Source organism: Heteronotia binoei, chromosome 1, assembly GCF_032191835.1.
Source record: "Heteronotia binoei isolate CCM8104 ecotype False Entrance Well chromosome 1, APGP_CSIRO_Hbin_v1, whole genome shotgun sequence".
Classification (NCBI taxonomy): Eukaryota; Metazoa; Chordata; class Lepidosauria; order Squamata; family Gekkonidae; genus Heteronotia; species Heteronotia binoei.
The window spans coordinates 105827782-105970980 of NC_083223.1; the positions used below are offsets into that span (position 1 = coordinate 105827782).

At 42.4% G+C, this 143199-nt stretch overlaps 4 protein-coding genes across 7 annotated transcripts; 1 reads left to right on the forward strand and 3 right to left on the reverse strand.

Moving 5' to 3' along the window:
- Nucleotides 1-3715: 3715 nt before the first annotated feature.
- Nucleotides 3716-31421, reverse strand: ZUP1 (zinc finger containing ubiquitin peptidase 1). 4 transcript variants are annotated; one of them, XM_060238498.1, is made up of 10 exons: nucleotides 31243-31421; nucleotides 28524-28715; nucleotides 27568-27678; nucleotides 26137-26243; nucleotides 15790-15958; nucleotides 14098-14286; nucleotides 9729-9897; nucleotides 9318-9469; nucleotides 4858-5075; nucleotides 3716-3889 (listed from the first exon to the last, which is right to left on the reverse strand). In XM_060238498.1, exons 2-10 carry the CDS (start codon nucleotides 28570-28572, stop codon nucleotides 3842-3844), a joined length of 1212 nt encoding a protein of 403 aa, XP_060094481.1. In that variant the 5' UTR covers nucleotides 28573-28715; nucleotides 31243-31421; the 3' UTR covers nucleotides 3716-3841. The 4 variants fall into 4 exon arrangements, with proteins under 4 accessions (XP_060094481.1, XP_060094489.1, XP_060094497.1 ...); XM_060238506.1 differs by having other exon boundaries at nucleotides 31275-31376; XM_060238514.1 differs by lacking the exon at nucleotides 31243-31421 and adding an exon at nucleotides 28937-29062.
- A 34-nt stretch (nucleotides 31422-31455) lies between these two features.
- Nucleotides 31456-55891, forward strand: KPNA5 (karyopherin subunit alpha 5). The gene is made up of 14 exons (XM_060238525.1): nucleotides 31456-31575; nucleotides 34076-34209; nucleotides 35134-35235; nucleotides 35323-35422; nucleotides 37400-37494; nucleotides 38215-38346; nucleotides 39205-39293; nucleotides 40396-40495; nucleotides 41262-41425; nucleotides 42808-42886; nucleotides 45423-45548; nucleotides 46099-46226; nucleotides 47891-48069; nucleotides 52027-55891. Exons 1-14 carry the CDS (start codon nucleotides 31572-31574, stop codon nucleotides 52212-52214), a joined length of 1620 nt encoding a protein of 539 aa, XP_060094508.1. The 5' UTR covers nucleotides 31456-31571; the 3' UTR covers nucleotides 52215-55891.
- Nucleotides 55892-57718: 1827 nt separating this feature from the next.
- FAM162B (family with sequence similarity 162 member B) lies at nucleotides 57719-68800 on the reverse strand. The gene is made up of 4 exons (XM_060258654.1): nucleotides 68638-68800; nucleotides 67021-67132; nucleotides 58338-58446; nucleotides 57719-57817 (listed from the first exon to the last, which is right to left on the reverse strand). The coding sequence occupies exons 1-4, from the start codon at nucleotides 68798-68800 to the stop codon at nucleotides 57719-57721; spliced, it is 483 nt and encodes a 160-aa protein (XP_060114637.1).
- A 21313-nt stretch (nucleotides 68801-90113) lies between these two features.
- Nucleotides 90114-115713, reverse strand: GPRC6A (G protein-coupled receptor class C group 6 member A). Its single transcript, XM_060258668.1, has 6 exons — nucleotides 115484-115713; nucleotides 112983-113286; nucleotides 108181-109011; nucleotides 97459-97671; nucleotides 96703-96826; nucleotides 90114-91247 (listed from the first exon to the last, which is right to left on the reverse strand). The coding sequence occupies exons 1-6, from the start codon at nucleotides 115675-115677 to the stop codon at nucleotides 90115-90117; spliced, it is 2799 nt and encodes a 932-aa protein (XP_060114651.1). The 5' UTR covers nucleotides 115678-115713; the 3' UTR covers nucleotide 90114.
- Between the last annotated feature and the right edge of the window lie 27486 nt (nucleotides 115714-143199).

Sequence of the window (143199 nt, forward strand, 5' to 3'; positions counted from 1 at the left end):
CCTGCACACTTGAGACGCAACCATGCCCCATGGGGATCGAGGGACATTGGGATCAGGAGTTTTTCGTGATTGCCCCTTCGTGCTCGTACCCGGTGGTGCTGGGGGTGGGTTGGCTAGAGAAGCATGAACCCCTAATCTGGTGGAGAGCGCAGACTATCAGGTTCCTGGACTCGGGGTGTAAAACCCACCTCTGGAACACAGCGTGGGAGCCGAAAGCCCCCACCGCGAAGGAGAGGGCGTGCGTGACGGTGGAGGAGATACACCCGATCCCAGAGGTTTACTGGGACTTAATGGAGGTGTTTAGTGAGAAGGAAGCCAATCAATTACCCCCCCACTGGAGTATGGATTGCGCTATAGAACTGATCCCGGGGGAAGCCTTACCCCGAGCTAAACTGTACCAGATGGGGTGGGCAGAAAAGAAGGAACTCCGCAAGTTCCTAGACCAGAACTTGGCAAGGGGGTTCATTCGACCGGCCACAGCCCTCCACGCCGCCCCCGTCCTGTTTAGGAAGAAAAAGGACAATTCTCTTAGACTTTGCACTGATTTTCGCGGGATTAACGCGATCTCCATATCAAACGCCTACCCCATCCCCCTCATCCGGGACTTGTTGAGCACAGTGGCGGGGGGGGGGGGGATTTTCACCAAGCTGGACTTACGAGACGCGTATTTCCGGGTGCGCATTAAAGAGGGGGACGAATGGAAAACGGCATTCAACACACCGATGGGACAATTTGAATATTTGGTGATGCCGTTTGGGCTGCAGGGAGCCCCGGGGGTGTTTATGAACTTTATCAATGATGTGCTGAGAAAATACCTGTATAAGGGGGTGGTGGTGTACCTGGATGACATCATTATTTATTCACAAGATGAGCAGTCACATGTAAAGTTAGTGAGGGAGGTCCTCAGCACGTTGCTGGAGCATCAACTGTATGCCAAACTGTCCAAATGCGAGTTCCACCGGACGGAGCTAGACTATCTGGGATTTTGGGTGTCTGAACGCGGCCTGGCCATGGACCCCACAAAGGTCCAAGCAGTACTGGAATGGGCTCCCCCGAGGACACGTAGACAGCTCCAATTGTTCCTCGGGTTCGCAAATTTTTACAGGCAATTCATAGAGGGGTTCGCCCAGATCGCCCTACCCTTGACCGACCTCCTAAAGACCAAAGGCAAGGGTCCGGAGGCCAAACAGCCGGGGGCAGGGCTAAAATGGACGCCCGAGTGCCAGAACGTGTTCGATCACCTAAAGCGCCTATTCACCAGTGAGCCCGTCCTAAGCCACCCGGATGAGCAGCGGGCCTTCGTGGTCCAATGCGACGCTTCCGACGTAGCCGTAGGAGCAATACTCATGCAAAGGGATGGGGAGGGGAAACTGCAACCCTGCGCCTTCATCTCCCGCAAGTTTTCAGATGAACAACGCAACTGGTCGGTTTGGGACAAAGAGGCATTCGCCGTCATGTTCGCTCTGAAAACCTGGAGATCTTGGCTAGAAGGGGCGAAGCTCCCCTTCGAGGTGTGGACCGACCACAAGAATCTGGAAGCGCTGACCGGGAAGCGCAAGTTGAGTGAAAAGCAAATTAGGTGGGCCGGCTTCTTCTCCAAATTTGACTTCACCCTAAAGCACATCCCAGGGACGAGGAATTTCTTGGCCGATGTGCTCTCGAGGCTCCCGCAGCACGAGAGCCAGAAGGAGGAGGTGGTGGACTCACTAATCTCACCGTCCCAAGTGGCGGCCATGGTCACCACCCGCTCGCAAAAGAAACGGGAGTTGGACGGGATCAGTCGGGAGCGCATCGCCGTAGAAACCGAAAGGGAGGGGAAGGAGCGACCCGAGGGGGTGCAGAAGGGGAAAGACGGGCTGTGGTACAAAGGAGACAAGCTTTACATCCCGAGCTGTCTGAGGAGGAAAATACTGCAGCTCTGTCACTCTTCCAAACTAGCGGGGCACTTTGGCTACGTGAAAACACTGCACTTAGTAAACCGACAATTCTGGTGGCCATCCCTGCGTAAAGATGTGTCCGGGTTTGTCACAGGTTGCCCAGTGTGCATAATGGCCAAATGGCGAGGGGGGAAACCGCCCGGGCTCTTACAACCCCTCGAGACAGCTAAACGGCCCTGGGCGATAGTCTCCATGGACTTTATAGTAGAACTCCCCCCCTCCAGAGGCAAAACAGTCATCCTGGTGGTAGTGGACACCTTCTCCAAACAAGCTCACTTCATCCCATGCACCCAACTGCCCACAGCTAAGAAACTAGCGGCCCTGTTCTTTGACCACGTGATAAAATTACACTCATTCCCAGACAAGGCCATTAGCGACCGTGGGCCGCAGTTCGTTGCCACCTTCTGGCGGGAGTTGGTGGGGATGGAACAGGGCCTGAGCTCAGCCTATCACCCCCAGACGGACGGCCAGACGGAGAGGGTAAACGGGGTGCTGGAACAATATTTAAGATGCTTTGTAAACCAGCGCCAATCGGACTGGGTGAACTTGCTCCCCTTTGCTGAATACTGCTACAACAACAGCATGCAAAGCTCCACTAAAGCTTCCCCCTTCTCCACTGTATTTGGCTATGAGGGGAAGCCTCTCCCATTACTCCCTGGAGGGGGGCAGCAAAGACGGCCCCACTGCCTTCGAACAATGGTGGAAGGGGCCAAGCAACAACTGGCCGGTCATAAAAGAAAACCTCGAGGCAGCCAAAGAATCCTACAAAAGACAGTACGATAAGTCCCACGCCCCGGCAGGAGAATATAAGGTGGGGGATTCAGTGTATTTGTCAACCAAAAACCTCCCCCTTAGCCAGCCCTCTTGGAAACTGGCTTATAAATATTTAGGACCCTTCCGGGTCGAGAGTGATCAATCCTGTGACTGTGGAATTAGACCTGCCGGCCTCCATGGGTAAAATCCACCCTGTGTTTCATTGCAGTTTGATTCGTCGGGACCCCGGGCCGTCCAGTTGGCACTCTCCACCCGCGGGGCCCACCCCTGTCTTGGTCGACCGATGGCGCGCCGTGCAAGACACCCTGGAGTGTAAACCAACCAAACTCCTTCCCCCTGCGGTGGAGGGGGCTTAGGGGGGGCAGTATGTCAGGTCTGCTTTAATGCCTAGGTAGTTTAGTCACAAACTCTGGTTCAGGAAAAGGATCCTGGGTAAAACCACTCTGTATTCAGATGCTGCTAGCTTGAACTCTCCTTCCCCCCTCCCCTCCTTTGTTATGTAGCAATGCTTGGAAATGGGAATATGGGAACAAGATTGTGGTGCCTTCTCAGAGATCGCCGGTGCTAAGAAAGCGCCCAAGGCCAGCCAGCGCTTGAGAACGATAAAATAATAACAATGTGTGAATGTGCCCTGCATAGAGTGCCCCCACCCTAAGGAATTCCTTTGATGTATACCTTAAATGTTTGCTCTTTGTGCATGCTCGCCAGTCTCTCAATCTGCTTCTACAGTCTTGCAACATGTTACAATAAACTAGAAACTGTTTTATCAAGAAGGTCTCGTTATTGAAACATCAGACTTGACAATAAATAGTGCTATGAGGACATTGATTTTTTTCCCTTTTTAATAAAGCACTATAAATTAGTAATAGTGCAAGAACCACTAGTTTGGCATTGCTCTTTCACTGTTAGACTTGAACCTGTGAACTCCTAATTTATACCAGCCCCAAGTGGCTATGAATTGAGGATCCAATGTTGTACTTTAGAAACAGATACCAAGGCAGTGGTCACATTCACAGTTTATTTTTCAAAATTTATTTTACAGTCTTTAAGATACTAAGTATGTGACACATATTTCTAGTGCAAAAGCACCAGAAATCTTTCTTTTTAAAAAAGTTGCAGTAATCCATCCTTTAAGGAATCCTTTGAGCTATGAAGAGCTGAGAAGCCTGACGACGGGCCTTATAAGTAAACAAAAGGAAAAAATCGTTATTGTAGTAGACAAGTCATGATCTGGCATTAGTGTTTCAGTTTATATTATAATAGACAAGTAAAACAGATTTAATAAAATAATTTTGCAAGTTTATTGCTTTGACTAACCCCCCCTCAAAAAAAAGGTGGATGTCTATTTTCATTTTTAAGGACATCTCAAAAGCTTTTCAATGTGTACAGTTGAAGATAGCTTTTTAATAGCTCTACAAGTAAAAAAAAATCAGTTGCCTCATGCAGAAACATTTTTGTAGGACATTAACTACTTGGGTGTCATTGTCATGGTAAGGGAAAGGACAGCATTAACTTGCCACAAGAAAAAAAAATCCCAATTCAGTTAGCTTCCACATAACATAGGTGCTGCATGAACAAGTCTCATAGTTACTGAGGATATACGGCCCACATAAAGTTTCTGAAATGGTGCTAGTCAGGAATGTAATAGGGCTGCCTTCAGGTCTACTTCCCTTAGTCTTTCCCACCAGAGACCAGATCTTCTGCTTTTCAACTGTACCTGGAGGACTATCTATGCACAGCAGCTATGGTTTCTCCATGCATACTTTCTTGTTGATTAGGAATCAGAATCCCTATGGCATAAATAGCCTAATTTACATTCCACTGGGAGTAAGTCTCATTAAATTTAGCAGGATATACTTATGAGTAGACATAATAGGATGCATATCTGACTGCAAAACTGACAACATCCTACAAAAAAGGGTACTGTTCATAGCAATTTTAGTAGAGAATACTTGGGGGAGGGGGGAAACAGAGGTACTGTATTCTTACTGCTACTTTCCAAAAGGCATATAAAGCATAGGAGATTCCAAAAAAAGTAGTATAAGAATGGTACAGCCCCCTTATGGAAAATAATTTGCTTAATTCTATATTTCCATGCACATACAGCTGCTTTATAATGAATCTCATGGATTCTTACGATACTTACGACTTTTTCCTCTACTGACAGCACGCCATCTATGGCCACCACTTGGTACTGTTTATGTTTTAAGCCACCTGAAAATCTCCGAACCAACCTCAGACAGTTACCATCAACGCCTTTTGAGAGTTTTTGCATTTCTTGTGTGGGGCAGCCTGGATCAAATATTAGTAGACAAAAGGTTTTGTTCTTCCTTTCTTCTATTCCAAAAATACTGCGACTATGGCCTAATTTTACAGACAAAACAAAAAAGTCAAAAATAATTTTGAAGAATGCATGTATTTTTTTGCAGGACACATCTGAATTACAAATCACTTTAGGAAACTGCTATGCAAAATGACATCTCACCAGCATCTATGGGGCTGATTCCATAAGGAAGATTTCCCTTGTTTCAGCCACCCAACTTGTGGCCTTCCCCCACCCTGCTTCCACATGATGTCATCTTCCATTCCTGTTCAGGTTGTGAACTCTCTGTTCTTTAAAAAAAATCCCCCCCCACACACAAAGATGCTGCAAAGAATGTTTTCTTGTGTTCAAGAAGGAAAGTATGCCTTGTGCTTGAATGGATTTTCAGCGAACTGCTTAAGGTTTTGTGTTTTTTTTAAATGGGGAAGGGAGTGTTAGAATATTGTAATGCAATTACTATACAGTATGGCAATACAAAACCATAGTGATAGGGGTGGAGGATAATTACACCAGTATCTTGTTCTGTGAAGCACTAACATGGAGCCCAAATTCACACAAATAAATTCATCAAAGTGAGATTAGGAGGAAGGGATGTGAGGGGATCTGCCCCAGTATCTTGTTCCACACTGCAACTGAACTATTTTTTTTAAAAAAGTTACGCAGAATTCCATTATTCTCAAGCAGCACAAACATCAATTTTTAAAGGTGTGGGAAATTACTATGGTGCCACAACAGTGGGTGGAGGAGGGTCATTCAGTGCCCATTTGGTTTAAAGGGAAATCTAATGGTAAAAAAAAATTACCCTGTGCCATATGGACTCTCTGCTGCAAGCATCAACTGACCAACAACTGCACCAGCAACATGACTGCTATGGGATAACCTCTTTGCGTGGAATCAGCCTTGGTCTTGTCTCATACAATTACACTATACACACAATTACACTATACCATACTCTCTCTCTCTCTCGGCTTGACTTCGCGAACGAAGATTTAAGAAGGGTGCAGTAGTCCACGTCTGCTGCAGGCTCGCTGGTGGCTGACAAGACCAATGCGGGACAGGCAGATCCGGCCACAGTGGCTGCAGGGAAAAGTCTGATTTGGGGTTGGTGCTGTAGCAGTGCGATTCTTCCTCAATCTCCTTTTGTCTTCAAGACCAGCTATGCGTGCGTTCTCAAAGGAAGAGACAGCCTGGTGGATGGTGTGCCTCCATGCTTTGCAATCTGAGGCTAGGTCAGACCACTGGTGATGGTTGATGCGACAGGTGCCAAGGGATTTCTTCAAGGAGTCGTTGTACCTCTTCTTTGGTGCCCCTCTATTTCGATGGCCGGTGGAAAGTTCGCCATACAGAGCAATCTTGGGAAGGCGGTGGTTTTCCATTCTAGAAATATGCCCTGCCCAGCGCAGCTGCGTCTTCAACAGCAGTGCTTCGATGCTTGTAACCTCCGCCCACTTGAGGACTTCAGTGTTGGTCACAAAGTCACTCCAGTGGATGTTGAGGATGGTGCGAAGGCAGCGCTGATGAAAGCGCTCAAGGAGTCGCAGGTGATGACGGTATAAAACCCACGATTCGGAGCCGTAGATGAGGGTTGTCATCACAACCGCTTTGTAAACATTGATCTTTGTGCCTTTTTTCAGATGCTTGTTGCTCCACACTCTTTTGTGCAGTCAGCCAAATGCACGGTTTGCCTTTGCCAGCCTGTTGTCAATCTCCTTGTCGATCTTGGCATCTGAGGAGATGATGTACCCCAGGTAGCTGAACTGCTGGACTGTCTTCAGTACTGATTCACCCACAGTGATGCAGGGAGGGTGATAATCTTCCTGGGGTGCAGGCTGGTGGAGAACTTCTGTCTTCTTCAGACTAACTTCTAGGCCAAATAGCTTGGCAGCCTCTGCAAAGCAGGACGTCATATGCTGCAGAGCTGATACCGAGTGGGAGACGAGTGCAGCATCATCAGCAAACAGTAGCTCTCAGATAAGTTTTTCCATTGTCTTGGAGTGAGCCTTTAGTCGCCTCAGGTTGAACAGGCTACCATCAGTGCGATAGCGGATGTAGATACCATCGTCATCATCTAGATCTACTGCGGCTCTTTGAAGCATCATGCTAAAGAAGATCGTAAAGAGTTGGCGCGAGAACGCAGCCTTGCTTTACACCTGCTTTGGTAAGGTCGACAAAAGTCACATATAGACCCTTGTTCTGTTCCCTGCATTTCTCTTGGAGCTGCCTGAGAACAAATACCATGTCGGTGGTGCTCCTGTTAGCTCTGAAGCCGCACTGGCTCTCTGGGAGGAGTTCTTCTGCAATGGTGGGCACTAGTCTGTTCAGGAGTATTCCGGCAAGGATTTTGCCTGCGATGGAGAGCAGGGTTATCCCCCAGTAGTTGGAGCAGTCTGACTTTCCACCTTTGTTCTTGTGTAGAATGATGATGAGTGCATCGCGAAAGTCTTGTGGTAGTTTGCCTTGTTCCCAGCAGATGACAAGTACTTTGTGAAGTGTGCTATGTACTACTGTGCCCTCATGCTTCCAGATCTCTGGTGGGATTCCATCAACTCCCGCTGCCTTGCCACTTTTCAGTTGCTTGATGGCTTTAACAGTCTCTTCTAGGGTAGGGATCTCATCCAACTCTGTTTTCACTGGTTGAAGTGGGGTGAGGTGGATTGCTGAATCTTGAACTACGTGGTTGGCACTGAAGAGAACCTGAAAATACTCCGACCGGTTCAGTATGGATGCCTTGTCTGTGAGGAGCACTTGGCCGTCTGCACTACGCAAGGGACTCTGAGCCTGATATGATGGGCCATATACTGCCTTCAGGGCTTCATAGAACCCTCTTAAATCACCAGTGTCTGCACACAGCTGGGTTCTCTCTGCAAGCTTGGTCCACCACTCGTTCTGAATGTCTCGAAGCTTGCGCTGGAGGTTGCTACATGCAGCGCGAAAGATTGCTTTTTTCCTGGGACAGGAGGGCTGAGCAAGATGTGCTTGGTAGGCAGATCTCTTTTTCGCTAGTAATTCTTGGATCTCTTGATTGTTCTCGTCAAACCAGTCCTTGTTCTTCCTTGTGGAGAACCCGAGGACTTCTTCAGAGATCAACAGGATGGTAGTTTTTAGGTGTTCCCAGAGTGCTTCTGGAGAAGGGTCTGTGGGGCAACTGGGGTCCTCAATTCTTGACTGGAGTTTTGCCTGGAAGGCAGCTTTAACTTCGGCTGACTGAAGACTGCCAACCTGAAGCTTCTTCCGAGGGATACCTCCTCTCCTGGGTGTGGGTTTAAAGTGAACACGGAGATAGCAGCGTACAAGATGATGATCCGTATGACATTCTGCACTGGGCATTACTCGGGTGTGTAAGACATCTCGAAGGTCTCTCTGGCGCACCAGAATGTAGTCGATAAGGTGCCAATGTTTGGACCGTGGGTGCATCCAGGTTGTCTTCAGGCTGTTCTTCTGCTGAAAGATAGTGTTGGTGATGGTGAGCTGGTGCTCCGTGCAGAATTCTAGCAGGAGGCGCCCGTTATCATTGCAGTTGCCAATGCCGTGTTGCCAAGTACTCCTTTCCAGGCTTCCGAGTCTTTACCTACTCTGGCATTGAAGTCGCCAAGGATGATCACCTTGTCCTCTGTAGGGGTCTTCCGTACGAGGTTGCGTAGATCAGCATAGAACTTGTTATTTTCTGCAGGATCTCCTTGAAGGGTTGGGGCATACACACTGAAGAGTGTTGCATGCTGCTTGTTTTGAAGTGGGAGGCACATGGACATGATGCGATCTGAGTGACCTGTTGGCAGGTTTTCGAGTTTGGAGGCAATGGAGTTCCTGACCATGAAGCCAACGCCAGAAAGACAGCTCTCAGCCTTTGACTCACCCGACCAGTAGAGGGTATAGCCAGCACCGTGTTCTCGAAGACTACCTTCCTCAGGGAAACGGACCTCACTGAGAGCTGCTATGTCAATACTATTATACCATATTATTACAATATTATACCATACTATTATGCAGCTATAAAAGAGTCAGATTCTCTCTTGTACATAGAGCTTAGCTCTTCTTTGAAAGTTATGTTTTACTGCATTAAGACAGCCATAGGACAAAAGATGGGCTGTCTGAGGAAAAACTGCACTTTTATAGGAAAAGCAAAACAAGCTTATTGCCATTTGGGCAATAAGTATAACCAAAGAAACCTTGTATAGCTTTGATATCTTCCTGTTGTTAAAGCAGGATTCATAGAACACCCCAAAGAACTAAATAAGGAAGAAAACAGTAATGATCATTATTTTTGAAAATATATCTGTGCTGACCTTGGTGTTGAAGATAGATTGGAGGCTTGGAGGTACACACCACCTTTGCACTGTTCTCTTTGTCTGAATTGTAGTAATTCAGCACCCAGTCAAACAAATAAGGATGCGTTCCTGATGGGCCAGTTGGCAGGTGAAAGTCAATGATTTGACACCTATAAGACAGTTTCAACAGTGACTCCGTAAACGGTCATCAATATGTTCTATCTGGCATATTTCACTAGTGTCATCTTAAACTAAATCAACCCTTCACATCAATTATTTATTATTCCCTGTTCCCAAACAGCAGTTCTCATTGCTTTTGAAAGCATATCTACACAGGAACAGTTTGAATTTGAAATTCTACATAAAATGACAAGCATCAGAGGCATTAACTACTGTCAAGTCAAAATAATCTTTCTTTTGATTACTTACTTTAGCCTGAGAGAAGTTAAAAGTGAATAAATTTCACATGCTCCTATCCATGCCTTTGTGCCCTGTAATCCGCTGCTGAAGTGAGAAGCTCCTTGGGGATCAAAACCTTCTTTCCAGGAATTTTCAATCAAAGACTGAATTTTTGGAATATTAGGAATTGATGGAAGATCTAAGAATTAGAGAAAATGTATTTTAGCTACAAAATGCTGAATTTAATTACCACACCAAGTATGGGTCTTTTTAGCTATAAATCAGAATGTGATTACAACTCACATAGTTATGTGGACCAGAATCAAGTTTAACTGGAATTAAGTAGGCTGCATTGTGAAAGTGTATCATTAGGTTTCACCTATTTCATCATCAGGAGTTGCCCTATGAATTTCAGGTTTTCACATGCCAGGGATTTGACTTAAGAGTGCAAACAGGTGCAGTGAAGATCACCTTCTCATAGTGTAGATAAACTGCAAACTGAGTGCTCATGCAGCCTCAATTCAAAGGAGAAAGAATTTAACCAACTACCATTTGGTAGCACTTTAAAATCTGGCTCCCTGTTTTGTTGCTAGCAGCTTCAAGGAAAACACGTCACAGCCCAGGTATCTCATAGCACTTACTCGAGAACTGCCCTTTGTCTCTTGTGGTACAGCTTATGTGGTACAGATATGCAAGGGCTACTGAGCTGGCCCAGTAGAGATCATGGAATTCAGCAATGCCTGCTGAGTCTCCAAACTGGTTCTGGAAAATGCAGGCTACACCATGTGTTGTGGCTCCATGTGGCATTCCCAGGTTATATGTTGTGCGCCCCCATGCTAGAAGTTTGAGAGCTTGTATAGCATTCTACCAAAGAAGGGTGAGAGAGCAAGTCCCTGGTTCAAGTACCACTGGGTAATATTAGAAAAGACACTTTCTGCTGCTTCATTCATAATACAAAGCAATACTGATCATTGTTGTCAGATTATTAAGACAGGGGAGCCAGGGCCACTCTGTCAGAAAACAATATCGAACCATGTGGACAAATGGCCTGAGTCCAACCTCAGTAATGTGGTAAACTTGTATTACTTTAGAAAGCAGGTATGGATTCACATGACTAAAGGCTCTTCCAAAAAGATTCCTTGCATGCAGATGTGAGGCAGAAACTTTATATATGAAAAGATTTATTGTTTCATAAATTAAACAATGAATGGATGCCAATATCAATATGCATCAAACTTGGTGTTTTCAAAGCTGTAAATGTTTTTTAGTTGATTACCCCTAAATTTTTATGTGAGAGTACATGTATGTTTTATTGATTTGCAAATGCAGGGGAGATACAACATTAAACCACACATATGCACACAAATAATCAGTTTATGGATTCAGGGCTTTTTTGGTAGCAGGAACTGCTTTGCATATTAGGCCACACACCCCTGATGTAGCCAATCCTCCAAGAGCTTACAGGGCTCTTTAGGGCTTACTGTAAACTCCAGGAGGATTGGCTACATCAGGGGTGTGTGGCCTAATATGCAAAGCAGTCCCTGCTAAAAAAAAAAGCCCTGTATGGATTCAACTATGATACTGTACTGGTCAAATCAAAAGCAGTGGTAAAAGTTTTATTTATAGGTCTCCTCTCACATGGTTCAAAGGATATTGCAATCAATCAACTGTGGAACTAACAAATAATGCAAGCGATGCTACAGGAAAGTGACACTGCAACTGAGGTGCTCCAGTGGCATCCATGGAAGAGAGTTAAATAAATTATATTAAAATAGATGGCGTGGACAGTCATTGTATATCATGCACAGTTCCTGGGGGATGTTAAAATTGCAACGCAATCCTATGCAAAATTACTCTGCATCTAGCCCAATGAAACCAGTGAACTTAGACTGAAGTAACTCTGCACAGGATTTCCCTACCAATAATGTAAGAAGCATCACTACTTTATTGTCTTCACAATTTTACAAATATAATTCTCATAAAAATATTTCCACATAAAACCTATGTGAATATTTAACTCACACTTGATTGATTCACCTTAATGAATTGCCCCATCTCGGCTAGTGCAGGGCTCTGGGCAATGTACAACAATAGATAAAAACAACTGTAAACCCCGATGGCATCTTAGTAAATTTCTTCTAATCCAGATTTCTGGACACTGCAATGGGAGCGAGGGAGAGAGGTGCCAGCTTGGCAACTGTCTCTGTCCTTAATCAAAAGTCTGGCGGAACATCTCTGCCTTGCAGGCCCTGCAGAACTATAGAAGATCCTGCAGGGCCCTGATGTTCACTGGCAGAGAATTCCACCGGGTTGGAGCCAGGACAGCTTTTCCTATCAAATCTTTCAGATCAAGTAGTTTTTTGGGATATAAAATACCAACATGAACTCATCTATTTAAATTTTTATTTACTACTTACCAGTCAAAATAAATATGCTAAATGAGAACATATGACTTTTTCAAATTCATATTTTGGTGAAAGCCACTATACTGCATGAACCCGGAAAACTAAACGTCAGGGAGAAGGGTTCTGGCCTAGTCTTTTTCCTGACATCAGATATTTTCCAAATGAGGGACTATTCCATCACATAAGGTCCCATCTGTCACCTAATACGTAACAGACCAAGAACAAGTTGAATTGTGGTCTCAGTATGAAGCAACTACATATTTATTGTAAAATATTTTTAATAGTTGGAATATGCTATAAACATAAAGGTAGTCCCCCTGTGCAAGCACCAGTCGTTTCTGACTCTGGAGTGACGTTGCTTTCACAACATTTTCACAGCAGACTTTTTACAGGGTGGTTTGCCATTGCCTTCCCCAGTCATCTACACTTTCCCCCCAGCAAGCTGGGTACTCATTTTACCGACCTCAGAAGGATGGAAGGTGAGTCAACCTGGAGCAGCTACCTGAAACCAGCTTCCACCGGGATCGAACTCAGGTCATGAGCAGAGAGTTCAGACTGCAGTACTGCAGCTTTACCACTCTGCGCCATGGGCTACTTGGAATATGCTATACAAATACATAAAATAATTAAACAAAGCTAGAGTCCAGTGGAACCTTTAAGACCAACAAAATTTTATCCAAGATATGAGCTTCCTTGGATACTTTCCATTTCTATGTAATCAAACTTACAGACAGAGGCTGAACAGCAAATTAGGATATAGTATGATGAAGATGTTTTAAACTATGCAGAGACAAAACAGGAATAACAAATTTATGTCTCAAGCGAACAAATAGAAAGGGTACTTTTACACATTTATCTCCTATTTTGACATATTTATTGGTTCACTGCTGTTTCCCCTTAATTAAATCCAAACTGTTGACATATAAACTTGTTATTCCTGTTTTGTCTCCAGATATCTTAAAACATCATCATGTTACATGCTAATCTGCTGTTCAGCCTCTGTCTATGCTTGCACGAAGGGTGGCTAGAAATCACCAAATAAATAAGCCTGGACTGTTACTTTCCATTTCTATGTATCTCAGAAGTATGCATGCACACAAATGCTCATAACTTGAATAAAACTTTTAGGTCTTGAAGGTACTGCTGGATTCTAAGTTTGTTCTATTGCTACAGACCAACATGGCTGCGCACCTGGACAATAATAACGACGACAAGATCACAAAATATCAAGACCTACAAATAGAATTAGAGCATCTAAAGTTACCATTGTGCCAGTTATCATTTGAGGCCTTAGAACAGTGCCTAGAAGTCCTGAGAAATACCTGGACATCTAGGCGCTGAGCAAATAACACCAACTCACCTCCAGAAGATACTGTTGCTTGGAAAGGCAAGAATCTTGTGAAGGTACATCTGCAATTCCAAAGAACTTCGATAGATCTTGAATTGCAAAATACCATCTACCACCAGTCAAATATCTGACTGTGGCTAATAACTATCATTATTCAATATGTTATTTTAGTATACTTTTCAGCTGGTACCTTGAGTTCTGATAATCAGGTTTCTATGAATTTTAAATGGATACTTCTGGCCAATTAGGTGCAGCACACATGAAAATATGTCAGAGGCTGCACTTATTTTCACTTATTTGAATTTTTAACTCACAGTAGGTTGAAATATTTTTTTAAGAAAGGAAGTTGCTTTAGACCAGGTCAGACCATTGATCCCACCTAGCACTGTATTGCCTCCTCTGACAGGAAGTGACTCTCCCTCATCTTTGACAAAAAAGAGCTTTCCTCACACCCAGGATCCTTCCACTGGAATTATCAACAAACTGGATCTGGGACTTTGAGCACACAAAACATGCACTCTGTTAGTGACTCACAGCCTCTGGGTGAGGCAGACTGCAAGATGGGCCATTACAAAAGTACATCCCATGACCAGGAGTGTTACAAGCTGGCATATGGGGCAATACAATTTGATACCAAAATGCATACCTTTCAAGCAGTCTTGGTAGGTGCTGTTTCTCTGAAGAGACGAAAGCATCATCTGAAAATTCCTATAACCACAACCCCAGCCTCTGTCTCCTAAAGAACAATGGAAGTGATCCACTCCCATAGAAAGCCAGACTCGCTTTGTATCTTTAGATTCACTTCGATAGAAATGGCTGAGCACTTCAGTAATGCCTGATTAAAAACACAAAGGGGGTGGTGGGGAAAAGACAGGTATTGACAACAGGTAAATTTGTTTACAGTACTGTAAAGCGCTGTTCTAGCCAAAGCAGATATATACACAATAAAATCTTGTTTCCTTTCTTCCACATTGGCAAAAAAAACTTAAACCAATAAATAGATAGGACTTCCAAACAAGATGAGATGCAACATTTCCACAAAGTTTGCATTTGAAAAATTAGTGCATACCATTTGTAAACAGTACTGAAACCAGCACAAATAAACACTAAAACCAGCACAAATAAACACTAAACACTTATTTTCACTTATTTGAATTTTTAACTCACAGTAGGTTGAAATTTTTTTAAGAAAGGAAGTTGCTTTAGAAAAATTAGTGCATACCATTTATAAACAGTACTGAAACCAGCACAAATAAACACTAAAACCACATTACATTTGTTACATTTCAGATCAGCAGATTTGCCAACAGCAAAGAAAATTCCAGACACCATGGTACTGTGGAACTCCATAAAGCTCATGGAACCAGTGTGGCCTAAGCAGATAATAGGAGACAGAAATTGACTCTTTCCTTCAGCCATGGCTGATTGTGAACAAGACAGACTCTAATATATTTTGCACGTTACAGTGCAATGAGTAACACAATAACCTTTTATTTACTGCATATGCTGGACTTCTAAGAGCAATTGATAATAGATTGACTATAAAAAGGGCTTCAAATAAGGTGTGGGTTTTAAGCTCCATAAACACATACAAGTTAGAGTGAAAAAATAGTTAACAAAAGACCCTCTACTCAGCCAACAGCTAATGCATGATAATCCAGTGCCAGTTTATTAAGGAAATAAAGTCTTGGGGGGGGGGGGAGGGGGGACACAGCAAAACAAATATCCATCCTGTGCTTCAGACCCAAATTTATACAACTTTGTATAGCTAATCAAACAATTCATTCACTTCAGAAACAGTCAATTATTATTACCAAGACTTAGCATTATACTTTAAGAAAACATGAATACATTGATAAATAAACCTGTCAGGTATTATACAAGGAGATCCAATAAAGTGCTAAACCCTATAATAATATTAAACAAGGATCATAAAATATACGTCAGAAAGATGGAATCCACGTTTCCTATTACTATTCACTGAACCAAAACTCTAACCTGGAAAACTAAATGGTATATATCTTGAGGCCAAATGGTACAAGTATGCTAAAAAGGAGATGTGTCCAATCTCCTTGCTGACAAATGTCACAAAATCAGGAAGAATCACACTCAGTATACTTCATCATCATTACACTTAATAAGGATTATAAGAACCACTATGCCTATACAAAATCTAGAGGCCCATACAATGTTTATTTCTGTCTTGAGGAATTAGAGACATTTTCCTACCATATGCATACATATCCCAGAAGAAGACAACTCTTAATCAGCAGTGGCTATTAAGAATTACTCCAAAAATAAGGCTTTTGAGGAAGCTCACATTCTCCACACTACTGACCTGAAGTCCGTGTCTTTCCATCATCAGTGCCAAAAGCCAAAGATTCCATCATGTCAGCTTTTCTCTTATGATACTCGGAAGGCTGCATTCTTCCCCGAGCTACTTCCTTTTCCATGTTCTTCAGTGACTGCTGCTTGTACCCACCAGAACCATCTAAGCCATATTGTCTCTGTTAAGGATAATACAGTAGTTTGTATTAACATTGTGCAAACAAAATATGCAATTTAACAGGCATACCGTATCAGTTATTGGCATCAGTAAGTACCACTTCATTTAATAATTCCTTCTAAAACTAAGCCCTTATTTTTCTACACAGATTCCATTCAACTAAAAGTTAAACAATTATTTCAAAGTAAGAGGGAAAAATGGTAAAGTTAGGCATTCATGTTCAATACCTCTGTGGGTAATAACTGCCATTTGTCCATCACAACAAATATCAATAGTTACTTCTGCCTAGCATATCGAAATGATTCACATTACATTACTGAACACAACAGACATTTTGGCAAGGCTTTTTTTGTAGAAAAAGTCCAGCAGGAACTCATTTGCATATTAGGCAACACCCCCTGACAGCACCATTGTTTTGCACAGGGCTTTTTTTCTAGAAAAAGCCCAGCAGGAACTCATTTGCATATTAGGCCACACACCCCTGACACCAGGGCTAGATTTAGATGAAGAAAGGCCCTAGTCTACTCCACTTGTGAGGCCCCTCCCAATCTCCCACCCTCAGGACTAGAAGAAAATGGAAGTGTTATAAACAAAATTGAGTGAAGCCAAGGATGATGACGGTTATTTAAAATTATGCAATTCACAATTTCTCCTCTAAGGGCATAAGATGTTATTGTTAAATATCATCGTGATTGAAAAAAAATGCATAAATGCTAAAATTAACACTTTTGCAATAACTGAACTTTGTAAACCTTTTGTGAAATAAGCATTCATTTTTAGGAAAATTAAGTTGTAATGTTTTTCTTTAAAAAGAAAAACCTTGAGTTTACAAATTATATTGCCTGTGACATGTAAATAATAGGATCATGATTACTCTACAGTGTGGCACTTTTAGAATCTACTTTATGTTGTCATTATACAGTCAGTTTTAAAATACATATTAAGAAGTAAACTACAACCATCAAATACAGTAAGACTAAAAATGTTTTTTTCTATCCTTCCTCGTAGCAAAATCATCCAAAACTTCATCAAAATTTGTTTGTCTAAGTTAATCACTTTCAATGTTAAGAATGTTCAGTGTGGACAACCTCTCGAGACACCGTGGCCCTTAATTCATTTTTAATTCTTTTGAGCCTTGAAAAACTCCTCTCTCCTGAGCAGTCAGTGACCGTAAAGCTAAGAAATAGCCGTAAGATTGCTTCCATATTAGGAAAGGCCATCTGAATTTTTTTCTTGTATATAATTTGATAAAGGTCTGTATGAGACAGAGAGTGCTCTTCTGTAAGCCTATGACTTTGTCTCACATACTGGTGAAAGTGCAAAAGTTCATCAATAAGTTTCAGGTCAATATCTTCTGGGTATGCTTTCATCAACAGTTCAACACCTTGCTGAATTTCTTGCTTAGATGCTGTCAGATTAGCAAGAATGGAAAAAAAAACAATTGTGCAACATCACTGTACACAGTGCTTCTTTTTAATTTGGCTTCAAGTGCATCTAATACAGGAATAAAGGATTTTATCCTAAACTTATCTCTTGAAGAAAGTGCATCTAAGGCATCACGTGCACTTCTGTTATTTCTTTGCCATTCCCTTACTCTGTCTCCTTGTTTTGTAGTTAACATTCGGCAAGGTGGCTTTTGCTTGTTTCTCAAGCTCATCGAAATCTTCTCTAATTTTCCTTTAAAAATCCAGAAGTAAACTATACAATTGCACAAGAACTCAATAACAGGTCTGATTTCTGAAGGGCTTTGCTAACCTTGTGAAAATGACCTAGCACATGGGTCCAAAAATGAAGCATAAACACAAATTCCAGTTCTTCCATTGTTAGCTTGAAGCCTGGTCTCCCCCTTCCCATTAACAACAGAGTACAAATGACTGAGGGCATCAGTGACAGCACTGTAACTTTCCAAAACAGCTTCTGTGCCTTTTGTGCGTGCATCCCACCTAGTGTCTGACAAATATTTAGGCACTTTAGATTGAGGTGGCAAAAATGATTTTAGAACTGCCCACTCTTTGTGGAGGATGAAAAGGTATAAATTTCATTGATAATGCCAAAACAGTTCACTGCATCAAGATATCAATCCATAGCTGAACGGCCCACCAGATATAAAGAGTGACCTGCGAATGGAATAAATCTTGCAGACTAGTTTTTTCTATTATTTTTTGCTGCATATCATTGTACTTCTCAGTCATGTTGGCAGCGTTGTCATAAGGTTGCCTGCGGCATTTTCTATAGTCAGTTTCAAGCTCAGTAGGGAAATAGTTGAATACTAAATCAGCCATGCTTTCTCCTGAGTGGTCTTTTAGCTCAAGGAAAAGTTAAAAATCTCTCCGTTGGCAAACCATCTTCAGGTGATACATATCCGATAGTTAAAGTCAACTGATCAGTATGTTAAATGTCAGGAGCGGAATCTACTGAAAAGCTGAAACATTGCCATTATTTGGAGATCCGAAGTGTTCTTTGTCTCCTCTGAATGGTAAGCCTCGCTCTACAAGAGTGCATATTACAGCAATAATTCTCTCCATGACATGCCGCCAGTACTGCTGTTCTGCTTTTATTTGTTCCTCTAGCTTGGAAGTTAACATTTGCCCTTGCTTTCTTGTTAGGTAGGCCAACATGGCATTCCTATGCTTCTCTGAGTTTTCATGAATTTGGATAAGATGGGGGGTTTGCCAGTCATCAAACCCTTCAGTAGCTAAAGCTGTGGAAGAAGACGCAAGGTTTGGAAAGAGTTTACAAACAAAGCAATAAATCCATCCTTGGGAGGGAGAATATACAAGCCACTCTCAGCTATATGTTTCCCCATTTGCTTTTGTTGAATAAAGAAGAGCTTTTGTGTAAAACCTGGACTGCTTTTTGTACACTTGCTTGGAATTTGAAAATGGTCCACAATGATGCAGAACTTGAGAGGGACCCCTCTCTGCCCAATACGATAAATTCTCATGTGATAATTCTGACTACAAACCAACATCTGTTACAGTAGATCTATGTTTGGCATTATCTTTATCTGCATCTGGAACACCTTGGTGTAAACTGCAAAATCTATTTAGATTATTTTCTTGTGGCTCTTTAGCTTCTCCCTGTCAGTAAGTGACTCTTGAATTAGTTCTATATTTTCAGTTTGAGCCAGCATCATGGCTGCTTCCTCATATCAAATTGCCGTTCCACATCCTGCTTCTCTGTGTCTCTTTCAGGGAGGTTTTTGTCTGGTTGCATGCTAGTAGTTGGCTCAGGCTGGATAGCTTCACTGATGACTCTTGTTGCTTCAATGAGTGGTTGATGCACGAAAGCAGTGATTGGTCTTAACTTCATTACCATAGAATTTTCAAGTCTCTGGCTCTTGTGCTTGCTAGCACCACTTTCAAATCTTTTACTCATGCTCAGATTAGAATCTAAAATTAAAAAGTAAAATGAAGCACTGGCTCCTGGGGCTCTTTCAAGGTGCCCCCTACCCTGCCGATTGACGGGAAAAGCCGTGCCGAGGTCGACAGTTCCTATGTCGGCTTTCCAGTGGCTCAGCAGGTTCAGCGCTGGGGCAGCCAGCACTGAACGTGCTGAGCACGGCAGAAAGCCAGCATAGGAACTGCCGGCCTTAGTGCGGCTTTTCCCGCTGATCAGCTGATTGATGGGGGGGCACCTTGAAAGAGCCCCATGAGCTGGCACTTCACCGGGTAGGTGGGAGGGAGAGGCACTGCGGAGGGGGGTGGGGGCCGCCAAAGCAGCAGGGAGATTGGGGGCGCCAGAGAAGTGGTGGCAGAGAGTGTGGGGACTGCCAAACCGGCAGGGAAAGGAGGGGCCATAGAAGTCAAAGGAGGGTTGGGTGGGGAGGCTGGATCCCCCCCTCGTGGCTATGGGCCTGGTGCCCACCCTCAGCCCTGGGGGACTGAATAGCCAGTTTGTGGCTTGGGAGCCCCACTTTGCCTTCCCACCTTCTTGGTGGACTTCTGTCACTCTTCAGTAGCTGCCACCACTCACTGACTTCCCTATGCCTTTCTTGAGGGGCAGTGAGACCCCTCTGGCTGACTCCTGGGGGTTGGAGATGAAAACCCCTAACTTTGGGTTTCTCCTGGAGGGTTGGCACCTGCACATTTTGGGGCTTTTTCCCTCCCAGGATCCTTTTTAAGGCACCGGTAGTGGGCAGACTGGGGGAGACTTCGTGGTCAGCACCAGACTGGGGTTTTAAACAAAGATTTTATTGACTATTTACAATTAACAGGATTTTAAACAGAAAAAGGCACTTTAAATCAAACACAGAAAGGAAAACACCACCGGACACAAATAAAATAAGACAAAATGCAGTTCCTCTGTCCCTGAACTGATCCCTATACTTATTTTCCCTCGGGATGAGATTCAGTTACCAACTTGCAGCCTGGTCTTCTGCCTTCTACAGATAGTTCTGCATCCCTCTAAGGATCCTTTCCCACTGCTGCCTTCCCTGATCCACAAGGCCTCTCTCTGCCTGTGGGCAATCTGCAGCAAGAGCCTCCTGGCCTCTCTATGGCTTGCAGGATGACTCCCCCCTCCCAGGCTGACTGCAGCATTTATATCTTCTGACTCCGCCCCCTGGCTTTCCCGCACTTTTTGGCCATAGAGGCATCTGGGATTTGTAGGCCTACCCTGGAGTTCTGCCCTACTTCCCAGGGTGGGTGGCCATTTTAACTAAACTAAATAACCTAAACTAAAGCAAACACAAGATGGAGTCTATTCTGTCCAACAAGCCAACCCTATAGTACAACATCATTTTCCAATCTAAACATTTTCAAAAGTTTATAAACTCCCAAAATTGCCAAAAGGATTCAAAATAATTTTCTCCATGACACATGTAATTAGGAGGCTTGAAAATTATGCAAAAACATAGCTTAATAATTAACTATAATTTCTCATCTAATAATTCCAGCAGCAGCAAACACCAGGCTCCCATTCAACAATCAATACTAGCCATTTAAAAGAGCCACCTGCCAAAAAATGTTATATAAAATAAATACGTAAAACTATGATTAGATTCTGCAATGGTTTTAGAACAATTAATTTACTATTAATGTATGAAGCGGTATAGTTTGGATTTATTGGCATGACAATTGACACCATATTTCTTTTCATATCCAAGAAGTTCTGAGAAAGGGGTTGCAAGTGCATGCTGCAGGCACCGACAGGGCTCTGTGAAGTATGAAAGATAGACTTCCCTGCCTGGGAGGGGTGAGGCCAGTGCCAGTCACATGTACTTGCTCTGTTCAAGCCAAGGAGGAGGGAAGGAATGGATGCACCTTGGGAGAGCTTGCTTGCCTGGTCTATCTGCCCCAGCCGACCCCGTACTCGCACTCTCCCACTGATTAAAGTGCAGCATGTACCACTATTGACCTGACCTTTGAGCTGGGGAAGGCTGTGCAGCTGGTTGTTGCTGACTCTGGGCTTTTGGCTCTGGAGTCCTGGAGTCTGTACTCTGAATAGTGGCACCAGGGACCTAGAAGGGGCAGGGCTTGTCAGTCCAACCGCTGCACAGTCTCATCAGCAAAAGAACAGTGGCAGCACAATATATGAAATACAAAAATACAAAAATACAAAATATTGTGCACAAATACTCTTAACTGGTGTAAATAAAGTTCTATTATAATGAAATGAACAGCCTACAACAGTGGGCATACATTCATACAGTATAAATAGAAATAGAAAACAACAGTCTCAAAACAATATTCCAAGGAGGACCCCACACAGTCACAGAGTTTTCAAAATGAGTACAATGACTCAAAAATAAAGTTCCACAGGAGTCCCTCCGTTGTTTGTTGACTTCTGAAGGACAAATTCTAGCCTTCACGCAAACCCCGGATTTGATTGCGTTCCGCTGCTCCTGCAGCTTCCTCGTAAGTCAACTGTAAACAACAAAAGTGACCGATAAAAACCACCCTAAACCCAAGTGATTTTAACAAAAACATACAGATACAGTAGGTAAAACAACCTGAAAAATCCAGCCAAGTTCTTTCTCAAACGCCCATTTTGATATCTTAATTTGCAGCTTGGGCTGCCAGAGCCCACGGCTTTTTTTAAAGGGACGGACACAGCTGTTGTTGTTTAACCATTTAAAAGAGACCACACCACACTCTCCAACATACCCAAGAAACACCAAACATTATATATAACAAGAGAAATCATTGTGTTGGTTAAGGCCAGAGGGTTCAATGGTGTTTAAACGATGTATCCACCGTGCCTCTTTTTGTAACATGGTCCTTTGTAAATCACCACCTCTACTATCACCAATTTTCTGAATCACAAAGAATTTTAAGGCTTCTAAGTTATGATCAGTCTCAGTAAAATGTTGAAGGAGAGGAACACCAGGAACTTGATGGCGAACCCTTGAGATGTGTTCCAGAACACGTGTCTTAATAGCCCTACGGGAACATCCTATGTACATTTTAGAGCAATCTCCACAGACCAGGGCATAGATGACCCCTTTAGAGTCACAATTAGTGAAACCTGTCAATTTAATGGTTGTTTGGGATCTAGGATCCACATACTCTTTTATTTGTAGAGAGTACTTGCACGCTTTGCAACCCTTGCAACGGAAATGACCAGGGGGCAATCGAGAAGACGTCTGTGCAGTATTCAAATCCGTATGTACCAAATAGTCCCTTAGATTCCTAGATCTACGGAAACCAATTATAGGTGGGGAGGCACATCCTGCAATGCTGGAAACAATACCCCAATGGCGCAAAATGATGTTTTTAATCGCTAATGCCTTCGGAGTATATTGTAATGAACAAAATAATCTTTGATTTTCCCTAGCCTCTCCATTCTGTTTGTTCGTACGCTGAAGCATAAGGGAACGTCCTTGTTTGGCAGCCCTCGTCTCCGCCCCTTTGATGACTGTTTCTGGATAACCCCGTTCCTTAAACTGCACTGTCAGTTGATTACACGATTTTTTATACTCAGTGACTGAGGTGCTGTTTCGTTTCATGCGTAAGAACTGCCCATAGGGTATATTATTCCGCAAAACGGGAGGATGGAAAGAGTCATAATGTAGATACCCATTCTTAGCCACCGCCTTTCTATGGTTCTTAATAGCTAGAGTATTATTGGCAGTGCGATACACCACTGTGTCCAAAAATACAATGGTGTCAGGATCTCTATTAAAGGAAAACTTAATGCTAGGGTGACAAGAGTCCATCCATTCAACTAAACTCTCCAATCTTTCTGCATGTTTCATAATCAAAAAGATGTCGTCCACAAACCTAACAAAAAACAATATGTCTTCAAAGAAAGGGTTAACGTCACTGTTACAATAAAAATCATTTTCCAGCACAGCCATAAACAAACAGGCAATAGATGGCGCCAGAGCGCTGCCCATCGCAACCCCTTTACGTTGCAGAAAAAATTCTTGGTCAAAACGAAAATAGTTATTTTCAATAATCAGGTCCACTAGCTCCAACAAAAAAGGTGTCGGTGGATCCAAGTCCTCTCTCTGATCCAAATAACACTGAGCTGTACTTCTCAAATCCTCAAAGGGAATATTAGTGTATAATGATTGAACATCCAATGTTACTAATGAGGCATCTGCAGGGATATAAAAATCCTCAATCTTAGAGACAAAATCTGTCGTGTCTCTAATAAAACTGGGAATCTTACAAACAAAAGGCTTCAAAAAGTGATCCACAAATTTAGATAGGGGTTCTAGTAACGAACCCTTTCCTGACACAATTGGACGACCAGGAGGGGGTCTGATTTCTTTATGTACCTTCGGGAGGGCATAAAAAATAGGTACTTTAGGGTGGGGGTTATCCAAAAATTCAAACTCTTTCTTGGAGATATACCCCATTTCTCTAGCGTCTACAAGTACCATCCTCACCAATTTAGATATTCTTTCAGTTGGATCAGTGTTAAGACGTGTATAGTATTCCACATCCGATAATAATGAACCTACCATCAAGAGATAGTCCTGCCTATCCTGAATCACAATCCCACCTCCTTTATCAGCTGATTTAATTACAAGATCGGGATTATCAGATAGTTGGGATAAGATGTCCCTTTCATATTTATTCAGATTGTTGAAGTAAGGGTTTTGTTGACGCTCTAGTTGTTCAAGATCCTGAAGCACCATTCTCTCAAAAACAATAATTCGTGGGTCATCATTAGTAGGAATAAACAAAGACCTACGTCTAAAAGGTGTCCTCTGTTCACCCCCCCCCTCATCTTGTCCAAACATATGTTTCAATTTTAACAGGCGACATAATTTAAATAAATCAACTCTAGTGGAAAAAGAGTCATAGTAAGGAGTGGGAACAAAGCTAAGACCCAGGTTCAAAACCCTACGCTCATCATGAGAGACTCTGTGACTGTGTGGGGTCCTCCTTGGAATATTGTTTTGAGACTGTTGTTTTCTATTTCTATTTATACTGTATGAATGTATGCCCACTGTTGTAGGCTGTTCATTTCATTATAATAGAACTTTATTTACACCAGTTAAGAGTATTTGTGCACAATATTTTGTATTTTTGTATTTTTGCACAGTCTCATCAGGGCTAGTCTTAAGGCAATTGGAGCAATTTGGCCAAATTGGCCCCCACACCAGAGCAATCCAGATGGATTTTATTTATATCTCTAAGATTCTGAAGACTTTGACTGTGAACTGGGGCCCCACAAAATTTTTTCCAGTTGGGCCCCAGAGTTTCAAATTGGGCCCCACTGGCTGGCCCCGAGTCTCATAGTTGCTGGGCCCAAGTTGCCCTGCCCTCGCATGAAGTCTTGGGTTTGCAATTTTGGGAGAGGGAAAACTGCCCGTTGGGGAGGCAGGGCTGTGGAGGCCCCCTAGATTTAGAGGCCCTAGGATTCAGCCCACTTAGCCTATACATAAATCTGGCACTGCCTGAGTCTAAGCCAGCCAGAACTGCATTCCTGTGCATTCCTGCTCAAAAAGCCCTGTATTTTTGGAACTCCTGTTATGAGACAGATTTATTACTAGAAACTTAATTACTTTTCTATATACAATACCATCATGTAATATTTTATATTATAATAGAGGCTGACCTGTTTCTGATTTGCCTTTAAACTAATATAATCTGTAGCCAACTTCCAGTTATTGAAAACTAGCTTGATAGGATAATGTGTGACACAGAGAAAAAGAAACACTGTTAACTTCTGCTCAAATAATTCATCTCAAAGAATAACAACGAGTTAATATTAGCCATTTTACAGAATTCTATCTTTAATCTGTCTTCCTGTCCTATCTGCAACTTCTTTACATATACTTGTAGGACAGTCCTTCCATAAAGAGGAGATCATGGGAATAAGTAGGGGCAGTCTAAAGTCTCAACACCAAGAGTACAAACCAGTCAGTCCAACACGATGTCTGGAAATTAGCTCTGGACTGCTCAAATTAGCTGCCTTCACTGCTCAAGCTGCCAAAGTCTTATCTGGCCTGAGGCGGGGGGGAAGGTTAAAATAACTGAGGGGAGCCTCACTCAACAAGGCCAGCAGCAAGGTTAAGACTGCTGGGGCAGACCCAGTCCAGCAGGGGTGGGCATGATGTCACTGTATCAGGTTCCATTGGGGGGCAGTTCAGTCAGAAGGGCAAGGTTGCTGGAAGCAATGGGAAGACAGGCTCACTACAAGGTAAGAAGGACCCAGAGACCAAGTAGCTCTCTGGCTGTCCTGCCTGGTTGTGGAGTCAGAGAAGGTGGGGCAAGGATAAGGTGTTGGCAATGGAAAGAGATAATGAAGATCACTGATCTCTTTGCCAGGGCTTGGCCAAGGCACCAGTCGGGCAAAACCTGGCCTGGGATCGGATGCCAGTTGGAGAGAAGACAGCATTGGTTAAAAGGGAAATGCCCAATGATTTAACAACAATGATGAAACAAATAAAGCATCTCGCCTGTAATATTGTGGCTTACTAACAATACAATCCTTTGCAGAATTACTCCAGTGTAAGTTCAATGAAATCAAAGGGTTAGACTGGGGTAACTCTGTACATGATTGCTTTGTAAGTGCACCCTGATTAGAGGGATGTACCCTCTGATCCTCTGCTAGCAAGAGCTTAATAACAATCTACCAGAGCAGTACAAACACAAGTAGTATACCGCACATTTATAAAACAGCATGGCCTCTCTACTTCCCTGCAAGCAGTACTAAACTAAAAACCCATAGCAAATAAGACATCTAATACATCTAGCAGTTAGACCACTGTGATCATACTTGCAGCTTCTGAAAGTCTTCTTTCTCTTGTCTTGTAGCTTCTCTTCGTTGTCTCACTTCCTCATTCTGGATATGCTGTGCCAACCTGAGATCATGCAAGTTTCTTCCTGTCATTACACCAGATCACATAAAACAAAAGATGGCTCCAATAAATAAGTTTCACTTAACTGCTCTGCAGTAGGCATGGCAAGTGATCACCTACTGCTTGACCACAATCAAAATTGTGGAGGGACGGTGGCTCGGTGGTAGAGCATCTGCTTGGGAAGCAGAAGGTCCCAGGTTCAATCCCTGGCATCTCCAAAAAAGGGTCCAGGCAAATAGGTGTGAAAAACCTCTGCTTGAGACCCTGGAGAGCCGCTGCCAGTCTGAGAAGACAATACTGACTTTGATGGACCAAGGGTCTGATTCAGTATAAGGCAGCTTCATATGTTCAAAATATTCCAAGAATACCGCTGAGGTCTGGGTACCTTTTGAAATGTTATTATAGCAAAATTTCTAGCAATAAAAATGGTCTAATAACTGCTGTTACTTTATTTCCATGTTAAATCATTACAAAAATATTCTAATAGCAGGCTGACCCTACTAGCCAAAGAGAAGAGTTATACAATGAGGAATTCAAATCTGTACAAACTTTACTTCACAATGTTAAAAATTACAGTAACTATTTTAAAAGGTAACTGGTAAAGAAAGTATTAGCCTTTTTGGGGTAACTACCGTAGCATGTTGATATTAATCACTGTACAGGGCACCAAAAAGGGTTCTGAAAAAAAATGCTTTAAAAATGCTGTTAACTTGGTTAGCTGGTTAACCAACCAAATATTTTTGAACAGATGGATGTTCAGATGTCTGTTACAATAAACTATATTTTACGACACAAATTCTATCAGATTTCAGAAAGCTGAGAATTTCTGAAAGATGCAGATTACAGATTTTTACAGAATCATATTACATTCATATAACGTCTGTATGACATTTTTTAAAAATTTCCTAGAAGGAAAGGGCTATACCTTTCCTTCTGTTTTTCTGTTGTTTAATTTCTCGCTTCAAGAGTTTTATGAGATGATAACATGAACAATCAAAGTTCATACTTTGGGGTTTCATTTTTCCCATTATATAAACAAAATCAAGAAGAATGCAAGAATGGGGAGGGTTTGGGGAGGGACGGTAGCTCAGTGGTAGAGCATCTGCTTGGGAAGCAGAAGGTCCCAGGTTCAATCCCTGGCATCTCCAAAAAAGGGTCCAGGCAAATAGGTGTGAAAAACCTTAGCTTGAGACCCTGGAGAGCCGCTGCCAGTCTGAGAAGACAATACTGACTTTGATGGACCAAGGGTCTGAATCAGTATAAGGCAGCTTCATATGTTCATATGTTCAATGTTTTAAATAAAAAAAAAAATTAAGGTACTTTCCATATTTTGGAATCTTCCCCCTTACCTTCTAATAAACTGGATTCCTGCAAGTGCAGTTCAACATGTTCTTGTAGAACTGGATAGTCAGTACAAACAAGGTGACACATTGGACATTCATACACCTCTTGATCATTTTCTGAGGGAAAGGGAGCAATCAGATTAAGTGAACTAGTCAGATTACAAGTTGTAAACAGAATTTAATTTTTTCAGATCAGCTGTCATATAATGAGAGAGCCAGTTTGGTGTAGTGCTTAAGCGTGCAGACTCTTATCTGGGAGAACCAGGTTTGATCCCCCACTCCTCCACTTGCACCTGCTGGAATGGCCTTGGGTCAGCCATAGTTCTGGCAGAGGTTGTCCTTGAAAGGGCAGGTGCTGTGAGAGTCCTCTCAGCCCCACCCACCTCACAGGGTGTCTGTTGTAGGGGGAGAAGATAAAGAAGATTGTGAGCCGCTCTGAGATTCAGAGTGGAGGGTGGGATATAAATCCAGTATCTTCTTCATCATCCCCTGCTCAGAGGCAAAACGGGGATTCCAACATCAAATTCAGTGAGATTTTGTTTCCAGAAAACATGGATGTGATCAGGCTGTACAGCAGAAAGCTGGAACGGCCAGAAGACAGAAGTGAAATTGGTACTAGAGCCAACAATCCCACGTACATTTATCTAGAAGTAAGCCACAGCAAACAACGCGGGGTTTCCTTCCTGGCGAACTACTGGGCTGTGCTGCGCACTGGAAACGGGCTCAGGTGAAAAGGACATCAGTTAGCTATTCACTAGAAGGAGGACCAGTTTGCATATAAACAGACTGCTGCGCAGGCCTCTGAGCGTGCGAATGAAGAATCATCACAGAGAGAACGCAACAGAATGTTCATATCGACGCAAAAGGCGAAGCTCTGCCCAATGGGAGTAGCACATTTGAATCGCTAGCCTCGCACCGCGGAAGAACCAAGGGACGCTGAAGATTTTCGGAATGTGACTCACCGCAAGAGGAAGGCTGGGCGCCCGCAGAAGAACTCCCGGGGCGGAACATCTGTCTCTTTCACGCCTTCGCAGACACTTCCACGTTCCTGAACCGCCCAAGAAAGGCACTCGAGGCCGGGAACCGAAGTCTGACGGGTAGAGTCCCAGAGATGACGGGTACAAATCCAACCGCAGAAGCGAAACTCCTCGGAACTAAAGGAGGAGGGGAAAGGAGCCGTGCCGACCTATGTTGGTTGATGGCTTGCCTGCACAGACACTGGTGCATGCGCAGTCTCTCCGTTTTTGCTTGAGCCCTCACCCTTCGCTTAAAAACAAAACCTAAGCACACCCACCCATTTCCCGAAATGCCGCTTCATTTGGTTTTGTTTCTGTTCCGTTCAAAATGGAGCCTAGTGCGCGTGCGCAGGTCGCACCTTATTCTCTCCTTACTTCAAAATAGGCCTCTTTATGAGGGATAAAAGGGAACGACAGGATTGCCCATCAGAAAGAATGGGAGAGGTTGGAAGGCCCATTGGAAATAATGGAAGCCAGGTACGCCAATTGATTTCCATGGGCTCCACTGAAATACATTACAGCCCAAGAGTTGCAAAGAAAATGTGGAATGGGGTTTTCCTTAAACTGTCTGGGCCCAGAGACTGTTCTGGGATTGGAATTACTGTCCCTAGGCTGGAATGACAGCCCATATATGTAGCAGAAGTGTCCTGGGATTGGATTGACAGCCTCTAGAGTGGAATGATTGTCTCTGTGGATACCAGGAGTGTTCTGGGACTGGAATGACAATCCGGGGGGAGGGGAGGGAGGGTACCATATGTTTGGGATAGAAATGACAGTCCCTGCAGGTAGCAGAAGTGTTCTTGGAGTGAAATGGCAGTTCGGGGCGGGGGATACCATAAGCATTATGGGACTGGAATGACAGTCCCTCCAGATAGCAGGAGTGTTCTGGGACTAGAATGACGGCCCCCAGAGTGGAATGGCAGTCCCTGCAAGTGGCAGGAATGTTCTGGGACTTGTTCAGCCACTGCTTAAAGACTGCCAATGAGAGGGAGCTCACTACCCCCCTAGGCAGCTGATTCTACTGTTGAACAACTCTTGCTGTAACCATTTTTCCCAATAGCCAGCCTGTACCCAGCCTTAATTTAGACCCATTATTGCAAGTCCTATCATCAGCTGCCAATAGGAACAGCTTCTTGCCCTCCTCTTCAAATACTTAAAAGAGTAATCATGTTCCCTCTCAACCTCCTCTTCTCCAGCCTCCTTGCAAGTCCCTAAGCCTTTCCTCACAGGGATTAGTCTCCAGGCCTCTGATCAGCCTCATCGCTCTTCATCTGCTGCATTCTGTTCACATCACAATACTCTAGGTGTGGCCTGACCAGTGCAGTATACAGCGGGACTGGGACATCTTGCAATTTGAGTGTTATGCCTCTGCTGATGCACCCCAAGGTCATATTTGCCTTGTCACTGCATCACACTGGCTGCTCATATTTAACATACAGTCCAGCCATAACCCAAGATCTTGTTCACACATACTGCTACCCAGAAATGTATCCCCCATTCAGTATGCATATTCCTCATTTTTGTTACCCAGATGTAGAACTTGTCACTTATCCTTGTTGCAGTACATCTTGTTCACGTCTGCCCACTTTTCTTCCTGAATTCTATCTCTGGTGTGCTTGCTGTTCTTCCCAACTTGATGCCTTTATCTACTGTAGTGTTTGCAGCTCCTCCCAATCCGGTGTCATCACAGATTTAATGTGTAGCCCCTCCATACACATCCAGATTGTTTATAAAAATGCTGAAAACTACCAGACCCAAAACCAAGCCCTGTGGCACCCCACTGGACACCTCCCTCCATTCAGATGAAATGGCATTGACAACTACTGAGTGTGGTTCTCTATCCACCTAACTATTCTAGAGTAGAGTCCACAGTCCTCTAGTTTACACATCAGAACATCATGGGCAACCCAGTCAAAAGCTGTATTGAAATCCAGGTAAACAATATCAACAACATTCCCTTGATTCAGTTAAGCTTATCACATGATCGAAGAAGGAAATGAGTTTGGTCAAGTAGCAGGATCTGTTGGGGAAAAACCTGTGACTTCCTGGGATTATAGCCCTTCTCTCTCTTCCAGTTTCAATGTCCAGTTCTGATGCCTTCCTGATCTCCATGTTCCCCATACATATCACACTGGGCCTGAGTTCCTTGCACACTTTTGCCTGCTTTGTTGACCACTGACCCAGTCCCAGAATACTCTTGCTACCCACAGGGACAATCATTCCACTCTGCAGGCTGTGACTCCAATCCCAAGACACTTCTGCTACATTCAAGGACTGGCATTCCAGCCTGGGGACAGTAATTCCAATCCTGGAATAGTCTCTCTGGGCCCAGAGAGTTCAAGGAAAGTTCCATTCCACATTTTCTTTGCAACCCTTCTTGTGCTGTAATGTATTTCAGCGGAGCCCATGCAAATCAACTGGCATTCCTGGCTTCCATTATTTCCAGTGGGCAATTCTGTCATTCCTTTTAGTACATCCTGCTCTATTTCAGCCGAGGCACAGGAAGCAATTGACAGCACGGCAGTGTCCAGACGTCCAGCATCGTAGTGCTTCACCACACTACACCCAGGCTAGCAAGACGACCTCTCCTTGCCAACTATAAATCCTCACACCTGTCAGAAATTCAAACACAGGCCAGGAGCGGGGCACAGCACAGCGGCCGTACCTTCTCTTGCTCCAGCCCGTTCTTTAACCCACCATCAGGTGAGGAGTGTGCGGGGCAAAGGGACCTAGCGAGATCCTTTTGCAGAGCTCCTTCGGTTTCCTTAGGCGCCCAGTATAAGGCGTAAAAAAGTCACCGATACAGAAAACCACGCCCCCTCTCGTAGCTGGCAGTCATTTGGTGTCCCTGAGCGCGAGTGGTTCTGGGAAAGGAGGCGGAGGGGGGCCGGGCCGGGTTTTCGGCGGGGCGGAGCCGCCATCTTGAATTGTGAATCTGTGTAACCTGGAAGAGGGAAAGCAGCAGTTGGCGGCCAGGGGCGCCCATCCTTCCCCATGGGTGCGTGTCATGGCGTGAAATATGTGTGTGTTGATGTCTGTCCGTAGGTGCTGGGTGATGACACTGGCTAGTCCTCGTCTGCCTTCCCCGCCGGGTGGTCAGTTGCATGCAGTGCCGCAATTTTTCTTGCCCTTCCCTTCCACCCAGTTCCTCTACTTAAAAGGAAAGGGATGTTTCGCCACCTTCTCCCTTCGTTTAGGCATAAAATAAATAGGCATAAAATCTGGCAGTTCACGCCCTTTTGGGGTTCTTGCGTCCGCGTAGAAAGTATAGGTTTTCTAAAGGCTGCGGTCCTGTGAGCCTTTTCGTTGGGAGTCAGTCATACTGAAATCAGTGGGAGTCACCTTCAAGCAAACATGCACAAGGTAGGGCCGCAATACTTAAACAAGCCTAACTTAAACGCTGTATTTCTCCTTCGCTCAGATGTTCTCATGTAAACAAAACAAAAAAGAGGTGGAATCCACAGCTGTTTATACAAGAATGTACCTGGCATGCGCATTTGAGGGGTCTGTGGCAATAATGGCTCTTCAGCTGAAGTAAAAGTTTCTCCAAGAGTTACACAGCGCAGGCCTGTGAGAGAAGGAAAACCTCAAAAGTCTTCTATTATGCCTAGTAACTACGACGAAGGAGTGGTGTCTTTAATGGGCAGCTTATCAGGTGTCAGTCTTGCTTTCAAAGTCTGAACATTCAGCTTCCCCCCCCCCCTTGTGTTTGCACCACAGTTCCATTATTTTTTGTTTCCATAAGTGATCCTAAGAGATGTATTGGTATGTTGCCCCATCATTAATGAGCAGCAGAGAGTGGAAGACTGTACTTTCATATGATATCTCTGCCCTTTGAGAGAGGCCAGCTGAGCAGCTGACCTTTGTGTCGTTAAGGAGACATATTTGCCTTTGTTTTGTGAAAATTTTCACCTGATTTGCATTTTAACTGCATTTTGCTGTGCTGAAAAACGGGTTGAAGGATTTTTGTTGTCTGTATCACTGTATGAACTGGTTCTATTGAAATGCAGTGAGTCAAGAAGTGATGCGAGCTCTGATGGTAAGTGGTACTATTCAGACACATAAGCCATTAAGGACATGCAACTGCAGATGTGAAGAAAATTCCATTGTGGATTTTATATTGAATTACCATTTTGGTGAATACAAAACTTGGTATATGTGTAACAAGTAAAAACTAGCTGAGAGCTGCTTATCAGGGCAGTTTTTTTCTTGGAACCCATAACTCCACCATTTCTCCCTCTACTTTCAGTAAGGTAGGAAGGGAAGGTGTCAGGCCTCTTTGGTTCTTTATTCCACTTAGGGAGTATGTTCAAATATAATTTAGTTTCTTCTGTAGCCATCTCCTTATTTTTAAAAGCTTTTACTTCAAGGCTACAGTCTTGTACATACTACAAGAGAATAAAAGTAAGAACAAGAAGGGCAAACAGCCTATCACTAATTATTCTTACTTGGAACAAGTCCTAATGAATTTACTTACACTGAGTCTGCTTCCGTGTAGCTTTTGTTACTGCTGTGAATGCAGAAATAATTATTGTAGCAATGGGACATACACATGTCAGTTTTCCTCATACTTTCCTTGCTTCAGTTCACTGCTTCAGTTTACTGTATTGACTGCTACTCCCCTGCCCACTACTGGAGTACTTTTTATAAAAATAATTGACAGATTGTGCTGTGGTACAACATTATAATGCTTTATCGCAATAATATAAGTAGTTTGAGGCATTTTTTAAAAAGTCTCTAGCCGTTTTAGTTGTGAAGGGGAATGCACAGGCTGCACCTTTCTCCTTATGCTGTGGTGGAACAGCATAGACTAGAGTTAACTTTTTTTTTAGCTAGTGGATTGCTATAGAATTATTGTACAATCTGTCAGTTCTTGTCTTTGGGGTGGGGGAAGCACTCCAGTCTGTGAGAATGTGACAGGTGTAGGGGTGGACAGCAAGTTAAGTGGCACTGATGTAGGCAAGATCTGCAACCATAGTTGCCCATCTACATTCAGGTATAATGAATACTTTGAAGCAGTGTGCAAATGAATGCGGCCACTTTAAAATATTAGCAGTGGAAGAGAATGAGTACTTTACTTCTGAAGATAGAGTAATGAGTGAGCAATCATTTGCTGTTCGCCAAACCAGTTTGTGGTTTACCAAATTCCATCAGTGCTGTATTATATTTTTCCTACCATTGAAGTACACTTCAGGGAAACTAGGAGAGGAAAGATCAGGTGAACCTTAGTGCCACATTTAGTGTGGCAATAAAATCAGGAGTAAAAAAGATATTTGAGAAGTATTATAAAATTGCCACATAAGCATGTGGTAATAGCTGAACATTCTATGTAAATTGAGGTATTGTCTGCATACCCATAACAAGATGCAAAGTCTATTCCTGTATGTGATCAAGAGTGCATATGTTATCTATAGGTTCTTTTGTGTGGTTTTATGCAGACAGAAGAGAAAAATGTAGTCACTTTGAGTTTGGTGTAAACCTTTGCCCCTTATTTATAGATACCATGACCAGCCCAGAAAAAGATCACTACAGAATGAAAAGTTACAAAAATAATGCTCTCAATCCCCAAGAGATGCGGCGACGTAGAGAAGAGGAAGGTATTCAGCTTCGGAAACAAAAGAGAGAAGAACAAGTATGTCTGTCAATATTACAAGTAGTAACAATGCTGATAAAAGAAAGTGTGTTAAAGATATGATACAACACCAACTTTTGTGATGTGCTATTTCAGCACACCAGACATTTATTTACACATGAGGTGGAAATTAACTGAAAAATTGCCCTGCAAGATCAGACCACTATCTAGTCCAGTATTCCAGCTGTAACAGTGGCAGCTAATTGCCTTTTGAAACTGTGTTACCATTGTTCATCATCTTAAATCAGGTGTATTGGGTTGAGGGATTAGATAGAACACATAAAATCTTCAGCCTTTTTTAAATTACAGATTTGCCCTGGCCATCCTCTTCCAGAAAATATGTGATTTTTTAGGTATTGAGAAATATTGGCTACTGCATAAGTCAGTCATCATCCTAAACAGGTCTCCTCAGGATCTTACACAGTCTACACAGTGGGCTTATTCCTAGGGAAGCATTCTCAAATTTGTCCTATAAAACAGTTCTGATCTACAGTACTACATACTATAGTTTATGCAGTGCTCCAATCTGAAACATACAATGTATTCAGAACAATAACTTAAGTCTAGTTATCATTTGCAATCCTGTAGCTTCTGTTTCTTCTGTAGAAATTGCACCTTGTCTTTTCTAAGTGGTGTTCGACACTGCAGATGACCATAGCCAAACTGATTTAAAGTGCAAGAATATATGCCCCTAAATTCATATTGAGGCCTGTGATTAAAAATTCATTTTTATTGTGAGGTTAAGAGCGTGCTCAGCACAGCTTAACAGAGTTTATGTTAAATAGATGATGAGACTGATCAGATTGGTTTTAAAACTGAAAAATATTATTGTGGATTTTTAATATGATGTTACTTTACACCAATTTTAAACATAAGTCTGCCCATTTAAAAACAACAACCCTCATTTTTCCTTCCCCCCCTTAGTTATTCAAACGAAGAAATGTTTCTTTACTGGGAAATGATGAGTCAATGCAAGAAAGCCCTATTCAGGATCCTGATGTCAGCTCTACTGTGCCTATACCAGAGGTAGGTAACTCCAGTCCTATTTATAGTGACAAACATGTTTAAAGCATGTTAAAGAAAACATGTAAAAATTATGTGACTTTTTTTTAGGAAGATGTAATTACTTGTGATATGATACAGATGGTTTTCTCAGATGATCCAGACCAACAGCTTGCAGCAACCCAGAGATTTAGAAAACTACTTTCTAAAGGTAAATCAGTGTTGTATTCCATGTTTTTTTAAAAATAGCTGCTGCTCATGTTGATCCCACCTATTCAAATTACATTGGAGGGGTGGAGATAGTGTTAAATCACAGCTTGTTAAACCTTTTCATCCACTGTTTAATCACATGAGTGGTTGTATTCATTTAGATATAATGGCCAAATACCAAAAGACACTTTGTGAAAACAATAAAAACAAGCAAATCTGAATAGCGGTGGCCATACATTCTTTGTTACTGTGCCAGTAATCCATCTAGTGTTGTGTGCTCTGCAGATAGTCCATTAAGCTGCTGTCATATGGTGACTTGGAATCCATTGTTTTTATGAAAATTGCTTGAAAGTTGATAAACAAATGAGTGACTTACTATGGTGATAAATTTGATTTGTATCAATTGAATTTAAATGACTGGAGATAAAGCAAAAATAACATGAGAATTAGCTTGGGCAAACATGCCAGCTAATTGTCATTTTGAGTTCAGTATCACATACATTAGCTGCAGAATTCACATTCTTTGAATATGGATGTTAAAGTACAAAAAGTATGTGCTAGGCATTGATACTATTAAATTCCTTTCTATATTATTGTGTGGGATAGTCATAGTTTAAACAAAATGAACAGGCATAAAATGTATGATCCTTCTGTATCTTATTCTAAGTTTGTGAACTTTCATCAGCAGACTGAACAACTAAAGCTTTAGATGGTTAATTGGGACTGGTTTTAATTTCTTCACTTTTAATTAAAATGCCGTCTTGAAAATCTGAAAAGGATGTTTATGCTGAAGTTTTTGTAATATTTGATTGACAAATGGGAACTCATAAAGAAATCAAGGGCTGGGAGGGGCCAGGCAAAGAGGCATTTTTTTCCATTTTAATTTCAATAATTTATATCCTACCCCACCCCATGAATGGGCTGAGGGCAGCTCACAACATGATAAAAATACAATAAAATCAATGCTATAAAAACAATGTAAACAAGATGGTGTTAAAACATAAATAATCTAACATCTCCTGTGATGTTTCAACAGGTGATGGTAGCTAGCCTGAATTATAAGGGTTTTAATCAGATGGTGGAAGTACCTAGAGAATATAGTGCCCCCTAAATAATAAACAGTGTCTGGAAAGCTCTAGGCAGGTACTAAGGGCGGGGAGGCCAAGTTGGTTTAACACCTGCTGCCTTACCCAAAGGCCTGGTGGAACAGCTCCGTTTTTTGTGTACTGTAATAAATATCCTCCCCATAGTTTTGTGGATCCTCATTAGAGGGCTCTCCCACATGTGCAGAAGAAGAGCACTGATGAGCCCAAGGCAACCGACAACCAGTGAGAGGCTGCTCCATTCTTTCCCCCTCCCAAAGCAATTACAATTATTTGTCTTAAATTTAGAGGACGAACACACAAAGCCATCATAATGGGTTTTGGATTGAAAGGGAGATTTATAAATTTGTTCTCACAGTTTGATACTGAAGCCATGACTTCCCTGTTTTTGACTGAAGCTTCTCAGAGACATCTAAAGTTATATAAACAGAATGCTTGCCTAGCTGGACCTTTAGGATGCTCTTATGATCTTAACCCGTAGTGTCTGAGTTCCTGATGTCTAATATATTGTTTTAATCAGCTAACCAATCTTTACGTGGATCAGGCTTTTCTGCATTTATCGGACAAATCATACTTTATATATTTGTACACTGCTCCTTTTCAAAACAACTTTTAGCAGTGTTTTTGTTTCTCTGTGAATCGGTGAACTTTGCTTAAAGATGGTGACATGCCAAAGGGTACTTGGTGAGATTTGTTGCTGCTTAGGAGAATTTAGTGGAAGTTTCCCCACTGAAATCTAACATTAGCCATTGCACCATTCTGACTCTGCTCTTTATATTTTTCTGTAATTACCCTCTTCTTGATCAGTTAGACCCTGCCCTGAGTTAAAATTAAGGTATCCTATTTTAATCCTTATAATTAATCTTTCTCTTCAGAACCTAATCCTCCAATAGATGAAGTCATACAAAAACAAGGAGTTGTGCAGAGATTTGTAAAATTTCTAGAAAGGAATGATAATTGCACTCTTCAGGTGAGTCCAACATGCTGGGCTAAGAGCAGAATTCAAATCTTTCTGCTGGGGTATGGTACTGTTTTTCCCCACCACCAAATGTTGGGTTTTCCTGTTCTGTTTATTTCATTATATTGATATTCTGCATTTTTCATGTTACTCAGGGAAGAATGGCTATGCTGAAATGTAGTGATTTGCCCAGAATCGCTAAGGAAGCCTTGCAGCTCAGACAGAATTTTAACATGTATTTCCTTGGTCCACATCCAATACTTTTGAGAGCCAGTTTGGTGTAGTGGTTAACTGTGAGGACTCTTATCAGGGATAACCGGGTTTGATTCCCCTCTCCTCCACTTGCACCTGCTGTAATGGCCTTGGGTCAGTCATAGCTCTGGCAGAGGTTGTCCTTGAAAGGGCAGCTGCTGTGAGAGCCCTCTCAGCCCCACCCACCTCACAAGGTGTCTATTGTGGGGGAAGAAGATAAAGGGGATTGTGAGCCGCTCCGAGATTTGGATTGGAGGGCGGAATAAGAATCCAGTATCATCATCTTCTTTATTCCTCTGTTATGTAAACATTTTATTGAAAAAAGTTAACAAACCAGTGCTGCTTTATTTCTTTATAAGAAATGGGTAATGCAATTATTAATGTATTTTGTTATGGAAAACAAGACCTGGAAAGTAGTATTTGAAGTTTGCACTGCAAAGATGTTTTGTTTGATACTTGCTCTTCTTACTGTCCTTTTAGTTTGAAGCTGCCTGGGCTCTTACAAATATAGCATCTGGAACATTCCTCCACACCAAAGTAGTAATTGAAACTGGAGCTGTCCCAATTTTTATTAAATTGTTGAATTCTGAACATGATGATGTGCAGGAGCAGGTAACTCCATTGTAAATTTTTGTCTTGAAGATTAAGTAGATGGTGCTAAAGTATTGCGCTCTGAAGAATTTTGGGAATAAAGGCTTGACTCATCTAAGACAGGGGTGAACAAACTGTGACTTGGGAACCACATGTGGCTCTTTCACACATATTATGTGGCTATTGAAGCCCCTACCATCCTGTCAGCTGGCTCGGAGAAGACATTTTTCTCTTTAAATAACTTCTCCATGCCAAGCCAGCTGGCAGCTTGGAGAATACATTTAAAGTTGCTTTCTTTCTACCTATACCTCCCCCATCTATCTGCCTGCCTGGCTTCCTGTCTTTCAGCTCTCAAACACCTGACGTTCATGTCTTGTGACTCCCAAACATCTGACTTTTATTCTATGTGGCTCTTACTTTAAGCAAGGTTGGCCACCCCGATCTAAAATTTTGTAGTAGCATTATACTAATTTTCTTAGTCATGCATTTTATATTACAACAGTTATAGTTGTTTGACCTGCTGTGACCCCCACCTGTATCCTTCACAAAATACAGTTTTTCTTTGCAGGAATGAATACTGGCATATTCATTCCTTTAATGGTTGCTGTGTTGCTGTTGGATGATGAAGTTTGAGGGAGGTGTCTTTTTTGAGATTTTCCTGCATGTTCCCTTGAGTCTCGTCATCACAATAGTTAATAGGGTTGGGCTGCACATACACATTTTCAGGGTTTTGCAGTTCTTGTCACCTTCATGCAAACTAGCGAAGTTGGTTTGTATTAACAGTCTCTTTTATTCATATTTTGTAAGCTACAGACTTTTACATAAGGGCTGCAGTGCTTGTTAAATGTATGAATATTAATTTAAACCTTTGTTCCTAAGGCAGTGTGGGCTCTTGGTAATATTGCTGGAGACAATGCAGAATGTAGAGATTACGTGTTAAGCTGTGGAATACTTCCACCACTCTTACAGTAAGTACTGACCTCTGACAGTTCAGCTGTATAGATATAGACTTGTTAGTTGGTATCTTAATAACTGTAAATTATGAACTTACAAGTGGGGCTCCCACAAAGACTTGTGAGGGATATCTCATTTCCCTTCCCTGAAAGCTCTCAAAGGCTCTTTCTTCCCTTTTCCTGCTTCTGTCTCTTTATCCCACCCACCAGCAGGAATGCCTTTACCCCTTGTCTTCAGTTCCCCTCTTCTTCCCAGTGATTTCTGCCCAGGACAACTGTGGCCCAGTTCCATGGTAGGGAATCCTCAGGGATGTGCAAAGGCACTTCACTTTCTTTTCCTCATACCACTGTGTCCTCACAATAACATAATGATGTAGACTACGCTGAAAATGTGTAACTAGCCCAGGGTCATCCAGAGACCTTCCATAGCTGAGTAAAGAATTCAAACTTGGGTCTCCAGATCCTAATCTAAAACTAATCACTTTACCAAACTTGCTTTCATGGGGTGGTTACTGTTGGAACGGTAAAAAGTTGCCAGTGTTCAATGAGTCATGTAAGTCTTGTGTTATCTAATCACCAAGTTGTTCCTGCTGGGCCTGTTCCCAGTGAGTCCTCTCTCAAAGGCCAAAACAGTCCTTCCTGTCACTCTGCAGTTTCCTGACAGAAACTAAAGCTGGAATATTGTTGTAGTTGCCTAGCAATGATCACTGAAGGAATCTGTTTCTTAAAGCTGCAGGTGGTCTTTTATCATTTGGGGGGCTTTAAAACTCCCCAGTTTGTTTGTTTGTTTTAAAGATTTCAGATTTTTTTCCTGGGAGTTTTCTCAGGTTTGTAGAAGGACCTGTTTTACCTGTACATGGCCCCAGACTCCAAATATAACTATCAACATATGTGACCACATTGAGAATTAGCTACATTGATGATGTAAGTAATGTGCTGTCATTTTGGCTCAAACAGCTCTTTTCAGGATGTTGATTATTTTAAAAATAAATTACAGTTGTTAAATGTAGTCTCAGGGTAGTGTTTGGAAAGTTAGTCATTTTAAAATGAAAGTTGTGTCTGTCTTGCATAAATGAGAGTGTGCCTGTTTTCAGTTAATTTTTATCTTTCTTGACAGACTACTAACATACTCTAACAGACTTACGACAACTAGGAATGCAGTCTGGGCCCTTTCCAATCTCTGCAGAGGCAAAAATCCACCTCCAGATTTCAGTAAGGTAGGGGCCACATTACAGTCTTTGAAGGTGCTGTAATTATCCTTAGTATTTTTAATTGCTTTGAAGTGACCTGTGTTCCTGTACAAAGAGAAAATCTTTTTTGGAGTTTTAATTCTTGCCTGAGTTGTGAGAATGCTTTCAAGCTATCTCCAGTAGACTCTTTGTTGTGGAAGGAAACTACAGTGTGTTATATTCCAAATGCAATGATTATGATATTAACTTTTAAACAATCCAGTTGCCAAACCAAAGATTCCACTGGCATAACATAACTGAAAATCTCATGATTTTGCAAAGCTCTGGACTTGAATGCTTAATGCAAAGGCCTCCAATATCATGAGCTTCAGCATCTGAAAATAACCCCAAATCTAGTGTTTGGACCACTGCTTCTGGTATGATTTACAGATGACCTATACAATGCATTTGTAGATTAAGTTATATATCATCTGAAATATGGTAAAGCAGATTTAAAGTTACATTGTATTGTATCCTAATACTTCCTAAATTCCAGAGGGATTGCTCTCTTAATCTGCTGTACTCTTGATGTTAGTCTTTTGGCACCTTAAAGACTAATAAAGCCCAAGGTCACTTTGTTGGATGCATCTTTAGGGGCCACAAGGCTCATCATTTTTATTATTCCAGAAGATCATGATAAATTAGCACTAATGTCAATTTTTTTTCCAGCTCTTTGGAAATGATCTTATGTTAATTGTGTTAAGAATAAATGTATAAAAAGGAAATGCCTGATTTTTCTTCTTTAACTCTTAAGGTTCGACCTTGCTTAGGTGTTCTGTCAAGACTGTTGTTTAGCAGTGACCCAGATGTATTAGCAGATGCTTGCTGGGCCCTCTCGTACCTTTCAGATGGACCTAATGATAAAATCCAAGCAGTTATTGATTCTGGAGTCTGCCGAAGATTAGTTGAACTTCTGATGTGAGTCCTTGTAGTCAAGTCCTTGTTATTTAGTGGTTATATGCAGCCAGATATATGGTGGGTTATTATTTCCAGCATGTAAAAATTATCCTCTGTCATCCAGCTACTTTACAGCTGACATCACCTTCTATCCTTTGATTCCTTGAGATTCCCCCCCCCCCCCTTACAGCCCACTGCATTTGTGTAAATGATCAGAATTCCATGACTGGCATTTCCCTCTCATCATCTACTACAGGGTAGCTCTCCAGATGTTTTTTTTTTGCCTACAACTCCCATCAGCCCCAGCCATTGGCCATACTGGCTGGAGCTGATGGGAGTTGTAGGCAAAAAACATCTGGAGAGCTACCCTTGGCCACCCCTGATCTACTATGTTTTAACCAGTCTTTGACACTATAAGAGTTAAACATTAAAGGGGAAGCTTGTAAATTCCTGACAATACTACCATCTGATAGCCTATTTTTGTATTCTGTCTCTATTTTCTGCTGTATACATGTCATAATATTTTAGCAATCTGGGGTCCAAGCAATGGGAATGAATCTTCTGTTTTGGTCTGTGATTATGAGACCTGAGTGATATGATATGACCAGACAGATTAATGAACATTTATGCCCTGAAGATTACATTAAGAATATCTAATTTGTGTAATAAAAAAGTTAATTGAGTTTCCTTTAATTATTACCAGTGCCAGTTGCACTAAGTATTGAGATTGCTAGTTGAAATGGTATTGCTCTGCCCTCCCTTCCTAGTAGGGGCTTAGGATATGATCAGCCTTTTTATACAGCACAAGCAAAAAAAGCTTTAAGCTTTTCCAGTGTTTTGCTTTGCCTTGATGTATTCCAGCATTGCTTGCTGGTACAGCTGTTGCATGCCAATTGAAATGGAGTCCTTTTCAAACAGATCTGCATGGCTACACATGCAGCAAATCTTACAGCCAGTATGATCACCACTAGTGAACTAGCAGCCCTCCCAATCAGCTGACCCAAGGTCCCCAAGGTATCTGTTCAGATATGACATGGAATTTTGCAGGGCAACCATGCACTCCTTTTAAAGGCATATACTCTTCTTGCAAACAACCCAGAAATGTGACATGATTAGTGACTTCAGCTAGTATCTAATATGGTGCATTCCAAGTGTGTAAGTTGGAAAGGCTGCAGTTCATGTATTGCCTTAATCATAGACTCAGGGGAAAGCCACTGTTCTCTAAGCACCCCTACCCCCGCCATTGGCATTATGTAGATTGTATCATTGTATCATTCTATTATTATGAGTGTGAGGCATTTTTAGATGTTTGAAACAAATGCAAATTATGTAAAGGTATAAGCCTTTCCCCCTTACCCTAAAAACTATATGTTTGGTAACTTCAAATGGTTTTATTTTCCCAGGCACAATGACTACAAGGTGGTGTCTCCTGCATTAAGAGCAGTTGGAAACATTGTAACTGGTGATGACATTCAAACACAAGTAAGCAGACCTTATTAGGTTAAGGAACACATCTCACAGTGCTTTTTCCAGTTGTGAGATTACATCAGCATACTTAACTTAATTGCACCCTCAAATTATCAGGTTAAGATAGTGCTGCTTCTGAATTGAGACCAGTATTCACATTGTCCAGGTTTCAATTAGTTGAGGATAAATACTTCCTTCTCATCATACCTGTGGAAGAGTGTTGAAATTTGTAAAAGAGTTCTTTTTATTCAGCAACAAAAATTGTTTCACAAATAGTGAGGTCATATTGCCCTTCTTTGCCAAGTATGAAATTAAAGGACAGGAAATGAATTGGTAGTACTATTTTGGGCCAAATGTACTATGACTTTAATTCACATCTTCATTGTAGCTTTCCTTAAAAGTAGGCCCTGGTATTTTCAAGGCAAGTATTTATTAATGGGGTTTCTGGCACCTGAATTAAATATAGAAATAGCTTTAGCTCCCACCCCTGGGGCATCAGGGTTGCTAGATTTTCCAATATGCTGGTTAGGAAAGCTTTTTCAACCAAGTAGCCTCACATGGACTGCAGCTATGACTGGGATCAGGCAGGGACACACAGCTTGCTTCTTTGCAGTCTGCTGTTGAATGAGAACAGGCAGAGGAGCAAACAGGGCATTTATGTGGCTGCAGTCCAGGGGTATCACTCACTCAGCAACATAAGTGGTCAGAACCTGTGGCAGAGGGGAAGCAGCACAAGGCAAACCTCCCTATGACCAGAACCTAGAGCTCACTTCTCTGCCATCTGTTGTCTCTTCAGAGCAGATAGCAGCAGAGTGGTTTATCTGTAATCATAGATTCAGTCCTTTATTCCTGATTCTTCAGAACAGTGGCAGGAATACAAAATTAATGTCCATCTCATATTTCAACATAGCTGTAACCATGTTTTGAGTCATCACTGTGTTCCATGTCTCTGAGGATTTTTCTGTTCATTCAGGGGCTAATTAACATTTTGCACTTAGTATTAGAAAAGGGATACTAAATTAAAAGATGGTGGTTTTGCATTAGATGCACTTGTATTGCATGAGCATTGTATGAGCCCCAACCTGCTACAGCAGTAGTTCTCAAACTTTAATTACCCGAGGGTCCTCATTTTAATACAAAATGTTTTGTGGACCTGAAAATCCTTCCCTTCTCCCTTACTAGTGATGCAGGAATTATACCTTCCCCGGTTCCCAATAACCCAAACCGTCACAGACAAACAATGCAGATAACTTTATTCCACTCGACTCCAGACAGACAGAAGGCTTAAGGACATTCAGAAGGCATAACATAAAATATCAGCAGTTTGGTTAGAAGATTATGCATGGTAATAATCAAATGAACTCTACACACTCTCCCACAGCTACGCTTACCCTCATCATTTGAAGTGACAGCTAGCATACACTGGGCAGCTCCTTTTCAGATAGCCATGCATGCCCCATGAACCTACTGTCTTCAAAATGCTCCAGTGAAAACCACATCACTTATATTTTAAAAGCAAGTTTAAGAGAAATGCTTCTGTTGTCTATATGTGGTCACAGAAGGTACTTGATGCTATTAGGCAACAACTGAAATTGTTTAGATTAGAATGAACTGTGTACTTTCTTATTTAATTTTTAGTCAGAAGGCAGCTGAATCGCAGTGGGAAGGGGGCAGGAGAACTTTCAGAGCTATTCATAGAAATAGACCAACATTACATGCTTTTGGTACTTAAACTGAAAACTACAGTTTATTGCTAGGTCTGTGAGTTTATGGAAACATGTCTTGCTTTCTACAGAGGAATTCATTGAATTTAAAAATACTAAAAGCCGTTCAGTTTTACACCAGAAGTAACCATGATGACTTCGCTAGGAGTGTACATTCATGTTGCCACTCAACCAATTAGAGCCATTGGTTCTCAGCAACCAGTCAACAGATTTTCTGGCTTGTGCCTGCAGGTGATCAGGAAAATAGATGACCTCCTACCCTGCCAAAGTTGTATAAGCAGATTCCTTTCCGTGTGGCAGAATCACTGCCAGCATTCCTAGCAGACTGAAAGGACTTTTTTTTTCATGTTAATTACATTGTACAAGAAGGGTTCACCTTCTTCATTTGCAAAGTACTCATGGTTCCCTTGGGTGATCTTTGCAGACCCCTTTTTGAAAATTGGTGCATTATACAAACTCTTCAACTAATGCTTGTATGGCAGTGACTCACAATTGTTTGGATATAAGCATTGTAACATCTTCAAAGATTTCATTATGCCAGTTATCCCTCAAAACTGAAGACCCAGATATGTTGTTTCCTTGGTTAATGACACCATTGTATTTTCTCCAAAGCTTTATTTTTTCATTGGAATCTGGCATATATGGTGAGTTTTTTTCAAAATGGGAAAAAATCCTTCACATGTAATGAAATATCCACATAATGAAATATCTGTATACATTATTGACAGAGAAAACTACTTATGAAAAATTGTGGTTATTTCAGCTATATGGATTGTATTTGTTTTACATTGTTTAGGCAGAACTTTTCATCTTTCAAATTATTTTAGGTAATTCTAAATTGCTCTGCATTACCCTGTCTCTTACATTTGCTGAGTAGTCCCAAGGAATCTATTCGGAAGGAAGCATGCTGGACAGTTTCTAATATTACTGCAGGAAACAGAGCTCAGATCCAGGTATTGTATATAATATTCAGTATACACTTTTCCTATTTATATATTGAACACATGAAGCTGCCTTCTACTGAATCAGACCCTTGGTCCATCAAAGTCAATATTGTCTTCTCTGACCAGCAGTGGCTCTCTAGGGTCTCAGGCTGAGGTCTTTCACATCTCTTACCCAATCCTTTTAACTGGCGATGGCAGGGATTAAACCAGGGACTTCCTGCATTTCGATAAGCCACATCTCCATCAGCTATTTGCAGTGTTGAGTTTCCCTCCCCTTTTGTTTGGGTGGCATTCAAAATCTGAATCATTGGCCAGCATCGAAAAGAGAAAATAGTTCTGATTAACTTGTGTGTTCTCCTTCTGTCTGTTTTGATGCATCTGAACCTGAGACAGTATTTTGATACTTTTCCATTTGAAGTTAAAGTCATTTTTTAATCTCTTCATTAGAGGTAGCTGGCAAGGACAGATTCGTACCTAGTTCTGGCCAGTCTTTTTTTTCAAAGTCTGCCCTTTGTCTTGTCACTGGCCATTACATGGTGTCAAATCACATTTTTCCTAGGCTGTCATAGATGCAAATATATTTCCAGTACTGATTGAAATTCTTCAGAAAGCTGAATTTCGTACTATCAAGGAAGCAGCCTGGGCCATCACTAATGCAACATCAGGAGGGACTCCTGAACAGATAAGGTAATTGATGTAATGAATATAATTTCCCCGTTCTTAGTCCATATGAAATCTTATAGATATTGCTAGGGTTTCCTAAACGATCAGACTTTAGGTTGTGATGCTTGTAAGATCTGTGGTTTCTAAAGTCTTTAACAATAATTTGTAGCTTAACACAAAAAGGAAGGAGAAGCCCAGTTCTTGCTTGCGAATTCTTTGCTTTTCTGGGTCCCAGCTATCATCTTCCAAGTAATTAATAATAATATAATATAAATTTCATTAATTTTCTCTAATCATAGTATGTTATCTTTTTATACATAAAGGGTATCTTTAATCACCTTTTAATGCTATTTTTCACCTGGGGGAATTAAAATATTTATTCATTCTTGTTGGTTTTATCTTATGAGCATTGCCTGAATATCATTTGAAGATAGAAGTGTAACATTTTAAAAAATACACAGTTTAAACACTTTTATTTTCTTAGTATGAAGAATATCTCATGCTTGAATTTACTGGATCTGCTTCCATAACATTTGATTTTGGATTTCTCAGAATAAAGCAATACTGGATTTTATTGTAAGGACTTAGCTGAAATATCACTTCTGATGTCACAGCCTTATCTGAAGGCTACAAATAGGGAGGAACTGTTCCATAATTATGCAGTGGGGAAGGATCTGCGTTGACTAGTTATCCAGACATTCCTGCCCAGTCTTCAGGCACAAAGGCAGCAGAAACCACTGTAGTATAGCACAGTGACGAGATTCAACTATTGTCTGGGCATTATTATGGACCTCTGCAGCAGTTTCATTGCTAGAAGAGAAGGGAGTGCATCCTCACATTATTTAGTCAGTGCAGTCAGGTAGTCAGTCTGGCTAGATAACGTCACATTATCTTACTTGATGCGAATTAAATTAGGACTTGCAGTGAATGAGAAGAGGAACTAGCATTTAGGATAGAGTGGCTGAGAACAGCTATAGAAACTGAAAAAGGGGACAGTTTTTGGACATTTCTGCCTCTCCTGTTTCCAGGTACAATTCAAGATCCTGCTGTTCACATTCAAAGCTATATGGTTTGGGAACAACATACCTGAAGGACTGCCTGCTCCCTTGTAAACCCTATAGGTGGTGATTTGCCCACCTCTCTTGTGATAGGTTATATAGTAACAAGAGATGGGAATATAATATTTATTTTCTTGTAATTGTATTATACTCCCTCTGGGCCATATTAACATATTCATGTTGACAGATTCCTAGAAATTGTATCTGAAGGAAAGTAAAGCACACATTTTCCACAGCAAAGACGTGAACAAAAATAAGCATTGTTAGACCAGGTCTGTTCAGTGCTTGCCATGCCATTCATATTAAACAGATACATATCTAGGTCAATCTAGACCAGCTAAAAATATAGCCTCATTATGTTCCTTAAAGTATACTGGTGGTATATGTATATGTGTAACAGCATTCCTGCAAGTGTCTTCAGTGTTGCCTCTGAAAGTATACTAAAAGAGCTTAATCATTATCTTGGGGTGCAGTTACAACTAAATAAATGTGGACAACCTACAGTGCCATCCTAAGAAGACTTTCCTGGGAGTAAGCCAGATTGAAGAAATTCTGCATGGACCTGTTTAGGATTGCTCTCTGAATCTTTCTCCCCCCTCTCTTTTTTAAAAAAAATCTGTTCTGCCAAAGCTATTTGGTGGCATTAGGTTGTACCAAACCTCTCTGTGATCTTCTGACTGTGATGGATTCTAAAATCGTCCAGGTGGCATTGAATGGACTTGAAAATATTCTACGACATGGAGAACAGGAATCTAAGCAAAGTGGAATTGGTGTTAACCCTTACTGTTCCCGTATAGAGGAGGCATATGGTAAGAAATTGTGGTGCTCATATAGTTATTCATGATAATGTCAACACACATTTCTCTAAAAGGTCTGAAAGTGGGTTATGATGTTGTTTAGAATCATAAAGCAGAAGTGATAGAACAGTACTAGTTAATATCTTTTGCTTACCTCCAATCCTCCCCCCCCCCGCCAAAAAAACCAAACCCAACCAATCACTTGCGGGCCTTATTAACATCCCTAGGAAGGCCTTTCCACCAAGGACTTAAGGTGTCACCTGCTCTAAATGGGGTAGCACTCCCCTTGAAGGAACAGGTTCATAGTGTAGGGATGCTCTTGAATGAGGCCTACTGCTGGATAAGCAGGTGGCAGTTTTAGCCAGGAGTGCCTTTTAGCAGCTTTGGCTGGTGAGCCAGCTGCAGTCTTTCATGGACATAAATGACCTGGTCATTGTGGATGCATGCTGTGGTTACATCTAGATTAGATTAATGCAATATGCTGTGCGTGAGGGCTGCCATGGAAAAGTGTTGAGAAACTTCAGTTGGTGCATAATGTTGCAGCTAGGATGTTGACTGGAGTTGGTCTTAGGGACCATATCACTCCAGTCTTGGCTCTTTTGTACTGGCTTCCAAGCTGTTCCCAGGCACAATTCAAGGTCCTGTTGTTCACATTCAAAGCTATATGGTTTGGGAATAACATACCTGAAGGACTGTGTGTTCCCTTATAAACCTATCCAGCTACTATGGTTATTTTTGGAAGTCCTGCTTCCAGGTTGCCCTACCTTCTGAGATTGGCAACAAAGGATTAGTGGCAACGGTAAGAAATCCCCACCCCAAAGATTTGCCTGCTCTCTTCTGTTGCTGTCTTCCATCAGTGGGTGACGATGCCAACAGTCCCATGTAGATCATGCTACAGTAGTCTAGCTTTAAGGTTACTTCAACATGGATCAGCATGACCAGGTTGAGTTGAGGAAGGGAGCCAGCTTCCATGGTAGTTGGAGATGGAAAAAGATAGCTAAACGCCAGTGACAACACTGAGTCCAGTATAATGCATGGACCACCATACTGGATCAGATAGTTAGTTGAACTCCATCATTTATGGCAGGGCCGTTGTGCCCTTTAGGGGACATTAGACCATTGCCTAGGGTGCACTGGCCTTTGAGGGGCACTCTGCCTCCACCGGCAGCTTCTGCCCTCCCCCCCCTCCCAGCTCCCCCTCATTGTATGTTGCCAACCAGCCTCTGGAGTGGGGCTGCAGAGCCTTTTGCCACTGGGGGCAAAGGTTGCAGCGGCAGCAGTGCCACTTAGCTAGGCTGGGTGCACACACATCCTATTTGGCATTGGGGCTGCTCGGTCTCACTGCCTCACCTTCTTAACTTGTCCCCAGCTGCGACACCAGCCTCAGGGTGGAGCATGTGTGCTCCACAGGCTCCCCGGCCGGCCCAGGCAGTAGCAGCAGCTGCCAGCCAGGCTGAGCCAACCACAACCAGGTGGAGGAAGAGGCAGCACACAGTGGCTAGTGAGGCACACGGGTTGCCCACAGTTCTTTGGTAGGGCATACATTCAGCCAGGCCCCAAAAGCTACCCGACAATGGCGGCGCATTAATTCCTGCACAAAAGCCCATGATTTCCAGCAGAGGATCAAAGGCACAGGGGAGAAGACACCTGAGCCCTGCTTGCCTCTCTGCCAGACAAAATGGAGGAGGGGGCTCAATCCAGCCCAAATTAAACATTTCTGTTTTGTTCTTTCCCCGGCCTTAGCCAAGCGCCTTGCCTCGCCTGAGCACCCTCCATTCCTTGCAGGCGTCAGCAAACATCTCTAAGCCAGCCAATCTCAAAGAGCACACAGAAAATAACTGGCAGTCAATGTGTTAATTTAGGCAACACCAGCTATTTGTCTGAAGTTATCATCCCACAGCAATTCCTCACAACCATCAGCTTTGTACCTGAGAACCTAATTAGAGAACTGCCACTAGTTAGGAAAGCAGCCAGTGAGGTTGGTTATGAAGGGATGGAGAGAGGGAAGCGATAAGCAGTTAAGGAAATCCAGGTTGGCGGAGGGGGGAGAGAAGCATGGGATAGATATCTGTGCATGAGGGGTAGGGATGGGTTGCCACGTCTGTGTTGGAAAATGCCTGGAGGCTGGCAACCCTAGTGGGCGGTGGTGGAGTGATTTTAGGAAGGGGGAAGGCGATGAGAGATTCCCCCCCCCCCCTTCTCACCTCAAATTTGGTGAAAGAGGCAAAGAAAATTATTGTCTACTAGTTGGTACAAACCAAGGTAGAAGTTTTGCCTTTTTAAAGATATGTGTGTCCCCCCCCCCACTATATGACAGACAAAACTACCTTTCACATCTCAGTCTATGGAGTTACTGATAAAGGAACATAAGGGCTTTTTTTTTTTAAGGTGTTGAGGGCACTACTGGTAGGGTGCAGTTTAGGACCACCAAGCTGAATGAAACCACATGTTATGGCCTGCCCCAATCCTATGCACAGATAATTAGGAGCCAGGCATGTAAACCCAGTAAAATTTACTTGTGCCTACAGTTGGCACATCAAGGTTCAGCTTTCAGGTAAACACATGAAGTTGCCTTATACTGAATCAGACCCTTGACCAATCAGTCAGTATTGTCTCTACTCAGACCAGCAGTAGCTCTCCAGGGTCTCAGGCAGAGATTTTTCACGTCAACTCCAGTGACACCCTTAAGACCAAGGAGGTTTAATTCTAAATACAAGCTTTCATGCACACTAGTATGCATACATATGGTAAGTTTATACCCAGAATTTATTGCAGCCTCGCTTTTGTGACCCGCATATTGAGAAGCATACCAGGCTCAGAAGATTATGCCACAATCAATTTGATAATTTTTATTATGTGGTATTACTCTTTATGGTTTAGGGCTGCAACAGCCTCCCATAGCTCCCCCCCCACCCCCAGTGACACTGACTCAGGCCAGGAGCACCTTCAAGACTTCACAACATGTTTGGAGAAGAAGAAAGTGTGAGCTAGCTCACAACTTTGTAGCCTCTAGCTCACACATTTTTGTCTTAGCTCAGGGAAAATGGCCCCACAGCAAGTTAATTTATGCAGTAGCTCACAATTTTAATGCCAGTAGTTCACAAAGTAGGATTTTTGCTCACAAGACTCCACAGCTTAGAAGGGAGTATTGAGAAAGGAATATAAATATTTTAATAGAATTGAATTAAAATCACTGTTTTGTCAAGTGCTTCTTCCTTCCACCCTTTTTTCTTTCTCTTTCTTTTGAAAAGTATATAACTACTTAAATATATATAAATACACATAAAAACCATCGGTTTTTCATAATTGTTGTGTGGGGGCGCAAGTAGGTAGCCTCATCTAGGGTGCTAAAAAGCATGGCACTGGCCCTGAAATATGGAGAGTACAATACCATCCTCAGTTTTACCATGATTACATGAATAAGTATGGGGAAGAGGTTGCTCTTCCAAGCACCAAACTATGGTTTGCTGTAGCAACTGAATAAGCACATAATTATGCATTGAGCATATTATCATTGCAAATATAGTTTCACTAGAAATCAAACACTTCCTGCTTTTAATTCTTAAATTTTTTTTGCCTCATGAAAACAATTAGAAATGACCCATTAAACTTTCGGCTTTTCTTTTTTGTGTCTGATAGAGAATCCATAGTACATATTTAAGTTTTATTCTGTTTTGTATGAAGGGTAGAAAATACAGTTCTCTTCACATAGTCCATAATGAGCATTCCCATAGCAGTCCAACTAAACTCAGTGGTAACACTTGTAATAATTGAATTGTAGAATAAAGCCTTCGGGCCAGTCGATAGCAGAGACTTTTATGCAGTATGGCACTTTACTCAGTGGATTGTAAAATGGTTATATTTGTTAAATTAAAGCTGATGGTTGTTAATACTCTATTACTGGGAAAAAACCTGTACGGTAGCAGAGTCTAGAACTGAAACACAGTCTGTGCGATCTCTCAAATCCAGGACTAGACAAAATCGAAATTCTTCAGAGTCACGAAAACCAGGAGATCTACCAAAAAGCATTTGATCTTATTGAACATTACTTCGGTGTGGAAGAGGAGGATGCCAGTATTGTACCACAAGTTGATGAAAATGAACAGCAGTTTCTGTTTCAGCAGCAAGAAGCTCCAATGGAGGGATTCCAGTTGTAACTGTTAAATACGAATTCTATAGCTCCTTCTGCAGACTTCTACTTGATGGCCAGCACCAAGGAAGATGAAAATGTTCTGCTACAGACAGATACAGAAGCAGCTTGTGCACTTGAGTTTTCTGTCAGATGCAACTTTTTGTTATTCTTTTTACTTGTGCGTGATTCCATGATCTTAGTCCAGATACACTAATCACAACTTTTAAAGAATTGCAGAGCTTGAATAGTGTTCTCATTAGCTACTACTACAGAGTTCTTCAAGCAGTTACTAGAACTGTATAATTATGCATAAACAGCTCTTGATGTTTTGAATTCTGGCTGTAGGGCTTGGGTGCCCAGTCTATACTGAATCTACCTCTTTAACTCTGGAGCAAAAATGATGCTTCAGGACTAAAGTGAGACTATATATATGACATGTATATGAGCTCCTAGCAAAAACTATACTTAGAATGTGAAAAAGTATTTATTTAAATAGCGAAAATATAGTTTTATGTGTGATACTTTGCGATAAACTGGTGAAATATATTTATATTTGAAAGCATAACACTTACAGGGGCACACTGCCGATTATATGGCATAACATTGAAATGATGACCAATTTCGCACTAGAGCTTTAATCCTGGTTTAACTCTGTCCCCAAACTGACTTTCTACACTAAAACCATAGAATCAGTCATAAAGTTGGTTTCTATGATTCTAGTGCAGAAAGTCAGTTTGGGGATAGAGTTAAACCAGGATTAAAGCTCTCGTGCGAAATTGGTCCTAGTGAAAACAAGTTTTCCTGCTGTGCGAAAAGATGTAGCTAGTTTTAATTTGTGATATGTAGGCCCCGCTGCCTAGCTATGTAATAAAAATTCCCTCTCCCTCCATTTGTTCTGCAGTGGTATTGCAAATAAGGCTGCCAAGGTTTCATCCAGTCACTGCAGCTCTACCTTAAACAGCAGGTTGTACAGACATGAGTAGGCAAGTCATGTTTCCTGTGTGCTGTGAGAAGCTGGTACCTGCTCAGCTAACTTCCACTAAAGGTTGATTGTGCCAGTTTTTTTTTTTAAAGGCTGTTTGGCAACTTTAATTGCAAGCTGGAGAAGGGAAGGTTTTCTACAGTAGAGTAGGGTTTGTGAATAGAACGCTCCATGTTTTACCTACATGTTACCAAAGTGTTCAAAACTCTGCAATATTATTTTTTTCTTGAAATGCTGATGATATGCTTTATTTGTACAGTCAGTATATTGTAATTGAACAAATACACTAATATGACACTTTATTTTGGAGGGAACAGGGGAGTAAAATTGTTTCGTTTTCAACCTTATGTTTTAAACTGGGCATTTACAGTGTTTCCTGCTATGTTAGAATGTTTGCAGTAAATGGAAGAAAAGAAACTTGGTTTTGCTGTAAATATAGTAGGTATTTCTGACAATGTACACAAAATGTTTAATGCCAAGCATTTTATACAGAATTACTATAATGAAGCCTCAAGTCCATTCTGTTGCAGATTTTCAGTATCTGACTACACACACACAAGCAGAATTAAAGCACTCTGATTAGGCTAACTAGAAATCACCTGATCTGTGTGGAATTTTTAAAAACGTTCTGTAAAATATTTGCAGTTATTTGGATAATAATAAGCAAAAGGCAAAAAAAAAAATCTAAAATCAACTGGATGTGAAGCCTTCTGCTGGTGCAAGGACAATGTTGGTTTAGCAGAACAAAACCTTTGGATCTCTGGTATCTACTGAGATCAAATACTGATTTTTAAGCCCTGGGTAAGAGCGACCTGTTTTACGACCTGCCTAGCACACCTGTCTGAAGCAGTTGCATGGAAAAAGAAGCGGCTGCTGGCAACTTTACTCTTCACTCTTCATAGCAGTTGAGAGAAAGCATTCTGACCACTATTTCTTCCTCTAGGAGGAGATCAGTAGTTATAATTAAATGAAATGCTCTTCAGCTATGAAGCTGCCTTATACTGAGTCAGAAGACCCTTGGTCTGTCACAGTCAGCATTGTCTACTTTGACTGGCAGTGGTTAGGGAGAAACCGTTCAAACCACCTCCAACCTGATCCTTTTAACCAGAGATTCTGGGGATTGAACCTAGGACTTCCTGCATGTCAAACAGATGTTCTACTATGATGCCACAGCTCCTGGGGCAGAGTATGAGTTCCGATGGTCTGCGCTCCCTGCTCCCTGAATCCTCAAGTCTATGAAAAGCTTCTGGTCTCCATCCTTCATTATGGAAATGGCAATTGCAGGAGCAGATATATAACTTTGTGCTGTGTAATGTGGGACTCTGGATTGTGACCACAATAGTCTTGGAGGCCATGTAACAGCACCATCTATGATTATGGTGTTGAAGACTGATTTTGAAGAAGCTGTTAAAAGGTTACAAGTCATCTGTAAATTATTTATAAACAGCTGTAGCTGAAGAAAACAGCCTCAAATACTTTGGTAGAAATCTTGGAGTATTGTAAGGGAAGGGAATGCGTAGGGAAGTACTGCTACCCTGAACTTTAACTTTGAAGTGACTAACCTTTGTGAATTAATTCCCTTAATTTTAGCTTAATACTGTCTCCTGACATTCATTTAAAGGCAAGTTAAAGAAATGATAATGAAATCTGTTCAGAATAAGTATGTAGAAAAAAAATTCCACATTATGACAGGATATTCCATTGCTTCTAAAAACCTTTTACTGTGTTACAAAATTACCAGTTGTGCCTGTTCTTAATTTGCATATCTAATAGATACTACCTTCTAAGCACTGTAATCTAACCCCGATCAGAGACTATAAATCCCTGTATTTTCTATGTCTTGTAAGAGAAGAATGCTTTTTAAAAAACCAAAAGGATGTTCTAGTATGACGAATTAGAATATTCTATTTGGTGAAGACGTAATGTTAATATGTTTAATTTTGAGCTTAAAGATTACCACAAAAAATTAAATGTGACTTTTGTTCTTTTACATATGAGATTGAGAAGCCTTGTATAATCAGGAGAACTACAGATATAGCCTGTAGGCAGAACAGGTAAGAATGGCACCTGCAGACTGTACTGTCCCTTAGAACAAATATTCTAATTTGAATTTTTTAAATAAAGTCTTTCAAAAGACTTAAAACTAGTTCAGCGTTTTCCTAGTAATGGTCAAAATACATTTTCACATAATGGTTTGAATTTGGATTATGATTATTTAATCTATGCAATCATGCCAGGTATGTTCTGCAAGATATTTCAGATATAAAGCCCTCTAGTTTTCTACTAAATGTTTTTTTTCCATTCCTGCACTTCATTTTTGAAAATTTCTTTATTTTGCTTCTATGGCTTGCTGTTTAAAATAGTGGCAAAGTAGTAACTGTAGATCAAGAAAAAAAATTGTCCATTGTTAATTGGAATAATTGGCTGGAGCCTTATAATTTACCTTTTGGTGTTTTGGTCCTATTTCTCTGCAAATTCATTTGGAAGATAAAATGTAGATTATGATAGTACTTTAAAGACTATGGAGATCTCACAAGGATTGCTGTTACATTTACCCTTGTTACTGTGTTCTATAATGGTTCTTTGTAATTTAAGACTCCATCTTTAAAAGCAAACTGAAAACTAACTGGAAAAATCCACAAATTTGGACAGTATGCAATATTATGGAATGTACTATAAATACCACAGATTAAAGCTAATAAACATATTTTACAGTGACAGCATGTGTCCTCTGAATTGAGTGCTGGCCCCCATTTACTTGAACCTATAGCAGTATAGTTCTTGGAGATGAGACCATTGTATAAACCTAGGCAGAACAGTTGGGAATTGCTAATGTAGTATGATTGTATACACATTAATTCAGGAATAAGCTCAGCTATATTAGTTGGCTTTCAGTTGTGGTTACATGGACACGGGGTTTCAGCTTTAAGCAGCTCCCCTTCATCTGTTACAGTTCAGAAGGATACTGCTTGATATGGTAAGCTAAAAAATGTTAGTGTTAGCTGCAATTTATATTGCAGTTAAAAATGATTTTTACCATTTCCCTATACCAGGGATATTTCTACCAGGGGCAACTTCCAACCCTGAAAGGGATGTTCAGATTACTCAGACAGAAAGGGAGATTACATGTGATTCTGGCTTGTGATTGCTGCTTCTGAAGAAGAGCTCTCGTGAGTTCATGCTCCAATACATGTTAAGTCATTAACATGCTGCCAGACTTCTGTTTTCTTTGGCCACAATAGACTTTACCTGGCTGCACTCTGGATTTACGTAATATATATTCACTGCCTGTTGGCATTATTGTTCTGCTAGTGTCAATCTTACAGTTTTTATTCTTGCTTCAATGCTATCAGTTTATTTAGTAAAGTAGTCTTTCCATCCTTTATAAGAGCTCCAACAAGTTTAGAGATAACCTTTGTTAGTGTAGTAAAGTATTAGGTGCAATGGTTTTATAAATTAGATATCTGAAGTTTTGTGATCTGTCATACAGTAAACAACTTTAAGGGTGGTTTTGCTTTACATACAAAAATATTAAATTGAGGCCAACATCCTCTATAATTATATTTTTTTTTCCTGACCCATAGATGGGTACTTTAAAGAAGTTAACTTTCTGTTGTTCTGGGTCTTCTTTCTGCTCCATCTTTCTGTTAGCTTCAATAAGCTTTCTGTCAACAAGTTTTCAACAAAGAGGCAGCCCTATGCAAATCTATTTGAGTATGTCCTATGGACTTTAGCAGCTTCTATCTCCATATTATTTGAAAATTTCCACATGTGTATTACTTTGTAGTATGCAGCTGGTACCTGGAAGTAAAACATTTTTGCATTTCTGACTGTGTTCCTATACAGGATAACTGTTAAGTAGTATGAATCACATTGAAATTGCAACTGGAAACACTAACTGGTCTGATCTTTGTCCCAAAGTGTCTGATGCTTCAAAAAGTTAATACGGTTTGATCAGAGGAGAAAATGTGTATCTATAATAAGCAAGAGAAGTAAAATATTCCAGGAAAGCCTAAAAGCACTGGATTATTGTCTTCCTGAGTGAAATATTTTTTCCATGCATGACACCAACTTCTATTTCTAGATCAGCAGCAAAAGAAATCAGCACAATCATGTTCTTTCTACATAGAAATGAAGTAACTCACCCTTGGTAGGATGTGAACTTTTCATTGTTTATCTTAACCTTTGTTCACCTACAGATGAAGATAAAAAGCTCTTTGCAGGACATTGTGCAGGAAAAATCTCAGCCAAAACCCCCAGTGTCATGGTAGACAGAAGGTCTGTGATCTGTTAGTTACATAAACAGTGATTGTTGTAGTTGAGATTAAAAACCAAACGCAGCCTTTCAGAACAAATGCAGTGGATCTTTTTTTTCTTAAATCCCTTGATTAGAAGTTTGTGACTTGTACATACTTAATCCTATCCCGCCCATCTTTGTTACATAAGCGTGTATGAAAATTAATACTGTGACATTTAATGTTTCTTTCAAAACTTTTGATTTTTGCTCTGTTTCCCCACATTTCTTGTGATTTCCACAACACGCAGTTCTATTTAGCCTTGGACTCAGCAGCTATTGCAGCTTCTTCACGCCACTTGGCTTTCTTTGCTAGGTTCCAGCTGGTGAGGGTCTCGTGGTGTTCAGCAGCCTGCAAGGGTAGAACATCCACTTCAGATGTAATCCCTAGTGTGGTTTCAGAACATACAACTGAAAGAGAGGCTTTATCTGTACCATATGACCAAATGCTGGCACTGCCAAGCAATAACATGCAGCAGCAATCCAGTTTCTTTATATTTTGAGAATATAAATGTATATAATATAAAATTAATTTTCCTCTCCATCAAACTGCTTCAGTATTTTCCAACTGTCATGCAAAGCTTGTCTGGCAAATGTCACATGCCAAAATTGCTGTAACCTTACAGAAGTGGATACCTACCTAATTGTCTTCACATAGCACAACTCCCTTAACTCCCAAGTATTTAACCCTGTATGTTCCTGATAACCTTGTGGCTCCTGAAAGGGAAGGAGGACTACCTCAATTGCTTCGTTGCAGAACCCAGACTGCTGTTGCACATGCAAGTTAAACACAATGGCAATGCAGAACAACAAAACCTGACTGACATTCACGAGGATAGCAAGGCAAAGCACCAGTGCAGAATGGAGCTTACTCTTTTAGCAGATGTGATCACAGCAAAGCAGGCAACAATGGTGAGACCAATCATAATGTAACACCCCTTGATTCGAGCTTTATTCCTGGCAGCATCCATCATCTCCAGCCTACAAAAGAAATTGCATTGGCCCAATTATTTATTATGGTATTTATTTAAGACATTTTCATGCTATCTTTCCAGCCAATCAGGGTTCACAAGGTAGCAAACATAAAAAGACATTTAAACAATTTATAATTAAGATTATAAAATAATTCAATTAAAAACAAACTACACTAGGAGGACCATTCATCGTTATTGGGTGTATGCCAGACAAAAATAAACTTCAGCTGTTGGCAAAACCACAGATAATGACAAATGAATTTCCCTGGGGAGGGTGTTCCAAAGTTTGGTGCGACAACTGAGAAGGCCCTTGCTCAGATTGCGACTTCTCTAACTTCAGAGGGTGGGGACAACTGAAGCAGGGCCTCCTAGGGTGGCTGGAGTGAGTGGAATAGTTTCATATGGGAGAAGGTGGTAATTAGGATATGTTGGTCCAAGATCTCTCTCTCTCTCTCGGCTTGGCTTCGCGAACGAAGATTTAAGAAGGGTGCAATAGTCCACATCTGCTGGTGGCTGACAAGACCAATGCGGGACAGGCAGGTCCGGCCACAGTGGCTGCAGGGAAAAGTCTGATTTAGGGTTGGTGCTGTAGCAGTGAGATTCTTCCTCAATCTCCTTTTGTCCTCAAGACCAGCTATGCGTGCGTTCTCAAAAGAAGAGACAGCCTGGTGGATGGTGTGCCTCCATGTTTTGCGATCTGAGGCTAGGTCAGACCACTGGTGATGGTTGATGCGACAGGTGCCAAGGGATTTCTTCAAGGAGTCCTTGTACCTCTTCTTTGGCGCCCCTCTATTTCGATGGCCGGTGGAGAGTTCGCCATACAGGGCAATCTTGGGAAGGCGGTGGTTTTCCATCCTAGAAATATGCCCTGCCCAGCGCAGCTGCGTCTTCAACAGCAGTGCCTCGATGCTGGTAACCTCCGCCCGCTTGAGAACTTCAGTGTTGGTCAAAAAGTCACTCCAGTGGATGTTGAGGATGGTACGAAGGCAGCGCTGATGAAAGCGCTCAAGGAGTCGCAGGTGATGACGGTATAAAACCCACAATTCGGAGCCGTAGATGAGGGTTGTCATCACAACCGCTTTGTAAACATTGATCTTTGTGCCTTTTTTCAGATGCTTGTTGCTCCACACTCTTTTGTGCAGTCGGCCAAAGGCACGGTTTGCCTTTGCCAGCCTGTTGTCAATCTCCTTGTCGATCTTAGCATCTGAGGAGATGATGCACCCCAGGTAGCTGAACTGCTGGACTGTCTTCAGAACTGATTCACCCACAGTGATGCAGGGAGGGTGATAATCTTCCTGGGGTGCAGGCTGGTGGAGAACTTCTGTCTTCTTCAGACTAACTTCTAGGCCGAATAGCTTGGCAGCCTCTGCAAAGCAGGACGTCATATGCTGCAGAGCTGATACCGAGTGGGAGATGAGTGCAGCATCATCAGCAAACAGTAGCTTTCGGATGAGTTTTTCCATTGTCTTGGAGTGGGCCTTTAGTCGCCTCAGGTTGAACAGGCTGCCATCGGTGCGATAGCGGATGTAGACACCATCGTCATCATCTAGATCTACTGCGGCTCTTTGAAGCATCATGCTAAAGAAGATCGTAAAGAGAGTTGGCGCGAGAACGCAGCCTTGCTTTACACCTGTGCCTATTGGGAAGGTCTCCAAGAGGTCGTTGCAGTGTCTGACTTGGCCTCGCTGGTCTTCATGTAGCTGGATGATCATGCTGAGGAACCTTGGGGGACATCCTAAACGTTCCAAGATTTGCCACAGGCCTTTCCTGCTAACGGTATCGAAAGCTTTGGTAAGGTCGACAAAAGTCACATACAGAGCCTTGTTCTGTTCCCTGCATTTCTCTTGGAGCTGCCTGAGAACAAATACCATGTCGGTGGTGCTCCTGTTAGCTCTGAAGCCGCACTGGCTCTCTGGGAGGAGTTCTTCTGCAATGGCGGGCACCAGTCTGTTCAGGAGTATTCTGGCAAGGATTTTGCCTGCGATGGAGAGCAGGGTTATCCCCCGGTAGTTGGAGCAGTCTGACTTTTCCCCTTTGTTCTTGTATAGGGTGATGATGATTGCATCGCGAAAGTCCTGTGGTAATTTGCCTTGTTCCCAGCAGGTGACAAGTACTTTGTGAAGTGAGCTATGTAGTACTGTGCCCCCATGCTTCCAGATCTCTGGTGGAATTCCATCAACTCCTGCTGCCTTGCCACTTTTCAGTTGCTTGATGGCTTTAACAGTCTCTTCTAGAGTGGGGATCTCATCCAACTCTGTTTTCACTGGTTGAAGTGGGGTGAGGTGAACTGCTGATCATACAGGGCTTTAAAAGATCAATAACTGAAATGAGCCTGGAAGCATATTGGAAATCAGTAGCTTGAACAAGACTGGAGTGATATGATCCCTATGACCCACTCCAGTCAACACATCATTAACTATAGCACCCAGACAGTCTTCAAGGGCAGCCCCTTGAAGTAATTGCAGTAATCTAGATGTTACAGCAGGTACTTTAAGATGAGGCATCTTAACATTTTGCAGAAAGTATTTACTTGCAATAGAAACAAAACATGAATCAGAACTAACTTTCCTGGTTGAATAATAATGTCAACTTGTTTTCAAAAGTCAACATTTCAAATGTTTTGATTGTTTATTTCCATAGTGAGTAATCAATTTTAAGGTTCTTTATATTGGTGTCTGTCTTTAAAATTACAAGTATTATGAATAAATAGGCCACTCCAGAAACATTTGAATGAAGATTCACTTAAAACTTGAATTTCTCTGGCAATCCACCTGTCTGTCATAAGAACAAAAGAGAAGCCAATGGCCCATCCAGCCCAACATTCTGTATCACGCAGTGGCCAAAAAACCCAGGCACTATCAGGAGGTCCATCAGTGGGGCCAGGACACTAGAAGTCCTCCCACTGTGCCCCCCTCAAGCACCAAGAATACAGAGCATCACGGCCCCAGACAGAGAGTTACAAGAATACGTTGTACCTAATAGCCACTGATGGACCTTTGCTCCATATGTTTATCCAAAACATGTTTTACTCCACCTGAAGACCTTTAAAAATACATTATATATTTATATTGCCAATTGTTCAACTTTATTTCTTTGTATTCACACAAAGAGATTGGTATACTGAACATATTTGTATGCTAGACAGATACACACATACCTCCTTTGTTGTATTTTGGTGCTTTGCTTTTGCATTCCTAGAGGGTGTTCCTTTTTGTGAGATATGGATTGACAAAGCAGTGGTGCAGCCGCAGCTCTGCCTCAGCTGTGGCATACAAACAGGAGTGCTAAAAATGCAAGTACACATGCAGCTTTAAATCATGTTTTCCTGTACGTTAATAAAACTAGGTGTGTGGGGATTTCCTGGCAGGTAGGTGGGCCTCTTGGTAGCCAGGAGCTCTTGGAAGAAGTGGCCATAGATGAGCCACTTAAATTGGAGGACAACTCCTTAGGTTGGATGAAGACTAAAAAACTTTGCTGAATGGAGTGGACTGCTGCCCATTGCAAATACCATCTAAACTTGGGGTAACACAATCCTGACATGATATTTGGTGTGGTATTAAATTGCTAAGAACTTGCAATTTTGCTAGCTGAGTCTAGAAAAGGAAAAGTCATCTTGAATTCATTAATCTGATTTCTTCTCTTTCTCCATGAATAAAAACTTTTACTTTTTTACTTTTGGTATATCTCTAGCCCTCTGAATTACATAGTAAATGCTCAAATAGATAGTCAATAACCATTGAAAATATTTTAATAAAGGTTTGCAATCAGAGGCAGCCTTATTTGAGAGTATGTTATCAGTAAGCATTCATAGGATGACTGTCATCCTTCAGATATTTATTTGTGAATGAGTCCCACAGAATTCAGTGAGTGAACAACTGCTTCTAGAGAATTCTTTCTGTGGATTTTCCATTGAAGAACATAGGAGGTATAAAAGTATGGATTGCATCCTTTTCAGGCTGTATTTCTGATACACCACAAACAAAACTTGCAAAAGCTTGACTAGTGAGAAAAGAAGGTTCAGAGCTCACCCCTTTCCTTGTGTCCAGAAATGGTAAATAAACATAGCTGTGTTTCATATAATCTGAGCTAAATGCATTGAAAAATGAACAGATTAAAACCAGGCAACCACATTAAGCCCATTAATTTGCAAATCACTTTCACCAAGAGAAACAAAACATGCAGTTGATTGGTTAAATAAATTAATCTTGTTTTGCAGCACACTGCATGGAACCATTTTGCAGATCAGCTGTTTCCAGGAGGCAGAAAGCAAGTAGCAAAACAGACTGAAACACAGTGCCCTATAATTGTTCACTAATTACATGATTTACTGCTGCCTATGGAACTCCAGAATCTCAACCTTCCATTTAGTGGCATACACTTTCTAAATTAGCAGTTATGTTACATGTAGGCACTGTAGACTAGCAGTTCCTTGTTATATGTAGGCACTCTACAGTTCAGTGGACAGTTGCTTGATTAAAGAATTTAAAGGGTAGTTTTTTTCTCTCTCTCTGCACAGGGCAAACAATAGCTTCAAAGGAGAGGGAATTTTTAATTAGGAAAACACAGAGAGAGGGGTTAAATATCCCTCTTTGGTGCTCCTGTGAGCATATTTTATAGCATGCACTTCAATTAAAAAACAAACACTGGAAAATCTGATCATGTATTCTGGCCTTCAACTATACCACTGGTTTGTCAATCCATACTTCACAGAGAAGATATGAAATTATTTTATTTCACGGTTCTGATATCTTTTACATTCCTCATAACATTTTACCACACAGATAATACCACACAGATAATAAAGTTCTGGCAAAAATGATACAATATTAACTAACATCACTAGAAAAGCAAATAGATTTGAAATTTTCCATAATTTTTGCTTGCTTCCATTAACCATACTTATAGGAAGCACTGAAACATCATATGCTAGGCCAATTCCTTGATATGAAACATGTTACCAATCACAGTATTTGTGTGTAAAAAGGAACATAGGTATATGAGAAGTACTGTCTGCAATTATGTATGAGCACCTGCAAACGTTACATATCAAATTTTTGTACTTTAGCTAAAAGACAGAAACAATATCCCGCCCCCCCCCACCCCAGGAAATGAAGATGGGAGGTAAGGATGAGAAAATCAAGTGAATATCCCAGAAATGCAGCTTTATCTCTTGTCCTCAGGCATGCGGAATACTGACAAATGTGAGGTTGGCAAACTGATTTCAGGTACAGATATCTTCCCTAATTCAGTATGGATGTCCAGGGCTTTTTTTTTCTTAACAGGAACGCATAGGAATGCAGTTCCGGCTGGCCTGGCATCAGGGGTGTGGCCTAGTAGGCAAATGAGTTCCTGTTGGGCTTATTCTAAAAAAAAAAAGCCCTGTAGGTGTCTATTTCTTCTTCAAACTTGGACTGTACTTTAGGCTGCTGCCATGCTCATGCATTTGTGTAGAATAAAGGTCATGTGTTTTGTGCTGTACAAATCAATAATATTATAAAGGTGGAACATCCTGACACCAGTCCTGAAATGATGCAGGCAGTAGCACATCATAACATGGCTCCTGTGACTTCCAGGCAGTTGGCTAGCATTTAAATGCGGCCCCAAGGATTGGGATTTTCCTGCTTCCCCCTCCTACTGGAATCTGCTGAGGCTTCCCCAGTTTTGTTCCAGGAGGTGAAGTGTCCCCAGTTTTGTTTCCCACAGGAGAAATCCAGTGGGGTAGTACTGGAGTCTGCCTGCCCTTCCAAATATGGAAGTGCTCTTACATCTTCATAACTGATAGGAGCTGTTATGGTAAGCACACTGTTGCTTCCAGATATAGACCCTCAATGTTGTGTTATGTTCCAGGTGTCTACATTTCCTTGCCCCCAGCCAATGATGTGAAACGGGCAGAAAAAATGTAGAGCATTGTAACACTATGACATAAAGTACATTTTACTAGATGTCATGGGAAGGATGGGGCAAACTCTCTGTGCATTTATGATGTTTCAGTGGCACATCAGACATTTTATCAGTGTAAAAAGATAAAGGTAATCCCCTGTGCAAGCACCAGTCGTTTCCGACTCGTGTGACATTGTTTTCACAATGTTTTCATGGCAGACTTTTTGTGGGGTGGTTTGCCAGGTTAAAATACACTGTAGAGCATGTGGGTCAGGTGCACCTTGGTGCATAAATGCTAAGCAGACCCAGGTTTCTTTCTGCATGTGAATACATAGTCTACATAGGCTACTTAAAAGTGCTTTTCCACAAAGTCACATCAGCACATAGCAGTAAACCTAAATATTTTAAAAAACTAAATATTTAACATCTTGATGTGATCAGAGCAGTCACTTAAAAACAGCAATAAAATATATGTTGCTAAATATTTTTCCCACACACATGGCCTGTCATCGCCACTGGGATATGAGCCATACTAATGTGGTGTTCAGGGGAACACATTTTGTTTATACAGTTTAGAAACAAATATGGACACAATCTGTATTTGAGATTTTTTCACCAAGCAATATAAAAACGTTATTTGGCGTGTACAGCAAAGCTACAAAATCCTCATGACACATGGCTCATTTTCTCCGACAAGAATTAAAGTTTTTCTCAAGGGCACAAGGGGTTTTTCCCTTCTGCATGGGAAATGACATGCAATCATAGACCATCATACATGACAAATCCAGGTACTGGGAACTCTATAACCAAGGTAACATGGCACATACAAGACTAAATTAGACATAACAGACTAAGGTCCACGATCAGAGTCTTTTTGTTTGTTTTTAAAAAGCACTGCCATGCTGCTAGAATGAGGTAAAAAAAAAAATTTCTTAGAACATTTCCCTGATTTAAATTATGCCCCTGAGTTAGTATTTTCCCTGCATGGAAAATATACAGATTCCCATAAAGGTAGGAATGTTTACTTCAGCAGGGCAACTAGCAGTAGTAGCAGATAAAATGGAGAGAGGGAACAGGAAAATAGGTCAAACTCCCTTCTCCCAGAACCACAGTTGCAAATTACTTTAAGTGCCCCTATCCTTCATTATTTCCAAGGGAGGGAAGGCATTCCCTTTAAATGTGATGGCCAGAACTCCCTTTGGAGTTCAATTATGCATGTCAGAACCTTGCTTCTGGCTCCACCCTAATGCCTCCTGGCTCCACCCCCAAAGTCCCCAGATATTTCTTGAATTGGACTTGGCAACCCTAGCTCTCATCCTGGATGTCCCACTGGCTCATTTAGTTAAAACAAATTCAGCAGCACCTGGTACGAGGTCAAACTCACAAAAACTATGTTGGAATAAACTTTGTTAGTCTTTGAGGTGCCAATGGATTTCTTTTACTTCATTGTGTTATAACAACACAGGTACCCCTCTGGAACTGTGGCTCATGTAGCTGCACTGCAGGTACAACCTCTTTTTCCATGATGAGGCTTTAAAACTTTGATATCTCAGGCTATATCTCCCCCTCAGTGCTACATTTTTGCCATGGTTGTTTGCTTCCGGCTTCCTATGTGCAGACTGCTGGACAGCAGACACAGTTTTCACTGCAGAGTTTGTTTTTTCTCTCTCTTTCTCAGTAGATGGATTGTGAATGGCTTTCATCTTTCCCCTCCTCTTTCAGTTAGCCTTTCAAACAGCTCTTTTTCAGATTCTAGAAGATGTGGACCATCTGCCACAGCAGTACATCCCCATTTTAGAGCTTGTTTATTTACTTTGACAATCACTGAAGGCCTGATCCTGCTGGGGACCAACATGGAAGGGAGGTATGAGGAGTTCTTACTTCCCCATCCTGATGCCATTTTTGAGAGCAAAATTAGATGTGTGGTTACATTCAGTGGGCAGATGAATAAATATATACAGAAGGATGCAAACAGAAGGGGGGAAGCTATTATCAATATAGGCCAAAGGCCCAGTATTTCATGATATAGATGTAATACTATCTGGCAGAGTACAGATGAAACAGGATCCAGGACAAAAAAAAAAGCAATCCAATGAGAATCAGTGTAAATGGCTCCCACTTGGTGATGAATTTGTGAAGATTGATATTGAATTTAAACCTCTCCAGAGGGCCAATGACTTCCTGTAGTGAGATAATCCTAGTTCCTATGGAATGTCATATCTGAACTGTAACTTTTCACACATGATGAGAGTCTCCTTTTGAAACTTGCTTTTTACCAATATGTGGCACATTTTAAGCTTGTTAATGAATGTCCAGGGAGACTGAAATGCTCTCTCTCCCCCCTCCATTTCTCAATGTTTCTCTCTTTAACAGTTGATATGTACACATTTGGTCAAGAAGAGACAGTCCAGTCTGGCTAATATACATGATGGAAGGGCATTTCTGGCACGTGATAACATAGATTTTTCAAATATATCCTAAAGTTCCTTTTTCTTCAGGTCTCATCTGTGCCTTCTGTTGGCTGGGACCAAAGTTCTACTTCTGTACTTAATTCTCCCATTGAAATGAATGGGTTTTAAAAGTGCTTAAACTGTGTTGCTTTTACAAAAGTCAGCCCTATTCCTCAAAGCCTAAAAGAGTATTGTGACTATAGATTTCCTCAGCTTAATTACTAATGGCTGGATAGATCAAAACTACTTACGGGATCCTTAGAGGAATTTCATCTTCTTTCTTGAAGCGCCTCGTCCACAAGAGGATTTTCTTGTCAAATGGTGAGGGTCTGTAGCCACCAGGCACTTTGTGAATCTTCTCAGCTGAGAAATCATTACATTAGTTTGCTTCCTGAGATCAGTGCTGGCATAAATCAGGAAATTCTATACAAAAGTTAGAATTCAGTAGGATCCAACCATGTTTTCAAGACTGACTGAGCCATAAAGACAAGTAAGCGAGCACTTAGAGAGCCAGCAGTCCAGAGGCACCAGTCACACCTATGAACATGTCTTCCACATCTGCATCCACATCTGATCTGGGGTAGGCATACAAGGACAGTTTAGCAGTGAGTCAACTGGGCAACGATTCCCTGCATTTCAGAGAATGCAGTCAAGATCTTTTTGATGCAGTTTTTAGTCCTCATTAACATGGAGCACAGTGATGTGACAAACATTACTTAAATTTAAAAAGAAACAGTACCCTGACTGTCCCCTGATTAACATGAAATTGTTACAATAAGATATAAATATAAGATATATATAAAAGGCTATGGAGGAGAAATCCTAGGATAGGGAACAAACAACAACAAACCCACCAAAAATCCTCACTTGATCTACAGCTACACTCTACTTCTCAGCCAGTATCATTAGTTTCCAGTCCATACGTACTTAAGTCACAATAGTTTGTTTAGTCCTTAAGGTGTCACAACACTTCTTTCAGTTCCTGCACCTGAAATTAAGTTAAGACCTGTTCTCTTTACTGGAAATGTAAGAACTTGAAGTCAGAAACATAGTCCCCTCCCTCTTTTTTTTTCTATGGCAACTGAAAGGCAGAGTTGTATGTCTGCTATCCTATGTTAGGGCTATGCATCTATACCTTCTCCATCCTTCATCTAAGAAGCTTAGGGTGCACACATAGCTCCCTGTTCCCATTTTGTCTTCACAACAACCCTGTATGTGCCAGGCTCAAGTTCCCCCGTGAGCACTATGGCTGAGTGGACTTTTGAACCCTGGGTTGTCCAGACCATGGTCTAGCTATTCGAACCATTGTGTATTACTGCCATGAGGAGAACAAGGAATCAGCAGCTGGCAATGGTTTGCATTTGGGAACAAGACCAAAGCATCTGTTCTTTGGGGCTGGTACAAAATTTTAAGATGCTCTTCTTACACTTGCACACATGATCACATCCAGGGCTTTTTTTTTTTTAACAGGAATGCACAAGAATGCAGTTCTGGCTGGTTTGGTGTTAGGGGGTGTGGTGTAATATGCAAATGAGGTCCTGCTGGGCTTTTTCTACAAAAAAGTCCTATGCAAAACAAAAACAATGGTGATGTCGGGGTGTGTGGCCTAATATGTAAATGAAATCCTGCTGGGCATTTTCTACAACCCCCCCCCCCCCCCGATCACATCATGAAAGAAGCATTTTCACTTTATTTCTGAAATTATGTAAATATGACATGTAATAGTGATACACTTGCAACCAAAGCTGGGCTAACCTGTTCTCACTACAAACCCCAAAGTTTCATCCTTCTTTAGAAATGGATCTCTGAAGCAGACCAGATGTGAGCTCCCTCTCCCCCCCCCCCCCGAATCTCTCCTATCTACTCACCTGAGTTAAGTGGGTCTGGGCTTCTGTTCTGATGAGTGCAGGCCACTGCTGCAGAGCCCGGGACACTTGGTTCTAGAAGCCGCTGCACTGGAGCACCAAGATGTCCTTCAGCCAGGAGCCGCCCAAACCAGAAACGGATTCGTGTCCCAAATGGAGTCAGCATGGTGAGAGCAGCCAGCAGAGCAAATCAGGAAAACCCTTTACTTCCCAGGCTTGTTCTCTACACTAAAGAATAACAGAGCTCACTCCCAGCTATCTGTCTTTATCATCTCAGTGCCCGCCTCCCCATGGCTGGGAACAGCAGAAGCTGTTTCCAGTCTTTGATCACTTGCTAGTCCCACCTCCTTTTCTGTTTTTCCTGTTCTTAAAATGAAGATTAAGACATTTTAAGAACATCCCAACATTTCCTACAGAAGACAACTATGGCTGCTTGTTTTTTTTTTTTTTTTAAGTCTCTCCTTTCTAGGCCAGCATGGTTTGCTTTTTGTACACCCACCCATATTTCTGGCTCAAAAAATTCTTTACCTGTATATGTTTTTATCAGAAAGATTGCATTTCATATGGAAGCAATCAGATTTTCCACTCTTGCAAGCTGCCAGTACAGTTGCCAGCTATCCTGTTTTGATCTGGACAGTTCAGTATTTGACTGTTCTGTCTGCGGGGGTGGGGGGATTGAGGAAATCCCAGAGATATAATACTGAAAAACTGAGAATATATCAGAGGTTTATATTTCTGGTATTTTCCACTTAAATTCCAAGCAGTCCAAAAGTGCTAGGCTGCACTTGTCCTATGCAGAGGCACCAGCTTGGAGAGCAGCCGCTGCTGGAGGCAGAGCACAGCAACTATGCCCAAAGAGGAGGAAAGAGAAAGGTTGTGCAGGAGGTGGAAAACACTTGGGAGTGGAGGCCAGGTGGCCACAGCAGGTCCTGGCTGGATGTGGCAGGCAGGGAGGCAGCGAGATAGTTTCAAGAGCCATGTGGATCATGCGCTGCTGCTGCTGTAAGGCTGTTGCTTCTTCTTCCACTGGAGGGTGAAATTGGAGCCTACATCCCTTCCCTTTGGATTGGGCTCCACTGCCTGTGGCTGGTTCCCTAGCTGGAAAGAAAACTGTAGCAGAGGTGATGGGGACATGGGCTGAGACACTCTCCTCTTTGTGGGCTGGCTCAGAATTACATACAGGCCTAACTTTCACATTAAGCCCACCCTTATATTGAAATACTACAAACCTCCCTGGCCCTTAAGTTTTACAGTTTGTTTTAAGTGTGTGCTACTTGGTTTTTGGCCACTGAAGAAGGTTCTTATAGCCAAAATGCCTAGTGGCTTTTTATGAGATATTCTTTTATGAGACTCATGTTTAGTTGATCTACAATTTCTATAAACTGGATTTTAGTATTTCTATGCATCTATCTTGTTTTTAATTGCCAATTGTTACACAGTGTGATAAATACTTTGTTATTTTGAAGTCTGTTATACTCAGCCTTCTGAGTACCCAGCTGATCTTTGTCACCTGGAAATCACCTGTAATCCCAGGAAATCTCCAAGTTCCACCTGGAAGTTGGCAACTCTAGTAGACTGTGATCAACAACCTTCTCATATTGCATTGCCTGAAGAGCTCCTGGAATTACAGCTGATCTCCAAGCAACAGAGATCAGTTTTCCCTGGACAAAATGGCTCCTTTGGATGGTGGACTCTATGGCACTATAGCTGTCTGAAGTCCCTTTCCTTTCCAAATTATAAAACAGAACATCATGGGGCTTCTGAGATATGTATATATATGTGTGTGTGTGTGTGTGTGTGTATGTGTATATATATACACACACACACATACATATACACACACACATATATACATATCTCAGAAGCCCCATGATGTTCTGTTTTGTTTTTCAGGCACAAGTTCTACAGATGGGTGTGGCACCACGGAGGGCTTTCAATCCAAAAAAACACAGACTGCAGAGAACTGAGATTAAAAAACCATTTGTGCAACCTACACCCTATCTTGATGTTAGGTTTATGGACACCAGAAATTAGCAATGACTGTATTCTTGGGGCATCACTCTCTTCTCCAGACATGGTCTGGATATGACTGCATACAGATCCTGGCCAACAAACGGATTCACACAACACCTTCACCCATGACACTTCGCCCATGACATGATGGGCTTTTCTAACATATACAGGACATTATTTCATGGGACTTTCAGCCTTACAGATTCTCACTTGAACCGTCGTTATCTCTCCTCAGAACTTTTTGTCTGAAGGTACCTACACAGTAGGTAGCCATCCAACGATAATAGCAGTACACCAGGGGTGGCCAACGGTAGCTCTCCAGATGTTTTTGCCTACATCTCCCATCAGCCCCAGCTATTGGGGCTGCCACCCCTGCAGTACACTATTAATTAAAGCACATATATTCCATACTTTTTAATCCCACCCTTCTCCCAAAGAGCTCAGGACAGCATACATTATACTATTCTATTATCTCACAAGAACCCTTTGAGTTAGGTTAGGCTGCGAGAGTATATGTGGCCCAAGATGACCCAGCAAATGCCATGGTTGAATGGTCTCTGAGATCTTAGCCTCTCTAACTACTACATCATGGTGACTCTTTTGTAATTTTCTTAGGTTAAAATGTAAAATTGGCTGTTTCAAATTACCTCAGAAGGAACATAGTTCCCGAGAACATGAAAGGAAAATGTTTGGATTGAATTGTTATAAAATGTCATGTTGACCTCCATTTTAATGCTAAAAGATAGGAACAGATCATTTTGTAGTGTTCTTAAAAATGAAAGCACAGTTGGACAGATTGGCCCCATCCATTTTCTAAAAATGTTTGACAGGCACCAGGGGTCCAGTATTGGGGATTCCATTGTAGGAAATGGCCTGTGTCCAGGCCTCAGATTCAGTGGGAGCTCTGAGAGTTCCACCTCCTCCTTCTCACCTTGTCCATTGAATAGTAGGTGCAGCTGCATAACAATCCCTGGATGAGCTCCACCACCTATTTTTCTACAAAATGACCCCTGCCTGTGTCTATTTTATTCCACCAGATATGAACTTTGGGGGACCTCTGGTGTTTGAGGATTCTTTAATATACAGAAAGAAAGTGAATCAAATCAATCTGGTAGAATAGAGAAAATGCCACAGAAAATAAAATACATTTTAAAAATTTCCAGTCTGCTTGCCTGGGTAGGGAAGGCAGTGTGATAGCCCAATCTTGTCAAATCTCAGAAGTTGCTAGGTTGGTTATTGGAAAGGAGACTATCAAGGAAGACTTTGAGGATGAAAGTGATGGCAAGCCACCTCTGCTTCTCACTTGCCTTGAAAGCCCCTTGTTGGGGTCTCTGTAAATCAGCTGTGACTTTATGGCACTTTACACACAAAGCAGTAATCACCAAAGTAGCTACTGTTGTTTTTAGCCACAAGGAGGCACTGCATACTTGTTTGTGTTTCACACTACCCTTCTGGAGATACAGAGAAGGCTGTTTAAAGGGCTCCCATTCAAAATTTCACTCCTACAAAAAGTGGAGAGCAAGCATTACCGCTCAGTATCACTGAGAACCAGCTCAGTGGCTGACTGGCTAACGACATTGAACATGTTACCTTTTCATTCAACATTCACTCATATTCTGGAGAGGTCTTTGCATTTTTCTAGATTTCTCCATGAGTTAACACCACTCTGCTAACACTAGCAATAGAATTAACCATAATTGTAAGCTGCAGGTTTAAAAATCTAATATACAGGTTCCAAAAAAAAAAGGAAGAGGAAGAGGACTGTAGTCTACCAGTACTTCAGAATGATAGTTCCATGAGGAGTTAAATGCTGTAAGAACCATCATTCATATTTATATAATGTTGATGGTTGACTACATCCTCACGTTTTTATGTGGGATTGTCCTTGAAGAGTACTTTTGTTCTGCTACTATCACCTCAAAGCAACAGTGCTCTAGGTGTGTGATCTATTGAATATGTCCAGTTAAGAAACAAAGAAGGCTCTCAGCATTATCCTTCTTCTAAGAGACCTATGGTCATTTTTACCTGCTTTTGAAAAAGTTTACAAGGACTCTTTATGTAGGTTTTTTTAAAAAATAAATAAATAAATCATAGTTTCATTGTTTAATGTTATTTCCTGGTTTATCATTTTAATATATTACACAAATAAACTCATTGTTCATACATTTGATGGTAAAAGCTCATCACCAGAATTTGTAACTTCTTTCTACAGAGTGCAAAAATTCTATAGCACGTTCTGATACACACTTGAGGACAGGGGTCCCCAGCCTTTTTGAGCCTCTGGGCACCTTTGAAAGTCTGGCACAGATTGGCACAACCACAAAATGGCTGCCATGGGAGGCAAAGCCAACCATAAAATGGCTGTCTGGGAGGTGGAACCATATACAGAAAAAGCCCAAGTGCATGGAACAGCAACAACAACAATAATAATTTTAAAATGCACCGGGAAAGAGGAGTGTGAAAAAGAATAAAACCAACACTGTGCTAGCAGCTGTCACCAAAACATTGTTATTTAAAACTGCCAGCCAATCAAATCATCAGTGGTTAATCAGATGCCCTGCTAGAGAAGAGCCCCACCTGACCCCACCCACTTTCTAAAAACACTTGGTGGGCACCATGAAATGTGCTATGGGTGCCATGGCAACCATGGACACAACATTAGGGACCACTGGAATATTCTTTAGTGGAACCAGTCCTAAATGTGTTATTAAAGCACCATCATGGGAAATATTGGACCAGTAGAAGGCACAATGAAGAATACAACAACGAGAGATCCTCCTGAGACGTACAAATAGCTTTTGTTAGGTTAAATTCTTTGGGTCATCTGGTTAATTGTCTTTCAAAGAACTGCTTCATTAGCAGATGCATAAATCTCATTTTCTGTTTGTATTTGTGCTTATAGAACAGTGGGTAGCTTAAGACAGCATTTTAGTTCTGCAAGTCTACCATCACTAAATCTGAGGCAAGCTCAACACCAGGTGTGGGGTTGTAGGGGTTGTACGTGTGGTGCCACTGAGAATATGAAAAGACTATACTTCTATTCACATTAACTGGGATGTGTGGACTTTTTAGTACAGGTTAAAGCAGCCTGGGGGAGGGACACATCTGATCCAGTTAAACATGCAGAGGAAGAGTTAGAAAACAAAACAAACAGTCCACTTTCTACATTGTAGGGACAAATCAGAATTCTATAGTTCTATCACAGAGTTGTTTGGCCCCAGGAGGCAAATAGCAGACCATGTGAAGATGGTTGCAGAGAGCCCTCCTATCAGATCTATGGGAAAGGGGCTGCCATACTCCATCCATACTAGTCAGGCTGGTAAAAGAAATCATACATGTGTAAAAGTGTGGCATCTGGGCAGGACAAACTGAAATCTGAGGCTATGCATGGGAGCTTCTTGTTACAACCTGGAAGCTCATACCTTTTCTCCAGTGATAAAAGAAGTATGTATGTTTTTTGTATTACTTATTGTGAGTTTAAAAAAAACATGTACAACCATGTTTGATATTCCCCATCTCCCTTGATTTCAGAATTTTTCTCCTCTCCCTTCCATTACCTACTATCTCTCTGACTTCCAGCTTCTCATATATTCTAGTGATTTGATTTGTATGGGCTTGTACATTTAAAGAGAATGAACAAATATTTTCACAAGTAAAGTATGGAGATCTTTGGGGTGATGTAATGAGAACAGTGACTCTGGAACTTATTGGCGAAGAATTCAAGGAAGCTCTTCCAACTGCTAAAAGAGAAATCCATGCAAGGGTCAATTGTGGTGCTACTGCCAACAGTCATACACACAGTTATAACAGAGGACTGCATCCTTTCAGATTTTCTGCTTCATCAGGCCCAGTCCCTCTCCTTTCTGTTCCCCCTTTCCCACCTTTTTTTTTTGGTCCACACAGGTCCAGCAACCCCAGTATAGGCTTTTTTTGGTGGTTAAAAGAAATTCCTTTTTCCTCTTTTTCCAAAAGAGAAGCCGATAAGGCTACAGTGCTCCCAGCCAATATTGGTAACAGTTTACAACCCTCTGCCCTTTTCCTTTCTCTGTTAATAGTTCCTAAATTTCCAGGAACCACTTTGTTACTAATTTTCTGCCACTAAAAAATCAGCAAAATTCCTCAGCATGTAAATTCCAAAGGGAAATGTGAATCTGAGAAGCAGAGCTTGGGGTTTCTAGCCAGAGTTATGTGAAATTTAGGTGCAGCCTTATTGCAGGGGGTGGGGAGGGGGGATGCAGTTTGCAGAAAACGTTCCCTAGAAATTTGAGACAATTTAGCAGATTTGCTGCATCAATGTCTCCCAACAGGGTAACAGTGGAGCAAAGTATATTTCAGTCACTGACCATTGGGAACACAATCTTATAAACATTTTTACAATATGTTCTAGTATATTGGTTGAACTATTTGTTAAGTGTATGATATGCTTGTAGACTGGGAATGCAGAGTCTAGCTATTCTTCCTGAGAAGAATGCCTTGATCATCTTTTAAAAATTTCTTGGGGATGGGGTGGGGAATTCAGGCCTCTCGGACCATAAATTATTCTGGGAATATCAATCACTGTCAGCATGTTTATTTTGCCTCACAGATTTATTATGATTCCTGGCTATTTCATGTGGACAGACTCTAATCGCCATATTAGTTCCCCCCCCCCCCCTTGGGCCTGCTTGACTCATTTATTTTCCATGCCATCCCTCTTGGTTGTGTGCAGAAAAAAGGGGGATCTGTGAGACAGTGAATGGTAGAAAGGAAGTTGTCTCTGAGAATACAATCTACATTTCAAAGGGCAGTGGCAGAACAGTAATCACAGGTGTCACGGCTGGGGCCGGGTCAGGCAAAGTCCAGAGGCAGTCCGAGGTCTGTAGCCAGTAAGCAGGAGGGTCCGAGGCGCCAAATCCGAATCACTGTAGAAGTATCGTAGGTCTGAGGTCCAGAAGCCGAGGTCAGGGAGTCCAGAAGTCCAAAGCCAAAGTCAGGGAGTCAGGAACCAAAGTCAGGCCGGAGTGGATGCTAGAATGTCAGGGAGATGACTAGTTGCTTCCACAAAGCTTCCTCCCAAAGCCCACAGCTATATAGCCCTCTGCTGGCTGTTGCCCGTTTGGGCTAATTGCTGGCTCAGGGAGGCAGCCAGGATCCTGTTACCACTCAAGCATCCTTGCTCTTAGAAGGGCCAGAATCCTCTCAGAACTCAGGGCTCAGGGAGCGTCTTGCTTGTGAGCGTGCCGCCCTCCTCCGATCCCTGAGGTCCTGCCGGAGGCGGTCACGCACACGAGCCACCCGAGAGGGCGAGGCAGGGGGGCTGGGATCTTCTCCACCAGGAGGCAGGGGCACTGGTGCAGGTGGCAGGGGCACAGTTTCCTCATCAGACTCAACTTCCTCTGAAGGGTCCCCAGCACCCATGACACTATCCCCCCCCCCAGGGCCCCCCTCCGTCGAGGGACCTGGAAGGTCGGGGTGGTCGTTGTGGAACTGGTGCACCAAGTCCGGGGCATGAAGATTGTCCTCGGGCTCCCAAGACCGGTCTTCTGGGCCGTATCCCTCCCAGTCCACCAGGTACTGGAGGCCTCCACGATGGTACCGGGAGTCCAGGATCTGGCGCACCTCATATTCTTCCTCGTCATCCACCAACACTGGTGGTGGCGGCGGTGGGGAAGGAGTCCGAGCTGGGTCAGGGGGTGCAGCCGGAACAAGGAGGGAGCGATGAAACACGGGGTGAATGCGGAGGTGGGGTGGCAACTGGAGCCTGAAGGCGACGGGGTTTATTTGTTCAACGACGGGGTAGGGTCCAATGAACCGTGCATCCAGCTTGTGAGACCGACCAGGCCGGCGCAGGTAGCGAGTTGAGAGCCACACCTGATCCCCCGGCTGCACTGGAGGGCCTTCTTGCCTCTTTCGGTCTGCAGCCCGTTTATATGCCTCCTTGGCTTGCTGTAGCTGCTCTCGGAGCAAGTCTTGGCTGGCACGGAGTTCTTGCAGGTAGGCATCGACGGCGGGGACATTCGTGGGTGGTAGGATCGCTGGGAAGAACCGAGGGTGGTACCCGTAGGTTGCAGCAAACGGGGTCATTTGGGTGGATGAATGGACCGCGTTGTTGTATGCAAACTCCGCTAGGGGCAATAGAGTGGTCCAGTCATCCTGCTGGTAACAGGTGTAACAGCGGAGATATTGCTCTAGCGTGGCATTGGTGCGCTCTGTCTGGCCATCTGTCTGTGGGTGGTAGGCCGAGGACAGGTGCACTCGAGTACCCAGGCTGGAATGGAGGGCTTGCCAGAACCGAGAGGAGAACTGAGGGCCCCGATCGGAGATCAGATGGGCTGGGAGTCCATGCAGACGAAAGATGTGTTGCAGGTAAAGCTGGGCTGTCTCCTGAGCTGTGGGGAGTTTCGGGCACGGAACAAAGTGGGCCATCTTGGTAAATAGGTCGACGACCACCCAGATACAAGTCTGACCCTTGGAGCGTGGAAGTTCCGTGATGAAGTCCATCGAGATGGTATCCCAGGGTCCTGAAGATGTGGGCAAGGGCTGCAGCAACCCTGAGGGTTTGGCTGGGATGTCTTTGGCCCGTCGGCAGACGTCACAGGAGCTGACATAGCGGGCAACATCAGCGCGAACTCGTGGCCACCAGAATTCCCTTGTCAGCAAGTGGGTGGTCTTATGCTGTCCAAAGTGCCCGGCGGGTAACGAGTCGTGGGTCAGGCGTAGCACTTCTGCCCGCAAGGGCCCGGGCGGCACATAGAGGCGTTCGCGGTGTAGCAAGAGGCCGCCTCGAGTCGTGAACTCCCCTGTTGGGTCATCTTGGAGAGCCTGGAGGTGTTGCTGGACCCAGGGATCATTGGCCTGGCTAGCCCGAATATCCTCCACGAGTGCTGGTGAAGTGGAGGTGGCTGCAAATACTGAGGGCGGCAGGATTGGAGCAGCGGGCGCGGTCTCAGTTGAGGCAGGGGCGTATTCCGGTTTCCGGGAGAGCGCGTCTGCTTTCCGGTTCTGGGTATGGGGGATGTAGGAGATCCGGAAGTCGAAGCGAGAGAAGAATAGGGACCACCGGATCTGGCGCTGGTTGAGACGGCGGGTGGTCTGGAGGTGTTCCAAGTTCCGGTGATCGGTGAGCACTTGAACAGGGTGGCGAGCCCCTTCGAGGTAATGTCGCCAAACCTCAAACGCCGCCTTGATCGCGAGCAACTCCCTCTCCCAGATGGTATAGTTCCTCTCTGCAGCAGTGAGCTGCCGCGAGTAATAGGCGCAGGGCTGTAGTGGCTGGGACGGCTCCTCGTGCTGGGACAGCACTGCTCCCAGGGCCACGTTGGAGGCATCAGCTTCCACCGTAAAGGGAAGCTGGGGGTCGGGGTATCTCAGGAGTGGCCCGGTGGCAAAGCGAGTCTTCAGGGTGGAGAAGGCGTTATCGGCCTCTGGGGACCAGTGGAAGGGTTCTTTGGGGCGGAGTAGTTGAGTCAGGGGTGTGGTCAGGGATGCATAGGCCGGGATGAATTGCCGATAGTAGTTGGCAAAACCGAGGAACCGCTGCAGGTCTTTGCGATTCTGAGGAGCCTGCCAGGTCAGGACCGCTTCTACTTTTTTCGGGTCCATGAGGATCCCCTGCGGTGACACGATGTGCCCAAGGAACTCGACGGAGCGCAGGTCGAAGTCGCACTTCTCCAGCTTGGCGTAGAGACCATGGGCTCGTAGGCGCTGCAGGACCTGGCGGACGTGCTCGGCGTGCTGGGCAGGATTGCGGGAGTAAATTAGGATGTCATCCAGGTATATGATCGCGAAGCGGTCGAGCAGGTCCCGGAATATGTCATTCATGAACCTCTGGAAGACAGCGGGGGCATTGGTCAGTCCGAAGGGCATTACCAGGTGCTCGTACTGCCCGTATCGGGTCCCAAACGCGGTCTTCCATTCGTCTCCGGGCCGTATGCGCACCAAATTGTACGCTCCACGGAGGTCCAGCTTGGTGTAGATTTGGGCCCCCTTTAGGCGATCCAAGAGTTCAGGGATCAGTGGTAGAGGGTACCGGTCGCGGATGGTGATCTTGTTCAGGGCCCGGTAGTCATTGCACAGCCGGAGCTCCCCACTTTTCTTCTTCACGAAGAGCACTGGAGCAGATAGGGGAGAGGTTGAGGGTCGGATGAATCCGCGTTTCAGGTTCTTGTCCAGGAAGTCTCGCAGAGCTGCCAACTCCGGCTCCGACATTGGGTACAGACGCCCCACCGGGAGTGGTGCCCCAGGTACCAAATCAATGGCACAGTCGTAGGGCCGGTGAGGGGGAAGCCGATCAGCTCCTGTCTCTTCGAAGACATCAGCAAAGTCCACATACTTCTGAGGGAGCTGAGGACCACCACTCGGGATGCCAGCTGCTAGAGTGGTGGGAGGAGTCAGATGGGGGCATGGGTCTCGGAAGCGTAGTTCCTGCTGGGCCCAGTCCACGATGGGGTTGTGCAGCTTCAGCCAGGAAAGGCCTAGAATCAGCGGGAAGCGAGGCATGCGGGCGACATCAAACCGCAGCTGTTCTTGGTGCTGCTGGACGTGGAAGGTGATGGGACAGGTCTCCTGGGTGACGGGGCCAGAACGGAGGAGGCGCCCGTCAATAGCCTCCACCAGCGACGGAATCCCTTTTGTCTGCACAGGGATCTGGTGCTGCTTCACAAAGGCGGCATCTATAAAACAGTGGGCCGCTCCCGAGTCCAGCATGGCATACACGAACAGCCAGCGTTCGTCAGGCAGACGGAGTTTGACTGGTAGCAGGAATGGCCCTGGGGTATCAGCCCGCTGTTCGGAGGACCCAGCTAGTCGCCCCAGGCTGGGGGGTCCACTTACGCCTGGGGCTGCCCTTTTGGCGGCGGTGGCAGCGAAGGTCCAGGTATCCGATGCTTAGCAGGGCAGCCAGAGGCATAGTGGCCTGCCGTGCCGCAGTAGAGGCACAGATTCTGCGTGCGGCGTCTGGTCTTTTCCTCTGGGGTCAGGCGGGGTCGAGCAGCTCCAAGCTGCATAGGCTCATCCTTGGTGCTGGTACTAGCTGGGGACGGGCGAGGAGCCAGGTAGCACGGCGCAGGGAGCTGGCGCCCTCTGGTCTTGGCTTGGCGGCGACTTTCCAGGCGGCCATCGATGCGGAGGCAGAGGGTGATAAGTTCTTGGAGCGTGGGTGGCTGCTCCACCCTGGCCAGTTCATCCAGGACCTCCTCTGCCAACCCCTCAGTAAACTGGTCCATCTGGGCAGCCTCATTCCACGCCAAGTCCTGGGTCAGGAGCTTGAATTCAGTGGCATATTGAGCCACCGAGGAGTTGCCTTGTTTCAGTGCCCTGATCTTCCGGTTGGCTGTGGCTGCTTGGACTGGGTTTGAGAAAGCAGCAGACAGGTGGGCCTCAAACCCCTGGTAATCAGTCAGTAGGGGAGAGGACGCGACCAGTAAGGGTGTGGCCCATTTGGCCGCCTGCCCCTTTAACAGACTGATGACGAAACACACCTTGGTTTTGTCATTGAGGAAGTCCCGTGCTCTCAGTTCAAAGTACAGCCGACACTGTGCTAGGAAGGCAGGAAATTCTTCCACGGCACCCCCAAATCTGTCAGGTGGGGGAACTGGGCACTTGGCTGGAGCACTGGCCGCAGGTTGTTGCTGCAAGTGCACTACTGCCTGTGTTAGCTGCTGTACCTGGGCTTGGAGCGCAGCCAGTAGTTCTGTGGTTTCACTTGCTTCAGCATCCATCCTGTGGAGTGGGTGTTTGTCGGTGGAAGCAATCTGTCACGGCTGGGGCCGGGTCAGGCAAAGTCCAGAGGCAGTCCGAGGTCTGTAGCCAGTAAGCAGGAGGGTCCGAGGCGCCAAATCCGAATCACTGTAGAAGTATCGTAGGTCTGAGGTCCAGAAGCCGAGGTCAGGGAGTCCAGAAGTCCAAAGCCAAAGTCAGGGAGTCAGGAACCAAAGTCAGGCCGGAGTGGATGCTAGAATGTCAGGGAGATGACTAGTTGCTTCCACAAAGCTTCCTCCCAAAGCCCACAGCTATATAGCCCTCTGCTGGCTGTTGCCCGTTTGGGCTAATTGCTGGCTCAGGGAGGCAGCCAGGATCCTGTTACCACTCAAGCATCCTTGCTCTTAGAAGGGCCAGAATCCTCTCAGAACTCAGGGCTCAGGGAGCGTCTTGCTTGTGAGCGTGCCGCCCTCCTCCGATCCCTGAGGTCCTGCCGGAGGCGGTCACGCACACGAGCCACCCGAGAGGGCGAGGCAGGGGGGCTGGGATCTTCTCCACCAGGAGGCAGGGGCACTGGTGCAGGTGGCAGGGGCACAGTTTCCTCATCAGACTCAACTTCCTCTGAAGGGTCCCCAGCACCCATGACAACAGGAAGGAAAGTTCAGCGTGCCTATCTGTTCTCTCCTGCTACTCAGTCTGGTGGCTTAGGCAGGGGTATAGCACCTTCACCTCCAACGTGATTACTGACAAGAGCTGAATGGGGCAAATGCCATGAGGAAGTGCAGGCCACTCACATTCATCTCAGTGATCCATGTATGCACCCCTCTCTGTGGTCTCTATGTACTCTCCTGTCCCATGTGAACAGGAGATATCTCACATTTGGAGGCAAAGCAGTATAGATTTAGACCAATTGAGCCAATGGCCAATAACTACTGAAAGTGATCTATGAGATTCCTTAATATTGAGATTTTGATAGGAACGGAATATTGAGATTTTGATAGGAAGGTGTTAGCTGCATTTACCGTCTCAATTTGTAAATCCTTGAATCTTAGTGACTGCTATATTCTGTAGGGTAAGTGTTCAAACACTGTATCAACAAATGGCAAGGAAAGAGGGAATCTCTTCCTAATACAAAAATTGTTGGGAAATTACTTTTGGGGGTGGGCTTTATTTTTGAACTTTTAGCTCTTTTACATAAGGTTGCCAACACTGCACTAGCACATGCTGAAAGATTTTTGGGGCAATGCTTGGAGAAGATGAAGTGTTAGAAGAAATGTGATGTCACTTCTGGCAGACATTCTAGGAATTTCCATGGTCTATCATAGAAAATGGGTGAAATTCCTAGACTGTCACCACTGATCCCATTCTACCCAATTTTTTTCTCCCACTCCTCAAATTATCAAGGGTGGGGGACTGAGAGCAGGGGCAGTTGCAACCAAGCAAGTGATAAGCATATGTATACAACAATGACAGGGCATAGAACTAGGTAACTTGGATCTGCTGCAACAATATATTATGATTGTATCACAAACTTTCCCCCCAGTAGATAATACTTAACTAGAGTCAAATATATGCTTTTGCTGAATCCATGCACATCAAAGATGTAGATTTTCTAGAAAATTGTTAGTATAATATAAATAGCCATGCCTTCTAATTGCCATTATTATTTCCCAAATTCTATCATACCAGGTTGAGAAACTGGGGGAGGTTTCCTATTCTGTAAATTGGCTGCAAATGGTAAACCACCCTTTCTCCCTTGGCCCATGCATGAGACTCTGAAGGATCTGTGCACCCACTTTGTTGACTAGTCATAAGAATTTGGGAGTTTCAGTATTTCTTTCAGTAGAGTCCCTATGCATAAAATTACATCCTTCTCTTCCATTTGTTCTTGGAGCCCCACCAGGTATAGATTATTGCATCTGTTTTTCTCTTCAAGGTTAGAATTCAGGTTTGCTGTTTCTGTTTAGTATGTTTGAAGAGAATGACTTGTGATCTCTGATGAAAAAGACAAATTTCTCATCCTCCTCTAAACACTTGTTGAAGTGCTTTTAAGTTTAGACTTTTTCAAGTCTTGTGACATCCTTGACCACTCCCCAGGGCTTTTTTTCTGGAAAAAGAGGTGCCAGAACTCTTAAGGGGGAAATGAAGGAGAAACACATGGGTGCTCTTCATGAACTTTTAAACATTTTTTGAGAATTTCGTTTCCATGAAGAGGTTCTGAATCTCTGTTCTGCCATGTTCCTCCAAATAATAAAAAAAGCCCTGCTACTTCCTTAAAATTTTTGAAACTTTGAATCTTGGTCTGCTCCTATGCTGATCTGACTGCCATCTTCAGTGACGTGGGTTCCATGAATGAGTCATTTTGCCTCAGCATGACTGGATCCCTTGAATGGATGGTGTCACAGACTGTTTGTGAGAGTTATGCCTGATCTCCTGCAGGACTTGCCACAATGTTACAAAGTTTGACAGGGTGGAACTTTTAATGAAACTCCCATGATCCAATTGCCATTATTCCAAGTTCAGTAATGAATGTGTCATTTCCTGGTATTCCTTAGGTTTTTGCCAGTTCTCTGCAATTGTCATTCCTCCTCCTTTCATCAATGACTCCCATCTGTAACCCTCTTTACTGAGAAAACAAGCAGTTTCATCTGTTTGTAGATATACCTTCGCTTTCTTCACCCATCACGTTGTCCTTCTATACTCTTTTCTTCATCTTGCATCCCCACCCGCCCTCTATAATTCCATGACTTTTGCTTCTGTGACTGTGAAAGATTTTTGTATTGTGAATCCTCACCACTGTTCCAGGTTCACTTAACAGCTACATTCTGTTTTTCACAAAGGTGCTACTTCATATAAAATGTAACAAAGCCATTGAAGATATGTGGATGGAAAGGTTATTCCATGCTCACAAATTTTTCCCCCCCCAGAAGCCAACTAAAATTTAAAACTTTATTTTTAATAACATTCAATTATATACTTCTTTTTATATCTAGAAGATCTGAATATACATACATGCATTCCAACATTGACATGCTGAAAAACTGATACATTGTGTTTTCAGAGGAATTTGGTGCCACAAATGCAGTCAGACTTCAGGAATTCTGGTTTTAAATAACATAATACTTAACACTGATGACTTCTGAGGTATTGGTAACAATATTTACAAATAAATATTTACAAAAATATATGTACATATATTTCCTTCCAAAAACTCAGATATTATCTATACAGGTAATCTCACAAATTATATTCTTAACACAGTTGTAATGTGCATTAATCCTAAATGACTGCACATATTTCTGTGTGTGTACACACATACATAATATCATTTTGTCACAAGAATAATGGGTGAAAATATGATGCCAAAATAATTTTAATGGGTTTTTTTTTTCATTAGTTTCAATGCAATCCATATTTTCTCTTATTGTTATGTAATGATTTACAGATGAAGGAAGGGACAATTAATAAATTAACATGGGTTTGAATCCTATGAACCATGAGTGTAAGGAGCCCAATAATTGTTCCTTTCTTCATGGGATGCAACCTAGTTTATGATTCCATCGCCACTAGTACAAATTCACTGGGAAAACTGAATCTCTGTTGGAACAGAAATAGTTTGCTAAGCATTCTAAATATACATTATTGAATAGAATTACTAATCAGTTTATTACAGGTGGAAGTATTGCAAAAATTATTAGATAATTCAAGATTTTAAAATACTTCAGCTGCTCCTGATTTATACACATTCCAGACTTATCACACAAAAGGAAAACTAGGACTAATATTCAACAGTTACAACTAAGACATTTGTGCAGCAGTAGGCTAGCTTCATCATGGAAACCAATGTTGAATGGTTATTTGTCCTTTAAGAGTAGTCTCCTTTATTTGTAGGATGAAATATAGCATACTTTCTTGCATTCTGCTATTCATCCCAGTCATCAAAATGGAAGGGATATAAGGCATTCCTTTATTCTGTTCCTCCCATTAATCTTCACATTTAAAAAGCACAAACAAAACCCTGTAGTTCAGAATCACATTTGCACTGATGTTAAGCAGAATCCTTTTTAACTAGGCTGTAGTTTATATCCAGTTATGCTATGAACTCCAGATAGCATTAACTAGTGTAATTGATGGAGTAGATGCCACATTTAACCTTGGTTAAGGCAAACAAGGGAATAGAAATTATGTGTTAGAGTATGGAGGAAAGAGGGTAAGTGGTACACATCCCAAACTCTCCTGGTAACCACTGTTTACAGGAAGCCAGTGTTGTACAGATATATATATCTTGCATGCCAAAAAATAGTGCTGAGATAGGGTATCAAAAGAGAAGATGCATCCGCTTGAACAGGAGTAACAAATGGAGTGCCTCAAGGATCTGTCCTGGGATCTGTTTTGTTCAACATCTTTATAAATGATTTGGATGAAGGAATAGAGGGAATGCTTATTAAATTTGCAGATTGTATTAAATTGGGAAGGTTAGCAAATATGGTAGAGCAGGGGTGGCCAACGGTAGCTCTCCAGATGTTTTGCCTACAACTCCCATCAGCCCCAGCCAGCATGGCCAAAGGCTGTGACTGATGGGAGTTGTAGGCAAAAAACATCTGGAGAGCTACCATTGGGCACCCCTGTGGTAGAGGACAGAGTAAGGATACAGGATGATCTTGGGGCAAAGAATGCTTTTTTCAAAGATATTATGCAACAAGACCAACTGACATATGACCGAATAATGTTAATGGGAGACTTTAATGGAACTATTAAGAACTCTTTGGATAGGTCCGGAGAAAAAAATACAGATGGCAAACTGCCAAAGTCATTTTTTGAACTAATAAAACAAGAAACTCTGGAAGATGTATGGAGAAAGTTCAATCTTAATGTATGTGACTACACTTTTTTTTCAGCAAGGCATAACTCCTTCTCAAGAATTGATATGTTATGGACTACTAAAGATTTGGGACTTATTACAAATAAGATAGAGATTTTTCCGAAAATAGGTGCAGATCATAATCCATTATTGTGGTTGGCTAAAGACAGGAAAAAAGTGAGGAGATGGAGATTAAACAAGGACTTACTGCAAAATACAGAAATAGTGGCCTCTCTTGAAGAAGAAACTAAAGCATTCTTCCAAATAAATGAAAATCAGGATGTTCAATATCAAACCATGTGGGACGCGTATAAAGCAGTAATGAGAGGAATTTTAATTACATTGAACAACAAAGATAGAAGGGATAAAGAAAAACAAATGGTGGACTTACAAAAAGAAATTGGCAAAAAAGAAAGAGCCAGTTTGGTGTAGTGGTTAAGTGTGCGGACTCTTATCTGGGAGAACCGGGTTTGATTCCCCACTCCTCCACTTGCACCTGCTAGCATGGCCTTGGGTCAGCCATAGCTCTGGCAGAAATTGTCCTTGAAAGGGCAGCTGCTGTGAGAGCCCTCTCCAGCCCCACCCACCTCACAGGGTGTCTGTTGTGGGGGAGGAAGGTAAAGGAGATTGTGAACCGCTCTGAGACTCTTCGGAGTGGAGGGCAGGATATAAATCCAATATCTTCTTCTTCCAATATCTTCTTCAACTGAGAAAAAGACCAGGAAAGAATTTTTTTTTTGCGGGAGATTACAATATTACAGAGTCTAGTGAGACATCTATTGAATAAGGAGGTGGAATGGAACTTAAAAAGACTGCAGCAGAAATCTTTTGAGGGTGCTAACAAACCTGGGAAATATTTGGCATGGCAAATGAAGAAAAAAAGGGAGAACAAATTTATTAATAAAATTATAGTTGGAGGTAAAGATATTGTAGATCAAGCAGGAATTAAAAGGGAATTTTACAAATACTATGCTAAACTATTTAAAAGCCAACAAGTAGATAAAGAGAAAATTGAAGCATACCTGCAGAGAATTAAAGTAAAGCAATTAACAGAAACTATGGAAAAAACTTTAAATGAACCAATTGAAAAAGTTGAAGCAGAAGCAGCAATTACCTCATTAAAATTAGGTAAAGCACCGGGCCCTGATGGTTTTTCAGCAAAATTTTATAAAGTACTGGCAGACGTATTAGTACCGAAACTCCAAAAATTGATGAACAATATTAGACAAGATGGGAAAGTGCCAAGTACGTGGAAGGAAGCAGTTGTTTCATTGATACCAAAGGAAGACAGATATGCTACAACTGTTAAAAACTATAGACGGATTTCATTGCTTAACAATGACTACAAAATCTTTGCTAGGATGCTTGCAGAACGACTAAAACAGCACTTAAATATCTTTATTCAAGAGGAGCAAGCAGGCTTCCTCCACAGAAGGCAAATAAGAGATAATATCAGAATAGTAATAGACATTGTAGAGTATTACGGAAAGCATCCAGAAAAAGAGGTAGCATTGTTTTTTGCTGATGCAGAGAAAGCTTTTGACAATCTTAATTGGGACTTTATGTTTGCGGTGATGGAGAAATTGAAATTGGGACGTGATTTTATAAAAATGGTCAAGGCAATCTATACAGAACCACAAGCGAAACTTTGTGTAAATGCAGACTTGACAGAGCAAATGATAATTAGCAAAGGAACAAGACAAGGTTGCCCTCTATCTCCGTTGCTCTTCATAATGACGTTAGAGGTTTTGTTGATGCAAGTTAAAGAGGACAAAGAAATAGAGGGGCTGAAATTGAGAGGTTTTTCTTATAAATATAGGGCATTTGCAGATGATGTGATGTTCATTAATGAAAACTCATTACAAGTGATGCCCTTGCTGTTAAGTAAAATCAATGAGTATGGAGAGCTGGCGGGCTTCCATATAAATAAGGAAAAATCGAAAATTCTAAGTAAGAATCTGTCATTGAGCAAACAGAAAGAACTACAGAGTATAACTGGATGTGAAGTTACCTCGAAGGTAAAATATTTAGGAGTAGAGATTACAATATAATATTGATTTGTACAAAAACAACTATGAAAAGCTTTGGCGTAAAATTGAAGAAGATATGTTAAAATGGAATAACTTGAATTTGTCTATGCTGGGTAGGATTTCTGCAATCAAAATGAATGTTCTACCAAGAATTATGTTCCTCTTTTCAAACAATTCCGATAGTGAAAGACAACAAACAATTTAATTATTGGCAAAAAAAGACTTCAAAATTTGTATGTGTGGGGGGAATATGAAAATTCTGACAGATGTGAAAGAAAGGGATGGTCTACAGCTGCCGGATTTTAAGCTATATCATGATGCAATTTGTTTGGTATGGATTAAGGACTGGATAACCTTGCTTAACAGGAAATTATTGGCATTAGAAAGCCATGGGAATGTTTTTGGTTGGCATGCTTACATGTATTATGGGAAGGAGAAGATGGATGGACTTTTCTCACACCATTACATAAGAAGAAATCTGTTGAATAGTTGGAAAAATATACTAAATATGGTGATGAGAGAAAGCTATTATGGATTATGCCAACTGAAGTTATAAAGTTGTCCTTAGATCCACAGGAAGACGAATGGTTATCATATAAACAACTGCTAAAAATACAGGGAGGCAAGGTGGAATTAAAACCGGCAGAAGAATTGCAGGACAAACTTAGTTGGTACCAAGTACAACAAATTAAAAGTTTGGTGAAGCAAGATATTAGAAATACAGGAATAAGACAAGAGTAAACAGAACTGGAAAAGTGCTGTTGGGTGAGAATGAAAAATTGATTTCAAAGGTTTATAAGTTATTATTGAAATGGTCTACAGAAGATGAAGTAGTGAAAACTCAAATGATAAAATGGGCAATAAATATGAACAAAGAAATACAAATGGAGACATGGGAACACCTATGGAAGAACTCTATGAAATTATTGACGTGTTACAACATAAAAGAGAACTGTTTCAAAATGTTGTATAGATGGTATATGACACCTAAGAAACTAGCAAAAATAAATAATCAAATTTCAGATAGGTGTTGGAAATGTAAAAAACATGAAGGTTCTTTCTACCATATGTGGTGGACTTGCGATAAAGCAAAAAACTTTTGGCAAATGATTCAACAAGAGACCTCTAAAATCTTGGGTTATGACATCAAGAACGCACCAGATATCTTTCTGGTGGGATTACAAATGGAAAGTTTTCCGAAGCAAGATAGGACATTGTTGTGGTACTTGCTTTCAGCTGCAAGGACATTATATGCGCAAATGTGGAAGCAAGATAAAATGGCAGAGAAATGGGACTGGAGTGAAATGGATAAACTTACTAGAATGTTAAAAGATTGCAATTCAGAAAAATTTAAGGATGATTGGAAGAAATTTCAAAAATATGTTGAAAAGCAATGGAAAGTCAAGAGACACTTAGTAGTTTTTGACAACATTATCTGAACTTTTAAGGGGAAGATAAAATGGTAACATAGATTTCTGATCTGATATATAACTTAGTAGAAGTTAGACTATGTGATAAATATAGGGTTAATTTTAATAATAATCAATATATAGTCTTGGTTTATTTTATATTAAGGTAAACAGGAAGAGAAGATTCTATAAGCGTGAATTTTACCTTTCTTTTCTTTTTAATTGATTTAAGCACCGGTGGAGGTCAAGAAATAGAGGGCTGGGGGGAGGTGGAAACTTTGTAATGTGTTGATCAGTATTTTGAAATTTATATTTGATAAGTGTTTTTCAATATGTTGCAAAAATAATAAAATTGGTTTTAAACTAAAAAAAAAATACAGGATGATCTTGACAGACTGGAAAACTGGGCTAAAACAAATAAAACAAATTTCAAATGCAAAGTTCTGCATTTAGGTAGGAAAAACCAAATGCATAATTTTAGGATGGGGGAGACTTGTCTTGGCAGTAGTATGTGCGAAAAGGATCTAGGGATCTTTGCCCATACACTGAACATGAGTCAGCAGTGTGATGTGGTAGCAAATAAAGCAAATGCAATTTTGGGCTGTATCAGCAGAAGCATACAGATCATGAAAAGTGATGGTATTGCTTTACTCTGCTCTGGTTAGATTTCACCTAGAGTATTGTGTTCAGTTTTGGACACCACAACTTAAGAAAGATATAGACAAGCTGGAATGTGCCCAGAGGAGGGCAATGAAGACGAGGAGGAGTCTAGAGACCAAATCCAGTGAGAAAAGGTTGAAGGAGCTGGGTATGTTTAGCCTAGAGAGAGAACAACTGATAGATGATATGATCACCACCTTCAAGTACTTGAAGGCCTGTCATATAGAAGATGCTGCAGAATTGTTTTCTGTTGCCCCAGAAGGTCGGACCGCAAAATTGTTTTCTGTTGCCCCAGAAGGTCGGACCACAACCAGTGGGTTGAAATTAAATCGAAACAGTTTCCGGCTAAACATCAGGAAGAACTTCCTGAGAGCTAGAGTGGTTCCTCAATGGAAAAGGCTTCCTTGGGAGGTGGTAGTGGGCTGTCCTTTGGTTAACAGAGGTTAAATGGGCATCTGACAGCAATGCTGATGCTGCGAACTTAAGTGGATCATGAGAAGGAGGGCAGGAAAGGTTGCATCAGTGTTTAGTTCTTGTGGCCTTTTTTTACACATCCATGGAAATGCTGATCCCCACTTTTGGAGTCAGTCAGCAATTTTTCTGCAGGACAGTTTGACCAGGGATTCTGGAGGTTTTTTGCCACCTTCTGGGCACAGAACAGGACTCACTGGGTGTGTGTAGATGTGGTATTTGTGAATTTCCTGCATTGTGCAAGCGGTTGGACTAGATGACCCTGGAGGTCCCTTCCAACTCTATAATTCTATGACACTTTAGAAAATGGGTTTAAATGGTATCTTGTCACCTAGCCTAATGCCTTCAAGCTGTCTCATTATATGCTAGATAGTCTTCTCCTTGGGACTGTAGGCCCTGTTAGAGTCTTTGGTGGTACATCGCTTCTCATTTCCTTGTACCCAGATGCTTGGAAGTGACAGCTGCCATTCAACCAGTTTTTATCACCCTTAGTTTTACAGCAAGCATTTGTGCTGTGAATTGGAGGTGTCCCAGTCTTAGAGTCCAAAGAACTCTGGTTTACGCTGAGATTCCCTGCACTTTTGGATGAATAGTTGTAAAGCATTTTCAGAAAGGCTGATTTGGTGTTTGCCTCTTGCTTATACAAAATGATATAACATTTTGTGAAGAATGTGCAGCTCAGGATCCCATAGTTGGATATTAAAATGACAATGATTTCAACAGCTGGCAAATATTTGCCAAAAGTGGTTGTGTAGACAGGAATAAATATAATCCATGCAATAAAATAGATCAGCATGCCAAAGGTTATGAATTTTGCTTCATTGTAGTTTTCAGGCAGTTTCCTGCCTTTAAAGGCACATATGAAACATATGAAAGCCAAAAGAGCTATGTAACCTAACATGATCCCGAGGGCCACTGTGGAGCCTTCATTACATTCCAGTATAATAACCCTTCGAATGGAGGAATTCTCCTCAACAAAAGGGCTTCTGACTGTTATCCATACCACACAAATCAAAACCTGGACACCAGTGCAAAGAGATGCAATGGGAATGGGTTTGTAGAGACACTTCAGGATTTTTTGTATCTTGGGATCAAAACTGAAGGCCAGCAAAATTTTCAGTGACTTAAGTAAAATGCACGAAATGCAGAGTGCAAAGCTGATGCCAAAGAGAGCTTGCCGGGTTTTACATTTGTAGGGTTTTGGTTTGCCAATGAAAAAGCCTGTACTAACAAAAGCAAGGAAATGACAGAGGAGGATAACATAGCAAACAGTTAGGCCACCCGATGCCTTTACAACAGGAGTGTCCACGTTTCTAGTAAATATTATGATAATGGCACAAATCAGCACAATTCCAAGAGCAGAGAGAACCAGTAACAAAATAGCAAACCAGTCATTCCAGTTGAGGTACTGTATCATCTTCTTATAGCATGTTGAACTGTTTACAGGGGACCAGTGGGTTCTGTTGTTGCATAAAATGCAATAATCCATATCTGCGTACAGAGAAAAATAGGGGTCTTGAAAACTTGTCCAGTTCATGGCATACATATTACTGAAGAAGAGATTGGGGCTTGGGAAAGTGCATGGCACAGTCTTGGCCCATTAAAATGAAATGGTATTCAGGATTGAAGAAGAAGAAGCGGTCTCAGAGCGGCTCACAATCTCCTTTACCTTCCTCCCCCACAACAGACACCCTGTGAGGTGGGTGGGGCTGGAGAGGGCTCTCACAGCAGCTGCCCTTTCAAGGACAACCTCTGCCAGAGCTATGGCGGACCCAAGGCCATGCTAGCAGGTGCAAGTGGAGGAGTGGGGAATCAAACCCGGTTCTCCCAGATAAGAGTCCGCACACTTAACCACTACACCAAACTGGCTCTCCAGGATTGGGGGTTCACTGAAGCCAGAACAACTTCAACTACTACTACTGCTGCTGCTGCTATTACTACTATGTAAATTGATGAGCATTACTCATTATTTTGGTGATTATAATAATATAATATAGATTCCTGAACTGCACAGGAAAGGAAAGGAAAGGTCCCCTGTGCAAGCACCAGTCGTTTCCGACTCTGGGGTGACATTGCTTTCACTAAGTTTTCACAGCAGACTTTTTACGGGGTGGTTTGCCATTGCCTTCCCCAGTCTTTTACACTCCCCCCCCCCCCCCAGCAAGCTGGGTACTCAGAAGGATGGAAGGCTGAGTCAACCTTGGGCCGCACAGAGATTATGATAACTATCAGAACAAATGTACTAACAAAACAGTCCTACCAAATAATGTCTTTAAAACACAGAGAAGCAAAAACTTCGTCAACATTTCTATGACTGAAAATTATTAAAAAACATTAGATAAAAACACTTTGAAAAAAGAGTTTACCCACTCACTAACCATGAGGCAGTTTGTCTCTGACTTGCCATACCCTGCAGACTAGCAGGGAACAGGATTGCTTGTTGCTCCCGGCAAGCAGCAGGGGATGGGACACTTATCAAGAGAGAGAGGGAGGCTCAGATAATGTCACCAGTGACATGGTTACATCACTTCCAGAAAGGACATCAACATGCTGTGCTGTCATGTTGACACTTGAACAAAAACACTATGGTAAAAATGGTTTCTACCATAGAGGTTTTGCCCAAATACCAGAGTATTGCCTGGATGTTGCTGGCATAATGATATCACTTCCTGTGCTCACTGAAAGTGACATTGACATATCACTGGCCATGTGGCCTGGGCCTTCCTCTTGTGATTCACCTCAAGCTCAATCCTATAGCTCCAATGAGCCAGGCAGGAGCTTACACCCAACATGTCCAGGCATGCCTTCACATACATAACAGAAACCTAGAGGGAAACTTCTCTTTAAATTATAACTATAGATTTGGCCTGAGTAGGGTTGCCAAGTCCAAGTCAAGAAATATCTGGGGACTTTGGGGGTGGATCCAGGAGACTTTGGGGTGGAGCCAGGAGACATTAGGGGTGGGGCCAAGAGCAAGGATGTGACAAGCATAATTGAATTTCAAAGGGAGTTCTGGCCATCACATTTAAAGGGACCACACACCTTTTTAAATGCCTTCCTTCCATAGGGAATAATGAAGGATTGGGGCACTCTCTTTTGGGGCTCATAGAATTGGACCCCCTGGTCCAATCTTTTTGAAACGTGGAGGGTATTTTGGAGAGAGGCACTGGATGCTATAATGAAAATTCGGTGCCTCTACTTCAAAAAACAGCCTCCCCCCCCCGAGCTCCAGATACCCACAGATAAATTCTCCATTATTTCCTATGGGAATAAGCCTCTGTAGGGAATAATGGAGTTCCCTCCCCTCCCCCTGCTTTCTGATGGCCCTGAAACAGGGGGAGGGCCTCCAAACCGGGGGATCCCCTGCCTGCACCTGGGGATTGGCAACCCTTGTCTGAGATACTATCCAGTCAGCAATGTTTTAGTAAGGAAAGACAGGGATAACTGGGCTGTAGAATTCAAATAATCTGTAAAAAGGGTCACTGAGCCAGCTTTTTGTTTTGTCTCTGACAAAACTGAGACTTGTTTATACCAGCAGCCGCAAGGTGTTTTGATTCAGCTAGGGAATGTGTTTAGCTACTTTGACGTTTTTATTTATTTCCCCTTGCCATTGCATTTTACCTGAGCCAATTGACTCTCTCCAACTAGAACTGGACTAATAATCCACTTGTGCTTTCTACTTTTGTCTATAAACAACTCCATATCTTTTTACCTGGAATAAATTGTTGCTGCAATACCCTAAGCATTCAGTACTTCCCGCACAAAACCACTGAGCATTGCTGCTTCAGGGAAGCAAGGAATGTTAACTACCCCTCAGGAGTTCCCTGTTGCCAAAACCCTTAGAGCAGAAATGTAGGCAACAACACCTTTGCCAAATCACTTGTGGGCAGTGACAGTTTCTCCTCCATCATTTTGTTCTTGAGATTTCTTAGCATCTGTCAACTCTGACCAAAATTCTATTTTGTTTCAAATGCTGCTACAGTGGATATATACCGTGACCTTATAACCATTTGCTTACTTGCATATATGAAGTGTGAGAAAGGGAGTAAATGGAAGTACAAAATGTCATACTCCAAAATCAGAATATTTCCAACCCCAGAATCCAATAACTTCTGAACACATGTAACTTCTGTACATTTCTCCTGTCAGTATGGAAAATTCATATATGTATTCTGGTTGCACAACTAAACAGATTGCCCAAGCTTCCTAGTATAGCTACTCCCATTAGTCTTTTAAGAAAGAGTTCTTCAAAGTATCAGGTGAAGCACCTGTCACCAATGCTTTGCACACAGCTGATTTCACCACAAAATGGTGCAACATGGTGATACCGATTCCTCACTAGCCTTATGCCACTCTTGCTCTCCTCTTCTCTGTGGGACTTCTCTCAGATTTCGCACAAGCTGCCCCGAGGTTGCAACTCGCTCCCCTTCTTTCCACAACAAACAAAATCATCTAAAAAACAGTTTCTGTTTGCCATGCAAAAGAGTTGAAGTGAGCTGCACCCTCGGGGCAGCTTGTGCAAAATCCAACAGAAGCCCCATAGAGAAAAGGAGAGTGAGAGTGGCATAAGGCTAGTGGGGAATCAGTCAAGTTTTCTCAGTAATCCTAAAATGGGCATCTTTAAAAAAAAATCAGCATTTTTGTACGTTTCTGCAAGATCCAGGTCTACCTTTGGTTAGTAGAAATATCTGCCACAGCCCTCAGTAATCCTGTCTTTTATCAGTGATACTGGATATAGTCCATTTATACATAATAGACACAAAAACACTAAAATGAATTAATTTAAATGGGAAATGTTGATACAAGGAAATAAAATGGTATGAAACTAAAAACTCATGGGTTTGTTTCTTACAAAAGAAACAAAATCAAGATGGGAATATTTGAATAGAACTAGCAAGGTTAAGAGATTTAATCTGATCCCTAGTTTAAAATTTAAAACCAGTCATTAACTGGGTGATCATGAATAGGAATATACATGCAGAGGACTCCCAAGGACTTACAGGGGACATCTTGTTTTCCTCTCTCCTCATTTTCCTCTTTCTCTTTTCTGAAAGCCCCTATAAGCCTATTCCTTTTCCTGCTTCCTCCTCTCCTTCCCACCCATCAGCCAATCTACATTTGTCTGCCCCGTGTCTTCTGCTTCCCCCCCTTCTCTCCCTCCAGCAGCCTCTCCTGCCCAGCTGCTGGGCTAGGCCAAGTTGTGTGGTGGGGACTTGGAGAAAGCACCTTATTCTCCCCTGTATCTCGCTTCCCACCCTATTTGTCTAATCCTGGCAGCCCCATATCACCAGCTTGCTCTATTTCCTTCTCTCCTTCCCACACACCAGCCAACCTATCTTTTATCAGCCCCCTACATTCAGTAATATTACCATTTACTTTATTTATTGTAACGTACTCGAAGCGGAGACGAGAGTAGGGCAACATAATTTATTAGGAGCACGTTGCAAGAGAGAGAGCACACGGGCCGGGCCCCGCTTATATACAATTCCCGGTACAGCCTACTGGGTCGGTCAGGCCAATCCTGACCTGTTGAACTACCCGCCGCAGCTGTTGATTGGCGGGTGATTCCGCGCCCTGCGCTGGAGGCTTCTGGGACAGCCCAGTTGCCTCCGCGCAGGCGCATGTTGTTACTGATACATTACATTTATACTCCACCTTTCTCCTCAATGGGGTACCCAAAGGGGCTTACATAATTTTCCTCTCTTCCATTTTATCCTCACAATTGCATGAGGTAGGTTAGACTGAGAGAGAGAATGACTGACCCAAGGTTGTGCAGTGAGATTTCACAGCGAGTGGGGATCAAACCTATGTTTAAAATTCTAACCACTATACTAGACTGTGAGGTGGCTGCTGTTGCAGTAGAAACCAGCCGCCCCACAAGGACTGGGAGAATCATGCAAGTTAGGAGGTAGCAAATTGACTGGTGGGTGGTGGTGGTAGTTCTGGCCTTGGGGAATGGGGGGTATGGTTGCCAGCTCCAGGTTGGGAAACTCCTGGATATTTGGGGATCAAATCTTGGGAGGACAGGAACCTCAGTGGTGTACAATGCCATATTTTCTACCTTCCAAAGCATCCATTTTCTCTGTGGTCTGGAGTTACAGCTGATCTCTTTAGTCTGGAGATGAACTTTAATTCCAGGGGGAAACCACATCCCATCTGGAGGCTGGAATCCCTAACTGGCCCTTGTATGTTCACCCAGAAAGGCCAAAACAATCCTGGGAATGGCCAAGACCTCAACTGACAGTACTGTTGTTGTTGCCTAGCAGCAGCCACAGAAAGCATTAATTCCTTAAGGTTACAGGTGCTGCTTCTATTGTTTTGTTTTGTTTTGTTTTTGGTGGGATTAAGCTACCTATGTATTTTTAAAAAAGATTTCAGAGCTTTTTGCAATCCTGTGGCCTATCTCTGGTTTGTCTGTTCATATTTCCAGACTTTGATTTTAAGTACCAAAATACAGAGCCTTGTTGACAATCAGATACATTGATAAAATACCCTACTTTTAGATAATAAAAGTTTGAGTATATGTGTAAACAGGGCTTTTTTTGTAGCATGAACTCTTTTGCAATCCTCTTGGAGCTTTTTGCAATCCTCTTGATGTAGCCAATCCTCTTGGAGCTTACAGTAGGCCCTGTACGAAGAGCCCTGTCTTTTATCAGTGATACTGGATATATTCCATTTATACATAATAGACACAAAAACACGAAAGTGCATTGACTTGTGGGAAATGTTAAATGGGAAAAGGGCTGCATCAGGAGTGTGTGGCCTAATATGCAAAGCAGTTCCTGCTACAAAAAAAGCCATGTGTAAGTGCCAATTGATCTCTTCCCCCCTCACAACCAGAGAACCTAGGACAAGTACAGAGATAACTGGCTCTCTGAAATTTTATTTTCAGGTTACAAATATGCCTCTCTTTTTAAAAAGAAGATGAAAATTCTGGTCATGTCACCTGATTGATTAGTGTAGTAGTTTTCTGGACAGCTTATACATTCGTAGCAGCAGGTATGCGGGCTTGCTGAGACTTTTTTTACTTGTCCTGGGTGGCATTTCCTGGAACATTTTGACTGAACATTCTGCAAATTGAAAGATGAACAACCAAATGTGAAGTTCCATTCATAATCAAATACAAATAATATACTCCATCCTAAAATAACCATCTATATTTTTTTATAATCTGATCCTACAATTTAAAAGATAAAGCTTTGGATGCTTTGGAGCCACATATAAGTCAATAAAATAAGGACTTTTAATAATGCTTAGCATTTGTAATAGAGCTGAAATATTTCTTAGGTTGAAACTGGAAAAAATACATTCCAGTTTGAACCAAGATTTCAATCAGTTTGTTGCTTAGTCGTTATTGTACATTCACTCTTACTATACATAACTAGAATCCTGACTGAATAAAATTCTGGAGAAAATTTATGCTACTGGTATAGGTGATTTGTACAATAATTAAACAAAACAGAAAGTTTTGTGTGTATGCTTTATGCTGAAGACAGACAATGCTTTCCCCCCTTGAGACCTGAAGGCAGTCTGAAAAAAGTTATCACTGCTTATGCAATGAATGCTCAATTGCCCGTTTATTGCCTGTAATAGGCAGGTTTTTGAACTGTGTTGAAGTGTGAAACCAAGACCACAGGAAGCTCTTGTCAGGTTATGTTGACAAGTGCTTAAGCCCTATTTTCATGTTTGAGCCTCCAGATACCTTTAGATTCATGAATTCAATTTCATCCTCCTCATCAGCAAAGATGAAGTCATCTTGCTCCAGGTCATACTCTGCCACATTGGTAATCACCATCCGTCCATCAATTTCCTTCCAAACCAGTACATCGTAGCCTGTGTTAATGTCTCCATGAGAATCAAAATAGACCTCCCTTTCGTTGTCAATGAATTTTATATCTTTAAGTTCTTCAAGCAACTGCCGTAGGGAACATAAACAAAGTCAGTGTCGCTTACAGGAGAGGGATTCCATTCAGCAGCATTTAAGAAACGGCAATACAGAATGACTTAATTTCATAGTTCATCATCTAGGTGGTTATAGGGATGAAGGCTTTTTGACCCATGTGGACATCTTTGCTAAAATAGATTTCCACCCAAATTGGACACGCAAAAGCAGATGAGATGAAGAGGAAGAATAACCAGTGCACAGAAATAGATGTGAACAATGAAGAAGGTGTAACAAGAAATCTGTTCCACAAGAAATCAAGGGGAAATTTACAGTAAAATTAGGCATGCTGAAAGGTGAATGCAGAAATACATTAGCTGAATAGGACAAAATAAAGAAAATATGGGAGTGATGCACTGAATAACTATAGAGAAGAGATTGAAGGATGATGGGTTCTTTTCAAGAAGAATCTTTTCTAAAAACTGCAGGTTTAGCAAAAGAAGTGAAAGCTGTGCTCAAACATATGGGAGAAACATAGCTCCAGAAGTAGAAAAGAAATCAACAGAGGTATTTCAAGTCACAGAAACTGAAGAAGAAGAATTGCAGATTTATACCCCACCCTTATCTCTGAATCAGAGTCTCAGAGCGGCTTGCAATCTCCTATATCTTCTCCCCCCACAAAAGACACCCTGTGAGGTGGGTAGGGCTGAGAGGGCTCTCACAGCAGCTGCCCTTTCAAGGATAACCTCTGCGATAGCTATGGCTAACCCAAGGCCATTCCAGCAGCTGCAAGTGGAGGAGTTGGGAAGCAAGTTTGGTGTAGTGGTTAAGTGTGCGGACTCTTATCTGGGAGAACCAGGTTTGATTCCCCACTCCTCCACTTGCACCTGCTGGAATGGCCTTGGGTCAGCCATAGCTCTGGCAGAGGTTGTCCTTGAAAGGACAGCTGCTGTGAGACCCCTCTCCAGCCCCACCCACCTCACAGGGTGTTTGTTGTAGGGGAGGAAGGTAAAGGAGATTGTGAGCCGCTCTGAGACTCTTCGGAGTGGAGGGCAGGATATAAATCCAATATCTTCTTCTTCTTCTTCAAACCCGGTTCTCCCAGATAAGAGTCCACACACTTAACCACTACACCAAACTGGCTCTCACTTCCCAGAGATCATAATTCCCAGAGATCTTACCAAGAACATACCAACAAGAATCTTAACAAGAATATACAACAAATATGGAAAACAAAACAAAACAATAGCCCAAACTCTGGAAACATTCAATCTACATCTCAAATTTGAAAAAAAGGAGGCATCAAAGACTGCAGCAACTATGAGACCACCACATTAATTTCTCACCCAAGTAGTATGAAGCTCAAAATCCTAAACAGATTGTTACCATATGTGGAATGAGGAATGCCAGATGTTCAAGCTGGATTCAGGAAATGAAGAGGCACTAGAAATCATATTGGGTATTTATATTGGTTACTGGAGCATATGAGAGAATTTCAGAATTCAGTTTGTTTCATATATTACAGCAAAACTTTTGACTCATTAAAAACTATGGTTAGCTTTAAAAGAAATGGGTGTGCCACAACATCTCATTGCTTTGATGCATGACATGTACTCCAATCTGTACATGTAACATGGTATAAAGAAAGCTGACTTAGATTTAGATAAAGGTAGAGTGAAAATTATGGAAGGAACATTAACAATTTGAGATTTGCAAATAACACTCAACATGACTGGCAGAAAATATTGAAGACTTGAAACGATTATTGATGAAGTTTTAAAGCAGGAAGTTTCAAAGCAGGATTATAGCTGAACACGAAGATGACGAAAGTAATGACTACTGAGGAATTTTACAATTTTAAGACTGATGGTGAAGAAATTGTATTTCCTTTCCTTGGCTCCAAAAGGGAGACTGCAGCCAAGAAATCAGAAACAGAATGAGACTGGAAAAGGCAGTCATGGAGGAACCAGAAAAGATTCTGGTGCAAGGATGCGTTGCTAATGACCAAGATAATTCATACAACAATATTCCCCATGACTATGCATGTGTGTGGAAGTTGGACAGTGAAGAAACCTGATAGGAAGAAAGTTGATTTCTTTGAAAAGTGGTGTTGGAGGAGAATTTTATGGATACTATGGACTACCAAAAAAAAAAAAAGACAAATAAGTTTTCTAGATCAAATCAAGCCTGAACTCTTCCTAGAAACTAAAAGCAGGGCTGCCCAAAGGGGAGGACTGAGGAGATAAAACGTGTGTGTGTGTGTGTGGGGGGGGGGGTGTCAGCCAGAGGGCCAGTGAAACCAGCATCCTTGTGCATTCATGTAATACATTTAAAACCGTTTTTCCCCCAATGCAGTTTTGACTGCAGTTACTAGGGACACAGGAAAGGCAGAACACAGAAAAATCATTCAGCATCTGCTTGCTAGGTCTTTTAGCAAAGTTTACTTGGAGGCTGGGGGAAACCATTTGCTGATCAGATCCTGCTAAACCCCTCAGCTAAACCAGCACTGAAATAAAGCACAACCAGCCAGGATAAGCTACAGTCCCTGCCAGGCTGCAGAGGAGGAGGAGGAGAAGTAGCAGGTAGTAGTAGTAGTGGTAGTTGTGGTGGTTGTGGTGGTAGTAGTAGTCATCGTCGTCATAGTCATAGTAGTGTTGGAGGCAGTGCTTATGCACTCACTCCCCAAGGCATCAGCCACTCCAAACCAAAATTGCATGCTGAAATTAAAACAGCAGCACAAAAACTGTTCTTCATCTTTATGGAGATTAAACAGAGAGAGTAGGATAGAGAGACTTACGTGCAAAACAGAAACTAGCGGAATCCATGGGGGCACCATAAGTAATGAGGCCAATTGTAATGCAATGAAACTTTCTTCTTTGCAGGGGTAGGAGGTGGGAAAAGGGCAGTTGCAGCACTTAAGGCTCCACCGCTAAGGGTGTCCAGTGCAGACTGTTGAGAGAGGAGGATTAGGATGGACACAGCCCCCTCCCTCTCACTTTCTGAGGCCTTCCCTGGGGAAATGGTGTGTTGCTCTGTGTTTGGCCTTGGTTTTGGAAGAAAAACCCTACTGGGTTTCAGTGTATTGGTTCAGGTGGGCTTGCAAAAGTGCCCCCCCCCATCCTGAATGTCAGAGTGTTCTGCTAGGCTTCTATTGCCCTTGCTTCTGCAAAAAAAAAAAAAAAAAAAAGGGAGGGAGGGAGGGAGGGAGCACTGCTGGGCTTCTCTGGTTTTACATTGGTTTGCACTGCCACTTTGGCACTGGGTTCTTCTGGGCTTCTTTGTAACATATTGGCTCTATTGGGCTTACAAGAGAACCCCCCTGCTTGAGTTTGCTGTGCTGAGATTCTCTGGTTTGACATTGGTTCTGGTAAGCTTGCCGCAGTGGCTTCTGGTTCTGTGTGGATTCCTGGGTTCTGCTTCAGTTCCTTTGACCTTGTGTTGGTTATATGCATGGGAGGCATTAACCAGTGTTGCTGCAACCTTGCCTCTTTGTTTTTGTTATGAAGGAAAAAAGGTTGTTTCCCCCTGCTTGAAAACTATGGAGAAAGGATGGACCCTCTTTGGGGGCACATAAAATTGCACCTCCTGATCCAATTTCCTAAAAACTTTGTGGTTCTTCTAAGGACAGTTACCAGCAACTATGCTGAACATTTGGTGCTTGTAGCTTGAAAAACAGCCCCACAGACAACTTTCCCATAGGCTACAATGGACTCCTTAAGCTATAATGGACAAAAAATTCAGATTCCGCCCCCCACCAACGTAATACTATACTAGTACTTGAATCTGGCGATATTGGGAATAACTATTTGTGTTACTAATTATCATCCAGTGGAATGAGCAGGCTGCTTTTCCATGGGAAACTGTTTTATCCATTTATCCATGCTGGACCACAGTAAAAATGTCCAAAAACGCTTCTTGCTGCACATTTCTGTTTCTACCAAATGTGCTATTTGGTAAGTCTGAAATTCTGGCCTTGTCATTTTGAAATAATTTAAAATGGGGGGGGGGGGGCAGGAAACAACCCCTAATTTGACCTCAGTCAGAACAAGTCAAAACAAGTAAAGAGAGTCAAATGTGGTCAGGATGGCAGTTTATGTTTGCTTTCAAAATAATCTTTGGCTAACTGTTTCTCTCTGTGCATAAAGTGATGGCAAATCACAGCCAACTAATGGGGATACCAGCAAGGGCTTTCAAGGCAAGGGAAAAGCAAAGTGGTTTGTCATTGCTTTCTTCTGCACAGTGTTCCTTGGTGGTCTCCTTTCCAAGTACTGACCTTGCTTAGCTTTTGAGATCTGGCAAGGTTGGGCTATACCCAACCTTGTTGTGAGCCACCCTGAGCTACTTGTTGGGAAGGGCGGGATATAAATCATAAAATAAATAAATAAATACCAGCGTTTCCCATTTGCAGGGTCATGACCCAATACCGGGCCACGGAAGCCTCACTACCGGGTCACAAGAAAAGCCAAAGCTAGCCCCACCTCCAGCAAAGCATGAGCTCTGCTCCTTCCTTTCCCATCTCTCTGTTGTGCAGAGAAAAGCTAGGCTTGAAGACTGACACAAGGTGCAAAGTCTGAGCTCCATTTTCCTTCTTTCCATCCCCCAACTTCTCTGTGTTGTGCAGAGAGGAGCTAGGCTGCTTTTAAAGACATGGGAAACACAGCCAGTAAAAAGCTGCAAGCCCCTCATAGATATCCTTTTTGGAATAACTGCAGAAAAGCTTGTATGAACTTCATATAACTTGAAATTAATTCCTTAATTGCAGTACAATTCTCTGCTACCTTTCACAGCAATTTCCCAGTTTTTCAGCCAAGGAAAAGTATGAAAAATAGCTGTCCAAAGATTTTCTTGAAACCAAGCAAACTTGGTTGTAGCTTGAGGCAGGGTTTCAGTAGTAGCAGCTGAAGGAAGAGCCTACTAAATGTGTCAGCATATTTTGAGGTAGAACAGCTGCCAGGGCTCAGTGTGAGTGGTACACAGTGCTGGCATTCCTGATGGCAATGGCAACAGCACTCCCAACTGTATACAGTGGCCAGTGCTGTTGAAGAAGGGGTGTGTATATAGTGCAGGCAATTGAACACGGGCATTAGGAGTGCTTGCAAGCTGGAGAAGAACACATAAACAGATAGGTGCATGTAGGTGTGAGGGTGGAAAGAGTGACACCACAAGAAATGACATAATTCCTGTCTCCCAGCTCCTCCCCCAAAGTCTCCTAGCTCCACCTCTGAATTTTAGTGGGCCATGAAGAAGAAGTGTAAAAATAACTGGGCCATGGGGGAAAAAAGTTTGGGAAACCCTGAGATATACCATGCCCCCTTCCATCCTGGCTAACTGTCTGGGTAGAGAGAATATTTCTGCCCAGATGCCTAGGTTAAAGAGAGCAAAACTGGGTTTTACTGAATTTCCCAGTGTTCCCTCAAACTGTCATCAGTAATCTTAAAGCTCAGGCCACCAACAAACAGTTTTCTCAACTGCTTTGGTTCCTTAGAATGTTTGTCATTTTCTTTAATGTGAGAATATATGTGTATTGTATTCCAAAGGCCTAAAACTTGGATTTCCTTTCAGACAAAATAACAACTTACTTAAATCCATCTTTTAGTTAAGGGCCAGTCCAAAGAATGCTGGTTGAAACTGAAACAACATAGGTTGGAATAATACTGGTGAGGTAGCAGTACCTTTTCGTTCTACAAAAGATGCTTGTCCGATGATCCTTACTTTGGTTTGCTAGGAGATTGCTAAGCATTATGGTTTGGTAGCTATATATTAACTAAAAAAGCAGACAGATTATTTAGAGTCAGCACAGCCAAGTGCTAGCATGAAAATTGGTTTAATTTTAAAGTAGTCCAAGTATAAATTAACAAAAACCCTCCAAATTTTTTTACCTTCATTCTTTCAACTTTTTGAAAACCAGCATTTGGCTTCATTGAACAATGATTTGCTTGGAACTCATTTGTTGGGATAAGATTGCTCTGAGAATGTGGATTAAGCTCATACTGAAGATGTCTGGAAGCAAAGCTATGATACTACATGCAGTTTTGGTCACCATATCTCAATACGGACACTGCAAAGCTAGAAAAAATACAGAAGAAGGCAAGCAAGATGTTTAAAAGGTTAGAGTACCTTTCCTATGAGGAACAGCTGAAGACTCTGGGATTTGTCAGGTTAGAAAAGAGCTGGCTAAAAAGGGACATGATTGTGGTTTATAAAATTATGTACAGGGTGGAGAGAGTTGACAATGTAGTCCTGGAGGAAAAAAATCTGGTTATTAGGCAGAAAGTTAAAGGCCAAGACCTCAAAGGTAGAATTCCCAGAGTTGCTACACAGGGCCAATAAGACAGGCATAGAATAGGAGTCCCTCTGTGCTGATGAGAAAGTGGTGCCTTTAGGAAGGGTTCAAATTTCTTAGGCACTGGGGAACTCACTGGGCCCAGCCATACCTATAACAGAGAGATGGGCTTCTCTTGAACCATAAGGGAATCACATTGCTAGTGCATATTATCAAAAAGGTGGCAGAGCTGCTTTTAAATAATCTTGAAGGAAAGCTGACAGGGACTGGGGAGCCTCCTCTTTGCAACAATAGAGTCTAAAGGAATAAAAGTGTATACTCTCAGGAGAGTATTGGTGGGAGTAAAATAGAACTTGGATGTGAGGGTATGATGACAAAGTGGGGCTACTTTGAAGAACAAACAGTTGGTAAGGCAGGAAAGTGGAGGTTGTTGGAGAGGGAAATGCATTATTCATGTCTGTGTGCCAGTGCTAGAAGCCTCTGAGCCAAGATGGGTGAGCCGGAGTGCTTAGTGCTTAATGACAATTTAGATATTATTAATTAATTAATAGGGGTTAATTGCCCCATCCTGGCAATCTGGGTTCTTAGCAATGTACAAAATATATCATTAAAGCAGTATATAAGCTAAAAACAACACAACATATTAACATTAAAACGTCACAGAAAAATCACAGATGGTGTCCTATGAGATATTTTGTGTGCATTCTGTACTATCAGGTACGGTACTGGTCAGGGAGGAAAAAAACTTACAAAGCATCTGGGAGGGAAGCAGAGAAAGGAGGAAAAGGTGCCAGCCGAAAGTAAACCATTGCTGCCCTCAACCAAAGGCTTGTTTTCAAAACATGGTGAAATGGAAACATTTATGAGATATGGACATCCTTAGGTATAAGCTCTGTAGGCAGGAAAGGGAAGGATGTGTTGGGGAGATGTATTATATAGCAAAGAGTACATAGAGTCAACTTAAGTTTTAAAAAACAAGAATTAATTTCCCCAACAGAGGTGATATGGATTGAGATACTGGGCTCTAACGTTTACTAAAAGTGGGGGTGCCAACCTGATCAAACCCTTGGGGCTGATCTCAAGATGGAGAATGAGATCGAGAATGAAATATATGTTTAGTCATTCTCCAGGTTAAGAAAGGCACTGCCAAGTCTAAAAGAATGCCTGCATGGTTAACAATGCAAGTCAAAGAAGTTATAAAAAGTAAAGAAGCTTCTTTTAAAAGTGGAAAGTCTGCCCCTATGAACTGAACAGAAAGGACCATAGGCTCTGGCTAAGGAAATCTAAGTCAATAATTATGCATGCAAAAAGGGATTTTTGAGAAGCAGGTTGCTAAAAGCATCAAGATAATGTTTCTTTAAATACATCTGGAATGGAAAGTAAGACAGAGAAGCAGTTGGGCCTTTGGATGACTGAGGAATATAGGAATTGAATTGCTAAATAAAGATGGGGAGTTGGCAGAAAATCAAAACAAATTCTTCAAGTACATACTAATGAGGTCTAAACTTGCTGAGTGAGAGGGAAACAGACCTTGAAGTTGTAGTGGGTAGCTCAAAGAAAATGTCAACCCAGTGTACACAGCAGTGAAAAAGCCAAACTTCATGCTGGAGATTATCAGGAAAACAAAATAGCCAATGTTATAAATAATACCTCTGTACAGATATGTGCTCTGGTCTAATTTGTAATGCTGTGTGCAGTTCTGGTCACTATATCTCGACAAGGCAAGATTGCCAGCCTCCAGGTGATGGTTGGAGATCTACTGGGGTTACAGCTGATCTCCAGGTGGCATATGTCAGTTTACTCAGAGAAAATGGCCATTTTGGAAGGTGGGCTCTTTGCCACTATCCTCCACTGAAGTCCCTCTCCTCCCCAAACTCTGCCATCTTCAGGCTCCACCCCCAAAAAATCTCCAGGTATTTCCCAACCCAGATCTGGCAACCCTACAGAAAGGACATTACTGAAATGGAAAAAGTACAGAAGAGGGCAACTAAATTGATGAAGGGGTTGGATTAATTAAGGCTGGACAGTCTGGGACTTTTCAGTTTAGAAAACAGACAAATAAGGGAGGGCATGATTGTGGTTTGTAAAATGGTGTAGTGGGTAAGAGTGGACAGAGAGTTCTTTCACCCTATCTGAAAATACTAGAATTCAAGGTCATCCTAAGAAGTTGTTAGGCAGGATGGACAAAAGAAAACACTTCTTAGTCAGCAAATTATTAAAATATGGAACATACTGCCAGAGGATCTGTTTAAGGCCACAGGTTTGGACAGCTTTAAAAGGAGATTGGACAGATTTATGGAAGAAAGATCCATCAGCACCAACTAGCCATGATGACTAAATGGAACCTCCACATCCATAGGCAATAAACCTCTGAGTACCAAGGAGGCAACATCAGGGGAAAGCCTTGATTAGGATTGCTAGCTCTGGGTTGAGAAACACCTTGAGATTTTGGGGGTAGATGACAGGGTTTGGGGAAGGGCGGGACCTCAGCAGAGTGTAATATCATAGAGTCCACCCTCCAAAGTAGCCGTTTTCTCCAGGAGAATTGACCTTGGTCATCTGGGAATCAACTGTAAAAGCAGGAGAGGCGCCACTCAGAGGTTGCAACCCTAGCCTTGGCCTCTCTGTCCTGTTGTTAGTCTTAAGTAGACTGTTGTCCATTGTGTGAGACAAGATACTAGACTTAATGGACCACTGCTCAGATCCAACAGGGATCATCTTAGGTTCTTAAATTTATTCTGACTTTTCACATAAAAATTCAGCCAGGTAGGAAGAGATTTTATTTTGTTACAAATATACCATAGGACAGAAGACTGGCTCTGACTACTGTAGTAGAGCAAGCCATCTCTCAGCACTGCAAGCAAGTGTTGTTTCCCAAATAACAATCCAGCACTATTGCTCAGATATCTAGACAGGCTCATGGCCGGTGCATGGGAATAGGCCAAGTAGGCAGCTGTCTAGGGTGCCACCTGGCCTAGGGGGCACTGCCAGGCACCCCCTTTCCCCACGCTCAGCGTGTGTGCTCTTTGGAGCCTACCTTCCCCAATGGAAAGCAGGCTCCATGGTGTGCAGATGCTGCCCAGTCGGTTTCACGTTCCCTGGGTCTGTTACAGAAACGGGAAATGTGAAAGCGGATGGCGTCTGCACAGCATGCTCCTTGGAATCTGTCAGAGATAAATAAACCAACTGAAAAAGCTGAAGAAGAACCAATTACAATTTCTAAAAATTGGCTCCTGTTGAAGTTGTATGCTGCTACTCATCCTTGCTACTCTACTTTAACAAAGCCATGTGGTGGGAGCCATAGCTCAGGGATAGAGCATCTTTCTCACATGCACAAGGTCTTGTCACCGGCACCTCCAGCTAAAAGGATCAAGTAGAAATGGTCATGTGAAGGTCTTGTCCCTGGTACCTCCAGTTAAAAGGATCAAGTAGTATTCTCACAATTTTTACTGCTTAATCTCAATTTAAAAAAAAAAAATAAAATAAAAAACTATAAATTAAAAATGTAAATAGTTTCAAGTTTCTTCATTTTTCCTACAATTCTCTGTTTTTTAAATTTCTGGGGTGGGGGGCCCTAGTGGGCAGCTTGCCTAGGGCACCACAAACCCTAGCACCAGCCCTGGGCAGGTTTCTATATATTTTCTTACAATATGCAGGTATACAAATATTCATGTACTATTGAACAGAATTAGTATCAAATTCTGGGTACAGGTGATAAAAATATAGTTGCTGATAGTTCAGCAGCTATGTGTGCAAAAATCAAGAGAGAGTGTTGCTTAGGAGCTGGCAGACAGGGTTTGGATTCAGATATTGTGGTCCAAATTCTGAATTTAAGTACTCATTACTTAACCTCAGGTGAAAAATGCTCCTTCTCAGATTTAGTTCAGCATAAATAAAATGGGACTAAGTCAAAAAGCTTACAAGGGGGTATGTGAAAAAATCAAATTACCTTAAGTTTTTAAAATTAATGACATGCATTCTGGTACAGATCATTTACCACAATGCACACAGACTATATTACCTAAGTGTGGTTTAAAAAAAGTATGAATTAGGATGTTTAATTGTGTATGGTTTTTAAAGTTAAAATTCTATATGTTGTAAATATGGTGCAGCCTGTTTAAGTAAAGGCAGTGTACATAATCCAGTTAAGCAATCAGTATTCAACTAGCCACTTGTTTGTACAGTGAGATGAAATCAGTAGACAAATGCAGAGCATGGAAGATACCCATAAAGAACACAGAATTAACATAAAATCATACCTCCCAAGGAGCAAAAGCATAGGGATCTTTACAGTTTCTGTCCTTGCACTGGTTCCGAATGGCATATGCAATGGCATGCACTGCAAGCATGGTGCTATGGATAAATCCTGGTTCAATGTTGGCAATTAGAAACTCCTCTCTCCATTGCTGACTACTTGTTATAGTGAGGTTCTGCATCAGCATGTCTAAAGAGTAATTTGAAATGCACTTACTCAAATCTTGATCATTTATATGTGAGCATGTTGACATAAGCAAGGTGTATTCCCTCAAAAACATGTTGTTTCCAATGGGGGTTGAATGTAGATTGCTTAAGAAGTCATGGAAAGATGACATGTTGCCGCTTTTGAATGTAAATCCAACCACTTTGCCCAGGCGGCTGATATTTGGAATGGTGCTAATTTTGACCCCAGCCGACCAGTTATCACTTGCAATCCAAGTCTTATTTATGTTCCTCTCAATTGCTTTCCTGAAAAGTTTCATTACGTGAAATTGTCTCAGAAAGACAACAATGACATTTACCCTGGTTTCCTTGACAATCTTCTCAAGAGCTTGATTAATTTTGCCATGAATGGTGCTGTCTGAAAGATAAGCTGGCAACATTTCTTTAAATGCAATGCAAACGTTGTTTGTCATGGCCTGCAATCCAAAGCTCTCTACAGCAAGGCGCCCAAAGTCATCATCGGTAGCTATAATTCCAATCCAGTTCCATCCTGACTTGTGGATCAATTGTGCCATTGCTTTGGTCTGATAGGAATCACTAGGCACTGTACGCAAAAAGGAAGGGAAGCGCACTTTGTCGCTAAGGATTTCAGCAGTTGATGCATGACTCACCTATGGGGTAGAAGAACAGCTCCTTTATAGAAACAGAATGGTTCAGAGCAGACAACCAAAAGATTCATTATATAGTTTATCATTTAAGGACTCAATTCTTTGCAGGACCAACTAAGCATGATATGGAGTTGCCAATACCTGGAGGAAAGTATGTTTCATTCCTTTAATAGAGGCTTAGTAGTATGCTACTTAGCAGGTGATTTTATTTACCTTCATGCCATGAAAAGTTTCAACTGCCCATTTCTACACATTAAGCCCCTATTAAAGGGGTAGGGTATTTCTCTCCAGGTCTTTCGACAACTCTAAGCATTAAGCCAACATTGCTGGGAAAGGAAATGCCAAGATTGTTTTCTATCTGATGGGACATTGTGATCTATGTAACCAACATGCTTTCATCAGGCATAGGCTTGAGTGCCCAGCGGGGCTTTTGCTGTGTTTTCTGAAGGCCCAGTCTGGTCTCAGGCTGCATCTGAAGTTGCTGTGTGTGTCAGTGAAATGCATTTGTTTCAGTGACCCTCCTCCCACACCATCCCTGCACTATATTTTTTAACATGAGGAATATTCAGCCATCCATTCCGCACCCCCATCCCCCAGCAAGGTACTCCTCAAAGTATATACATGCAGTGAACAAATTTTTACTAATCCAGCACCACCCCACCTCAATTGTTTATGGAATACCTCCATAACAGAAATGGTAAGACAGACTCAAGAGGACTGTCTGTGTTAACTGAATTTCAGTTATATGTTATGAATGACAAAAAGATATATCTGACAGAAAGGGTGTTTGATTCCCCACTCCTCCACTTGCACCTGCTGGAATGGCCTTGGGTTAGCCATGGCTCTCGTAGGAGTTTTCCTTGAAAGGGCAGCTGCTGTGAGAGCCCTTTCAGCCTTATCCACCTCACAGGGTGTTTGTTGTGGGGGAAGAAGATAAAGGAGATTCTGAGCCATTCTGGCACTCTGAGATTCAGAGTGGAGGGTGGGACATAAATCCAATATCATCATCATCATCACCACCACCACCACCACTACATTCTTGCTAGGTAAATAATAGTTTTCTTTCAGATAAAAAAACTTTGAGCAGTAGGGTTGCAACTGGCAGGGAAGGGGGGACATGCTAGGAGACCCATCTGACAGTAACATATGTATATAACCACCCATGTGACCTGGAAGTGCCACTATTACATTCATGACATCGGGGTGACACTCTGGTATTTGGACAAAATTTCTATGGTAAATTTTGCTTCTAACAAAATTTCTATGGTAAATTTTGCTTCTAACAAAATTTCTATGGTAAATTTTGCTTCTGATAAAATTTCTATGCTAAATTTTGCTTCTAACATAGAGTTTTTGCTCATATACCAGAGAGTTGCCCTGAGGTTCCACCTTCAGTTCTTTTGTGAGTCTGTGGCAAGGAGGTAAATAACATCACCTGATAAGTAACATTCCATTAAAATTGTATTAAAGGGAAAAACATTCTCTTCTTCAGGCAATTTGTAACTCTAAGCTCAGCAGAAAAGTTATGTGTAATAATTTCAACCTACCTCTGTGTGTGTGCATATTGTGTATATGTACCACCTCTCAAAATCTTAAAAGTTATTTAGGTACATATATCTTTACATAGTTTTGTTTCACCCTTGACATCCAGGATTTTAAATTTCCACAATGTGACCCTAGCATACCAATAACTTTAGCGATCACTCCAGTGAAACACTTCCTTGTAAACTCGCTTGACATGATGATTACTGTAAACAGGGCATCAATAAGTGGAAAATTTCATTCAGATCTAGGTTACTGCTAATCCCTGTCTGAATTTTTTTTTGTAGGGGTATGTGTGTTACGCATATTTTAATTTTTTAGGGGTATGTGTGTTACGCATATTCACCATGCTCCTCCACAATTTATAACCGGGATAGCACTGTGAATCCTGACTTGCCACAGGATCAAATGAACATCACTGGTACCCGGGACAGATCTAGGGAGCAGTGGAGGGGGAACTTGCCCTGGGCGCTGCTGGAGGGGGGGCACAAATTGGGTATGGAGTCCATTCTATTCTACGGGCCCAGAAGATAGAATGATCCCACAAAGGGGTGTCATTTTTAAATCCCCCCCCCCTCAAAAACATGTAGATCCAGTCCTGCTGGTACCAAATGAAGATGTAAAGAATGTGCTGATACATAAGCAGGCTGCAGATTGGTGGGGGAGGGGGTTCACATGCTAGCCTCCTCCCTAACCTGTTTCCCCTGTCCCTGCATGTAGAAATCCAGCACAAAAGGAGAAGCCTGGGATCACCCTTCTACCTGGACATGCTACCCGTTCTACATACAGGGAGTTTTTACATGGAAGAGTATTTAAACATAACCCTCTTACTTCAGGTCAAAAGTAGGGCAACCTTGGGATGAATCAGCTTTTCCTGCATTGGCCAAAATGGAAATGAAACCCTTAACTGAACTGGCTGGTCTATCAACACCCACTTAGGAGTCAGACTCACAGAATTTGGTGGCAGTTACTGACAACAACACATAAATAAGGTTGGACTGGACCTAGTTTATTTCGGTATGTGTTGTTTAAAAGTCTGCATGCAGCATCACATGTGCTGATATATTTTTTAAACTAGTGGTTAATGTATTGTCATGATACAGCCAAAGTTAGGCTCCTTTAAATCCTGTGGATTTCTATGGGAGAGCTAAAATCAGTCAAACTCAAATCAGTGGGGCTTGCAAGTCTTAACTTTGGCTGGATCATGCCCATTGAAAGAAGGCTTCTGACTGCTTGCTTTTTTTCAGTCATAGGAAGGGAAAAGCAAAAACAGATACCATTACAAATCCTGTGTTTTGGGAATAATTAACAGAGATTTAAAATAATAGTCATAGGATTAAATTACAATGAGGCCTCAGTATTTGATTTTTCAGACTTGATATCTACAATGTAGAGAGTCCCAGTTCCTTACTCATAGGTTCGTGCTATGGGACGGTGGCTAAGAGTTGTAGTGGGCAGCTGCTTATGGCATGAATCCTGTAGGACCAGTCATGCTACCAATTGAGAATGAATGCCCTGCTCACCAGATCACCACTGATTGGCTTGGGCTAGGAACAGAATGGAGATTCCTTTTCTTTGCTCCATGGCTATAAATCAAACAAGGGCAAAATAAACCTAGGACAAATGATGCTCCTAGATCCTCATCATTACAACTGGTGCATGGGTATTGGCAGGAGGGGGACACCACTGTTGGGGGCATAGATGGTAGGGTTCTTGCAAACTCTATGTTGCAGCCTTTGAAATACCTCAGGTTGGACATATAGGCCTATCCACCATGGTGCCTGGAGGTCCTCCCTGGCCACTAGCAGAGGATGGAAGGGAAGGGTTCTCAGATACAGGTTAGAAAATTCCTGGAGATTTAAGGATGGAGCCTGGGAAGGACAGGGACCTCAGTGGAGTACATTGGTCCACACTTCAGAACATCCATTATCTCTGGGAAATTGATCTCTGTAGTCTGGAGAGAAGCTGTAATTCCAGGGGATTCCCAGGTCCCACCTGGCGGCTAACATCCCTAGATGGTGGGGATCTTGAGCAGTTCATGCTGCCTACAGTTTTATTCTTCCAAGCTGGCAGATTAGGAAGACTACACTGTCAACATAAATGTGGCCAGCAGTATTAGAATGTTGCTGCTCAGACAGTGCCAAATGCATGGAGGTGACTGAGTTCTGGCTTGTTTATTTTCTTATCCTTTCTCTCTCTTCACACTCAGTTCCCTACAGAAGTCACATGGGAGAAAATATTAAGCAAATAGAATAATAATATCACAAAGCAATCATACTGGAAATTCACTTTCCTAGTGCTACTTCTTTCCTAGGCAAAACTATATTCACAACTATATTCTCCTTCTAGTGAGTTCATTACAACATTCATGCTCTTATACCATTGTAAAAGTCTGGTTTAAAATGGGGTGGGGGAATCCACTGTGGACTTACCTGTGGTATTAGCTGCAAATTCAATATTCTTGCAACTGACATGGATACTTCCGAATAAGTGGCACCTATGACAGCTTTCACTCTGGGCATATAGTCTGAATAGTTGCATCTCAGTTCCACCAGGTCTTTGGAAGCATTGAACTTGGAAAGGAACCGCAGGGCTGCAGCCATCGCCCTGGTAACCTCAGCACAAGTATCGTAGATTTCATAGCCCAGTTTAATTCCAGGGAGGAGTGTTGAATTGTTGATTATTTCAATAGCATGTACCATTGCGAGACTCTGAAGAAACACTTGCACTTCAAAACTGTCAACACATAATTAAATCCATAGTTATTTCACTACTGGACCATTCTCCTATTACAGAATTAACTGGACTACTGTAGTGTACTGGTGGCATTCCCTGTGACATGTGAGTAACACACTTTTCCCTACTGTTTGTACATAGTCAGGATGAGTTGCAATTCCTGTTAGGAGTTTTGACCTGACACAAATTTTGTTAATATCCCTTTGTCCTAGGGACAAAGAGCCCCATGGCGCAGTGTTAAAGCTGCAGTCCTGCAGTCCTAAGCTCTGCTCACGACCTGAGTTCAATCCCCAGTGGAAGCTGGGTTTTCAGGTAGCTGGCTCGAGGTTGACTCAGCCTTCCATCCTTCCGAGGTCGGTAAAATGAGCACCCAGCTTGGTGGGGGGGAAGTGTAGATGAATGGGGAAGGTAATGGCAAACCACCCTGTAAAAAGTCTGCCATGAAAACACTGTGATAACAACATCACCCCAGAGTCAGAAACAACTGGTGCTTGCACAGGGGACCTTTCCTTTCCTGTCCTTTCCTGTCCTTTCCTAGGGACCCTCCAACAAGAAATGCTTTCAGGAAGAAGGGGCGGGATGGCCCAGTGGGAATCTGACTCCACACAGTCCTACAGCTGAAAAGGGTGAAGGGACAAATGGATTTTCTAGATTTCAGAGGTTTGTCTGTTATTTGTTAACTATGTTTGTTTATTTATTTTATTTTTTAAATCTTGTTCCTCCTCCAAGGAGCTCAGGATGGGGTATATGCTGCTCTCCCTCTCTACCTCCACTGACAGCATTGAGAATGTATTTGAAACAGGACTTCAAGTCTGAACATCTTTGATGTGATAGATTAATCAACTTGTAATGCCATCCTAAAGAGAGTAACATCCTTCTAAATGAAAGGACTTAATCAAAAGCCTTGTCATGCAACTCTGTTTAGGACTACCTTACAGTGCAATCCTCCTAACTTCCCTAGAAGTAAGCCCCACTGAATAGTCATGCTTACATTTGCTCTCTTAGTTATTTGGGGTGAAGAATCTTAACTATAAAGGCCAACTTTTAATTGTTGTGTTTGAATATTCAGGGGACACTGGTTTTGATGACAAGGGAAATGCTGAAAATGCCCTTTCCTTAACAGTGAACAGAAGCTTTTACTTATTAAGTTACAATCAGCTCTGTTGCACTAAGCCTCAGACATATTTGAGTAACCCTGAAAATACCCACGGAAAGTCTTTGGTGCTATGAAAGTGTATTTATCGCATGTTGATTAAGCATTTAAAAGACAGATAGTTAATAAATGAAAAACTGTAACTGATGAGCAGCCCTAGCTAGAAGTGAGCAGCAGAATGACATTAATACCTTTTTGTATTACTTACACAGCCATTTTAATAGTAGTTAAGCTACAATGTTGAATCACTTCCTTCTAGGATGGTTATTTTAACCTAGGGGCTACATTTGAGCAAACAAGAACAGGGTGACAGTTTAAGTGCTCTCTGGATTTCATTTTTAAAATGTTGACACATATAAAACAAACAGTAGGGATTCACAATGAAGCCTCCTTTCTCTTTGACTTGCACAAAGAAAAAAAAGGAGATCCTTGTAGCACAAGATTCAAACTTGCAGCATTTTCTGAAAATTACATTAAGCCTTCTGAGTTAGAATTTATGCAGAGTTACACCATTCTCAATTCACAGAAGTCAATGGTATTAGAAAGGTGTAGCTCTGCTTAGAATGGCACTGCAAGTCATTTGGGGTTTGGCACAATCAAAATGAGACGTTGAATATTGTATTACAGCCCAGATGATATGTTATAGTCCAGTTGTACAATACATTTCATGCTATATTAATTTTCCATAGCAGTAAACAAAATGCAGTTGTTAACTATGCGTAATAGAAATAATTGTAATAGGGGTAAAAGCCAATAAAATATTTAGAATGTTTCTTTTTTAAAGAAACAGCAATTCACTCCTACTTGGTTTCATAACGTATGAACAGGAGGCAGTCACTGCTCCTGGCAATCATTCACACCAAATTTTATCCTTGCATATTTATCTAAAATTCCCCACTGCCAATGCATTTCACATAACCAATATATCAAACTGTCTTCTAGAGAAACAGCAAAGATTTACAAACTCAGTAAATTTATAGATACTCCCCCTTTCATTTTCATGTCATCTTGCCATTTCATTCTTATTCCACAGTCATTACTCACCCAGCACAATTGGCAATCACTGGTTTCAGGGGTTTTTCTTCAGAATGCAACATTTTCCCATGAATTGCAAACAGGCCCCCAATGACAATATCCCCGGGAGAGCTGGCACCCACAAAGTCATCAGGACTCCAGCAAGACTGGCTGATATTGAAACAGATCAGCAAGACAGGCATCAGTAAGCCAAATATTGCCATGATGTCTTCATTTCATTTGATCCTTAGCTGCCTTCAGTCAATTAAGCAGGCTGCACTGCCAACAACACTGTTCCTATTTCACCTGTAAACAGCACTAAGGAAAAGGCTTTTGCTGGAAGCCAGTCACATCTTAACCAACGGCTGGTTACCGGCTCCTATGGGCCATACCCTTTAACTGGAGGAGTTAAAGGTGTGCTGGGAGGGAGGGGTGCTTACGGGAAGGAGAGAGAGAGGGAGAAAATGTCATATTCAAATCAGTCCCATAAAGCAGGGTCCATATTTAAAATTCCTCTGAAGGCCCCTTTGGCATTTTTATTAACTCAAGAGAGCTACATTGCATTAACTGTGGGGAAAGATTTTCCCCCCCATAATTCAATCAACGTTTCATTGTCAACGTATTCTCGGACAACCTCTGTATTTTCTGTGCACCCCATAGGGGGCTCTTCTCTTTCTCTTCATCATCAAAGTTGTGTCTGGATCCCCCTGTTAGTTTTCATTTCTAGAGTGATATCTCTTTCACTGCACACCATATGTACCCTCTCTATTTCTCTTTGAATCCTAACAGGCCAACATCCCCATGCTTTTGGCTGTTTCGCCATCTTTATGGCTATTTCTCCAAGCCAGCAGTCTCACTGCCATCCAGCCTCTCAGCTATTCTCTTTACCTCTCTGCTTCTCAGAGCACTTACTCTCTTGGCATGCTGTGCCCTCATACCTCTGTCTGCTATTTAGGATTGCTGACTCTGAGTTGGGAAATTCTTGGAGATTTTGTGATAGACCCTGGGGAGGGTGGGGTTTGGGAAAGGAAAGGACCTCAGTGAGGGTACAATGCCACAGACTCTACCCTCTGAAGCAACTGTTTTTTCCAGGGGAACTGATCTCTGTAGTATGAAGACCATTTGAGTAATGCATTTCTGGGAGATCTATAGGCCCCACTTCTGTGTTGGCAACCGTACATGTTCTTCCCCCCACCCATATTTTTGGTACCCAATGGCACCATATTTCCTCCCTCCATACACAGTACTTTCTTTTGTCTCCCTGTAGAAAGGCTGTTTGTTTTACTGCCAGTTTCACTGTCAAGAATATGCCTGTATCCCCATTATAGGACTGCCAAGCCTCTGGTTGGGGGGAGGGGGGGAAGGATGCCCTGCCCAGAGCTCCTGCTGACTGTTGCTGCTTGGAGCAGCAATGAGGGAAAAACAAAATAAACTCACCAGGATTGTAAGTGTGATGGTGCCATTTCTGGGGAACTGGCAGAAGTCGTGGGTGGGTGGCTGATGGCATGGGGGAAGCCACTGGGTGACAGCATGGTGTCACTTTTGGGGAAAATACATAAATGATATCATGCCTTGCTAGGTAACAAGCCATTGATTTCCAGTTATTCCTAGAACAGACTGAAATCATTTATTGGTTTCCTTGGAAGTTATATCATTCAATCAGCAACGTATGTTTTTATTTTTGTTTACTTATCTGTATGTGTGTGTATACTCTCTATCTCTCCCTCTCTCTCAGAATAAGGCCTGTTGTGATGGAAAATACAATAGGCTCTAGAAAGAGGCTTTGGGTGAGTGCTCCCCTTGCTGTCTTCCCACCCACTCACCCAATTGAAGGCATTTGCTCCCCCCAACCTTGGTGTCTTCCCACCCACCCAAGGTGGCCATGTTCTGTAGGGGAATGGATCTGACTTCAGCTTTTCATCTCCTTTCCCCTCCCTGCAGCCTCTGCCTAGGAAAAGGACAGTCTTTCTCCACAGTGTGAACCAAAGCAGCTCACATCATTCGCCTCTCCCTGTTTTGATCTGCTTAATAATCCAATTAGGTAGGTTTGGCTGAAAGTCTCTGTATGGTCTGAAATCACAGTGTGGACCAAAGCAGAAGGGAAGCAACCTCAGCAGGGTATAATGACACAGAGTCCACCCTGCAAAGCAGCCATTTTCTCCAGGAGGCCTGATCTCTGCCATCTGGAGAGCAGTTGTAATTCTGAGTGTATCCAAGTGAGAGCTGGAGATTGGCAATTGGTTCCCCAGGAGGAAGTGGCTGGCTTGGAGGCTGGAGTCTATGGCATTGTACCTGTCTGATCCCTCCTCAAACCCCACCGTCTCCAGGCTCCACCCCTCAAATTCCCAGGAATTTCCCAACCTGGAGGTGGTAACCCTATCTCCTTCCCAGCAGCAGTAGCAAGCAGCCAGGCTGGTAGCCAACCTCCAGGTGAAGCCTGAACTCCAGACAACAGATCTATTTCCGCCTGAAGATAACAACTGCTTGATGGCATAATATTCAGCTAAGGTCTCTCCCCTCCCCAAACCCTGCTGTCCTCAAACACCACCAGAAAAATCTCCAGGAATTTCTCACCAACTTGGAACTGGCAAACATAGTCAGGACTGGCCTCAATGAGTTTTCCCTCAAAGGCCAAAAGATGCCTAGCAAGGGCCTCCTCCCCATGCCTTTAATGAGAGAACCAAAGTTGATTGTGTAGGAAAGTGGTTTTCTATCAACAGCTACTGCCTAGCAGTTTCCCCAGTGGCCCAATCAGGACTTTTCTAAAAAGAAAAGGCCCTGCAGGAACTCATTTGCATATTAGGCCACACCCTTGACATCATTGTTATTTCACACAGGGCTTTTTTTGTAGAAAAAGCCCAGCAGGAACTCATTTGCTTATTAAGCCACACCTCCTGATGCCAAGCCAGTTGGAATTGCATTCCTGCTCAAAAAAAGCCCTGGGCCTAATCCTTGTCTGTCCTGGGGTAAGCAGTGGGTAGGGGAGAGGAGCTGACTCAGCCAATGGCATGCAAGTTGTCTTGACTGGTGGTTCACAGGCCAATGGCTGATGTGGTACACACCAAAGCCAATGGGAGAGCTGGAAAATGCCAGGACATCAGGCATATTCTATCTATATCTATCTTAGAAATAGTGAGATAAGCTGACTATAAATAACAGCTCGTTACATGTAAAAAGACAAGCAGAATATAAGTATTGCACCAGATATAAAAGTCCTTTCTAACAAGGACAACGAAGCTTCCACCCATCCTTGCTTTCTTTAACAAACTTCAGACAAGTCTTTGTACTTCAGATATGGGTGCTGCTCCTTTACTGCCTGATGTTTTTGCTTAGTGCCGTTCACTCTCCCAACACTCAGAGGGGGGTTCTCTCTCACACGTCTCCTTCCATAATCTGCCACCAACTGAACATTTTAAGAATTACTGGCCAGGACTACCAGCATTGCTGTTCCAATGCCCATACTTCCTGCTACTATAGGGATAGTTTACTGCACTTGCACGGATTTTGGGAATTCAGTGTAACAACTGACCACCTCCTATCTGGTTTAAATGATATGTGTGAATGGTGGGAGGTCTATGTGCTATAGAGAACAACTACCAACATTTTAAATAGTACATAACTTATTAAAAATAAGAAGTCCATACACTTACTTTCAATAAGGGGTTGAGCAAGGAATATGAAGGAAAGGTCTAAACATGTGTTCCTCTGTCTTTCAGTCCTACACACATCCTTGTTAATCTGGGAACCCTACTTGGAACCGCGGTGTTCAACTAACTCCATGGGAGTCACTGCTAAATGGAACCTTCTTTCACTGTCTGGTTAAAAGAAGACAATGTATTGTACTGCAACTCCTGAGCATGAAAGCATCTCGCTTTTTGTAATAATATCATGGCTAGGGGCTGCCCCACAAGCTCTTTACACCTGCCCCAGGGACTCTTTATGATACTGCTGAGGAGAGAAAAGATGGTGCCCTGCAGTGGTCCCTGTATTCTCTCTGTAATGTGAAAAAACCCAGCTAGATTTGAGTCCAGTAGCACCTTAGAGACCAACAAGATTTTCAAGGTATAAACTTTTGTGAACCAAAGCTTACTTCATCAGAAATGAGAAGGAATGGTGATCCTTGAGCTATTTGGACTGGGATATAAGGACTCAGGGAACTCCATTCCTCAGGGAAGTCCTGATGAAGGGAGCTTTCTCAGAAGCTTGCACTCTAAAAATCTTCCTGGGCTCTAAGGGGCTCAAAGCTAGCTGCTCTACTACAGACCAACATGACTACCCTCTGAAACCATGTAAGAAAATAAATGGGGTTTTTTTTAGCAGGAATGCACAGGAACGCTGTTCCGGCTGGCTTGGCCAGGGCTCCAGTTCAAAAAAAAGGTCTCCACAGAGGGAAGGCACTTGGCAGCCATGTGCTTCCAGACCATGTGCTCCATCTTCTCTGCCATTTCCAGCCTCCAATGAGCTTGTGAAGAGAGAGACATGGAGCCGCCCACGAGAGCCACCTCCTGAAAGAAGCTGGGCTTGCTGCTGCGTGCTCCACCACATTTGGGTCTCTTTCTCTGGCCTTTTTTTTGGGAGGGGGGCAAAACAAGGTTTCTCATTGGGCTCTGTGAGAACACACATCCATGAAATGCAGTTGATGGTACTATTCTGTGTCTATATGCAGAAAGTAACCTACTGAACAGGTGACATCACTTTCAGTGATGTCAGGGGGTGTTACCTAATATGCAAATGAGTTCCTGCTGGGCTTTTTCTACAAAAAAAAGCCCTGAGAAAAACCTTAAGATGCTTTCACAAATAGATACGAATACACTATTATTTCCACTGGGGTTATAAAAAAGGAGGGTGCTCCATTTCATTTCATGGGCTTTCTATTGTGCAGGCTATAGGGATTCTGAGTTTCTGCTCAGAGCAGGGAATCTTCCACCTCAAGATCCCACTGTCTGCCACCATGCTGGTGGCCAGCAGGAGTAAATAAAGGGGTTTTTTGTTTTGTTTTGTTTTAAATCACCATTGGCATAACATTTGTTACATCACATCCAGGAAAAACCAACAAATGATGTCCCTCTGCTCTAGAAGTAGAAAAGCTAATAAGTGTATGTGGATTCATATGAATGAGACATGTACAATATTCTAAGGCAGGTTTTTGACAAATGCAAAATGTTGAACTGGTGGATTATGTGGAATTAATCCAAATTTTCACTTTGTCTTTCAAATGAAAGATAACAGCCAGTCACAAAATTCCTGCATGCTTCATTCTAGTTCCCAGTTACCATTTCCATGATATAGCTATGCATTGCTGATGGAAGCTTACACACACACACAATCCAACCAGAGGCTGATTTATCTTCCTGGCAGCATCTTCCTCTCCATGATGAATAAGAAAGCTGGTGGGGGGGGGGGGGATAAGTTTGAAAATTACATGAGAATGCTGTTCCATAGAGAACAAATGCCTCAAGTGATGCAGAGATCTGAATAATAAAAACGTTACCATAATTTTTAGTTTACCAGCAGTACAGTTAGCATTACCAGGCTGCAGCTAGTGACCCTCTGGAACAATTAGGAGACAGGGACTGGCACACCAGTTTGCGGACATCACTTCTGGTAAATAAACAAACAAACCCAGAAGTGATGTCATGGGAAACCCTAGGATTTACAAAAGTTCTGTGGAGATAGCTCAAGATGTGTAGCTGTGTTTGTTGTTGGCCTTCCAGAGGATGGTGAATATTGTTATTCCATGGAGGACTTTTGAGGGAAGCTGAGTCTAATTGGTGACTTTAGGGCTGGGGGTTTTATAGTGTTCTTTCTGTTGTTTTAGATTTGTAATATGTGCTGTAATATGTAATTATATTATTTTTATAAATAGGAAGTTTTAAGGACACATTTAAATAATGTGTCAAGTTTTTATTGGTTTGGTTTTATTTGTTTAGTCTGATTTTATATTGGGCTTTAGTTTCACAGTTTTAGGTTTCTGCTATTGATTGTGATCAGTGCTTGGTTTATTTATTTATTTTTCATTTTTACACTACATAAGCTGCCTTGGTACTTGGTGGAAGGCTGGAGTAAAAAATATACTAAATGTGTAAATAAACCGGTATCCCATTAAAATGTATACACTATATACAGACACCTCTTCATAATAAACATTTGCTTAAATTTGTCTTAACATCATATTAACATTTCAACATTTGGCAGAGTGCCAAACCTGAATGAAGAGACTAAAGGCAAACAGTGTTAATCAAACAATGGTGTGTATTTGTGACTTTAAAATGTTGCATTCTTGAGTGGTAATAATCTTGAACTGATGTATAATTTTCTCCCTCACTCATAAAGCACAAACAGGATGTATTTGATGTGTCATGTTTCAACTTCTGTGCTTTGTTTTCCTATTTTGCTTCCTATCTGAAACACAAACTTAGTTCCTGGCTGCTTTTGTCTTGCATTTGCTACCAGTAGAACTGGCTTTACACTGTTTTAGCTATCATGGTTTTCCCCAAATAATCCTGAAAATTGTAATGGATCAAGGTGCTGAGCAGTCACAGCCGCTCCCTCAAAACAACTCCCAGTGTTCCCAGGGAAAGCATAGGACTCTTAAACCAGTTTAAATTCCTAATGTGAATACCTCATGATATTCAGTTTTCTGATCTGTTCTTTATTATTATGAGTCACAAAATCCCATCTTCCTCTAGTGGGCAATGGGCATAGTAAATACAATACTAGTTCTATGATGTAACTCTCAGTCAATGAGAGTCACTATTATGAAATGATGAACTCAATGACTCTGTATACAGAAAACATGAAGACAGAATGATGTGTGTGAATGAAGGAAAGAATAAGTGAGGTGATGATAATGATATCTGTGCATTTAAGAGTCCAAGCAAAAGTCCGAGTGTGGTGCCAAGAATAGAGCCACCAAAATCATACTCTACCACCTTTCCCAAGCTACTGTGGGGAAATTAATGAATGAATGTTGGAGAACCCCAAAATCACTACAGTCTAGGGTTGCCAGGACTGTGTTGGAAAATACCTGGAGACTTTGGGGGTGGATCTGAGAGAGGTGTAAGCCAAAATGCCCTCAAAACGAGGTTTGTCATGGGTGCTGGGGACCCTGCAGAAGAAGCTGAGCCTGCAGAAGAAACTGTGCCCCTGCCACCTGCATCAGTGCCCCTGCCTCCTACTGGAGAAGATCCAAGCTCCCCTGCCTCGCCCTCTCGGGTGGTTCGTGTGTGTGACCGCCTTCGTCAGGACCTCAGGGATCGGAGGAGGGCGGCACGCTCACGAGCAAGATGCTCCCTGAGCCCTGAGTTCTAAAAGGATCCTGGCCCCTCTAGGAGTGAGGATGCTTGAGTCTCAGCAGGATCCTGGTCGCCCTCTGAGTCAGCAATTAGTCCAAATGGGCAACAGACAGCAGAGGGCTATATAGCTGTGGGCTTTGGGAGAAGGCTTTGTAGAAGCAACTAGTCACTTACCTGACGTTCTAGCATCCACTTCGGCTTCTGGACCCCTTGACGTTGGCTTTGACTTCTGGACCCCCTGATTTTGGCTTCTGAACCTCTGACCTGCGATACCTGGACTGTGATTTGGTTTTGGCGCTTTGAACCCTCTTTGCTCACCAGCTACAGACCTTGGACTGCCCCTGGACTTCACCTGGCCTGGCCCCAGGTCGTGACAAGGTTGGGGAATTGACAGGTGGGCACCTGGCTTAAAAAGATCTTTTAACCTATGTATACAGGATACATGTCCAGAAATTATTGCTTAAAATTACCAGGGACACTAATTAAGTAAAACAATTAAATTTTATTCCAGAAAAATATAGGCACACATACAAGATAATAAACTCATAAGACATACATACAGTCCTAAGAAAAATAGAGAGAGATTCAGAGACAACACAAGGATGGACAAACAGGGTGATAATTACCAATCGTAGTCTTCAAAGGCTCCAATGGCGATGAACGAGGACTAGGGGGAGGGGACCCTCAACTGATCAGGAATTGCGGATGTATCTAGATAGCGGAACTGGGGTACTGCTAGATGCACACCTGTGGGGAGCTGGGTCACAGGTTATAAGGACTACCTTGAGCCCTTAGGGGATGGGAGGTACAGGGGTGGATGACAGTGGTCAGCTGGTACATGACCTCAGAAAAAGGGGAGGCCCTGCAATGACCATAAGGGCTGGACTTATGCAGTAGCCAATAGCCAGTTAATTGGCATTCCCTGATTGGATGCTCATAGCTAGCCAATGAGCAGGCTTGGCCTTAGTTATGTGATTGGACTTCCAGGTAACAATGGGCCAAGGGGGAGGCTCCAGGATAACCATTAAGGGAAAGAATGGGAAAAAATTGTTAAGGTGGGGGGTACTTGAGTCTATCAAATGTATCGAAAAAGATGACAATAGATGGCCAAATTGCTACCTAGGTAACACCCGGTCTATACAAAGAAACTTGGCTCTGGGTGAAGATGTTCTTCCTCCTCTTCGATATTCTACTTGCACCAGTCTTTGTCTTGAGTTCCATTGGACAAAGGCTTAGGTGGTCTGACAGGATCCACGCCTAAGATAAGCTTGATGGCTTTATGCATAGGTGACATCTGTTGAGTATGTGAGCCTCCCGCTTCGCTGTGATGGAGTCTGGCACTGTAGGAAGATAGCTGCTGGTGGTATTAGTCTCCCAAGATGGATTCTATGGTTGAGGCTGGAAACACTTGCCTGGACAGTTCCTGGCGGTGCACTTTCTTCCGCTGCAAAGGCCAAGATGGGGGATCGCACGGTGCGACTGGAAATCATCTATTCTCCTGGTTAGCCCTCCTTGAGAAACACAGAGAGCTGCTGCAATGTTGTGGCTGTTAATACTCATAAGTCCCTTCCAGTTTGGTAGACAAAACCCATGCTCTCCTGGCAGATGTGTGTGAGTTGAGTCTCCAGGCACCCTGGCAACCAAGCGGGTGACTACAATGTTCTGGAATTAGGGGTATTTTTCTCAGAGAGGGTGGGATTTGGAGAGGGGCCTCAGTATGGTACAGTGCCATAGAGTCCATCCTTCAAAGCAGCCATTTTCTCCAGGGGAGCTGATCTCTGCCAGATGGAGATCAGTTCTAAAAGCAGGAGATCTTCAGGCCCCATCTGGAGGCTGACAACCCTACTACAGTCTCATTTTTAGCAGGTCATCTCTCTATACGTTTTATATATTATTAAAAACATTCCAGGCACAAGCTTCCATAAGCATCACTGGACCATAGGTATTGCTAAATTTGCCATTGTATGGGAACTCTATTTGCACACTTCTCTAGCCACATAAATACTTTATGAGGCAGGTGCTCTTCCTTTGCCTTGAGACCTATGGTAAAGATTCCATTAAGTATTATTTTATGTTTATTTATTTAGAACATTTTTATGCTCTCTCTCCAGGGAACCTACCCAAGGCAACCTACAAAGTAAAACATAATAGAATCAAAACATTAAAAGCTATTAAAACCCAGCATTAAAAACCCAGCCAAAGCTAGGGTTCCCCCTCCCCCAATTTCAACAAGTTTATTGACAAAATAAGGTAGTACAAGAAGTAGGGTGATACAGAAGTGTGAAATAATGATATAAAATACAAGTGCAGGTTCAAGGTTTAAAATACAAAATTCAAAATGCACATGCCCCCCTCCCCATCCCTCAAAAAGGGCCTAATAGCAGTTCAGAAGTAAATCAGTTTCTGGTAAGAAGGACTGGTAGATAAAATATCATGTACTATCAAGTACGTAACTAGAGGAAACAGACAGTTACCACTCTTTGTTCATACTGAATATTCTTAAGTGTTGTAAGCTATTTTGAGAAGCAAGAACAAATCCCACAGTTCAAGAAGCCATTGCTCAATGGGTGGGGTGGGGGGGGTTGTCCACCCATTTAGAAGTTATTAAAAGTCTGGCAGCTGCTATTAGAATGTTAATTAGTTCATTTGTACCTTTACTAAGAGTAGAGTCTTTCCAGTTGTGTAAGAGGAGGATATCTGGTTCTAATGGGAGGTAGTAGCCTGTAATGAGTTTAATCTGTCTTTGTATTTGCTTCCAAAAGTTGGATATGAGAGGACATTTCCACCATCCATGTATGTATAAAGCAACTTCTCCACATCCTTTAGTGCAAATTGGGTTAGCATTAGGGTCTATCTTGTTTAGTAGTACAGGTGTCCGATACCATCGCATCATCGTTTTGATAAATTGAAACTTGATATTAAAGACTTCTATTGTCAGGCCATATGAGTTCCATATTCTATCCCAGTGAAAAGAATTCAATTGTTTCTGGAAATCCATATTCCAGCGGAATTGGTAATTTGGTGTTCTGGTTTCTGAGGATTGCAAGAGAACCCAATAAAGTTTGGATATGAGTCCTTTGGATTGGTCTTTTAATTTACTGAATAAGGTTTTGAAGTGGTTGGTTACAAGTCTCATGGACAGGTGGAGACTGAAACGTGTTTTAATTGGAGATATTGAAACCAATGCAGATCTCCACAGCTAGGGTTGCCAGTCTTTGGAGGGGGGCAGGGCTGGCGTTTCCTGAAATTTCAACCGATCTCCAGGTTACATAGATCAGTTCCCTTAGAGAAAATGGCAGCTTCAGGGGGCAGATTTTATGGCATCATAACACCCTTGCTAAGCTGTCTCCCCTCCCCCAAATCCTACCTTCTCCAGGCACTGCCCCAAATCTCCAGGAATTTCCCAAACCAGAGTTAGCAACCATAGCCTCAGAATAAAAAAATAAACCATCAAACTAATAGGCAATCATGTTAACGCTTTCCAGACTAAGAATTGTGTTAAAAGATCAGCCCTTTAATGAAGAGCCTGGGTGAACAGAAATGTTTTGCCCAGTCACCTGAAAGAGAGCAACAAAGACACCAGGTTAGCCTCAAAGGGAGGGCATTCCATAAATTAGGTGCTGTTTCTGAAAAAGTCCTGCCTTATTCTAATATGTGATTCAATTGCTGCCTGAAATATCTAAAACGTTTCGTAATTTTCAAAACTTGCAGAATTGCTAGGATGAGGGTCATATTTGGAGTCACACTTGCTTAGTAGTCAGTAAAAGCTGGAAATCCTGTTTTGGCCTGCCGACTAAAGCTAGGTGCCTTTAAATAGAGTGATAAGCTTTAGATAAGAAAATCCTTGGGCTTTTACAATGGAAATGTAAGTTGACAGAATAAACATAACACATAATTGGTACATAAGTTGCTGTTGTTTATAAAAACATCATGAATTCATGTGAATAACCTTATGCATACTTAGCAGGAGCAGAGCTCAGAAAACAGTGGTTGAATTAACATATAGGTTCATATCTATGTATATAGGTATGCTTGGGTCTACCTACTGGGAATCTGTTACTGTTTTGCTTACATGCCCCACTGGTTAATCTTAATTTACTATATTTACTTTAATGAGTTGGATCACATACTTTTGATTATTATTTGTATGTTTAATATAGATTAATTCTATTTAAATTAGAAGCAATATCAGTAATGGTAAATCCAGCAGCCAATGGGACAGTACTTGAATAAAGGGAAGTTTTGCTTACAAAATGAGTAGCTAGAAAGACTCTAGGAACTCAATACATGAATGCAAAACTGAGATTCATAGGAGTTAGTGACAGACCCAGCACAGAAGTCATAGGCTAGGGTCCTATGGCACTCTTTCCCTTGCACATCCCTCCTCTACTGTTTGAAAGTATGTGTGCTAGTAATAAAACTGCATCATTAGTATGCCAGAAGTATTTATCACCTAAGATTGCAATGTAAACTTTATATTTTGTCATGGAATTAAAAAAAAATTCAGTGTTAAATATCTGTGGTTTAGCCATCACAAAATGCTGGTGATGCCAGGCATCAAAGGCAAATATAATAAACGTATACTGGAACTGTCTGATAATAATCTTCTCATGGGAAAAGATTCTTATTATCATTAGATAAATGACAAGTTATGTTCAGAGGTAGTACTTTGGGGTTGTTGTTGTTGTTTTTAAAATTGTAGGAATAGATGATGTAAAACCAAAGAAGTTCTTAGACAATGGGCAACAGGGGCAACTTCCCCAGGCTCCTCCCTGAGAGGGGCCCCAATTGCCCACAGCCCCACCTCCCTGAAAGAGGGGGGACAACAAGAAGAGCAGGCTTTTGCCACTGCTTGCACCTGTCTGAGGTTCAGGCAGCTGGCTTCTGCCCACCTTGCACTGAGCGAGGGCCACCAACAGCTTGACCCCAGTAGGTGGGGTGACTGCAGTTTTGGGCCCTATCACTAAGTCTGTCCTTCTGTAGAACTAGTTATACATCTAAGAACAAGAATGTGCATTGCTGAAAAACAGAAATCTATAACATCACCATCAATAATCGAATGGTACAGATGAATCTGGAAGCCAGCATTATTTGAAAAAAAAAATAACCATTATAAGAGGGAAAGAAGTAATCAAACCAATAAATATGTAAACAACTGGATATTATTTATTGAATATTAGGATGTGTGATTTATGGACAAAATACAACCACTATATTATATTTCTTTGATATATAAAAAACTTTAAAAATCAAAGTCTAATGGTTGTGTGTAAATGACAGGCATTTGTTAGTTTGAAAAAATAGCATATTTCCACATGGAAATGAATATATCTTGAAAAAAGCAAAAATGTTGCAACAGAAAATAGGTTTAGTCCACAAAATAAATTACAAGGGAAATTTTTCTTATTGTATAAATATATGGAACCATAAATCAGATTACTGGTTCATCTAGCTTAGTGCTGTCTACTCTTATCAACAGGGGCTCTCCAGAGTTTGGAAGAGAGGGGAAGAGCTTGAATGGCTGAAAGTGACTGACTGGAAATACCAGAAACTGAACCTAGGCCCTTTTACATACAAAGTACGAGTGTTGCCCTTGGGCAATGGCCTTAACCTTTCAAATGACTACATAGTGCACTGAAAGGTAGTGTCACAAGGACATTTTTAAACATAAGCACTATTTAGCATTCAGAAGGAGAATCAGGGCTGGATGAACAATTTGGCGAAGTAGGCACTGGCCTAAGGGCCCCACGCCTTTAGGAGCCCCGGGCCAGCTCCCCCCTGCTTGCAGACCTTCCAGCCTCCACACACAGCCAGCAACTGAGCTGCTCTTTGCTGAATTTGCCTGGTGAGGCTGCTGCTGGGGTTGTTGCCAAGTTTGCCTCTTTCTGCCTCTCCATGGCAGTTTTGTTAAAGGGGCTTTTGGGAAAGTGCCTGCCCTGCAGGTTGCAGCAGGGGCCACAGGCGGTGTGGTAGGTGCTCCGAGACAATTTACAAGGGGCACCCCAAGGTTTTGACTGCCTAGGGGCCTCCACAGGGTTTAATCCAGCATGGAGGAGAATGTCATGAACTGCCCAGGCCAGAACCAGCTACATTTGGACCTGTGCTCAGATACCCAACACATGCCCTCTGTATTGGTGTTAAAAAGGACAAATGTTTGATAGACAACAAGCACGTACTTAAACAGGGGTTTGGTTTGTTGCAAAGACTTTGGATCCTGGTGCAACTAGCAGACTTCACTGGCTGACTTTGAATTGCAGAGAAGGCATATCGGTGGTTTCATGCTGGAGTCTGAAGCTTTGCCATCTGTTCTTTTGATCACATTATGGTTTCCTTCTTTTCACACTCATGGCTGTTTACATCAATTCCTAACACTTTCACTGGGAATCTAATTTTTTTTTTTGTTCCCAGTCGTGGGAGAAAATAGCAATGCAGAGCTACATGAAGAGTCAGTTCACATTGTAACATAAAACATACAGACCTTTCAGACTTAAGTGGTGGGAAACAGAAGTGTGAGTCAATTGTACATTTTGCTTCTATCCCACTCCAAACATGTGAAGTGGGTATGTACTTTTGGGGTCTGGAATCTTAAACAGCTTGTGTTTGCCTGCAAAAGAATTTTACTGACAAATCAGTACACCAGTGATGTGTTAAAATTCATATGTGGCTGCTCTCAGGGTACCATCGATCAGATAAGTCTATAGCAGGGGTGGCCACATTTGATTAACATAAGATTAACATAGAATAAACATCAGATGTCTGAAAGCTGCAAAACATAAATGTCAGATGTTTGAGAGTTGCAAGATAGGAAGGAAGGAAGGCAAAGAGATGGAGGGAGGGAAGAGTCAGGGAGAGTTGGAAAGAAAGAAACTTTAATATGCTGGCTTGACAAAGTGATTTAAAAAGAGATATGCTTTATCCAAGCTGGCCAATGGGATGGTGGGGGCTTCCAGAGCCACTCAATATGTATGAAAGAATTCAATTATGGTTGCCAACTCTGGGTTGGAAATTACCTGGAGATTTGGGAATGTAGTGTGTGGATGGTGGAGTTTGGAGAGGGTGTAATGATGCTATGCCATCCACATAGTATAATGCTATAGAGTCCACCCTCCAAAGCAAACATTTTCTCCTGGGGAACTGGTCTCTCTCATCTGGAGAACAGTTGTAATTCCAGGAGATCTCCAGGCCCCACCTGGAAGCTGGCATCCTTAGATTCAGCTTGGGACTATGGCATGGAGGAAAGAGAAAGGTTTATTGCCATACCATTTTCCCAACCCAAAATGCCTTGGGGGGAATTATTTGCCCTGTCCCACCCCCAGGTGCTGTGGTCCCATAATCATTTTAACTCCCACATTCTCTGCACCTGCTGTTTGGCTGCAGGGAAAGTGAGTCAGATCCACAGAAACATCTTTTTTAATTATCACATCAGAACAATTTAAAATGAAAAGGAGAGAAAGGCGATAGTGCCTTCAAAAGCTGTAAAGAAGTGGTAATTTCAGGGTGCAGCTTTTGTTACCCCTGGAGTACAAACAGCCTTTACAAAATGACTGCAGGGGGTTTAAATGTATATGTATAACAAGCGACATTTACAAAATCCCCTCATCAAAGTTCTCAAATATACCAGAGCCTGGTTCTCTTTTCTGGTCTTCCTAGCACTAATGCAATATCTCTTCTCTTTGGATTCCATGAAGCTGTGAAACAAAAATCCCCCTTTAAGGTGCTGTTTTACTACTGTGTAAATTTTGAGATAAGAATGAAGAACACAGAAATACTGAAGATTTTCCACCCTCAGTTGTCCAATGCAAGTGCACCATCTCACGCATTCTGTTGAATAGAAACATAGCAAAAGCTTATGTAGTGTTTGCAAAACAGCTCCCAGAATGAGCAGGTGGTGTTTAGGACGGGTTGTTTTTTTAGTTCTAATGAAATGACCAGACTAGCCAAATCTGGTTAAGAGACCTATACAACAAATTTAAGAGTGGAGGAAAGGGAAGGAAGTGGCTGGGGACCTATGCAAATCTCTCTCTCTCCCTCCCTCCCAACCCACATCCCTCTTTGTCATATCCGTCGCAGTTAAGTTTCTCGTCCCTCCTCAGTTAAGAACTTGTCATCCGCGGAGAAACGGGAGCATCTGTGAGCAACATAGTGGATTAGAACCTGTTATCAATTGATGACAGCAACAAGACCATATTTACACATGCCTGCTGTTGGTGTTCATGCTTGAAAAGCATAACGTCGGTTTGAATTGCGCGCCAGTGATCTAGGTTTCCGAAATGATTACATACTTCATTTAACTGGAGGCATTCAAGGCTCTTCAATTAAAAAAGAAAACAGGAAAACCATTAAAACTGTCGGGTTTTGAACGGTGCGCCGCAGCCTTGGGCAGGTGCCGCTGAGAGAGAAGTCGAGGAAGCGGAAGGAAGGAAGGAAGGAAGGAAGGAAGGAAGGAAGGAAGGAAGGAAGGAAGGAAGGAAGGAAGGAAGGAAGGAAGGAAGGAAGGAAGGAAGGAAGGAAGGAAGGAAGGAAGGAAGGAAGGAGGGAGGTATTAGCAATCTCGTCGAGTCTCTCCTCATATCTGGAAAAGAAAGCACAACCGCTGCTTTAGTCTTCTATAGACGACCCGCCGGCCTGTTCACTTACCACGCGGGGAGGTAGAACGAGCCCCCCCCCCCCCCGCGGGTCTGCAGCGGCCGAATGTGCGAAAGAAGTCCCCCAGATTCTCGCACCTCCTCCTCCCTGATCTGCAATGTTCCAAAAGCACCGCCACTGACGGCGGGGGGGGGGGGGTGGGGGGTGGCCGACCCCTGCCTCCACCTGGGCGCAGCTGCAGACGACCGGATGATCATGTCAAACCCGAAGGGCGAGGTCAGCCAAGCCCTCTACCTGGAGGGGGGCGCCTGCAGGGGGCTGTGCTGCTGTTTCTATGATGCTAAAGAAATCAGAATTCGTGGAATCAAAGCATGGGAAAGCGATGCGTCGGAGGACCGAAAGTTATCCGGATTGAAGAAGAACTGAGTGAATGTTGTTAAAAAGGCAGGGAACAACAACCTATAATCACAGCTCACAGGCAGACTGAAACACATTGTAGGGGAGGGACACAGCTATCCCTTCTGGCATATTTGTCCTAACAACTCCCTGAGGTAGGTTAGGCTGAGACTGTATGACTAAGGTCATCCAGTGACGTTCATTGCCAGGTGGAGATTTGAACCTAAATCTCCCATTTTAGCCCAGGTAGCCCGATCTCATCTGATCTCGGAAGCTAGGCATAACAGGGTCAGCCCTGGCTAGTATTTGGATGGGAGACCTCCAAAGAATGCCAGGGCCATGAATGGAACTAGGCAATGGCAAACCTCGACTGAACATCTCTTGCCTTGAAAATCTCAGGGGATCACTATAAGTCAGCTGTGACTTGAGGACACTTTCCAGCACCCCTCCCTGGTCCTGTTCAAACACTAGCTTTGAATCAACTAGTCAGTGCATAAGGACTTGACAACTGACCCCTTTCACATGTGGGTCTTTGACTGTTTTTGCAGTTCCTTGGAACAAACCTCATCCACAGAAAAGTGTCTCTCACTTTGGCGGATGTCCCAATTTTAGAAATGCAGCAATGTTTAGGATTAATTTCTTCCATCAATAATAATAAAAAAACCTGTTCTCAAGACAGCATATTTGCCTAGCAACCGTGATCTCCCATTCCAAATACTACCCAGAGCTGATCCTGCTTAGTTTCTGAGCTCTAGCGCAATTGGGCAGTCTGGGACATCCAAGTCAGGGATATAATAGGTCACTAAAGTACCACATCATCTTTATTCCCCTGTATTTTAAGATGACTCTCTGTAAGTATCTCTGGGTTTTAAAAAATAATTCCAACAAATAATTCATATTAGTATATGGTCTTTTGACATCAGATACAGGGCTTTCTCTTTTGTAAAAAAGCTACCTGTGTTTCTCTTAATGATATCTCCTGCCCCCCCCCCCATATGCTTACATCATTCACTCCTTTCCCAGTTTATCTCCACAGTGACCCTGTGAAGTAGGCTAGGCTGAGAGTGTGTGACTGGCTCAAGGTCACCTTGCAAACTTCCATGGCAGAGTTGGGATTCAAAACAGGACCTCCCAAATCTTGGTCTGATACTTTAACCATTACACACATGCTGGCTCTCACCAATTTATGTCTCATCAACAGTTGGAAAACCATCAGCTCTCATTCTCTCAAATGGTCTACTAGACGAGGTTAGAGAGCGTTTTGGGGCTAAATTCTGAAACAAGATGCTGGACGAGGGACCACTGGTGTTCCTATGTGGCCTTTGGCTGTTGTTTGTGAGGTAAGGTGATGCCAGCTTCATTTTTGGCTTTTAAAATACCTTTTTACTGTGAATTTTGGTGTCTGAAATGATTATGGAAGGTACAATTGTTAAGAGAAACAAATGTGAGCAGGTTTTTCAAGCTTTGATTTCTTTCTCTATATGGATGCATTTAGACTTAGATAGTTCTAATATCACAAATCAAGTACCACAAACACAGTTAATGTCTTCTTAATGCTACTTCAATACATTCCTTGTTTGTTAAACAAGTGAAATTTCCTGACCTTTTGCAGCTCAAGGAACAACAGGGACTTAATCTGATTTCAGGTTCTGGAGCCATCATTTATTACCTCTAAAAATGCTGGTTTTGTAAGGAAAGATACAACTTTATTATGCTTGGGATAGAACAGAAATAGGGAGCCCTGTGGCACAGAGTGGTAAGCTGCAGTACCACAGTCTAAGCTCTGCTCACGACCTGAGTTCGACCCCATGGAAGCTGGGTTCAGGTAGCTGGCTCAAGGTTGACTCAGCCTTCCATTCTTCTGAGATCGGTAAAATGAGTACCCAGCTTGCTGGGGTAAAGTGTAGATGATTAGGGAAGGCAATGGCAAACCACCCCATAAAAATCTGCCGTGATCTCAGAGTCAGAAATGACTGGTGGTTGTATAGGGGACTACCTTTAGCTTTACCTTAGAACAGAAACACAAGGGAAATAGAGTGAAATATCTTGTTTAACATTGCCACCTGCTGGTGACATTTTTTTTCAGGAATAAACCTGTTTCCTAGATTTTTATTCTGCTCATCTGGGCAGTTTAGGATGTAGGTAGGATAAAAAGGTGATAGATTGTCTAAAGATAAAAAAATGTGATAGATTGTTCTATAAGCCACTGGTCCAAGGCAGTCATCATTAGGACAATGTTATTCATCCTAATTTTGGCCTAAACACCAACATATCTGCAACTGTTGGTGGAATATGACTAATCAAGTCTGTGTTCAGCTATGAGTTCACTGGGTGGGCTTTGGCAAGCCACCATTCTCTCAGGCACAAAAAGGCATGAGAAAGATTATGGATCTCATTGCATTTCTAAAAGATAGGGTACAATGAAAGGTAATCTGTCAATCTCTACACAGTTTTACTAACTGAAACTGCCCTGTGCTGCTATATATACTTTCAAGGGTGAATATATATATATATATATATATATATATATATATATATATATATATATATATATATATATATATATATATATATATATATATATATATTTAAAAACGGGCCTGTATAATAACATGTGTGTGGGGTGGGCGTGGTGAGTGTAGATTAAAATCAGTTAAATCCTTTCTTTCTTCCTTGATCCAAATCAAGGCTTTGCTTCCTCATAATATACTTTTTAAAGATGAAGCTCTGTGATCCTTTCTCTTCTGGATTGTACTGTCAGTCTAAGCTCATCATTTATAATATGAAGATATTAGTACTGGTTACTCTCACCTGGATAGCCCAGGCTAGCCCATCAGATTCCAGAAGCTAAATAGGGTTAGCCCTGGCTAGCATTTGAATGGGAAACCTCCAAGGAATACCAGGATCATGACACAGAACCAGGCAATGGCAAACCACCTCTGAACATCTCTTGCCTCGAAAACTCTACAAGATTGCCATGTCAGCTGTGACTTGGTGGTACTGTCCACCACCGTTAATGCTGGCCTATTTTACGGGGCAAAGTTTACTGTCAGTCTATGCTGCCTATGATTTACCATTTGTAACACAGTCCACGAACCATGGATTAAGACATGCTGCAGCTAAATGCTAACTTTGATGTAAGACAGAGACCCCACAACATTACCAAAAATGGTAATGATAATTTTAGAGCGTTTCTTTTAAATTTAGAGGGCCCTGAAAATCTGTGGCCCTTACCTGGGTGGCTCAGGCCAGCCAGATCTTATCAGATTTTGGAAGCTAAGTATGGTCTGCCCTTGTTAGTACTTGGTTGGGAGACCACCAAGGAAGTCCATGGTTGCTACCCAGAAGCAAGTAATGTCAAACCATCTCTGAACATCTCCTGCCTTGAGAGCCCTACAGGGTCACCATAAGTTAGTTGTGACTTGGCGGAACTTTCCACCACTAGAAATCCATGGCCCTAAACTGGAATTCACTTAGCTTGTGCATACATCCAACTCAGCATCACAGTTGTTTGAATCCCTCTCTGAGGCTGCAGTCCCAGGCAGGCAGTAAAGCAAAAAATTTCTCAAGCATACATACCTAACCTTGACTGATTTACAACTACATAGACTGGGTGAGACACATACAGAAAGAATTTTGAATAAAGGTCTGTCCCTCTCCTCTCTCATTTTTATCCTGCCTTTCCGCAGTGGCCTAGGCAGAGGTGACCAACAATAACTCTCCAGATGTTTTTGCCTACAACTCCCATCAGCCCCAGCCATCAGCCACACTGGCTGGGGCTGATGGGAGTTGTAGGCAAAAACATCTGGAGAGCTACCGTTGGCCACCCCTGGCCTAGAGGTATACATAACTCTCCCTCCTCTAGTACTTGAAATGCTATACAAATTCTAAATATTGTTATGACTGTGATTCCAGGACTAATATTATACTACCAGTGCCTTCCTCTTGGTTCCTGTGTGGCATGTCCATCCTTGAAGCAGATGCCAATGGGATTTGCATTGGCCTAGAATTCAGAAATCTTGCCCTGATGAATTTTGTAGAAGAGTTTTGGACAGGGGTCATTTTGTAGACAAAAAGGTGGTGGAGCTCATCCAGGGATTGCTATGCAGCTGCACCTACTATTCAATGGACAAGGTGGGAGGGAGGAGGTGGAACTGTCAGAAAAGTTCAGGAGCTGTGATCCTGTGAGCTCCCACTGAATCTGAGGCCTGGTTTTGGGCAACTGAGGTAGGTGGACACCTTTCTACTCGCTGCCACTGCACACAGCTTGATGGCAGTTTGTAGAACAGATGTACAAGAAATGTCCAACCCTTTTGTTCTTTTGGTCTGGTTTAAGCAAATAGCTGTGGAAAATATGACCAGCATATGTTGAACCCTTTTACACTTTCCACATGGCTCTCGCCATAAGATATTCCAGCTTGTGGGTTGGGGGCTGTGGCTCACTATCAGACCATCCACTCAGCATGCAGAAAGTCCTGGGTTCAGTTCCCAGCATCTTCAGTTGAAAGGATTAAGTAGTAGGTACTGTGAAATACTACTGCCTGAGGCTGTGGAGAACCACTGCCAATATTAGTAGACAATACTGACTTTGATAAGCAAAGGAGTCAGCATAAGGCAGCTTTATATATTCATGTGTTCAACTATTAAAGGATCAGCAGGGCTTTTTTTATGAATGCAGCAGAACAGAATTCTGGATCATCTTTGTGGAAACAAAATTCTCAAAAAATGTCCAAAAGTTCATGAGGGGCACCAGGAGACCATGACAGTCTTGATCCACCAAAGTATGTTAAAACACAGTTGCTTCAAGCTCATTATTCACTATTAGGCACCAAAACCAAGACCTGAAAAAGAAATGAGGAAGTTGGTTATTGATGTCTAAATGTTTGAAACTGCTTTAAAGTAGGGGTAAGTCTGTAGCACATAAAAAAATAATATTGTTTCAAAGAATCCCATGTGTTCCTCCTTAATTTCCTTCTTGAGAGTTCTGTCACTTCTTTTTTCAGAAAAAAGGTCTGAGCAGGCTGATAAGTCAGTTTGTAGCCATTAAGTTTAACTCTCTAAAATTCAGTGGGTAATTACCCATAAATACAATAAGTTCATGGAACAGATCTCTCCTCCTTTCCCCTGAATCCCTTAAAATCTACTCTGTTGGGAGTTCCTCAGCCACAGAGTAGAATCTAGCATAGAATCATAGAGTTGGAAGGGACCTACAGGGTCATCTAGTAGTCCAACCCCCTGCACAAATACCTCTCCCTAAATTCACAGAGGAAACTCACAAATACCTCTCCCTAAATTCACAGGATCTTCATTTCTGTCAGATGGCCATCTAGCCTCTGTTTAAAAACCTCCAAGGAAGGAGAGCCCACCACCTCCTAAGGAAGTATGTTCCACTGAGGAACCGCTCTAACAGTCAGGAAGTTCTTCCTAATGTTGAGCCGGAAATTCTTTTGATTTAATTTCAACCCACTTGTTTTATTTATTTATTTATTTGAGATTTATATCCCGCCCTTCCCACGAATGGCTCAGGGCAGCTTCCAACAATTTAATCAAACATAAAATTTAAACAATATTAAGTATAAAGCAATTAAATATTTAAACAGTTAAAACTTTAAAACAGAATATTTCAATTTCCTGTAAACAGATGGCTGGCCGGTTACATCAGTTGTCATCATAGCTAGGTGTAGGCTAGCCGGAAGAGGGTCGTCTTACAGGCCCTGTGGAACTGCGCCAAGTCCCGCAGGGCCCTCACCTCTTCCGGCAGCTGATTCCACCATACGGGGGCCATAACGGAGAAAGCCCTTTCTCTGGTGGCTTTCAGACGGGCTTCTTTTGGCCCGGGGATAGTGAGGAGATTTTGTGTTCCTGACCTCAGTGCTCTCTGGGGAACATGTGGGGAAAGACGGTCCTTCAGGTAGGCAGGTCCCAGGCCATATAGGGCTTTAAAGGTAATAACCAGCACCTTGTACCGGACTCGGTATATCACTGGAAGCCAGTGCAGAGTCCGGAGACCCGGCCGGATGTGTCCCCACTTTGGGAGACCCAATAGCAGCCGGGCCGCGGCATTCTGCACCAGCTGCAGTTTCCGGGTCCGGGACAAGGGCAGCCCCATGTAGAGGGCATTGCAGTAGTCCAACCTTGAGGTGACCGTAGCATGGATCACTGTTGCTAGGTCATCGCGTTCCAGAAAGGGGGCCAGCTGCCTTGCCCGCCTAAGATGAAAAAATGCGGACTTGGCAGCGGCTGCTATCTGAGCCTCCATCTTTAAGGAAGGCTCCAACAGCACCCCCAAGCTCTTGACCCTGTCCGCCGCCATCAGCGGCGCACCGTCAAAAGCCGGTAGGGAGATCCCCCTCCCCGGGCCGCGGCGACCCAAGCAAAGGACCTCTGTCTTCGTAGGATCCAACAGAAGGTTGTTCTGATCCAACCTTCTGGGGCCACAGAAAACAATGCCACACCATCCTCTATATCAGGGTTTCCTACACTTTTCTTTCTGTGGCCCAGTTATTTTTACACTTCATGGCCCACTAAAATTTGGGGGTGGAGCCAGGAGACTTTGGGGATGGAGCCGGGAGATAGGAATTATATCATTTCCTGTGGTGTCACTTCCAGGTCAAGGGCCAAGTGATGTCACTTCCAGGGCACACTGAACCAAAACTCCACCAAAACCAAAACTCCACCTTTTCCTGTGATGTCATTTCCAGGGCACTCCCCCAAACCTGCCTCTTCTTCTGAAGTAACTTCATTTTCAGAAAAATCTCTCTGAAACTCATGCTGAGCCAAAATGGGGGTGGAAAGTGGGTGGTCTGCAACTTTTTCATACATTCCCAGGGTCCTCTCTTTCCACCCTCACACCTGCATGCACCTATCTGTTTGTGTGTTCTTCTCCAGCATGCAAGCACTCCTAATGCCCATGTTCAATTGCTTGCACCACCTACACACCCCTTCCTCAACAGCACTGGCCAGTGTATGCAGTTGGAAGTGCTGTTGCCATTGCCATCAGGAATGCCAGCACTGTGTACCACTCACACTGAGCCCTGGCAGCTGCTGTACCTCAAAATATGCTGACACATTTAGTAGGTCCTTCAGCTGCTACTCAACCCTTCCTCAAGCTACAACCAAGCTTGCTTGGTTTCAAGAAAATCTTTTGACAGCTATTTTTCATACTTTTCTTTGACTGAAACACTGGGAAATTGCTGTGAAAGGTAGCAGAGAATTGTATTGCAATTAATGAATTAATTTCAAGTTATATGAAGTTCATACGAGCTTTTCTGCAGTTATCCCAAAAAGGATATTTATGAGGGGCTTGCAGCTTTTTACTGGCTGTGTTTCCCATGCCTTTAAAAGCAACCTGTTGTGCAGATATTTAGCCAGTGAACTTCTTTCATCCTTTTTAATATCTACAGGAAGAGTTTAATTTTGGTGTCAGACAGCTGCTAAAAGCAGGACCAGTAAAATGGTGCCAAGTTCATAGTACTATCACTTCCAGTGCTGTTGAGATATACAGCAGTAATATCCAATAATCTCTTTCTGCCCCACACCTCTAACTCTCACTCACTCATACAGAAATCTCATAGAAAGGCCAGCTGGCTACAACTGGGGTTGCCAATTTTTCATTGACGGAGCTCCTATGTCTGCAACAACAGTATGATGAACAGAAAAGTTTCATCCAGTAAAAAGGAAAGGAAAGGAAAGGAAAGGAAAGGAAAGGAAAGGAAAGGAAAGGAAAGGAAAGGAAAGGAAAGGAAAGGAAAGAAAGAACATAAGAACATAAGAGGAGCCATGTTGGATCAGACCAGTGGACCATCCAGTCCAAAATTCTCTCATACAATGCCCCAAAAGCACCAGAATGTTCACCAGTGGGGTCAGGGCAATAGAAGCCCTCTCACTGTTTCTTCCCCCGACCCCCAGCACCAAAAATACAGACAGAGCATCCCTTGCAGATGGAAAAAGAAAGAAGGGGGGACAAAGGGGGAAAAAGCCTTACCATCAGATTACCCCAGCCAGTAACAATTCTACCCAGGGGTCATTTGGTAAAAAAAAAAAATAGCTACTGGAATGTCCACTCCCCACCCCTCCCAGCTGAAAAAAACACACACCCCTTTCTGCCGCCCAGGCCTCCCGGGAAATCTTCCCAAAAGAACATACTGCAAGGCACATGAAAGCTCATACCTTGAAGAACACTTCATGGATCTAAAGTGCTAGTGGACGCCAGCTTTTCTCTCAAACACTGGGAGAGGGGGAGAAGGAAGGAGAGGCAGCCCAGCTCCTCTCTGCACAACACAGAGATGGGGGAAAGAAGGAAGCCAAACAGAGCTCAGACTTTGCAGCCTGTGTCAGTCTTCAAGGCTAGCTTTTCTCTGCACAACAGAGAGATGGTGGAAGGAAGGAAGCAGAACAGAGGTCATGCTTTGCTGGGGGCAGGGCTAGCTTTGGCTTTTCTTGTGACCCAGTAGTGAAGCTTCCGTGGCCTGGTACCAGGTCCTGACCCTGCAAATGGGAAACAGTGCTCTATATGACAGTCCCTCAAGTACTTGAAAATGGTGATCATATCACTTCTCAGCCACGTCCTCTTCAGGCTAAACATGCCCAGCTCCTTCAACCTTTCTTCATAGGACTCCTATGAACTCATAGGACTCTTTCTTCATAGGACTCTCCAGACCCCTCATCATCTTCGTTGCCCTCATCTGGACCCATTCCAGCATGTCTATATCCTTCTTAAAATGTGGTGCTCAAAACTGAACACAATACTCCAGGTGAGGTCTTACTAGAGCAGAGTAAAGCAATACCATCACTTCATGTGACCTGGACTCTATACTTCTGTTGATACAGCCCAAAATTTCAGTTGTCTTTTTAGCCACCATATCATACTGTTGACATGTTCAGCATATGATCCACTAACACCCCTAGATCCTTTTTGCACATACTACTGCTAAGACAAGTTTCTCCTATCCTATTACCATGCATTGGATTTTTCCTACCTAAATGCATAACTTTACATTTATCCCTATTAAAATTCATTGTATTGGTTTTAGCCCAGTTTTCCAGCCTGTCAGGGTTATCCTGTATCCTATTTCTGTCTTCTACTGTATTTGCAACTCCTCCCAATTTAGTATCATCAGCAAATTTAATAAGCATTCCCTCTATTCCTTCATCCAAATCATTTAGTTGTTGAACAAAACAGGTCCCAGGACAGATCCTTGAGGCACTCCACTTGTCACTCCCCTCCAAGAGGATGAGGAACCATTCACAAGCACTCTTTGGGTGTGATCTGTCAACCAGTTACAGATCCACCTAACGGTAACAGGATCCAAATCACATTTTACCAACTTGTCAACATGAGGAGTAGATGCAGGTTGAAAGGATATCACTACCCTCCCTTCTTTCATGAACAGAGCAAGAACATATATGTGGGGTGGGGTTTTCTTTTTGCTATAACCTCCTTGCTTCATCCCATTGTATTCCAGAGGACCATGCAATCCTTGGGAGCAGGTAATTTTTTTCGGGGGTGGGGAAAATCCATCTCAATAATGTTTTACATCTATGGTTCAATGAATCTAATATTATGTAATTCCAATTGTAAATCTAGCACTGAACACTAATATTTAAAATGGCTCTTTGGGGCCAGAAAACTCACTCCCTGTGTGACAGGTTTTCCCCCTTTCCCTGATACATACTATCTCAGTTGCTTAGGAGTTTTGGGGGGCAATTTCTATGTAGTGGTGAATGGTTAATAGATTACCATGTGGGAGCAGGGTGGAAAGCTTTATTCAGGGGTTGTTTTGTAGAAACTCAGGAGCTGATCCCAGAAACACTTCAAGAACAGGACCAGAACACATTGCAGCCAATTTGCATGTTGGGTAGGGTTGCCAACTCCAGGCTGAAAAATATCTGGAAATTTGGGGGTTGGAGCTTGTGGAGGGTGGCATCTGGAAGAGGAGAGACCTCAGCAAGGTGTAACGCCATAGAGTCACCCTCCAAAGCCACCATTTTCCCCAGTGGAGTCAATTTCTGTACTGCAGAAATCAGTTGTAATTCTAGGAGATCTTTAGGCTCCATCTGGAGAATGACAACTATAGAGGGCTACATGTTAACCAATGAAGCATAAGCTTGGAGGGGGGGGGGAAGCATTGTACCCATGGTTCTATGGATGGAATGAATATTCTGCATAGCAAGAAAAAAAGGAAGTATGTGTGCCAGGGCTTTTGAGAGGGTTTTTGAATGGCAGGCACCTTTTAAGGCGAGTGGGGAGAGAGAGATTTGGGGTTAGACAAACACAGGATACAGGCATATGAAGGCCAAACCAGATTTACTGAAAATTAGCATATATCCTGAAGCATCCCTAAACAAATCCAAACCTTGTAAGAGTACTGTTATAGATTCTATGGGCGATGTCAGAGTAGGAGCAACATTGTCTGGGGAGGGGGGTGGGAGAGGGGAGAGAGAGAGTCTGACAGAGAGAAAATGAGGTATATATCTTTAAATTATGCCCATAGACTGGTGGTGGTTCAGTTAAAACCAGTTGTTATAAGGTACGAAGGAGAAATGGGGTATGTCTGTATAATTTAAATTTCTCAGATATCCTACATTATGATTTTCTTTCTTACATCTAGTGTTCCTCTCTTCACCAATTCAAATATTCAGAACTGGGAGAAAAACTATAATAAAGGATTCTCTGAACAGTATAGCCTCAGACACAGGAGACGGTTTGCTGGTTTTCATTGCACATAGAAAGCTAGCACTAATTAATGTGCTACATTTACACATAGGGAGTTTTTGATGTGGAGGAGGGAGTGTGCAAACAAATCTTGCATCAACAGACTGGAAACATATGGGGAGGGGTTGGGGGGGTATATAATACTTTTTTCCAGAATGTGTGAATTGGCAGTGAACATTCCTGCTGCCAGTATGCTTCAGTCTGAGCAGCCAAAATGAAGGGATTGAAGAACACCCCGCATCAGCCAGAAAGGACTAAACGTAATGAGCAGGTGTTCAAAAAACCCAACACATTCTCATAGCACTTCTTCATTGGGATCTTCAAAAACATGCTAAATTTCCAGCATACATACAGTATGTCAATCATACATCTGTAATAAGTGTGTTTTGAATGCATACTACATATGAGCTTTTTATGAGTACAATTCTATATCTGGTTATACAGTGTGTGTGTGTATGGGAAGACTGTGATAGATTACCTTTAACAAGATTTACAAAAGGCAATGGATTTTTTTTTATTAGACATCTATTTGTACCTATCAGCTTTGCTGGTTGTTTCTTGTCACTCTGATGGAAACAATCAAGAAAAGAAATGCTAGGCTATCTATAACATCTGTTAAGAGACAGATTTTAGCTGTCTCACCCAGCTAAAATCCATGGTTGCAGCATCAGATGATCCAGTATAATTCATTACTGGAGAGTCTTAAGATGAACATGTGCTTGCCCTGCAAATCATGCTTCGGACTGAAATGTCTT

Excerpts from the sequence above, each read along its gene's own strand:
- ZUP1 (XM_060238491.1), bottom strand. The coding sequence starts at position 28,572 with ATGTTCCGCCCCGGGAGTTCTTCTGCGGGCGCCCAGCCTTCCTCTTGC. Across the intron at positions 9,898-14,097 it reads CTACCAAGACTGCTTGAAAG|ATCTTCCATCAATTCCTAAT; the intron begins GTATGCATTTTG and ends TCTAATTCTTAG. Across the intron at positions 5,076-9,317 it reads AATCTATCTTCAACACCAAG|GCCATAGTCGCAGTATTTTT; the intron begins GTCAGCACAGAT and ends CTGTAAAATTAG.
- KPNA5 (XM_060238525.1), top strand. Across the intron at positions 34,210-35,133 it reads AACAAAAGAGAGAAGAACAA|TTATTCAAACGAAGAAATGT; the intron begins GTATGTCTGTCA and ends TCCCCCCCTTAG. Across the intron at positions 48,070-52,026 it reads CCGTATAGAGGAGGCATATG|GACTAGACAAAATCGAAATT; the intron begins GTAAGAAATTGT and ends TCTCAAATCCAG.
- FAM162B (XM_060258654.1), bottom strand. The coding sequence starts at position 68,800 with ATGCTGACTCCATTTGGGACACGAATCCGTTTCTGGTTTGGGCGGCTC. Across the intron at positions 58,447-67,020 it reads GAAATTCCTCTAAGGATCCC|GCTGGAGATGATGGATGCTG; the intron begins GTAAGTAGTTTT and ends TTTCTTTTGTAG. Across the intron at positions 57,818-58,337 it reads TGATCACATCTGCTAAAAGA|GCTGCTGAACACCACGAGAC; the intron begins GTAAGCTCCATT and ends CTACCCTTGCAG.
- GPRC6A (XM_060258668.1), bottom strand. The coding sequence starts at position 115,677 with ATGGCAATATTTGGCTTACTGATGCCTGTCTTGCTGATCTGTTTCAAT. Across the intron at positions 96,827-97,458 it reads TTGAATTCATGAATCTAAAG|AATGTTCAGTCAAAATGTTC; the intron begins GTATCTGGAGGC and ends TTCAATTTGCAG. Across the intron at positions 91,248-96,702 it reads CTACTACACTAATCAATCAG|ATATGGATTATTGCATTTTA; the intron begins GTGACATGACCA and ends CTCTGTACGCAG.